This window comes from Peromyscus maniculatus, chromosome 7 (assembly GCF_049852395.1).
Source record: "Peromyscus maniculatus bairdii isolate BWxNUB_F1_BW_parent chromosome 7, HU_Pman_BW_mat_3.1, whole genome shotgun sequence".
Taxonomy (NCBI): domain Eukaryota; kingdom Metazoa; phylum Chordata; class Mammalia; order Rodentia; family Cricetidae; genus Peromyscus; species Peromyscus maniculatus.
The window spans coordinates 90,067,769-90,211,947 of record NC_134858.1 but is presented as its reverse complement, the minus strand read 5'-3'; the positions used below and the strand labels follow the sequence as shown (position 1 = coordinate 90,211,947).

The following is a 144,179-nucleotide window of genomic DNA, read 5'->3' as shown; positions in this document are numbered from 1 at the left end:
GTAAGGGCTTGTAAGATTTAGTCAAGAGTTCCAGAAAGAAATAAGTCAGACTCTGCTAACAGTTCACCTGGACTTCTAGGTGTGCAGTTCAGAAATTGACAATGAGCCACTGGAGGGCAATGATCGAGCTAAACAAAGGTGCAGGGCTTGGAAACTGATGTTTTAAAGACATTCAAGAAAATTACTGTCATTCTGGAAGAAACATAACGCAACATTAAAAGGACTATATATAAAGCAAACCCACAGCCCAACATCACCAAAAATGGAGAAAAACTAGAAGTTATCTCACTAAAATAAGGAAGGAAACAGGGGTTCCCATTATATCCATTCCTTTCCAGTACAGCAAGCACTTGAAGCACTAGGTAGAGCAGTAAGATAAGGGGTCACAGAGACGCTCAGGGGCTAAGAACGCTTGCTGCTTTTCCAGAGGACTCCAGTGAGATTCCTAGTGCCTACATGGCTCAGATGCAAATAAACACACAGAAGCTTATATTATTTTTAAACTGCATGGCCTAATGGCTCAGGCTTCTCATGTAAGGCTAGCTCTTACATCTTAAATTAACTCATTTCTATAAATCTATACTTTGCCATGTGGCTTGTGGCTTACCAGTATCTTCACATCTTGCTTCTCCTGGCAGTGGCTAGCAGTGTCTCCTCTGTTCTGTCTTTCTCCTTCCTCTCTCTCTAGTTAGAATGCCCCACCTAACCTTATTCTGCCTCACCATTGGACAAACAGCTGTATTTATCAACCAATCAGAGCAACACATTCACAGCATATAGAATGACATCACTCATCAGCTAGTTATGTATCTAACAGAGGACTAAAATCCAGAATATATAAAGAATTCAACAAGCAAAGAACCAAGAAAACAAATGAATTAATAAAAAAATAGGTTATGGATCAAAAGAGTGAGTTCTTAAAAGAAGAGATAAAGATAGCTAAATGTCTTTAAGAGTTTTCAACATCCTTAGCCAGCAGGGAAATGCAAATTTCATCTTACTCTATTCAGAATGGCTTAGATCATGAAAATAACAACAAATACTAATGAGTATGTTGGAAGGAGGAACCTTCATTCATAGTTGGTGGAATTACAAACTGGTGCAGGCAATATGGAGATCAGTATGGAGAATCCTCAAAGAGCTAAAAATAAATCTGCCATATGACCAAGCTATCCTGAACCCTGACACATGCTCAAAAGACAAGATATCTAGTACAAAGATACTTGTTCAGCCATGTTCATTGCAATTGTATTTTCAAAGCTAGGAAATGGAAGTAGTTTAGATGTCCTTCAACTGATTGATGTATAAAGAAATTGCATCACTTACACCCAATGGAATTCTATTCAACTATAAAGAAACATGAAATCATGACATTTACAGGTAAACAGATAGAAACTGAACCTACTACTGCTGCTTCTCCAAACCAGTGTAATGTCTCATTTCATTCCAAATATGTATTCTCACACCCCTAGATAAGTGTAACTATCATCAATCACCAAAGAAGCTTCTTTTTGCAATGGTCAAAAACCATTACAGAAATCCACAACTGGTCAAAATACAGAGAACAACTGAGCATAGTGGTGAACCCCAATCACTACATCCACAGCACAATTCCTATACCTGTGGCTCAGGGAACATTACAGATGACTGGTTGAAAGCTTGTAAAGTACAGAGGACCAGGACACAAGCTTTGAGGAAGTGTATCTTAGACATGACAGGGATGTTGTACTCATTAATCTCAACAATATGGTTAACTAAATAAGACTTGCATGATGACCATACCAGCATACCTCCTAATGTGAATAGGGAAAATTTTACAAGGCCCCACCCTACATCACATACACATTTGTACACATCATAAGCATACATTTCTGGAACACTGACAGACAGACTCCAGAAATTGCAAACATACATATTTATAATTCATTTTCAAGGAAAGTGTTGAGATAATTGACTGGCAAGGCTCCTCTTCTCAGTAACCATGATGTAGCTCTCTTCTCTTTAGCTTTTCTTTAGAAATCCCCAGTGGAGTTGTTTTTCAATGCTTACTGAAAATATTCCCTTAGAGATAAACTTAACAACTTTATGACTTTAGATACAATTGCATCATATCTTACACTTCTGTTTTATATGTGTCTGTGTATGTTGACCTGAACAAAAATCTCTTTTGAATTTGAATAGCTTTTTGTAGATTTTTATATGTTTTCACTATTGTAAGATAAAATGTTTTCTCTTGCCACTTACATGCTTTTCTATGAACATACAAATAGGAGCGCGCGCGCGCACACACACACACACACACACACACACACACAGCCTGTTTGGACTGGTTAGGAGCTCTAGCAAAAGGTGGTTAAAAAAAAAAGAGAGAGATAGCTTTTACATTTGCCCTGATGATTTTAGAAGAAAGGACTCAGACTTGTCATGAACTTTAATGGTTTCTGTAAATTTATCCATTTGGGAAAAAGTCGATCCACTAAAAGTTTATTAACACTACATCCTTAGCCATGAGGGAAATATACATTCTATCTTATTCAAGTCAGAATTTTGAAAAATTTCAGTTGTTTTCTAGATAATTAATCCTGATTTTTCTCCTATTCTGTAAGTACAATGATTCCATCAATATGTCCTTTAATGTTAAATCAACTTGGCATTCTTGGAAGCAAATCTCACAAGACCATGTTTATTGTTTCTGTTTGTTTGTTTCATGTATTGCTGGATTGATATACTAAGATTGATGATCTGTGTTTGTAATACACAGGACTCTGCTTTTTCTTTAAATCATTGTGAGTCTTTGGTGTGATGTGTTTACAGTGCTTCCTTCTTTTTCTGAAAGCTTCTTTAACATTCATATCACAGCTTTCTTAAACATTTTATTGCATTCAGCAGGGAAGCCAGTTGAGCCTGTCTGCGTCTGTGTGTGAGAGTGCATGGATGTGTGTGTGTGTGTGTGTGTGTGTGTGTGTGTATGTATGAGTATGTGTGTATGTGAGAGTGTGTATGTGAATGTAATGTGTGTCTATGAATGTGTATGAGAGTGTTTGTATGCAAATGTATCATGTCTATAAATGTGTGTGTGTGAGTGAGTGTGTGTGTGTGTGTGTGTGTGTGTGTATTAAATTCAATCCTTCCTTAAAAGACAAAGGTAACAGGTTTTCTATCTAAGCACATTTTTACAATTTGCATTTACAAATAGTTTCAGCATATGTTGCTGTTTTATGGCATAATGTTGTTGTATTTCTGTTATTGAGTTTTTGAGTTATGTAATAATAACCTCTTTTTCATTCCTAGAACTTGTGAGTTTTTTGCTTATTTTAATGAATTTTATTGATCTTTTGGAATGATCAGCTTTCCATTTCACTTTCTTTGTTTCTTTTTTCTGTCATATAATTTGCTATTTTTTAATGTTTATTATTTCTTTCTCCTCCAACTTTTCCTGGAGATTGTATGAGAATATTTGTCATTGTTCTTTAATCTTGTTTCACTTCTCATAACAAGGATTTAAAGACATATGTGTAAACTTTGACAGCATTAAATTAACTGTACATTTAATAGGTCTTGTATTCATTGAAAATATATCATAATTTTTCTTCATTTCAAAAGATATTTAATTTCAGGAAATGATAGCAAATGTTGTCAAAATGCTTTGAAAGTTGGAATTCCCTGTGCTGTCAAGAATGGTGATCTGCAGAGTCCTCCCTTCTTTCCTTCACATTCTTGTAATTTTTTTTCAGAGCTGAGGACCGAACCCAGGGCCTTGGGTTTGCTAGGCAAGCGCTCTACCACTGAGCTAAATCCCCCCCTCCACATTCTTGCATCACCTAGCATCTACAGAAAGTCTGGCTAGGCAGACTGGCAAGTTTTACCACAGCATCGTTTCTGGTAACTGCATGAATCATCAGGGGATCCTGATTCTGAGTTACCTGGCAAGGCTGTGAGAGATGGTATCACAGTATTGGTGAGTAAAAGCTGCTCCAGGCCAAATTGCCTTCCACCCTCTCTGAGACATAAAAATAACTATCTCTGCCTAGTCCTGGCAAGAGGGAACCAGCATCTGCATAACTGTTCAGTAGCTAGAGTGAGGTGGGTGGCACCCTCACATTTTCCTGGGTTAGGCCAGGTCATGTCTAATGTCACATTTTTCTTTGTTAGATCCAAATGGTCCTCTTTCTAATGCATAAATCCTGCCTTCTGGTTAACGGGACACAGGGAATCAGTCATTGTTGTGGTGATATTGTGTTCCCCAATATACTGTTCACCCTAATAAACTTATTTGGGGTCAGAGAACAGAACAGCCACTAGATAGACACAGAGGCTAGAAAATGGTGGCACACCCACCTTTAATCCTAGCATTCTGGAGGCAGAGATCCATCTGGATCTCTGTGAGTTCAAAGCCACACTGGAAACAGCCAGGCATGATAACCCATGCCTTTAATCCCAGGAAGTGATGGCAGGTAGCAGAAAGGTATATAAAGCGTGAGGACCAGAAACTAGAGCCAGTTAAGCTTTTAGGCTTTTGAGCAGCAGTTCAGCTGAGATTCATTTTGGATGAGGACTCAGAGCCTTCCAGTCTGAGGAAACAGGATCAGCTGAGGAATTGGCGAGGTGAGGCGGCTGTGGCTTGTTCTGTTTCTCTGATCATTCACTGTTCACCCTAATACCTGGCTCTGGGTTTGTTTTTATTAATAAGAACTTTTAAGATACATGGTACACATTGTCTCAGAAAGAGAAATGATTGATTTTTCACAGAATCACCATTCATAAATACAATGCAGAAAAGCCAGCCAAGAGGGGCCGGGGTGGGGATAGAGCATAAGCATAGTTACTTAACACCAAACGGGCAACTAGTGAAGTGTGTACTTTGTAACTGCTTCCGTATTTCTCTTCGCTTTTCCTGTCATTTCAAAAGATGAGAAGGCAAATTGGCAGGGTAGTGTCAGCCCACAGTGACCAGAGGCACGATGATGAATTGATACCAAGAGACACAGGTTTCAGGAAGCTACAGGAATGGGCTATCATGGCAGGACTCCTCAGAGCTACAGTTGACTACAGAATATAAATTATGGCATTGTGAGCTTTGAAGCTGCATACTTGGTTTGTTCAAAAGATGATCCAGTTTGAAAAGAAGACTAGAATCTATTTTTTTTTAAATGAACATCATCTGATTTTTGAGGATATACTGTTTAACAGAGGAAGCCAGCACCTAAGATGTGGGAAAGACATGCAGTGTAGAAAGTCTGCCACCTACAAGGAAAGTTTGCAGAGGGAAAAAAAAAAAACTCGTTATGCTAATTTAGTCTGGTCTTGTACTAAGGTTTTCCAGCTTGTGTGCCAGGCTGCTGAAATGGCAATATAAATAAGATGTAATTACTACTTTGCCCATTGAGAATTACAATCCTGCTGTGATGAAAGGAAACTGGCAGGAAAAATCATAGGTCTAAAATCCCATAGGTCACAAACCAAAGAGCCTAGTGAGGTCAGGGTAAATGCTGAGGGGGACTGTGGGCACTGTGGCAATACAGAGTCTGAACCCCATGTACACAGGGATGGCACCACTGTGGCTTCTATGTTCCTGTTCTGTGACTACCCAGACTCCACATGGATAAAGCTTTTCAGTTGCCCCCAGAAACTAGAAACATAGACTATGTGTAAAATTACTCAGCTTTTTCTTTATTATTTATTTTTATACATTTTAATGGAAATTGAATTACATCACTTTCTCCCCCTCCCTTTTCTCCTTCCATCCCCTCCAAGCTACCCTGCCTGGATTCCCTACTATTCCCCCTGCCATTCTTAAGTTGGTACCCTCTTTTTGTTTGATTAATGTTGTTACATATATATATACACATTCATGTGTACATAAATATGTGCACACAAAAAATGTGTATGTAGATACAAGCCACTGGGTTTATTTAGGTTGTTTGTATGCATATAGTTTCAAGGCTGACAACTCTACATTGGATAGCCAATATAGTGGCACATCGCTGAGAGGTTAAATGTCTTCCCAGCAGTCATCAGTTGCCTGTAGTTCTTTGTCTAGGCATGGGACCCTGCAAAAATTTTCCCCTTGCAAGTTAACAAGTCCATTGATAATGCCACTGTAACAGTCTTGTTCTGCAGCCATTTCTAGAAGTGACTATTTCACAGCAGACTTCCTTATATCCTGAAGAAAAACTACCTAGTTATTAAGTGTTCAAGCCTTTTAAACAATAAGAAATGTGGAAAGGTGTAACTAGAATTTTCCTGCCTTGCCCACAGTCAGGACAAATCTTTGTCACCCGCCAGTCCCACAGCCGCTCAGACCCAACCAAGTAAACACAGAGACTTATATTGCTTACAAACTGTATGGCCATGGCAGGCTTCTTGCTAACTGTTCTTATAGCTTAAATTAATCCATTTCCATAAATCTATACCTTGCCACGTGGCTCCTGGCTTACTGGCATCTTCGCATGCTGCTTGTCATGGTGGTGGCTGGCAGTGACTCTTTCTGCCTTTCTGTTCTTTCTTTTATCCTCTCTGTTAGTCCCGCCTATACCTCCTGCCTAGCCACTGGCCAATCAGTGTTTTATTTACTGACCAATGAGAGTAATTTGACATACAGACCATCCCACAGCAGAAAGGAAGGAGGGTGAGAGACTTCTATGAATGAGCTTCCAAAATCCTAAGCTCATACATATATTTCAAATGAGGAGTTTGGCCCAGGGACAGGAACAAGCTTTGGCTATCTATGGTCACAGATTGGTTAATAGCATGGCCGATGTTTACAATGAAGACTCCCTTGTCACCAGCTCAGTGCCTACCAGTTTCTGTAGATTCCAATCCTCTTGGAAATCTACAATGAACCCTCAAAGCTTTTGGAGCTTGGGTGAGAGCCTTGCTTGTGTGTCTTATCTTTGCAGATGAGAAGTGACCACACTTACCGATGCTCCACAGCCAATTTGCTGTGGCCTATCAAATACATTCTCTCCTGATTTGATGTAAAGATAAGCATCAGAGAAGCCAGGAAAAGTTAAACAGACAGCTGATCTCTAGAAAGAAAGAAGATATTTGACTCTTCTCCAGGAATACTAGAGAAAAATGTAATTTACAACCTGGTAATCCTTTGCTACCTGTGAGTCAGGCTCCACCCCTACCTCCTAAAATATTATGTTTGTTTATCTAAGATTTTTCCCACTAAAAGATTGAACATTGCTTCTAGGCCGTAAAACTCACCCTTGTGAGAGATGTCCATTGTACTTTTAACAGTCTAAGTGATTTCTACGTTCTTTTAGGGCCAGGCCAAATCCTGACTACCACAGGGATTATGTTGACCTCAGTCATTCTCCCTAGACCCTTATCTTGAACATTGTTTCTAAGTCAGTGAGAATCATTTGATGGAAGAAGCCATGTGTAGATTGTAAAGAATATCAATGTAAATATGCCTTAAGCTTGGTTGTACTCACAGGGCTGAGTTAATTGTCATCTGAAAACTTTTGTTCCAAAATTGTGCTTGCTTAAATATGGTAAAAAAATATATGAGCTGATGTCAGACTCCAAGAAGTCTTGGCTCAGCACCAGTTACTTAAATAGGGCTGAACCGAGTTTCATTCTTTCCTCTCTCAGATCATTTTCCCTGCCAGCTGTAAAGCTTGCAGGGACCTCCCACAATTTGGGAGACAAATTAGAGGGGAAGATTGAATACCTAGACACTTTATGGTAATCTGGGTTGTTATATGAGCAGGATATAAGTCTTTGATCTACACTGGCCTAAGGCTGTTTAATCTCTGTGCCCGCTGCTTCCAGTTAAACATTTTCAAAGCACTGGTGCTGAATGAACATCAACCCTAATATAAAAATGTGTTAAGTGCTTTAGAGTTTTAGGAGTATTCTCAATAAACTTGGGGGATTTAGAGCTCAGTGGAATAGCCACCAAAATACTGATTTGTGTAAAGACTCTTATGAGGAAGACCATCACTCTCCAGGTTGAACCAGACCCATAGAAAATGCAAGGCTCAGCTCCAGGATGAGGAAGGAATTGCTCCAGTTCGGCAAGGCTGAAGTGCTGTTGACAGCTGGAAGAGTCTGTCTGACTACAGCATTCAAAAGAAGCCCACCCTTCATCTTGCACTGAGACCTTGTGGTGGTACTATGCAAAAAGGAGAAGTCCTACACCACTCCCAAGAAGAGTAACAAAAGGGCAAGATGACTGTTCTGAAACATTATAAGGTGCATGAAAAAGCTAAAAAATTGTCACTTTTGTGGAGAGTGTCTTTCTATGAATGTAGTGCTGAAGTTTTCATGGTCAGCCATTTTGACTGACATTGTTGTGGCAAGTGTTGTCTGATGGATTGCTTCAACAAACCAGAAGATAAAGTAATTGTGTATGAGTTAACAAAAAGACAAGAACTGACCAATAAATAAATACAAATAAATAAACAAAAAAGGTTGCGTGAAAGGAGTAATAATCTATTAACAGTAGTCAAATATTTAACAACAAAATAGGAAATCAAGACTATTGGATATCTTGCAGAAGCACATACGACCTTCAGGTACTTCATACTAAAAACTCAGTCCCCTGCTCCACAGATGTCTGCAGATGTTCGAGATGTGGTTGTTGCTGTACTGCACTCAAGTTTATTGTTTAGAGAACTCTGACAGTCATGAGTAGTCGTCATGATTAATGTGGATTATAAACAGTATCTACATCTGCTTTTAGTCAAAGATGTCTCCCATTTGGACTGAGAAAGAAGAGGAGATAATAGAGAGTTTTGAGGCCCTAGAGTCCCCCAGCATTGCTTATTCTTGGCAACTGGCATGGCTATTGTTTTCAGCAGTCTCCTGCAACTGGTTAGAGATTTCAGTAAGCTCACGAAGGAGATAAACACAAATACAAAATATTTATATATTGTCTTAGCCACCAGAATTTAATTAGACATGGCTCATATGTCTTGTATTTTTAACCAAATCTTTATTCTTGTCTGCTGTTATCAACAGCATTTGTCAATAAGCCTCTACCCAAACAACAAACAAACAAACAAACATGGTGGAATAAGACGTACGTGTAGCATTTACAATTTACTACTAACACTGAAGGGCAGAAGACAGGTCAAAGTGACAATAAAATGGAGTTTTAGTTAGATTTTTCTTAACCATCACTCCAAGTTCTGCTTTGCAATACTCAAGTCTAATTTCAGAAATTTTACTACAACAGAAGAAAATGCACAAATACCTTTCAAAAAAACCTTCCATCTGAGGAAGGCTGAGGTTTCCAGAAGAATGGACCTCCCAGGATAACTGAAGGGTGGTGGGGCGCTCCTCCCACCGGCTGCCACATCACTGAGAGGGGCGCTTCATCATCCCAGAACTCCCCTGCTCTGTCATTAGCACAAACCTTCACAGAAGGCTTCATTATGCTCCTTCAGTGGGTGAGGTCTCCGTCCATTTGTGTGTTGGCAAATAACCACCTTTGCCTTGCAGATCCCCACACCTGTCTTTTTAGTGGCAAAGCCCACTTCTGAAACTGTGTTTCAGCCTCCAACTACCAGAATTCATCATACCAAACAAGCTTGCCACCTTTCCTGAATGCAAACATGCTTTCCTCACAGGAGAAGGAACTACCGAGAACCCAGTTTCTCCAACAGAAACCTGGTTGTGTGTGTTGGTTATCTACTTTCACTTTGCCCTTCTGTGTGCCACACATCAAGGGTGCATCAGTTTCCACAGCCTTTGCAGTTGCCTGTGGTGCCAAGTTTTCTTCACACTCACATATCATCATTGATCACTGCATCTTCCTTACTGAACCCATTCTATATTTTCAACTGAAATTAATTGATTTCTATAGGGGCTTATAAAGAAATGAAATGCCAGGGCTGGGCTATAGCTCAAGAGGTAAAATGTCCACTGTGTAAGCAGAAGAGCCTGAGTTCAGATTCATAGAACCTGTAAAATCTGGGATGGGGGAGGGGGTGAAGACAGGAGGATCCCCAGAGCTTGCTCACCAAATAGTCTAGCTCAAACACTGAGTTCTATATTCAGAAAGAGACCCTGTCTGAAAAACAAAAAAAAATAACGTGAACAGAAATAAGCAACAGAGGAAGACACTCAAAATTAACCCCTGGCCTACAAAGTACACACAAGTTAGTGCACCCATGCATGCATATATTTATACAACATATACACAGGGAAAAATAGAAATAGGAAATATTTACATGTAATGCTGATGATGCTTACTTATGTGCTCACACACCCATTGCTCTCAAGGTAAAAGTTTAAGCCTTTTTCCCCCCTACTGATGTTGTTTGAAATTCTAAATTAAAAATATAATGCTTTAAAAACTATTAAACTTTAAAAATGTATATAATGGATAGATTTATCAACAATCAAAATTTGAGCTGGAGAGATGGCACAGTAAAGAAGAGCATGTACTGCTTTACAGTGGACCTAGGTTCAGTTCCCAGCAACACTGGGAAATTCAAAACCATCTTAACTCTAGGCCCAGGGTATCTGACACTCTCGTCTAACTCTGTGGCCACTGCATTCACATGTACCAACCGACAGAAAGACACATACATGTTTCTACACACAATATTTTTAAAAATCAAAATTGAAACTTTCTGTTTCTTAAAAGATACTGTTGGAAAGTTGATTAGGCAAGTTATGGACTAGGATAAAATATTTAGTATGTTTAGTAGATGTATAATAAACACCCCAACAGCTTAACAGTAAGAAGAAAAATAACAAAGTTGGTTAAGACTTAAAAATGAAAAAAATCCCAAAGACCTATAAATACATGGATTTTCAACACCTTTAAAGTCACAGTGGAGTACCATCCGATATTCATGAGAATAACTAAAATTTAAAAAAAAAATACCGATGTACAGTGTCTACAAGGCTGTGGAACAGCGGACACCCTTATTAAGAACGGACTTCACCTCTGGGTAGGGTCTGCCCCTTCTTTTCCCTTCTGGGTAAAACCAGTGATGCAGGTCAGGGACCTGGCTGGGGACCAGCCCAGGATGGCAGGTTCACCTTTAGATAAGGGACTTTAGCTGGGCGGTGGTGGCACACACCTTTAATCCCAGCACTCAGGAGGCAGAGGCAGGTGGATCTCTGTGAGTTCAAGGCCAGCCTGGTCTACAGAGTGAGATCCTGAACAGCTAGTTCTACACAGAGAAACCCTGTCTCAAAAAAGAAAGAAAGAAAGAAAGAAAGAAAGAAAGAAAGAAAGGAAGGAAGGAAGGAAGGAAGGAAGGAAGGAAGGAAGGAAGGAAGGAAGGAAGGAAGGAAAGAAAGAAAGAAAGAAAGAAAGAAAGAAAGAAAGAAAGAAAGAAAGAAAGAAAGAAAGAAAGAAAGAAAGAAAGAAAGAAAGAAAGAAAGAGAAAGAAAGGTGGACTTTTTCTTCTGAGAATCCCCACCCCCTGTAGCGTACCTAGGAGTGAAGCAAAGGATGTCTGGGTCTGCCTGCCTTTCTGAGTGCTAACTCAGAAAGGTGTAGTAAGGATGTCTTTTCTTCTCTTCTACCTTTTTCTTTCAGATGCTGGCCAGACCCTAAGTACGATTTTAAAGTCTCCCTTGCTTTCAGCTCCCTTACTCTTTCGCTAAAGCCTCCCTTCTTACCTCAGTGCTGGCTGCAGCCCAGAGGCTGACCTTATTGGCTTCCTCTTCTCCTTCACTCTCCTTCTTTCCATGCCTGTGAGATTTACAGCTTTCCTACCCTTGGGTTTTCATTTCAAACACTAGTAAAGCCCTCAAGCTTCCGTTTGAGACCACTCTTAAATTATTTTATTAATGAAACCTATTGGTACTTCTTATCGCATTCCAGTGCACAACTTATATTAATAAGTGTAGGCAAAGTTTTGTTAAATCATTAGTTTAGTAAAGTTTCACTTTGAGCTTCTCAGTTGAATGAAAATGCAAACTCCAACAAGCCCAAGTGTTACCGGAACCTAGAAGATTGGAAGTGAAGCAAGGGATGTAACATTTCTGCTAAGCACCAAAATTCTTTCTCCTTGGGTACATCTCACCCTCAACTCCCATCCTACTACTAATTGGCAGAGGTTGGCAGGAGAGATTAGGACCAATACATAAAGAAATAAAACTCACAACAGAACCTTCTCCCATAGAGATTTCCTTGAGGTTTTGCGACTCTTTAAACAGAGCACAGACCACACTTGCATCAGATCTCTGGTCTGTTGAGAAACTTCTGAAACGAACAGTTAAATTGCAGGGAGGCTTCTGTTGCTGCCTAGGAGTGCTAGGAACAACCTGAAATAACAAGCATCTTGCTTTCTGATGCAGGCACTTTCTGAACTAGCTGGGGTTCCTTATCCCAGTGGATGACTTTTAGAAGAATAATATCAAACTAAAATTGTATGAGATTTAACAAACAAATGTGGGATGATTTTATTTCAAAAAATTTCTGTACTAAAATCCTTGCTTGCTTTAATCTTGATAATCTAAAACTTTGTATCTTTTTCCCACAGTGGATGGTACACAGAGGTCAAAAATCCAGGGTGTTACCCAAGTTATTTATAATTCTGTCTTCTAGTAGCACAGGCTTTTCACCCACACCCCACCTTGGTAAGGCTGGGAATGGATCTTTCTGCTTCCCAGCCTCACTGCAAGAGAAATTTGAGCACCCATGTGTCTAAACTCTAATATTTGGAGAAGTTGAAGATAAAACAAATAAGGAACAAGAGTATTATACAGAAATAAAATTATTGACAGTATTAGTCTTTTATAATGTTAGTTTTCATAGCTTTGGCTCCTGCTAACAGTCAACTATGTAAACTGTTTAATACAACTAAACTGTGGTGTCTGCAGAGTGCCTGAGAGTATCCATCAGATGAAGTTCTCCAGGAAGTACAGTTGATCCCTCAACCATCCCCAATGGATGCTGGCCAGTGCTAGATATATCCAGACTTGACACAAACATGACCTTGCTGTTCTTGTGGGTAAGCTGAATTACTGGCCTCAGTCCTGTATTTAACCTAGGGTCGTAAATTTGCAAGAGATGTTACTCAGTGTTCTCAGATTTGTGGAGAGAAAACCCCAGGACTGTCTGCGTGGCATGGCCTGAAGCACTGGAGGTTACTGGTGTGAGCTGAGCTACAGTCCGAACAAGATTAGATTGTGATAAAGATATGCATATCTTCAAACATTGATTCCTGGTCAATCAATGTCCAAGCCTTTTCTTCTTTCCTGATTTGTTTCCACTAAGAGGATGTAAACAAATCAACACCTTGAAAATCCAATGAATCCAGAATGATATCCACACATTTCAGTAAGTTGGAAATTCTTGTGATTTCCTGAAACAGTTATTTTGTTGTGACAGGGGACTTTCCTTCCACCATGTGGGCTTCAAGGATCAAATTCAGGTTTTAAGGCTTGATGGTAACCACATTTACTTGCTGAGCCATCTCACCAGCCAGCCCACATTCCCTAAATGTTATAATAAAAATTAAAAAACAAACAAACAAACAAACAAAAAACCAAAACCATCAAATGAGAAAAACAAAAGTAAAAGTTATTTAATTATTTTGCTAAAGAAAAAAAAGAGAGCAGGTTAAAGAAGAAATAAAAATGTTTTTAGATAAGAAAGGATTTAAGATTACAAATAAGATACACCCTAAAGTATTGTTCCAACATAGAACATACAAGAACAAAACTAGAAAGTGAAAGTAAGCCATAAAAATGCCATAAATTTAAATTTTAGGTGAAGATGGTGTGGCATGACTAAATTGGCTATAATTAGAAGTCATCAAAATTCTCTTGGTCAAAATTCAATACCTTAATATGGATTTAGTGGATGAATTTCTGTTGAGAACATAAGTTTTCTTAAAATATTGTCCTGCTTTTAGTGTTACTGGAGTTGTTAGGGTCAGAGCCTGGGCTCCAACAGGCCTGAGAAGCTAGGATCAGCCACACATCCTCAACAAGCCAAAGAGACAAATAATAGTCGAACAAACAAACAAACAGACAGACAAATGAGGTTCTTTCTGTTGTATCCACACTGGGAAGAAGAAAGGAGGTAAATAACCTCCTTCTCCCACTCAAGGCCTGTCTTCAGCGTCTGGACTTGAGGTTTGGTTTCAACAGAGGATGCCCTGACCGGGGTGTGCTATGGCCTTTCAAGCTTTCATCATTTTCTCAACTCTAATCTTTTCCTGCAAGGAGTTGTCAAAACTGTGAAATATCTTCCAGGAAGACCAGTTTCTCTTCTGGCTGGCACAAGGGCTCAATCCTTTCCTTCTCTCAGCACTCCTGTGATCTCTGGGAGAATCTGAATTGCTGGGGGTCCACTATCCTAATAATTTGATAGCTGAAGGGAGGGGCACCATGTCTCTCTAGAATATCTGAACTTCTGCTAGGATAGTTACATTAGTAACATTTACAGAAAGGAAAATATAAGCTCAGAGAAAAGGGATTTGAAGTCTAATTCTTTTACTGAATGGATTTTTTAAAAACTCAGTAATTAAATTTTACTAAATGCTGCTGATACATTTTCCCATTGAAGCCTCCACATGCCAGGTACTGACCGCCTTAAGGTAAGAAAAAATTGTGTTGAAGTTAATTATTTCAGGAGTTGGAGAGATGGCTCAGTGGTTAAAAGTGCTTGAGTTCAGTTTCCAGCACCCACACCAGGTGGCTTAAAACTCCTTGGAACTCCAGGTTCATGAGATCCCAGGCCCTCTTCTAGCCTCTACATGGCACTCACATACATACTTAAAAATAAAAATAAAATGTAAATGAAAAAAATCTTTCAAAGAATAAAATTATTCCAATTTAAGTCATTCTTGCTAAATTATATAGTAACCATGAAACTTAATTTAATGAACAAATGTTTAAATTAATTTGTAAAATTTCATTTATTGTACAAAAATGTATTTATGCCTAAGATAACTCTACATTGGTATTTAATGAATAAGAGACACTAATTGTTAAACTTGACTAAAGATTTTGGCTTCCTTGGTCAGAGACACTCCCATTAGATCTTCTACATCTAAGATCTGCCCTTGGTAGGAGATATCCATTATCTCCATATAAAGTTAAGTAAAAATATAGCCAAAAGAATGTATGAACCATCTCTGCTGAAGGGAGCCATGGTACATTATTACAAGGAAACTTTAAACCTGATAACTAAAAATTCAGAATTGATTACAGAATCTTTCCACTGAGAGTTCCCAGACATTAATAATTAAAGGAACACGGCTAAATCCAGCTGCTTTGATCTATTGGAAAATGGAGACTACAGCCAAGGCTCTCTTAGCCTAGAGGGAAAGACCATGGCGATACTTCTAACCCCTCCTATGCTGCAGAATATCAGGAGAGAAATTCTGGGTCCATGCTTTTCACCTCAAACGTGTGCTGACTTCTTTTGAAAACACATCCTCATAGAGTTCAGAAACTCTGGGCCACTCCAACTGCATTGACTACTGCACACACCAATTGTCTTTTATTACAGACAATTTGTGGTCAGATAAAACTCTGTTCTCCTAACAATCAGTCTCGTAAATTTATAGTTACTTATTTTCTTTTTCTTTTTTTGAGTCAAGCATAGAAAGCTATTGAATTCAATTTCTTTTTATGGTTTTAAATTACAGTTTTAGGTTATTGCTGTATTTCTGAAAGGTGATTTTTTTTCACCTAACATAATTTGTCAGTCTTTCCCTGGCTCATGTCACCTAAATATGAGCAAGTCACATCTCTAATGTCCAGACCTGTTCAGAAAATTCAGTCCAAGCTAGATTTATATTTTGTAAAGATTTTAATCACAGTGCTAATTACGACAAATATTAAAATATTTTAAACTTTGTTGGTATGCATGTGTATATATACTCTTTCATATTGTTCCCAGCTATACAAACATATTCTTAGTAGAACTTACACGTCAGATTTCAACAGTTCACAGAGCTTGAACTGCATAGCCTTGTGGACCAACCACCATCTTCTCATGTCTTCAGATGATGTTACTATCTTATTATTGGAAACTCAACATATACTAAACCCAGATGTTTCTTGAATAAAGGGGAGTTATATCCCAACACACATAATAAATTCAAAATGCTTAAGTTGAAAGTACACTTAGGACAAGGCTGACATCCTGACATAGCAGTGCAGGGCACCAGAACCCTGAGCCCAGGCTTCCTGGGAAGTCCAGCATGCTGACACTGAAACACAGAGACAGTACTGTGTGCATCAATACTCTGAGAAAACATAGAAATTCAAAATTTGAAGTGCAGTCTATACTGCAAGTGCATTGCTTTTGAATCACCAAAAGTTAAAAAAAAAAAAAAAGAAAAGAAAAGAAAAGAAAAGAAAAGAAAACCCAAGTTGGTAAGTCAGTGACTAGACATTGATATCCTTTTCTATTCCTGTTGACTGTTGTTACCTGTGATAAAACACCATGACCATGACAACTTATAGAGAGAAAGGTTTAGTTAGGAATTAGAGTTCGAGAGGGCTAAGGGTCCACCACCATCAGAGTGGTGAAGCCTGGTAGCAGGGAGACAAGGGGGCAGGAACAGCTGAGAGCTCACATTGTAACTGAGAGCAGCAAGCAGAGAGAGAAGTGGGGATGGTGGGAGGCTTCGAACCCTCGAAACCTGCAACCTAGTGACACATTTCACACAGCACGGCCACACCTTCTAAGCTTCCCCAGATAGTATCACCTACTGCAGACAAATTATTCAAATGCCAGAGAATATGGGGGTATCTCCTTCAAACCATCAGTTATATGGAAATAAACCACTTGGCAAAGTGTAAAATCTGTTACTTCACTAAAATAATCAACTTTATTCCTCATGCAAATGTGCTGGGTCTTGCAGCTCTCAAATGTCCTCGCTTCTAAGAGTGACTCTAAAATCAGGCCTCTCAGTGTACATCCCTTACAGGGTGTCCCAAATGGATGCTAAGTGCTTGTGTTGTGGAGTGATCCACGGAGTCACATGAGCCCACCTGTGAGCAAGCAGGAAATCTGGAAGCACATGTGTATACAGTGAGTACCTATAACTATCAGACACGTCAACCATCACCCACCACCCAGGCCCACAGCATCTGAGGGACAAGTATAGTTCAAATGTACAGAGACAAGTACACATTTTGATGTTAGTTGTGTCCTCATTTTAGACCACAATAATTTCGCACTGGACTAAACAAAATGGTCTGTTGGAGGATGGAACTGTCCGAAATGTATTGCAAACACTATGTTTGCTAAGACAATTGTTCCAAATTAGAAGAGGGAGGCTATTTAACCAGCAACAAACTACCTATGAGTTCATGTCGTTTTCTCCACATCTGCTACATAAAAATCAGAATATTCCCTAGGCATGGTGCTATGTAGCTTTATTCCCAGCACTGGAAAGGCAGAAGCAGGTGGATCTCTGTGAGTTCAAGGCTAGCCTGGTCTACAGAGCAAGTTGCAGGGCAGTCAGGGCTACACAGAGAGACCCCATCTCAAAGGAAGCAAATTAGAAAATAAAAATAAATGAATAATCATTATTCCTTCTGAACCCTGCCTACCATCTTCATCGCTACTTTACCCTTTAATTCACTGTACGTTTACACGTGACCAACTCACTTATAGCAATTTTAAAGTTAAAAATAACTTCTCTATACTTTCACAAAAAGAGAATACTATTTTCCAAGTTTGGGTAATTAATAATAGTAACAGTGTAAAATACACTATTATCTACCTTTCAGCCAAGAGAATCTCTAAATTCTAGCCTTTTTTTTTTTTTCTTTAGACATTACTCTAGTTTTAACTTTCCTAAATAATGTTTGTCCCATTTCTCAGACCAATCTGAAAAGACACTGAAATGATGTTTGGTCCAACCAGCCAGCCAAGCACACTGAGCAAGGCCATCAGTAACCAGGGTAACCATGTGCTTCCAGTAAACACCTCAAGGCCACTCTCTTTCTCCACATATGAATCCACTCTCTTCACCAGTTGCTATTTTAGTACTATTTTTTTTTTCTTCAGAGTTGGAGGAGTAAACAGGCACATTTTAGGTAGTTTATAGACATAGCACTTTTTGCAGCACATATAAATACACTATTTTAAGATATGTAACACCAATTCACTCGATTTAAAATGGCTTGGAAGCCCACCACATGCCACCAGTGAACAGGTTATTCATAAACTGAGTAAATAATGAGGATAGCAGAGACATTAAGTTCTTCTTACAGTCTTAATGAATCACTCTTTCCAGCTTGGACTGTATGTACTCTCTCTACTCAGGGACAGACTGTGTACCTTCATCTCATACACAGGCAAAAATCCATGCTTTTTCAAAAGTGTTGACCTGTAAAGTTCAAAGCCTCTTTCCCCACCCAGTCCCCTAGCAAATACTGGTTCAAACACAATAAAATTTCCAAAATAAAAGCATCTCCCAATCACAGTCAAGCATTTAGCAGGTTCCAGACTGGGTTGCCAGAATGCATGCGAGGCTCCAGAAATGGAAAGGCTTTTGAAAGAGGAGCCTTCATTTCTGCCTTGGGGACATTCAGGGCCTGGAGAGGAAAACAGTCAGGTGCTCAGAGAAGCACTGGCAGTGGGACATTCGTCTGCTTCTCATGGAAGCTTAGTGGCTGGGCCTTGCCTCTTAATGTCTGACTTGGCTTGAAGTAGGTGCTCAGCTTTGTTGGCAGAGCTTTTAAAGAACATGGCACCTGGAGTCTGGAGAGATTTCCCTGCAAGTCACTCTACAAAGAACTAAAGCCTAAAGTTCTTCTGCAATTTCACTTGGAAGCTAGGCTGGCTAGCTACCACTTCTGGATGGATTCCTTTCCTTCTAGAGTGCCCACACTGACTTGATGTGGAGGACAGTGACTTCACAAGAGCTCATGTCACTGCCCATCCAGGACTAGCTCTGCAGGCTCACTGCCACAAGCATCCAATACTTCCCATTCCTTGTCTTTGAGATATGTCACCCTAGACTAAACTGGGGCCCTTTGCTTCAGTTCAACAGCCAAGGCATGAGGAAAGGGTAGAGGTGAAGGTGACTACACGAAGCAGGCATAGCTGTGAACTACTTGGCCAACCTCCCTCCATTTACCCCAGCAAGAGCATTGTTAATGTCAGAAACACAGACATTGTAACTTTCAGAGTTTCAGTTACCTAGTTTTTATTTTCTTAACCTCAGTAATCTGGTCCTTAATTTTACAACCATCAGCTTTTTGTTGATCACTCACAATTATCATTTATTTCTTTTTCATACACAGCAATTCAAAGAATGTTCCTTTGTACAATAGAGTCCTACAAACCTGTTCCTGTGGTAGTCCAGATGTACCTGAGTATTCCAATGCTTACCAATTGTTCCTGCATCTGGCCTTTTCTACACACATTTTATTAATCACACAGGCTAGCAATCCCAACTGAACACAGATGAGAAGCCTACAAAGCAGTCAAGAATTGAGAACAGAGCATTTCATCACTGGAAGAATGCCTATTCTTTGAGAATAAGGTGTTGCGATTCCTCCTTTGAAAACATTGATTATATCACAGCAGAACATTCTGAAAAGAACTGTGAAAAACAATCATCTCTGTCATTTTCATTTGTACTGGCTTTGAAAGAAAAAAATAGGCAGCAACAACTAAAAGAAAATGAAAGTTTTTGCATCCTGCTCAGATTAGACTATCATGTGTGGATTTTAACCACAAGGTGGAGCTGTGACGTCACAGTTTGGAAATATTGATAAAACATGGACATAATTTAATAAAACACAATGTACAAGGCTAACTTAATTTGGCAACTACACAGTATTTCCAGTTAATCAATTATGCACCGCTGATGCTCGGTAGAAAATATGCTTCCATTTGCCCAGCGCTGCTTGGGCTGTTACTGAGCTCTGCCAGATACAACCACCACGTGATTTGATTCCCTTTGCTCTTCTAAGAGATCCGAGTCAGTCTGGATGTTCATTGTGTAACTATGCACACAGCAGTTTATTATCAACCACATCATCTACAGAAAATCTTCTCCACACCTTAATTCTAAATGACAAAGTAACATCTACTTTCGAATGAGGAGGTTTCAGGGTGGTAACCTCTCTTTATGGCATGCTATTTTAATTTTAAATTAATGACTTGTTTTTGTTTGTTTTTTAACCATAACAGAGGCAGAAACTCCTAAGTTACAATATCAATATTCGAAAATCATCATGTATTTTTCAGTGAAAACAGAACATGCTAATTGGTTTCTTAATATAATAAGTGAACAAATGTGAACATCATAAACTTGTTAGCAAGAAAACCACTCTCACAAGAGTGAGGCAAGAGCCCTTCCACAGGGCTCCAAGTCCAGTCCACAGCTCAGCTTGGATTTGGTAGGGGGGAGTTGTTTGTTTGAGATGTTTCTCTGTGTAGCTTTGGTTATCCTGGAACTAGCTCTGTAGACTAGGCTGGCCTCGAACTCAGAGATCCACCTGCCTCTGCCTCTGCCTCCTGAGTGCTGGGATTAAAGGTGTGCGCCACCATGTCTGGCCTCAGTTTGCATTTTAATAGTATGCTTCGATGTACTTTTCTACTCTCTTTTTACTTTTTAAATTTGGATTCAAAGCCTGTTTCTTCTATAAATGCACACACAAAAAGCCTTTCTGGATTTCCCATTTTTTTTTCTTCAATGTCTTTTTCTTACTAGCAATCTGAAAGTCTATACTTGTTTTCTGAAAGGCCACAGAAAAACAGTGCTGACAAGCCTTCTTTCATGGTGTCTTAAATAATTTAATTTTCTAAAACTGCACCTAGTGAAAGGAAGTTATTTACACAGACCGACTCTCCACTGTGAACAGCAATTTTAAATTTGTCTGCAATTTAAAGGGATCCGTTGTGCAAACAGGTTCCACATTCCCAATGAATACCATGTCCAAACACTAACACATAAGATGCACTCTAGTGCTTAGCAAACAGGCGAATTAACCAGGTATACCCAGATAGGAAAGCCGGAAGGTGGACCCCCTCTGTCACAAGGAGGCCCCCCACTTAATACATATATGTATGGTTTTCCCATATTTTTACTCTATAAAATCACCAACAGAAATTAGCGATTTTCAAAGGTCAAGCAGAATGGAAAGGAAAGACTATGTGTTCTGGTGGACAATACTCATACTGATTCTTACATACATCAGCAGTTAGCAAACAAAAGGTCAGAGGTGTAAGATGAGTGCAAGCGAGAGGTTCTGGTTTCAAACAGGAGGAAAGGCAGAAAGCAGGAACAAGGAAGAAAACATAAAATGGGAAAAGGTAACGAAAAACAGCGACACCTTCATGAGGCTTTGAAAGCTGTCTTGTCACACACACATAAATGATATTCCTGCTCCTAAATGTATTTACATAGTAAGTCTTCAGTAACAAGGTAACAACAAAAAGCACAAAATCCATTTACTCCAGATCTCACGCCATTATGCTCCTCTCTAGAATATTTTACACACACACACACACACACACACACACACACACACACACACACACACACAGAGATAGAAGCACAGAGAGATGTAACTGTTTTTTAATATAGCTGGTGTACTGGCTAGTTTTATGTGTTAACGTGACACAACCTGGAGTCATCAGAGAGGAAGGAGCCTCAGTTGAGGAAATGGCACCATGAGATGGATGCAGCTGTAAGACATTTTCTCAATTAGTGATCAATTGGGAGGCACCATTATAGGTGGTGCCGCCGTCTTTGGGCAGGGGGTTTTGGGTTCTATAAGAAAGCAGGCTGAGCAGCAGGGCGATGGTGGCGCACACCCTTATTCCCAGCACTCGGGAGGCTGAGGCAGGAGGATCTCTGTGAGTTCAAGGCCAGCCTGGGCTACAGAGTAAGTTCCAGGAAAGGCACAAAGCTACACAGAGAAACTCTGTCTTGAAAAACCAAAAAAAAAAAAAAAAAAGGAAAGCAGTCTGAGAAAGCCATGTCAAGCAAGTCAGTAAAGCGGCACCCCTCCATGGCCTCTGCATCAGCTCCTGCCTCCAGGATCCTGTCTTGTTTGAGTCCCTGTCTTGACTTTCTTCATTGACGATAAGCCAAACAAACCCTTCCCTTCCCAACTTGCTTTTTGGTCATGGGGTTTTGTCCCAGCAACAGAAACCCTCAGACATCTGGTACTGCACTCTGCTAGAATGCTCTTTTTTCCTGACATACCTCTCTTCTAGAGATATGTCACATTTTGTTATTCCTAAAAAAACAACACATGAATCATGCCTCAAAGGTAGATCCGGGAATTCTTCTCATCAGTGTCTCATTAGTCAGCTTTCTGCATCTACCCAATCCTACATTTTTTTCCATCTTTTAGACTGTATGACCTACTTATGGGAGGTTTACTCATTTTCCCTCACTACTTATGATTCTAAGGTACATTTTATATTATTTCATTAAAGTGAGATGAAAAAACAGAAAAATTGCTAAGTTGGCTGTCTTTATTCCATTTCTGGAACCATGGCATGACGTTCATTACACTAGGTGGCAGTCTATGTATTCCACCACATAGGAGCCAATGCTTGGCATCTGGCCTCCTCTGAACAGTGTGGCAATGGGAGTGAGGCTAGATCCCAGAAAGAACTCCACTTGCTTTACAGTTTGGTGCAACTGGATGGCCCCAACGCCAACCAGATCTACATATTGTCAACATTCTGTCTGAAGTGCAATTAAATTCACAAATCTCTACTAAAACACTTCCTCAATCTAGTTGATCTACTGTGGATATTTGGGACCACCAGGAAGTGTTGCAGAGTATTTGTTTACACTGTAATGAAGTGTCTCAATCTATGGTGCCTCCTGTTAGATTTAATAAAGAGCCAAATGGTCAATAACTAAGCAGGAGAGAATAAGCAAGGTTTATGGGCAGAGAGAAATTGGTAGGAAGAATGTAGGCACATGATTTCATCAGCAGAGTCTGAGCAACTCAGATGTGCCATACTAAGAGGAGATTACTGAGCTATGTGGCAGAATGTAGTTTTAAAAATATATGTGTTAATTAAATTATAAGAATGTGGTAATATTTTGAACAAATAAAATTTGCCTGAAGATCAGAGGACAGAACAAGCCACTAGAGGCCTGGCAGTGGTGGCACACGCCTTTAATTCCAGCACTTGGGATCACATACCTTTAATCCCAGCACTAGGAAGGTTGAAATACGAAATGATATGGCTGGGCAGAGAAAGGACTATAAGGCTGGAGGAGACAGGAACTCTGGCTCTTTCAGGCTGAGGAGTTGATGAGGTAAGAGGTGGTAGCTATGGCTTGCTCTGCTTCTCTGATCTTTCAGCTTTCAGTCTGATATCTGGCTCCGGGTTTTTATTGTAAGTCCATTTGGGATTCATGCAACATTAAGAGCTAGTTGGGGAAAAGCCTAAGCTAAGGTCAAGCTTCCATAATTAATAAATCTCTGTGTCATTATTTGTGGGCTGGTAGTCCAAAGGTAGTCCAACAAGAAATCTTGCTACAAAGGAGAGTACAAGAAGAGAACCCAACTTTCTTCCCAAATCAATCTCCTAGTGATGACTACAGCTGAATCACTATGGACTCACTGCCTGGGACAGAGCCTGGATCATCACAGACCCGAAACTACCACTAGACAAATATGTATGTCGATCAAATGTGTGGCTGTCATTTCCACTCCTGTAAAATGAGTATTATCAACTACCTGGTCACTGTAAGAGTAGAGATGTGTAACTGAATTTAAAATTTAGATAGTAATTTTTCTTTAAATAATACTAACCATGAAGCTAAATGAAATAATTACAGCTCTTATATCCAGATATGCTCTCAGGCTAGTTTACAATATACTATCTTCTAAAGAACCATCAATAAATAATACAGAAAAGCACTGTTTATTTTAAATTATTTTATTTTTTCATCATTTTCTAACAGAGAGTTAGAAAAATGAATTTTGGCACCGGGAATAAGAACTTTCTTCAAGTTTAATCTTTAAATTAAAAACAGTAGCTATAATAAAGATATTTAAACCTCTTTCAGAATATTGAAAAATGAAATAAAAATTTGGGCTGTGGAGATTTTTTACATGTGGGGTAGAGGAAAAGCAATAAAAATGACTAAGGAATGATAAAATTATGGTGAAGTAAAGAAAGGAACCCCCAGGGGGAAAAAAGAGAACAACTCGGAGTAAAAGCGGAGAAACAAGGCTCAAAACCCATTTTCCTGATATAAAATTCAAGTAGTTAAGAAGTTTTTTAAAACACTGTAAAATGTACTACTAATCTCAATGAAACTGTTGTAGCCTCACTAGTTTCTAGAATTAGCAGGGGAGAAAGAATAGAAGGAAACAAACTTCCTGCTTGACATAAGGACACTTGGAGTTAAGCACTTTGCAAAGCAGAAAGATGTGAGCTTCCCCTGAGAGCTTGCCCTGGAGGAACGCAGGGGTCCACTATCCAATCGAAAGCAAGAACCGCCTCACGTGCTACGTATACTTCCAATGGATATGCTCCCATTGGCGGTCTGCACTAGGTTTCTTGAGGAAAACCTCTGTGCAATCTTTTCTTTGGATTTTCTTCCTAATTACTGAGAAACAGACCTACACAGAGGTCGACATGGCTTAATAACTACATGTAAATTCAGTAATCCAGGTTTCCAGACTTGCTGATTTTCATTTATATCGACATTCTATACTTCTTCACAATGATAAATAAAATCTCAGGTTTTTCTTAAATAAGAAAATATTACTAGGCTTATTATCATTCATGCCTTTGTACCTAAACATTTTATAACTTGTCATTACCTCCAGAGACAGTTAAAGCATAGAAATAAATACCGACTTTCACTTTTTTTTCCTTTCTTCTTCAACCTGTGTTTTAAGGCTCAGAGCAGATATCAAACAATTTCATATAAAAAGTTTTCAAATGTTTGGCCCAAAGTGAAATTGTTCTGTTGACATTATTTAAATATTCCTCTCATCTTCTCAAGCACAACTTCAAAGACATGTTCGTGCCAGTCATCTCAAAGAACAATTGAGTCTGAGTAGAGTAAATAACTCAGGGATCTATAAATGACACTGCAATGTATCTTGTTCCATTTTTAACAGGAAGTCCTTCATGCAAATGTGTAAGTCTCCCAGGATGCATAAAGCTCCAGCCTTTCCGTGGGGATTCAATGGAGCAATTATACCTTAGAAATTTGCATCCACCTCCCTGAAAAAGATAAACACATATATGTCAATGTAACAGTTCACATTTTTAATCAGTAGCAATATTCAAACCATGCCATCTAAATAGCAAATGAAAAACAAATTTCAGCAGAGCCTTCCCCATAATGCAGAATTTCAGGAAATTTTCAATATGTTTATCATAATTACCTGAAAATCCTCTCCTACATTATTGAGAGCAATGTTGATGGTAAATGTTGAGGCATCATGATGGGGACGGAGTGAACGCTGTCTTTCAGGTGAGTACTTTACCACAAAATTCAGCAGTGCAAATCCCTAGGAAAGCAACACAGTAGAATTGTTAACAATGCAAAGGCAGAAGAGCATATTCGTGTGGGAACTGGTAGGTTGTAGGCACGAGGAACAAGACAACTACCTTTGTGTAATAGCCTGCAAAGACCTTCAGCGTAACTGGAGCAATGAACTCGCGGATAAAGTGAAGCCAAACATTCTCCAGATCAATTTGCTTCATATGAATATCATCAGTTGGGACATTTTCATAACCACCAGATATACGGCTATCCTACAAATACACATTAATACATCAAGACAATTTATATTGATATTATCTGGGTATTTTTTTCAATCAAGAATCATAATGCATAACAAAATAAACAGTTATTTGATTATGGTGTGCTATTTGTTTTAGTTAAAAGATCAAGACCATTTAAATAACAGAATTTTGCACATGACATATATCAATGGTGAAACAAGCTTCAGTTAGAAAACACTTAGCTACTTATTGTAAATATGAGTTTCAATATCACTATAAAATTGATAAAACGGACTCCCTAAATTCTCACACACATACCCCTGAAATTAATGTTTTATAATCACCATCAGGGTAGATTCCACTGATGTGCTCTTTGAATCCGAGGCCCTGCAAACCTTGCTTTAATTTGGTGAAATCCAAGTCTTTCAACAATTATTTACCAGCACACCGCCACCTCTAGACTTTGGAGTTCTTCCTCATATTTTGAAAGCTACACAGCTGTGAGCCAAGTGAGGCAAATGCAGGAAGAGTCAAACTATCCCACAACAACTCCACTGTAAGGTTTAGGAGCAGTAAGGTTAGGGCTGTCTGTCCCTGTGGCTTCTTAAAGAGACACATGGGATCAATGCTGGTGTGACTGCCTGCCAAGTTTCCTAACCAGATGTAAATAACACACACACACACACACACACAAAACCATGCTGACACTGGATGTTTTCCTAGCATTTTCACTACAGTGCACTGGGAAAATCAGCACAGGGAATAAAAACTGTCCTTGTAAAAGAATGGTGATCGGTGAAGACTGTGCTTCCTAATCAATTCCAGTCTAGGGGCACTGATCCCTGATGGCCAGTGTAATTACTCTCATAAATGAGAAAGGAACCCAGGTACAGAGGGATTTAAAACAATTAACAACCAGGAAAATTAGACTAAAGCTTTTTTGATGGCCAATTCATTTTAGATCACAGTCTGAGATATGTAACAACAACAACAAAAAGGTACATGTCCTCTGAAATCTCTGAATATCGGCCCCTCCCCTCCTCATTTTACTCCTTTCTGTAAAGTTACAACTCACGTGATGCTTTCCCCCAGACCACTTGCCATAATGCTCCATTTCTTCGACCAATTCATCACAGGCTCTTTCAGAAAATATGGGAAACCAAAAGACATCTGGACAAGGCTGTAATACAGTGCCACCATTTGAAGACAGAGCAATATCAGCAATAGCACTCTCTCTATCTTCAATATATATACATATATACACACACACACATATTAAAATCTTCACTAGAAAATCATTTTATCACAGTTAATTGGTAGTGTATTTTTCTTCCTCTTGGTACATAAAGCAATGGTGTATCACAGACACGATGAAAGATCTTTCTCAAAATCGAATCTGAGTGACAGTTTTGAACCCTGAAAAATAGTGCATTTTTAATAAGTCTCTCTACATAAAGACTGTTTAAGAAAGAGTGTTTTCCAGACATAAGCTTCAACTGTGCCACTTTCTATCAACAGTCCCCAGCTCCTGAGGCTCGAGGGAGCACCAGTACTTAGCATGTCTGTGTTTTCTAAGAGTGAGCTTTTAAGGCTAGGCTCCATTAAAAACATAAAAGCTGTAAAGATTGAAATCTCATGCATTGTACCTAAACAACAATTTTTTCATATTTAAAATTCCTGCTAATATAGTAAAATCAGATTTTGTTGAAATTATATGAAAACCACTCTACACATTACAATTATTAGTACAAACCTGCTCAACTATATTTTCAGTGAAAATCTTTGGATAATCACGATTTATATATTTTTCCTTCCAGTCCTAAAAAAAAAGCACAATAAACAAATAACTTTTCCATTTATAAGTATATACATTATAGAAATCATTCAAGTAACCTATAAAGAGCTGTGTATTGGACAATAAAATAATTCTCACAAGCCGGCTTATATTTCAATCTTTAAAGAAAGTCTTTTATCTATAAAGTTTGATGTCTCAAGTTATTAAAACTGAATAATATTATAAAGTATAGATTTATATACAATATTTAAGAAGATATACAAGCGAAATTAAACATGTGGTGTTTAAACATAAAAAAATAGAGCTGGGAATGTAGCTCAGAGTGTTAAGGGTAGAAAAGCTCCCTGCTTAGATATAGCCCTCACATTCCAGTTAGGCTGAGTCATCCTTTTAAATTTGTTGATGTTAAAGTCCCTACTGTTTTATATTGGGCACTAACACTAACTCTTTATTTGAAAACATCTTTCGAGTCATTGAGTCAATAATGATCTCATTTATCTTTTAAAAACTCTGAAAATGGGGAAATCACTAAGTGTTCTGCCACAGAACATCTCCAGACTAAAGTAACTCTGAAAGAATGACCAAAGCCATTGAAGGTACACAGAGCCTATTCAGCTCAGCACTTTCACTGGAACCTCTCAAGAGCACCAAGTTCCTACAGGAATATATACAATGCAGGATATGATCTAAGAGCTCACCTGGAAGCTGATAGCCAAGTAATTCCACCCCTTAGAACACTCAAAAATTCAGAACCCAAGTTAAATGTGTAGATTCTACCCTCTCCCTAAAAAAGAAAACCATTTCCAGTTTTCCTTTATTAAAGATGAAAATATGCAGGTAAAATAGGACAAAGTATTTTAAAATACAAAAATGCCAAAGGAAAAAAAAAAAAGGCACACTCTTCTTTTTCTATCTAACAGAGGATTCTGTATTCTAAGTCGCTCCTTCTGGAATCCTGTTATTTCTGTAAAATCAAAGACTACTCTCATCAGGTGTCCTGCTTCTTTGTAATTCAAACCCACTGTTGGCAAGGGGAAGAGATCTTAAGAAGGCAACTGAAATGACTACTCAAGAAAGCTTTCTCAAGGGATAAATGTGCCAACCATACTGCAGAAAGGGGTCCCGATAATTCAAATCCAAGGGCTATTACCATCTGACTCAAATTTCTTCATCTTAAGAACATGTTTCTTTATACGGGAGAAAGCTTTACTCTGCATTGTGCTTTGGCTATCTTCAGTATATATTTACAAAATCGTCATTAACACTTTAGTAAGTCGAAAAACAATGGATATTTTTCCAAACTAACTTCTCGATATATCTTGTGTATGTGAGGGTTGAGGGTGGGTTAGCTGGGGATGAACCTAATGCATTTTGCATGCAGGGAGATTTTTATCCCCAAACCATATCTTTAGTAACTGAGGTCTTCCCCCGCCCCCCTTTTGAAGATATGTATGTTATTTTTTTTTTCTTCTTCTAAAACTATGGTTAAGAACTAGATGGTACTTTTGAATATAGAAAGTAGGAATTTTGGGAGAAAGCAAAGAAACTGAATTTTCCTTTTCTTTAAAGTAAGGTGTGTGTTAATTTTAAAAAGTTCTTGGTCAAGTTTAGAACTATTGCACATCAGAAAATACAATTATTTGTACTCATTTAGAAACATTTATGTGCTAATGTTATTACTCGATTTATATCCACTTAGAGCGACAGGAAGATAAACAAAGGGAGCTGAACATGAACATACCACAGGGTTTTCAAAAATCTGCCAGAGGTCATTGTTGAAATGGGAGGTATTGTAATTTGCAGTTGACAATAGCCGTCCAAATTCATGTCTGTTGGAAATGTACATAAACATGCCCTATGTACCAAAAACAGCAGTATTACTCTCAAAGTACAGGACATTTAATCATGGAAAAAATATAGAGAATGCATTAACTTTTATATTTAATTCATAAATATGCATTTTAATTTTTTCATAAAACGTGTATCATTTTAAAATAAATAAAAATCATTAGAAACCCAGAAAACACACCAAACTAACAGTACATATGGACAACTGAGAAGAGGGGGAGTGGGTTGCTTTGTCACTTTCTTAAGGACCCTAGAGACAGACAGGAACAAAAACCCTGTTTGAAAGCAGAAATATTTTTCAGACATGCACGGGCAATGACATGCATCTTCTTTTCGGCTTCTTTTCCTTTCAAAGAAATGCGTATTTTATGAGAACTCAAGATATCAGAAGGACTTCCTCGGTGCTTCGTATTCCTCTGTTGTATTGTTTCAGACCCAGCACAATTCTCTAGGCATCTTAAGGCAGTTAAGAGGGAAGTCTCTTGTTCTTCCCTAAATCAAACAAATGTGTTGGATACCAAGGACGTCTCTTTGTACCTGTTCTTGTTGGTGAAAAGATCAGTGGCAAGCAAACACATCAGAACGTGCTAAAACCTCATCTCTAATGGAGGTGGACTTTATACCTACTTCCTTCTCCTCTCCTCAGCACCCCAAAACCCTACAACATTGAGTAAAAGTATCTGAGGTTATTTCTCTCACCTGCTAATTATAAAATGTAAATGACTTCAATGACCCAAGAGCTGACCATCTAGCAACACTCCGGCAAAATCCCACAGCACACATACGGACAGATAAGGAGCCCATGAGTACCAACATTTTACCCATCAATGCAAAGGCGGGCTCGCTCTTAAGGATACTTAACTGCCACTCAACACAGCACATCTAACACAATTACATAAAGAAAAATGAATAAAAATAAATAAAAATGACACCTTTGGGGGGCTGAGCATTTGGAATGTTTCCGGAGTAGGGGAGTCTTTTTCCCTTTGTAAGGTCTAAAATGAAGAGAAGCATTGGGTCAGTTGATCTGCACACCTATTTGCCAGGCATGGTGGTAAATGAACACAGCGGCTCTGATAAAAAGCTGACATTGTGAAATGTCCTCCCTAGACAACATGCAAAAGAGGCGAAGCTTGCAGTGCACACAGAGACCGTCCAGCCTTCCCACTGTCTCACTGTAACTTGCTGGTGAAACATGTATTCAAGCTCATTCCTTAGCACAACTTCATTAGGTACATCGCTGAGACAAAGGGAAAAAATGAGTAACAGAGGCCATTCCGGATGCGCTGTTGAGTGAAGTCAGCCAAACATGAGCACAAATACAACCACAGGTACTGGGGGTGTTCAGAGAGGATGCACAGGTACACAGGCAGTACACAGGCAATAAACACACTGGAACGACACATGCCTTGTTAAACTAAGAAAAAACACTTGCCAACTTTTCTGATATTTGTAAGGCTATGACTGCTTATATAAATTAAGAAATAACATAATATCTGAAACAGAAAATCTTAAAATATGTTTTCTGAATTAAAACATATTTTGTGTATTTTGAAAAATTATTTTCTATAAGCATTTATGTTTTATTGTAAAAGTACATTTCTAAAACACTAATGTATCATAAGTTTTTCATACAGATTAAATATACTATTTCCCTAGTTAAGGGAGCCTGCCTTGTAAGAGTGTACCATCAATAATAGTATAGGGTACACTTAGAAAAAGGTCACTGATTTCACAAAATTATATGCTTACTAAGTGTGTAAAGAACATTTCATTCAAACTAACATTAACCAAACTCGATTTCTTAGTACAGAATTCCAGATGTGAGTAAAGGTATATTCTTAAAGGAACAAAGCTTATTCTTAATTCTGTCTTTATTAAAATCTTATGTGGCTTGTAAGTCAGGCCTATGCTAACATTTAAAAACTGCTACAAATGTTCACAAATTATTCTCCAAAAAATAAAGAACCAGAAAAATTGGCTAGTATTTACAAATAAGGACGAAAAAGGGCATCCAAATACAGTGACACACGGACTGGAAAAGCAAGCCATAGTGTCGAATGTTCAAGCAAGCCGCAGCTTACCATTTCTCTAGCATTTCGGCAAAGAGCCATATCAGGATCCAATTTATCACGTACAAAATAGTTCCTTTCACTCATCTCTGATCGGAGTGTCTTTCCTTGAATTAAGTACACATTAGCCATGTATGGGACATTCCAAATTCCTCTGAAAGTAAAAGATATATTCCAAAAATACCATACATACAAACAATGTGCTTCATGCTTACATTTTAAAATAAATGCTTTGTGTATGTTATATATATATATATGTATGTATATATATATGTATATGTATATATATATATCTTATATATATTATTCTGTCATAAAACATGGTATTTGACGAATGTGAAGTGTTTTGGTATACACACATCCTAGTGAGGGTTAGGAGAAGTTCTTATCTTCCGACACTTTAATTTAGGCTGCATCTAGCTGGGGGGCTCTCCTGCCACCGCTGCTGCAGTTAGGTCATGGTCGTCTACTGTACAGAGGCTTTTCTGTCTAATCACAAACCACTGATAGCAAAAGCAATGACACTGATCCAGAGGTGCTCGGGCCCTAGCTGGCATACCTCCCTAGAGTAGACACCAGTGCTAACTGCATTAGAAACTCAAATCAGCCAGAGAAGTATTTATACTACAGAACTTTGTAATCACTACAAGTGCGGGGATTCCTCCAACCACACAAAAAATAAAAAAAAAAAAGTAATAAAGAAAAGTTATATTCCCATGGAATTCACTGAACTATGTTCAATCTGTGTGGAGAAAGGGGAAGAGGTGAGGAAATACAGCTGAAGTGTAGGTATTGACAGACAGTTCTCTCTCTTCATCTACCCCACTCCCATTCTGAGAGGATTACTTCTATTTGGGAGATACCAACCTGGAGGCCTGTGTCTGTCACTTTAGAAAATAGAAAGGGAAAATCTCGACCAAGGAAATGTAGAAGGGCATCATTTTGTCTTACTTAGATGAAAAAATATCAAAAATCAAAAGGCCTTAAACCTATATAATTTGTCAGGTAAATTCAAACATTAATCATGATGGAATACATGATGCTTCTTTCCAAGGGTACAAATGCAGGTGCACACACACATGGCATCAGCTGTCACTCTCTCATCTGGTTGACTAACTGACCAAGGTCCCTACCATCTTTATTCTGTGGATAAGTCAGGCAGGAAATCACTGTGTACAAAACAACAATGCCTTACTACAATAAATGTGAATGCACTGCTCTGTATTTGACAACCTTCATTTCCATCCAACCCCTGGAAAATATCACATATATGGCCTATGTAAGTCACTTTAGAGTGTATAAAAGTGGTTGAAATAACAAAGAATTGTCTTAATACTAATTTCTTACCTACAATGCTAGCAGCTAACAACAACAACAAAACTGTAGTGGGTAGCCATTCCAGCTTTGATCTGGAAATTCCAACCCCCATTGAGGCTTCGGTAACTGTCACCCCTACAAGACGGGGCGAAGGGAGGTGCCGGGAGACCCAAGATCTGGATGGGCCAGCGCATGCTCTCTGTTCCTGGACCCTAGACAGTGGAGGTTGACCGAGCAGAGCTCCAGAGAACACCGCTGAACTTCGATACACCTTCCCCAGACCCTACAACCTACCTTTCCCTTTTTTGTAAGTTTCCCACTAAATAAATCTTTCTTTTAACTACGTGAAGTGGCCATAATAATTTCACCAATACAAAACCTTTACAATAGCTGCATCATTCAGATGTAAAGCTCCTATGGCAATCCTTATTTTGAGAAGGAAAGCACCCCCTCCCCCACCATCCACCATTTCAAGAAAAGTATAAGGTATTTAACCTAAGGGCACCTCTTTCTAGATGCCACAGTACATTCCACTTTTTAACTGGGCGGGTGAGATGGATAATTAAGACAAAGTGTGCTAATCTACATCTGGAAAAAAGAGCAACATTCTTGCCTAGTATTCTTTAACAGAATTCATTTGGTATTTGACTGATGGATTTTTTTTTTTATTTAGAAAATATCAATTATCATCTAGGAAGTAAATATTCTTTGTACACATGCCTTGCACATGTATTTTTTCAACATCTAAAATATGGAAATCAATTATCAGTGAAATTCCCATCTTTATCTGTATATGACTCGCTACTCCACACAGAGATGAGAAAACTAAGAGCTACACCACCAACAACAAAATACTGCATGCAACTGGGAATGCTGGGAAGTTCTGGTTTTCTGTATTAGTATTCCTGTATTTATAAATTTTAAAGGCAATCAAGACAACTTCATTGGAGCTATTAAATGAAATAGCTAAATTCAACTGTCTTTCCCAACTTTCAGGAAAGAGCTCTACTCTTCTCTACCACTAGATGGGCACCCATGGCAACCAAGTATCACACAGCAATGAGGTTGCCCCATTAATGATAAAGAATACTTTTTAACTTAAAGAAATATATTATATATATGTATATATACTGTTTTTATACAACTATTTCAGTATTGTGATCTCCAAGCTCTCAAATTCACACTAAGTAAATGAAGGGAGATAAAAATGATTACCAAGTAATATTAATAAGAGCAGATCTTTACAGTTCTGTTCATGAAAAGATTAAATCAGGTAACTCACACTCTGTTCCCCTGAACGATATCCACATAATCTTCAGAGCGAGCGTAGTACCCATCAGGGCTCAGTGCTCCCCAGAAGTTGGACCACAACTTTCCATGACGTGTCACAAGAGGAGCAATGATCTTCCTAAGAAAGGGAAGCCAACATCATTACTAATCTTTAAATTATCAGAGGTATACATTTTGCAACACACATAACACAGTGAAGTTCATTTAATATATTATTTGTGTATGTGTATATATAAATGTATATATGTATGTATATACATATATAATACATATTACACAAAATTTTTAAAAATCCCAACATCTTTCTTCAATGAATACATTGAAATTTTTCAAATATACTAATTAAAAGGAGCAACAAAAGGGGAAAATTTATTGAAAATATTAACAAAATATTAAGATAACTTTTTAACAATATATTAGTTACATCCTATGAGAGTCAAACTAAATTATTTCATTGTATTTAAATTAAATTCAAGTAAAACTGGCAAACTGAACACTCTCTACAGTATTAAGGTAGCCAGTGAATATTTGTTGAATGAAAAACAACACATGCAGATGGGCTGAGACATTGAAGAGGCAATGTTCCTAAAACAAATCTTAATCATTTTACCATCTGTCTCCAGTATTTTATGACTTTTTAAACTGGGTTGTAGTTGTAAGCTGGCCTGGTAGCAATGGATACGTCATCCTTTACTTCAGAAAACAAAACAGAGCTGCTTGTCTGGAACTGAAAGTCCCAGGAAACTAGAGTTTAAATTGACTTGCTACCCTGATGGTGCTAAGACGGGACTTTGAGAGGTCACCAATGCATCTCGGTTTTAATTTCAGAGAAGTTCAGAGACTCATTTCCTCCCTCGCTCTCTGCTCTTATAGCTTCATCTTGTCCCTCCTCTCCTCACAATATGGTCGAGAAGGTTACAAGGCAGGCAGGCAGCCCTGCAGCAGCCCTGTATGCGATGCCAAACCACCCAGTCTCCAACTCTATGAGTCAAATGAACTTCTGTTTATACTTGACCCAGTTGGTGGCTTTTTGTTAGAGCCATAGCAAACAGAGTAAGAGACTGTGACAATAGTCTGCTTTAATAACTGCTTGGAAAGTGGTCCTGTTTATACTAACACAGTACAGATTTGAAATATGTCATGCTTTCCCTTGGGAAATCCTATTTATAATATCAATCTTTTCCAAATGAGTAAAAAGTCTGATGTTCCTCCATGATTACTTTGATAATGCAGTGGCACCATACAATTTAAGAAAAGCTCATGATTCTTCCAAAATGCTTATGGACTCAACATTTTCCACAAAGAATCCTGATTCAAAATGCCTAACACTTGTGAAGATGAGCTGGCCTCCTTGTACATATACAAAAGTAAGATAAATATATAAAAGATTATATATCAAGGCTAGAGAGATTGCTCAGTGATTAAGAGCACTGGCTCCTTATCCAAAGGACCCAGGTTCAGTTCCCAGAACCCACATGTCAGCTGATAGCCTCTTCAAGTCTCTAGGCAACAAGACACACACACACATGTGGTACCCAGACATACACGCAGGACAAGTACTTATACACATAAAAAATTAACTTAAAAAAATATATGCCCACCAACCTACTATTTTTTTTAACTTTGCCATTTACCAAACATTGGCCAGAAGCACATGGATTTGTATTGTGGAATAACTATAGCACTAGAAATAAAGGTATAAATTAGCTTTACAGGTATTCAGGGAATGATGGTTCAATGTTCATGGCTGACATCAAGTATTTTGACAATTAAGACAAAAACAAAAAACCCTTAAAATTTATAACCTCAGTGTCTCCTGGAGCAGCATCACAAACTTCCTACATATGTTACTTAGCATAGTGAAGTCATGCTAACATTTTAGCTTCTACATTTTCTCTTTACTTGGAGACACAGTTGTGTTAATGTAGACAAACAGCACATGCGAGCTATGGGGAGCGGTGAATAGTAACAGCATCGGTAGCAGCTGTAGTATAACAAGTAGGACTACGAGCCTTGTAACTAGATATCCATAATGTCTTCATTCCATTCAGTGTGAGTCAGTGGGAAGAACAGCTCAGTTACAGTCGGTACACCAATAAATGCAGTCACAGCTGGCTGTGAAATGATCAGTGTATCTGAAATGTCTGATTCGAGAGCTAGAACTCTGAAATAACTGTTTTATGAAGGCCTATCTATGAAAATATAAATGAAATATCCATGGATGATAAAAAAATGTAAATTAACTAGTATCAGAAACAATAACATAATTGAACTTAGCTTTAAATAGAAAAGTAGACCAAATACCACTAACAGCCACAGTCTGACGGTAAGTATTACTGAATGCTTTCATTTCTAAGACTGCTAATGGAATACTTAGTCCTGGGAGCTTACAAAGTGTAGTAGATAGTTGAATGGGACCGACCTCCATTGATTACACAGGCAGTGGGCCCACACAGATGTGGGAAATAATCATATTTACTAATCTTAGTACCTGTTTTGTTCAATCAAAAGTTTCAAAGTTCTCGGGTTTGTCAAAACAACATCAGAATCCACACTAAAGTAGTAATCACACTTTTCATCCTGACGGCAGAAATCCCTGATGTTGAGAAGGAATAAAATAAGTATTAGATAAAATTTCCTGCTTGGAAATATTAGCATAAAGCAAACATAAGTAGGAATATTCTGATGTATTTTCCAATTAAAACAGCCTTGATATTGAAAATGACTAATTCATCAACACATATATCTGTAGGTAGAGATCACTACAATTTTAGGCCAAATGAGATATATATTTGAAGTCACTAAATATTTTAAGGCATAAAAACATTTAGGAGCCACGGGGATGGCTCAGTATATAATAGTGGTCGCTGTGCAAGGATAAGAACTTATGGCCCAAATCCATGTAAAAAGCCGAGCAAGGCCTGTCACCCTAGTACTTCAGGGACCCAAACAGAGGAGGTGGCTAGGACTAGCTGGCCTCCAGCCTGGCTCCAGGGAAGTGAGAGATGCTATCTCAGGGGAAAAGGTGGATCTTGATAGATAAGGACATCTGATGCCCTGCTCTGGCTTTTGCATGCATGATAGGTGCACACATACACCACACATACAAAACATCTGGTAACAATGGGAATTTGTGAAACTTAGGCGTTCTGAAAGAAAAAATAACTTACCCCAATTTATTTATATTCTATATTACTTTTTACATGCAAACAGACTGATACACAAAGCGAAATACTTTATCACCAATAATTCAGATTTTTAGGGGGTTGGGTTCCGTGTGTGTGTGTGTGTGTGTGTGTGTGTGTGTGTGTGTGTGTGTGTGTGTTGATAAGATTAATCCCAGCCTTATACATGCTAAGACACCAACAACTTTTGTTTGAAAGGAATTACAGAGATAAAGTTAAAGGCTCCTTAAGTATTAACATTTTACACTTGATCCCATAGAGTGCTTTTTAAGACAGTTATGTCTTGCCTGATCACTGAAAATGTTTTTCCATGAGAGACCGCAGTGTTTTCAACAGGAAACCAAGGACTGAGCCACTGATGATACTATGAAACCCTCCACATGCTATGGCTTCTGCATTTAGGATTCTCTTGCCTGCTTCATCTTTCCAGCCTCACAGCTGGACCTCTTGGCCACTTTCTGCTCTTAAGTACATTTTTTAAAACTAGCTACCAAGCAGGACAGTTGATGAGAAAACTTACAACAGTTATTCAAACCATCAGAGAGAGTAAGTCCTGAATGGGGATTCAAGGGGTTGACCAATAAATTGAGTTAGGGATATGGGCATTTCTGACTATTCTAAAGCCCTTCCCAAGAAGAAACCCTGGCTGTGAGCTGGACTTGCACAGCACAAGGCATGAGAGTCAGCAACAGACAAGAATGTCTCCTGATAAGAAGGCACAGCATCCTTGCCTTCTTACAAGCAGCTCTCAAAAAGCGGTTGGAGCATCAGCTTGGCATTCACTAAGACACAACTGTTCAGTGAGGAGACTTTTACAAGCACTCTATTGGAAATATTAAAGGAACAAAAGGAGCTCTCTGAGTATAGAATATTAGTGATGTTAAGCAGGAACACACATATTCCCCAAGGAGCTTTTTACACAGCCTCTGGATGGTGAATTTAGATGTAAGCCATTCGCTATTAGTCATAATATTCATTTATGTTTTGTTTAAATCTTTATCTGAAGTTAATTCATAAGGTGATTAAATATTTTGACTCGGTTTCAAGAAAAATATAAGTAACTTCCATGGCCACTCCTGTGTATACCCACCCAGAACTGACTCCTGTGTCTGCATGCCTACACATGCAAAGAGGTGCCTTGCAACTTTAATAGAATAATTTGGGGGCTTTTTTCCTCAAAGTTCATCAACCAGAATAACAATTCAATATATATTATTCAGACATACATTCCCATGTTCCTGGCTTCCGCTTGACTTAGATTTTCTTCTGGTCCCACTATTTTTATAGTACTGATTTCATGCTTAGCTTTATCAAAAAATACTTTGATGTCCTTTTCATGATAAACTTCCTGTAACAGATTTTAAATATAAAAATTAGAGAGGAAACAGACAACCTGAATTGTTCATAAAGACAATGCTTCATACTCAAAGTATAAGTTATATAATTCAGTTATTGAATTACAGAAAACGCACTTAACCATCACTTGAAAAATCACACAAAAAAACATAAAATAGGTTGATATCAATATCCAAAAGGAGAAGTTGCTTCAAAATTATTTCAATGCCTGCTCATAGGTCAAGTCCCACAATAATACTTAAATCCTAGTCATTAAAAATAATTCTAACTGAAAGGGAAAAAAATCCTGCTGCCTAAGAATCTTAGATATTTGCCATAAAAATCCAGAAGAGAGGCTTATGAAATGTAACAGATATTAGTCTGTGAAAAATAAAATATAACAATAATCTTTGAAGCCAAAGAGTGCAATTAATGACCACATACAAAACTGTCTTTAGACAAAAAGAGACTAACAAATTCATATTGACAGACAGCAAGCAATGTAAAATCACTGATTTAGGAGGATTTGTGACTCAGCTGTATTGATGTTCAAGTGGCTTCCCTCTCCAGCAGCAGTGTTCTTTATGCATCCTATCTCACTCTGCCTTCTCAAAAGTGCTGTCACAGCAGGGTAAGGTCAGCTATCACATGAGGCTGCATGACACAGCCTTCAACAGAATGCTAAAAACTGACGTGAAGGAATTTAAGGCCATTTGAAAGCAAGTACAAGGTCAACACAAAGCACAATAACACCAATATAAAAACTGTCTGTGTTAAGTATCTATGTTATGATTATTTTTGGACAGCAAATGTCTGGTATAAACTCTTTGAGCTTACTAAAGGTAGGTTTCTGAAATTTTAAATAGTCTCTGGAAAAAAATGATTATAAGACACCCAAAAAAATAATAGTTAAACAAAAACCTATCACCACAAAGTAGAAAACAGCATGCTTCGGGGCTATCAACTTTTTCTCTATGGAGTAAGAACTAACTTTCAACAGAAAGAAATAAGACAAATACTGGCAGAAATGACTATGTTTAAATTATATGTCTGGGAGGATCTGAATGTCTTGCAAAAATAACAGTATCGAGTTTCTCTGGTGAGAGGCATGCCACTTGGAGACGGATGGAAGCAGAGTTCTGGAATCATCTCCATTCTAAAGCTATAGTATTACAATATATCGCCAATGGGCAGTCTATAAAAGAAAGCGCCAAAGTCACCCCAACGCAAAGGAACACGGGCTCTTCTGCACATCCTCATAGATTATGCTGACAAGCTATGTGAACATGGCTGATATGCAGCCATTTTGATCTATAGAAACTGCCAAATTCATGTGGCTCAGCCTAATATTAGATTAAACTTTCAATTCTTCACACATAATAGAAGTAAAATATTCCACTTGGTTTTTAGGGACAGGAGGAGTTGCTTCAAAAAAACCTCTCACGTTCAACACTCAAGACTGAAATACTTACTTTATTATGAATAAAGAGTTTCAATGCTTCTTTGGGATAATCCAGTGTTAACAGTAAGTCCAGGAATCGAGGTAGAAAAGGGGTTGGTTGTTCAATAAAAACACCTATTGTTACTTTTGGATGGATCTATGTTTTGCAGCAAACACAAAAGGAAAATAATTATGATCAGTATGATTTTAAAATCTATTCAAATCTTAACCAGTACCATGGGGGTGGGGGGAGACAAACAACAAAATAAAACAAAACAAAACAAGAAACACAAGACTTTCCCGTCGGCATATACTCACTAGACTTGCACCAACCATTGACGGTCCTCTAACACAGCAAGTCAATATCTAGGAAGCCAATCACAGCGATTCTACTGAACTACCTCTCGTTCCTGTGACTTGGACTTATAACTTAAAGAAAGGTATTATCCTATTCACCATATGGGTGACATAGGACACAGCCTACATAAGTGACCCACTTCCTTCGGGGCTCCTCTGAAAGAAGCCGAATGCTGTTTTGAAAATTTCTATTAAAAAAAAAAAAAAAAAAAAAAAAAACAGTTCTAGGTCAGGGATGCTGCTTACTGGTAGAGTGCCCACCTATCCCTGGGCATGGAGAAAGAGGAGACAGGGAGAAAGGAAAAAAGAAAAGAAGGGGTATGGAGAGGGAAGAGGAGGAGGAATGATCTCATCTTATTAACAGGCTTTGCTGCTTTTACTTTTTTTTGGCATGTTTTTTTATATAAGAAAAACTACTTTCACTAATATATTATCTTAATGCAAACATTTTTATATGTTTTCTGAAATCTACTTTAAGCATGTATTAGGTGTAGTTTCTTTCATTTATTCTTTTATATGAAAACATCTGTAATACACATTAACTATGGCAGTCCATCATCTTCTCTTACGTGTTTAATTCAAATATCCTAATAGCCTTAGAAGTTAGCCAACCCACATTTATACACAAGCAAGATAAAACTCAGAGTCGGAATATAGAGCCATTGCATGGTTCTGTTTTAAGTTTTTAAATAGTAACAATAGGAGTTAAAATATCTATTAAACTAATTTAAATATTAAATTAAAAATGTATCTAAAATATACACGTGGAGGGCCAGCAAGACGACTCAGGTGGTAAGGTGTTTGCCACCAAGCTTGTCTATCTGACCCAGGACTCCCGTAGTAAAAGAAGGGAACCAACTCTAATGAGCTGTGCTCTGGCCTCCACACGTGCAGACAGAATGTGCACACTAACTGTACACGAACACATGCACACACATAGCATAAATGAATAAAAATCTAATTTTACCCAGTAAGAAACTGCAAGGATCCACAACTAAACATATGCTGTGTCTGGGATCTTAACTCCTACAAATATTTCATTTCTATGTCACGATTGCATGATCACTATGTTTTAAAAACTACAGTTTTTTATTATATTTAGGAATAAATCATTTTCCCTTTGTAGAACAATTTAATAAGTTTAAAGTCAAACGCAGTTGCAAACCAAATTATTAACATGCAAAAAAACATTATTTATATGAATAAAAACCTCAACACTAACATTTTATCCTTGAACCACAAAGTTTAAATTAGAAAGGAAAATCCAAACAGAAGGAATTGATTCTCCTTCCAGAGGACAACACCATTTTCTGCAAAAAACATCAAGACAAGCGTTTAAACATATCCATGGTGTGGATTCATTCAGAACTGCTCTGGCCCTCTTTCCAGATAGGAAACATTTAGTTTGTTGCTTCAAAGTCTGGCCAAAAAACCTTACTTTCAAGTGGCATAGAGCTCTATTCAGAAGGTACCAAATGTAGACAATTTACTTTTGATCCTCCCTTCAGGCAGCGAGGAAAAATCAAACATTTGTTTCGGGAGTCCAAGGGCTCTGTGCTGTGGGACCCTGCTGCCACTCCACAGCGGCGACAGTCACGCATCTGGGGACTTTCTTTTTACCAGTGCTGCTCTGACTCCCCTGGCATGCTGTAGGTGCTCAGTACCCTTACGGCAAATGAGGTCAACTGTCAGCCGTTAGTGCTTTCAAAACAATTCAAAAGGCAGGCTTTCTAGATTCTAAGACACTTTACATTATAAAGCCATTATCAAATATACAATGGAAACTATACAACAATCTGCGTTTTTCCTGAGTCACATTTCATGACAATGTAGATTTTTGATACAAGTTCATACAAATGAATTCCACTTACATCTACTGTAGACAAGTCAATTGTGTCAAAGTCACATAGAGTGCAGCCTTTTTCCTGTGTCCATGAATTGGGAACATAGTTTCCAAAGTAATTCAGGAGAATCTAATAAGTGCAGGAAAAACAGATGAACAGAAGCAGTCCTTACCTACCACGTTCTCACTATATAATCACACAGCTGCACAGAATTCTGTCTGTACCTGGTACAATCCCCTAATCACACCAACATATACACATTAAACAAAGCTTTCTTCAGATGACGAATCATTAAGTGCTACAAACTATGTCTAGAAATGTCCAACTTATTATAAAAGATGCAGCAGGTCATAGTATTTGATATAATTTGATGTAAGGAATAATACTAGAAGTTACCATTGTTAAAAAAAAGAGGGCCAAACAAACTTTTAAAGGAGCAAACAAGACATTTAGACAAACCACCATGAGTTCTGTGTGCAGTGATGAGATGTTTAAATGTCCAGCACAGACATGTGCAGTCAATGGAGAAGGGGTAATGGGATCTCTCACCAACACATCACACAAAACAAAGAGTGAGGCCGCTTCATCACCAAAGAACATTAAGATATTTCTGGAGACACATTATGTCAGCCAGGCTTTGGGGTGCTGCTCAGAGGACAGACGCAGCAAGGGATTAATACAGTCACTTCACAAACCAAGGAGAAGCTAAAGTGTAGGCTGTACCCACCTGACAGGGTACCTCCTCGCTGACCGGACCCCCTCTTCTAAGCATCTACTGGGATTCATTTCATTTTGTAAAAACTGATTTTATGTTCTGAAGGGTAGCCAGTGACAGAAGGAAGAAGGCACAAGAAACAAGTATACTATGCGCCCTCAAAATACCTCGAAACTCTCTGAAATCGGGACACTGCAGAAGATACTCATTCTCCAGATGTATTTGTAACGAAGTTACTACATGCTTTGCGATTTTGATACCACACAGTGTCCGTTGTAAATTAACATTAGCATTGTAAGAACACACCTCAAATCCTCACTATGCTTATATGATTATGTTATTTGCTTGTTTGTCTCTGTTTTTGTTTTGAGACAGGGTTTCTCTGTCTAGTCTTGGATATCCTGGAACTCGCTTGTGTAGACCAGGCTGCCCTGGAACTTGGAGAGATCCACCTGCCCCTGCCTCCTCAAGTGCTGGGATTAAAGGCTTGTGTTACCATCGCCAGCTAATCATGTTTTTGTTTGTTTGTTTTAACATGGCAAAAGTAAGACAGTCAAAAGAAATAGTCCAACATATTAAAGACAGCAGTGCGAGCACGTAAAGAAGTGCTTCCAAGGTATTTGCAGCTTCTTAAGCCCCTAAAGTACAGCACAGATGAGGGTCCTCAGCCAGCCATTTTACCAGAGTCCTTCCCCAGGTCTATCAGAGTATTTCAACTGCACTGAAGGTGTTGAAATCAGTGAGCTCGGCATTAGGACAGGAAAGCCTTGGTGCTGCCTAGATGCTATAGAAGCAGATACGATGAACCTCTGCGAACCTGAGACCTGGACAAGCATCACCAGGGCACTTGCTTTGGATGATATGGTAACTCAGAAGTCGGAAACCATATGATCATGAGAGTCATTATGACATTTCAAGAGTCAGTATGGCTGGCCATGGTCAGGTATGCCTTTAATCCTTGAACTCCAGAAGGAGAAGCAGATGATCTCTTTGAATTCCAAGTCAGCCTGGTATACAAGGTGAGTGCCATGCTAACCAGGACTACACAGCGGCACCTTCTCAAAGGGGGTAGGGAGCAATGGTAGCTTTAAAATGTGTAATAAAAACAGACACAGAAAGTACTTCTGATTGTCAAATAACAAGTGAGCATTGAAATAAAACAGTTATATAAAAATGTGCCCCTTAATACATGTTACTTTGAAAGGACATGAAAAATACAAAGTACAAAACACATAATCTTCATTAAAAGATCCTTGAAAATAATTTTTAAAAGAAAGTATAAGTCCCTGAAATTAAAAATCCTCACAACATACCAGAACTGACACCTTTCCCACTTAGAAATAATATAAAAATTTAATATTTATTCCATGAGTTAGTCTACTCGATTCCCTGTATAAACATGGAAATAGCCAATAGTCCTAAGGGGTAAAGCACCAAGGGGCATAGCTTTCAGCTTTCAGAACTGAAGTCTGGGTTTGTAACTTTCCACCTTCTGCCCTTTGTATCAGGGGTAATTAAGATATTGGGAAACAGTACTTTTGATGGGAAATGTCCTTGTATTTGTCATCCCATGGCAGAGATTACTCATCCCCTCCCAATTCCCATACACCAGGGCATCTGTTTTCCTCATAACGTTTCTGCTGGCCGCCATGGAAGGTGTGGAAAGTGGCTTATGGGGCGAGGCTGCCTTGGGCTTCTGGGCACAGGGTGCCAGTACTTTCCTGAGTCCTCTTCAAAGCACTTCCAAATATGATGTCATCTGCCCTCACAGAGAGCCTACCCCCCAACTCTGTCTAGCCATTAGTCAAGGTTACAGCAGCTAAGCACTATCATTTTAGGGCATGGATTAAGGTCATTGTTTTTATTATGGATCAAATTAGTTGAAGAAATTATTTCTTTTCACGTGTAACACAGGTGGTTATTCTAGGCTCTCTGAGCAATTAGAGGAATAAGGCTTGCTCTCCAGCCCTCTGGCCTTTACTGTTCCTAGAACAGTAGACACTAAAGTGAAGCATCTACCTATAGAATAAAAGGTCATACTGTTGCTCAGAGAAAATCCTGTTTATTTTAAATCAGATGCTACCCTGCAGAAAAGACAAAGTAAATAAACTGTTCACACTCAAGTTTTCCAAGTGTTTTAAAGGGATGATGATCCTCCCATGCTGCTCCACAGTCCGACCCTGAGACACAGATAATCAACTAAGGGCACAGGTACTCACTTTGGTGGGTCCGTTTCCGTTAATTACCACTGGCAGTGTTTCATAAAACGTATTCTTCACTCTGCTTTTAGCATTTTCAAATTTTAAAACCACTTCATCTAGGTTCAAAGGAGAAAAGTTTGTGTTAACTTCAAACATTTGTAGGTCTATGGATTTCCAAGACACACAATCACAGTTTTCAGTGCATAGAAACTATCTTCCCCAAGTCAGTAGTTTTCAAAATTGAAGGACAGTGTGGACAGACACAGGCTGACTTCTAACCAAATGCCTGAGCACTAAGCCAGGTTGTCGAGTGCTTTGCTGGTCCCTGACCTGTTTTTTAGCAGTGTGACACCAGCTGGATGTACTATCACAACTTATCCACCTGTAGTGGACCCAGACTGGCCTTGAAGGTTTATTCTAGAAACAGCAAGCAATGTGTGTATGGTGAAGGTACACTGCCCAGCATAAGCAAGACTTTCACAGCTGACTGGCCATCTGATAGATGTACAGCTCTCAACTGGTCTTCTGTGACAGTCCAGAAAGACAGAGAGGATCACGAGAGGTGTTGTGTTTGTATATCTGGTTCCTGTCCTCACAGTTTTATTTTTATTTGTTTTTTGTTTTTGTTTTTGTTTTTGTTTTTCAGAGCTGAGGACTGAACCCAGGGCCTTGCGCTGGCTAGGCAAGCACTCTACCACTGAGCTAAATCCCCAACCCTCCTCACAGTTTTAAACACTACATGCCTTCTATTCCAAGAATCTAATCACTCTATGGACAGCACCATGAACTATACAGAACTATAACATATTCTTAATTTTTAAAATAATATGCATTAATAGATAAAAAATATTTTGACTTTTAGTACATAGATTTTAGTACATAGATGTATTGACATGCCATACTACAGTATATGTATCTCTAAATAAATAATAATATCAAGGATACTCACAAGTATGTACATGGACAATCTGTGCAGATGTATTCACATATGCAGGGATGTACATGTCTGTGTGTATACTCACAAGTATGTACGTGTGTGCACAAGTTCTGTTTGAATAACCAAAAGTGTGTAGTTGTGTGCATACACTGTACATTTACTCGTTAGTATGAAGATGTATTCGCATGTTCTTTGAGCCAGGACTTAAAAATGTGCAGGGGTATATACATGCTATGTGTGTACTCATGTGCACATACACTCTGCACATGAACTCACAAGTATGCAAACATGCTTGTTTGTGTATTCACAAGTGTACATGTGTGCCCATATGCTCTGTGAGAGCATACTCACATATGTACTGGTATGTACACACACTTTGTGAGTGTACTCACATATGCAGGTGTGTGTACACTTTGTGCATATACTCAAAAATGTGCAGGTGTTATGTGCACATACTATCACATGTGTAAGTGTGTGTGCATACTGTTAGAGTATACTCACTTATGTGTCAGTGAGGACACATGCTCTAAGAATATGCACACAAGTCCATGTGTATACACATGCTTTGCATATGTACTTGCAAGTTTATCAGTGCATACATACTCATAGGTGCACAGGGCATGGGCGAGTGAGCATGCTCTGTAGGAGTACACATGTGCTCTGTAGGAGTGTATTCATAAGTGTGCAGGATGAGCACACAGTGTACTCTTAAGTATACAGGCATATACACACACTATGAGTGTACTATAAGTGTGCACAGACTGTGCAGATAGTTTTAAGTGTGTGGGTGCATGCACACATTCTGCAGGAGTGTACTGACATTAGGAAAGGATATTTTTCTGAACTATATGGAAACATTAAATTAAATTCAGTATTTGATTTTTTTTTTTTTTAACATTTTAAAGGTTGCCACCGTGGTCACAGCCCCAAATGTTCTAACACAGGAGAGAATGCTGAAAATAGGCATTCACGTCCATGAGAAGACAGTGTGGGCATCTGTACCTGTAGCTCCATTCAAGGCCTGGAAAATTTTGCACTTGTGATCCAATGTGATGTTAAAAGCTTCCTAAAAAAGAAAGAAAAAAAAAAAAAAACGGAAAATAGGTAACATGACAATTACAACAGAAACAGTCATACGACAACACAGTCATGATGTCCAGTGTATTAGTGAAACTATTCAGGTGTCTAAGACAGCACTGAAGGTGCAAGCACTGTGGAGCACACACGGAGGCCTTGCTTCCCCGGTGACAGTGCACAGAACGCCCAGTTCAAGAAACATTACAATTGCATCAGCAGTGCACAGAAAATGCACAAAACATTACTTCATATTATTTAAATACAATATGTTTCAAGTTACAGTTTGCTTTTTTCCCTCTGAATTAAAGATTAAATCAATTTTATGAACTTTCTCTATAAAGTCGGTGGCAGACTTGGTTCTAAGAGTCCCCAGATTTTCAGTATGGCCTATGTTTTTGTAAAAGCAAGAAATTTCACTTGTGTTATATGCAGTTACATGATAAGTTGTCCAGAAAAGTAAATGCACTTCCTGACCCTTCCGAAAGGCTAGCTAAGGAGAGCTCACAAATTTAAATGGTACTTTTGTTTTTAAACTATTCTGCATTTTATCTGCCCAGAACATGACTGTGATGACTGGGACTCCAGTAGTGATTCTGGCTACCGAGGACACACTGAAATATGCACTCCAGACTATCTATGGAACAGTGAAGAGCTACCCTGCTTGAAAGCAGAACACCACGGTTACAGCCAATGCTCCTCTTATTTTTAGTATGTGAGAAGAAAAAAAAAAACATGGACAAACACCTACCTTATTTAGCCCACTACTATTTTTAGTTAATTTATTTGTGATAATTATAGTATTTTTATTAGGAAATAAGGCTAGAATCTCAGGCCACAGTCTCTGGAATTTCATGATCTATTCATCTATTCATTCTACAATCTACACTCTAAAGCACTCTGTTTTTCTGCTCCCCGTTTTGGCCAATGTGTGTGTGTGTGTGTGTGTGTGTGTGTGTGTGTGTACAAATGTATGTAGAAGCCAGAAGTAGACACCGAGTATCTACTTTTTCAATTGCTCTTCACCTCCTATGGAGGCAAGGTCTCTCACTTCAATCTGGAGCTCACCAGTTCACCTAATCTAGCTAGCCAGCTTTCTCCAGGGTCCTCTAGTCTCTGTTTTTCTGAACTAAGACTACAGGTGAGTCTGCTTGGCATTTATGTGGTACTGAGGATCCCAACTTGGTCTTCAAGCTGACAAGGCAAATGTTTTATCCACTGAGCCATCTGCTCAGCCTCTTTGCAAACATTCTTAGTCCTCCAGCCGGCTATAAAACACAATGAGATCTATCTTCACAGGACCATGTCCAAAGCTATGTCTACAATTCCAGCAACCTGGACAATGGTGAGGCACCTCAAACTCCAAGGGACAAGTCTTACAGAGACGTCCATTCCAGTGTGGCAAACTTTTTGAGTGGGCTTATCCATATACCATTTCAAAGTACCAATCAAAGTATTGCTAGGCATAGCGGTAGGCTTTTTAAACTGTTACTGCTAGAACACCGTGTCTTAATGATAGATATCTACTCTAAATATGACATCATTGTCTGGTACTGTTTTTGGTCTCCAGCCTCAGACACCTTACTGGCTTTACTCATTCTGATATTGAGAGACCTGGCAGTGAGTATACAGCAGGTGAGGCTATACTCTGGTAGAGGTTGGCCCTGAATTTTCTAGTCATTTGATGTGTTTCCACATAATATGGCGAATAACAGGGTCTTAAACCTACTTTTTTCCTCTCTAATGAACCTAAGTTGGCAATATCTCAGTCACTGAGAGATACAGAGACAATCAGAGAGTTCACATACCCAAAGAAGGGAGGGAGACCAAGGTCACCTACTCACTGCTTGTTCCAGGGACTTGTACTGTTTCAACTGTGATATTAACGAAAATAATTTGCAATTTAGTTTCCCCAAATCCTTTTGTTTCTGACCACTTCCTTGAGGAAAATACAAAAGTCAAAGCAGCCAAAGCAGCAATGGAGAACTTGCAAGCTATTCCTTACCCTCTTCACTGGATCGATGTAAATTTTAGTGTAAAAGAGCTGATCATCATCATTATCTTGCAGATTCCACTGCTGGACCAGACGGTTGACGTATGGAGCATAGCCTATGAAGCCTGCAATACACAAACACAGTGGAGAGCTCAGAATTCAATGACCAAAATGCATGTCAACTTAGTTCCACCCAACAGCCGACAAAGTCGTAAAGTCATGAGGTCCAACACATATGTATGTGTGTTATAATGGAGAGACAACACTAATTATAATACAAAGGAAGAAAATCAAAGATGCTTTTAAATATATATAAATATATGCATTCCTGAAGTTAACTGACAAATAAGAACTTACTTTACAAGGTTCCTAAAGGAAGGCTAACTAGGGACAGAGCAGAGTAAGATGGAATTCCTCTAGACCTTGTGAATTGCTCTTGAGCCCACTGAAAAGGAACCACTGCTTCTGAATGAAGGAAATGTCTCCTGCTGTGCCAAGATTCCAATGTAGGCAAAGAATGTGGGTTGTCACCAGCTACAAAAATCCTGAAGAAATTTTCTATCTAGGGAATTTGGGGAATGTTTTCCATTACTTGAAACCAGTCTTACTGTGCCTGGTAGACCGTTTTTCTGGCTAGATTTTACATGTCATTGTCCGGGAAAAGGAAGTCTAAAATTGGAGTGTTCCTCTTGGCCTTCGAGCCTATGTGATGAATCTGCCAATGGCACGTATCTATAAAGACAGGGACAGCAGGATCATTTTCTAAGTCTTGCCCTGAGTTTCAGACATGTGGCCAGCTGCTCTGCTTCATTGACAGACAACACTCACCACACACAAACTGAACTTTTAAAAAAAGATTTTTTTTTGCCTGCTTGTTTTTATGTGAGCCATGTGTGTACAGGTGCTCACAGAGGTCAAAAGACAATGTCAGATTCCCTTGAATAGGAGCTACAATACTTGTGAGCTGATCGATGTGATGTGGGTTCCAGGAACAGGACAAGCAGTGAGCATTCAACCACAGAGCATCTCTACCAACTGACAATGTATTTTTCATAACTATGAATGATCTTGAATAATAAAAAATACTGATATAACATTTTCCAATGGCCTATATTATTGTCTTATAAAAAAGTGTTTCCTTACCCTTCTCCTAAGACCAAATATCTCAAAAGAAATGAAATAAAATTACAGTCAGATGCATTCATCATTTATTTTTTCTACTAACATGTTTTAAAAGTAACTGGTACATTTTTACTAAGTCATAACTCATGTCCTTTGAATGTCTCTCCCAAACTGTGTGAAATCACAAGCTCTGACTGCATACACTCATGCTCCCTGCCTTCTCTCTAATAATTCTGACTGTGGATAGAAATTGAGTGCTTTACCTCCAAGGACTTGCCCTGTATTAGGTCACTAGCAAACAGCAGCACTTACTTGCTAATGTCTGTCGATTCCACAGCACTGAGGGTCCCTCTGAAATTTCCCCCAGTGACTATATTACTGTCCAGATGAATGTCTACCACAGACTCTCACGTGCATGCCACTTCCAGGAAAAAAAATTAACTGAATACAAAATATAACCTAATCCAAAGCTATACTTCTCCTTTAAAATGTATGTTTTAAAAACCTCTAATGTGGGTCCAATTGTAAAATGAACTATGTACTGTGACTGAGAGCTTGACAGTTCAGTGGCCAGGGCAGAGGATCAGTACCACACCTGGGGCAATGGCTCCAAAGGAGAAAGAAGAGTGGGCAGCCAGCTCAGTAGCAGGGCAGTGATGTCAGCAGACTAACACGGCAAATCCTAGACACTGACTTGAATACAACAATGCCCCTCAAGAATTGAGGGGCAAACAGTCTGGTAAGATATAATACAAGGGTCCTAGACACTTGTATTATATAATCCTAGACACTGACTTGAATACAACAATGTCCCTCAAGAATTGAGGGGCAAACAGTCTGGTAAGATATAATACAAGGGTCAAGAGGTCCCAAAGGCATGGACAGTATGTGTTGGAATGGAGGAAAGGGGGCTCTAAAAAGCACAGGCTGAAACCTGAGATCTCAGAGGTCCATACAGACCGAAAAGTTCTAAATTATGACTGTAGGAAGAATTGCTAAAATGAAATATAGATGTAAATGCTGAGCTTGAGTCACTACAGAGAAATGACTAGCTTGCTAACAGCTACATCACCACAGATGACTAAGCGATGTCTGCAACCCACACATGCTTACCTCAAACAGCATTTACGGAGCTGTCTGAACAGGATCCACTATCAATTCAAACATCCATTTCCCAATATGGCTTGCAACTGGACCTAACTTATCTCTCTGCCATGCTATAATATACACTATATTGGTAAATTGCCAAGTTCTATTTAAGCTTGTTGAACAGCTAAGAGCCCCCTCGTGTCAGATTCAAGCATGTTCATGTCAAGTGTCTACAAAACCATGTCCTGGGCCAGGCTGACCCCTGACTCTGAAACAGGAAAACCAGTTAACAGCTAAGGCAGTAAACACACTGTTTAATTGAACAGCTTGAAGGTGAAGTATTTCCAACACTGGTTACTACTGTTTCTCCCATAACACAGGACAGTGGAAACAGGAAGCCAGCTCACTGAGGGAGGGATTCTCAGGAACCCTGCCCCACTGCATCTCCCCCAGCCGACTTCTGCTGGATGCCCTAAGTTTTGATTTGACAGTGTAAAGTCAGTGTGCAAATGTTACAATTCATATAATTAATGGCACAGGCATAAACATAAAAGTTTTCATCTTAACAGTCAAATATTTCAGTGATATGTGTACCAATCTATTATTATCTCTGAAAAACTGGTTTTGACAAATGTCTCACATAGGCATCGGTGCACATTTAATAACTGATATACTATGTATTATGGAATCTTATTCAGGCATATTCATCTTTTTAAAGCTCTATAAATTTGAATCAAGGTAAAAGTTAATATAATTTGAGGTCTAATTGAGGTCTCAGCCAGGCTACTGCTACATATTATAAATGGCTAATTTGATGTCTGATGTTTCTATCTGCAACTTTCTCTTTTATTTTTGCTTTTATATACTAAATCAACTCACTCACTGGAAACCAAAAGTATGGTTTTCACACGTTATTCCTACACAGAACACAAGTCCTCCATCCTACATGGTTATGCCTTCTGTCTGTGTGTTTACAGTTCAAGGGAAACACAGTGCAGTCACAATATGCCCAAGGTCCAATTTTCATTTATCATTAGAGAAGTGTGTATGATCATGGTTATTTATTCTGTGGTGACTCACATAGAGAATGTAATACTGCTATACACTCAGACATTATTTAAAATTTTGGCTACAAAAGTCAAAACAAGTAATTCAACACAATATATTTTAAAACAGATCACATTAACAAGTGGCTATTTTTAATCATGTGATTACAGATTAAACATGAACTTTTTCAAAGTAAGCTTATTAAACTTAATATCCTGACCCAAAACCTTTCAATAAATGGTAATCAGAAGACATGACTTCTCACTTGCAACATGGAAGCTCAGACATCCGCACGGCCTAGATACATGGGTATGACACGGGGATGATTGTTCAGCTCTAAACTGTACATGAGCTCTCAGAATACTTCACAGCAAGATCATGGTTGTGAGGCTGGCACAGCCTCATTCATTCCTCATTCACAGCATCATTCATACCTCCTGAATTCAGGTAGCGTTTCCCAATGTGCACTACAGGGTACTTGTCTGCCAGCCGCTTATCTGGCCATAGAATCCCGTCGGCTGCAAAGACGATTTTGTGATTCATCTTTTGGAACTTTCTTAGTAGTTCTTCAGGCCCACCAGCAAATACAACATCAAAACTGTTTAAAAAAGAAACAAACATGCTTTAAAATGCATGGTTCAGAATTCAAGCATACAACCTCTCCCCCGCAAATAAAAAATTCCTTAAAAACACAAGAATTGCCGGGCGGTGGTGGCGCACACCTTTAATCCCAGCACTCGAGAGGCAGAGGCAGGTGGATCTCTGTGAGTTCGAGGCCAGCCTGGGCTACCAAGTGAGTTCCAGGAAAGGCGCAAAGCTACACAGAGAAACCCTGTCTCGAAAAACAAAAAACAAAAACAAAAAACAAAAAAACAAAAAAACAAAAACACAAGAATTTAGAATCCTAGAATTAACACAGCTGTTTAAAGAACACATCAATCTCTTTCCAACTCAACTCACATATGAACTACATTTGATTTTGCTTTTACTACGTATTCACAAATGAAATACAAACATGTCCTAATTTTCATTATAACATACAATAAAAATTGTAAAGTCAGTGTGCAAATGTTACAATTCATATAATTAACGGCACAGGCATAAACATAAAAGTTTTCATCTTAACAGTCAAATATTTCAGTGATATGTGTACCAATCTATTATTATCTCTGAAAAACTGGTTTTGACAAATGTCTCACATAGGCATCAGTGCACATTTAATAACTGATATACTATGTATTATGGAATCTTATTCAGGCATATTCATCTTTTTAAAGCTCTATAAATTTGAATCAAGGTAAAAGTTAATATAATTTGAGGTCTAATGTTTGACCACATTTTTCCCCTGGACTTTATTTGTTCAGAGCTAACTCACTGAATCACAATGTAACAGAAAATTAACTGTAAAAACCTCTATGAGGAATGTAAACTCTCCGCAGAAAAGTCCCGGCTTATTACAACCTCAAATTTACCTGTATTTGTTTTTACATCAGTGTACCTGAAAGTCAAATGCCTGCAGGACACTAAGAGAATGGTTATCTTAGGTACCAAACTTGAAGGGCAAGCTCATGATCCTGACTTCTGCCAAGGGCTCCTTAGCTAACACTTAGATGCACTGTGAGGACCTGTCAGGAAGTACACAGCTGATCCATCTATGCTCTCCATCTGTATTTACTGGAGATGCACATGTAAGATTTAGTAATGGATAGTTTAATGTATTTATATTGTTTTTTCAAAATATAACACATTATCACTTATCTCTACGATATATTTTTTAAAAGCCAAAAAATATTTAGAGTAACTTTTAGCAAAACTACTGTAAGTTTACGTTCTCCATTAGGCTCTTGGCAGAGACCATCCCTGTCCCTTTAACAGTGGCAAGGCTCATGTGTAAGTTGAGCACATGGCCATCCTGCTTAGAAAGTACTATGAGGAAAGACATGCCACACGACTCACTCTATCCAGCATAGTGTAGAGGAAGTAGGTTGCATCACCACCAGGTCCTGTCCTTTGAAAAGGACACTGCCCACACCACCCTGCTCTGTCCTCTGCACTGGGAGCAGTGCTGACTGGTGAAAACACATGCTATATCTTTACAATATAGACCAACTGACTCAAAAATGAGTTTAATTCCACAATTAAATTCTGGAATTATGCTAAACAAAACTGGTATTTACTAATTTATTTTGAGACAAGAGTCTCATTATATAGCCCAGACTGTTCCTAAACTTGAAATCCTCCTAGCTCAACCCCCTAGGACTGAAATTATTCGTACAATCCACCACTCTTGATACCTCCTCATTCTTTAGTAATAGCTGAAAGCAATGTTGAAATCAGTTCATTTCTTTTCACTTGAAATCAATCTAGAAAATTTAAATTTTATCAGTTACTTTTATTTCTACTCTGAAATATTGTACTTCATAATTAAATTTGTTCATGAATATCTAGATAGGCAGACTAATACAGAAAGATTGCAGATACATAGGTACATAGTGGAATTTTTTTTTTCTTTTCAGAATCAATAGGCGAGATGCTATTAGCACTACTAAGAGCATAGTCAAAAAGTCTATCACATCATGTATGGAAGGCTGCCAGTTGCAGGCTGAGCCCAGCTTTGCTGCCAGCCATCAGAGTACCAAACGAGTTATTTAATCTGGTTTAATTTCTCAGTTGTAAAGCAGAAGGAAAGTGTCTATAAATGCTGTTAAATAACATTTGCTTGCACACTAGAAGCACTGCATACATAAGCAAACACAGTAGCCTCTGGTTATTAGCTGGAGGAGGGACTGCTTAGGAAATGGACATAGGAAAAGTCAGTGTAAGCATGAGTGTAAAATAAGCTCTAAAGATATGAGTATTTTTAAACAATAAGCTTCAAATCTCAATAAAATTATTCTGACTGACATCTCAAAATTCACTTTTTGATATGTTTATTTAAAATTAAACAAACTACCTTGATTTAGAAAACAAAAAAATACACTTTTCAGTATAACTGACTTCACCAATCTTACCTTTAACATACTTGTTTTATTCCAAAGTACTTGTGAAGTGTGTGTGTGTGTGTGTGTGTGTGTGTGTGTGTGTGTGTGTGTGAGAGAGAGAGAGAGAGAGAGAGAGAGAGAGAGAGAGAGAGAGAGAGAGAGAGAGAACGAGAAAGAAAGAGGGGGGTGGGAGACGTGGAGAGAGAAAATAAGACCAAAGATGAGGCCAAAAACTCAAACTCTGAGGGAGGTATACAGTGAGCCTCATAGGAGGCCAAGACAGTTTCTGAAAACAGTAAAAAATATAGCTTGGTAGGTCCCAGAACCATGGTTTATAACCTAACCTTAGAAAATTTGTAAGGAGCACCATATACCTAAAAGTTACGAGAGAGGTTGGGAGTGTAACTCCAGGTACAGCACTGGCCTAAGGAGAAGGAAGGCTGGCAAGGTTTGGTCCCCAGCACAGCCCCAAAAAGTCACAGATGCCATTTGAAAGTGAATGTTTTCATCTTCGAAATTGTAGTGAAGGACAAAGATATTACTGTATCTCAGACTATTAATGAAGCCAATATTTTATAAAAGGAGAAAGTATGATGTTTAATTTGATAATTTAGCACTTTATAAACATTACTTTTAAGCCGGGCGGTGGTGGCGCACGCCTTTAATCCCAGCACTCAGGAGGCAGAGCCAGGTGGATCTTTGTGAGTTCGAGGCTAGCCTGGGCTACCAAGTGAGTTCCAGGAAAGGCGCAAAGCTACACAGAGAAACCCTGTCTCGAAAAACCAAAAAAAAACCAAAAAAAAAAAAAAAAAAAAAAAAAAAAAAAAAAAAACATTACTTTTAAAATGCAATTCTTTTAAAGCACAAGAAAAGGAAATCATTTTCATACAACTCAAGTGAGAATATTACATTGGCTAAAAATATAAAATATTTCCTTTTTTTGAGAAAGGATCTTATGTAGCCCAGGCAAGCGAAGAACACACTATGAAGTACAGGCCAGCCCTGAACTCGTGATCCCTCTCCCTTCACCTCTCAAGTGCTGGCATTTCTGGCAGGTGCCACCACACACAGCTAAAAAGGTAAGGATGGTGACATTTTCCCCATTTATTCTAGCAGGTGTCATTTCTGTTTAAATTCCTCAGAAAATGTCTTTGAGCCTATTTAAAACTTCTCAAAACCAAAGTTTTTCTACTTAAAATTATTTGAACCACAAAAATGCAAAAAAAAAAAATTCTTTAAAAATGAATGCACAGGGGTCATAAAAATAATTCTCACAGGAACTCAGTCCCTTTAAACATGAAGAATAAAATAAAACTTTCCACATTTAAGCAAGGTAAATAGCCCCAAGTCCTGCAAAACCCATAATACTGAACCCAGACATGTCACAGTTCTATCTCCAACAGGTCATTGGGATTTTATGAGTGTTTGTCCTTCTGTGTTATTTCTCCGGTTCCTTCAATCACAGTTACCCAGACTGGAAGAAATTCCATCCTTCATCCTGGACGGCCCTCTTCATGACAGCTTCCATCAAAATCGATGCGCCTTGTCTTACTGATTCTACCTTACATCTACTATTCAACTCCTCTCCCAGAAGACAATGACCCTGATTGGCTTATAGACCCCACAGGCTACACAGGCACCCTCCCAGGGATCTACCACCCTCTGCCATACACACTCCTGGCTCAGATAGTCTCTTGAGGTACCACACCCCTGAATCAATCAGTAGTTTCTAGCTGTGGCCTAAAATAAGAGTCACTGAATATTTACACTGGCCTGTAGAAGACAGTTTGGACTCTGAAGGACACATAGACTTGGTCAAAAAATTTAATTCTGCTAGGTTAGTACAAAAGCAGTCACAAGACCTAAGCAAATGCAGATCCCGAGTTACAGAACAATGTTTGGGCACATAAGACCCGCTTATGGATACCTGTCCTATAGAATAAAATGTAAATTCAGGCGCACACAAATAATCTCCATGTACTATCCTATTCAGAAGCCAACCTCAGTTCTTTCATGTGGGATCAAGTGTGTTATCATAACGCGCATCTACTCAACATGTGTTTTCTAACTGGGTCCAAGCCATTTGCCTTCAAGGCCCATTTCCAATGTCAACTCCTCCAGACATCAACATGGCAGGAAAATATCATTTCTTTCCAGCTACCTTTCATTAGCCTTTCCTTCTCCTTACTCACCCAATATTCCTTCTATTTTATGCACCTAGTCAAAAAATGCCTCTCTTAAACCAGGCTACATCTTTTCCTTTATAAGATGGACTCATGATTTTACCATCTGTACAGGCCCTCAGCTGAGGATCTTGAAGAAATTCAGTAAATGTCTCTTGAACAAATGAGTGATTCAGCCAATAAATGAATTATATTGTATCTAAACAAGAGGTAAAGGCTACTGGGTAGCCAAGGAGAAAAGCCACATAAGTCTCCTGTAACTTTTTTATTCCTCCCTAATCCAATATTTTACTTATCATCACATGCATAGAATTAAACAGAAATTACAATCATCTGAACCATTAGCTATAAGTGACAGGCTGAAATAAAGTCACAGAATAAAACAGATGCAGGCCCACATCTGAAAACTTTGTGTCTCAAGTCTCCCCTCAGATACATTTTGGTATTTCCAGAGATAAACCCTAATGCAACACTATGGAACCTTTAGTACCTGCAACACACATAGACACACACACACACACACACACACACACACACACACACAGAGTCACAGCTGTCACCTATGACAAACACCTGCAATCACATGCTGACAAAGCCTTTGTAGACCCTCACTCTTCCATGGCCACAACTATACTGACTAAAGCCAGGGAAAATTGACAAGAATATATAGACAGCGTGAAAGAGGAAAACACACCCATTTCCTACTTAATTTTTAGCACATTTACACCAATGAGTGGACGACAGGGAGCTAAATTTAAAGGAACATCTAACAATTTCAGTCTTTCCTGGAAAATAGAAAGTTACACAGTACAGAAACAGGGGACCACAGTGTGTTTTGCTTCTTTCCTAATAAAATGGAATGCTGCCTATCACTAATGACAAACTCCTTCGTGTCTGCACACTCAAGCTGTCACTACTGCCAGGGAGGGGGCATCATCAAATAAACCTGCTTTTCTAGGTAAAACTACAGGTATTGCTTTTAAAGCTTTGCTCTCGGGAGTATCTAGCTGGCCAACCGACACATGGCTAACCCTGACAGCACCTAGGAACACCGGACCTTCCTTAAATACGCTTGTATTTTCTATGAAGCTGAGTCTTGAACACAATCCAACTGAACAATACTGACTTGCCCCAGGCTATGGGCGTCTTGTAATGCCCCTCTCCCGTCTGTCAGAAACAGCTGGGCTTCTCACACTGCAAACTCTCCAAGACGAAATCTTACGGATAGGGAAAGAAGGAGGTTGCGAAGGGAGGCGCAGAGAAAACCAAGTTCCCCAAACTCAGAGGCTCAGGAACCTTAAAATCAACACTAGCTTCTATGAGGTTGCCTGTTCACAGATTACCTGCCTATAAGCAAAATCTCAATTTGCTTGTGTCAGGTTCAAGTTCAGTGAGGTCAGTACAAGAAATCTGTGCTCAACATTTAATCTAGATACCATATATATATATATATATATATATATATATATGATATATATATAACAACGTAGAAAAATTCACAGTGCACAAGCTACACCACATCTGCCATATCACAATGCATCTTGCAAAAGGTACATATAAGAAAGTTTTTATTTGGAAGACATCAAGTGTTAAGCATGAAAGTTTTAAGTGTCGATGGCACTTAGCTATCATTATTTCGACTTTTATGTCAAAGCTTAGGCCATCCTCAACTATAGCTTTGCTGAAGAACCAACACCTTTATTTTCATCTGCAATTAATGTGTCTTTGCATTTGGAAATTGAAAAGAAAAAAAAAATTTAAGATGGCTTTCTCACACCAATGAGGAGAATTCAACAGGATTTAAAATGAATGATCAGAATCAACACCATAAAAATGAAAAAAGAAGATACGAAGAACGGAATATGGCACAACTTGGTGTTTCTAAAAATACCTAAGAAGTTAAGGAAAGATCTGAGATATTTCAAACTAATTAGGAGAATAAGGCAATATACAAAATGGTATTTGTGAACTACGGGGATGGCTCAATGGTAGAATGCACGCTTTGGGTCTGTAGCCCTTTGGATTTCAGCTTAAGCTCAAAAGCAAATAAATGCAAAGAAATTTATGCCCGAAAGGTTCTTTGTTCTTGGCAGCACAGGGTCTCATATCGCCCTTATATTTATAACTTTACAAGATACTTTTGTTCATAGTTAAACAGAACCCATTCGGCCGTCCCCTCAGTTGTATACTCAAGTATGAACTCTATCACACTTTAACTCAAGACTAAAATGAATTTCACCAAAATGTTAAACTAGGTCTTTTTTCACATTAGTTCTTATTATAACTCCTCACCTTTAGTATATTACAATATTGGCCCAGATTGTGATTTTTCATGCATAATAAATTTATTTTACACAGAAGAAAAATTCTTGCTAATGAAAAAATTGGGTATAAAGCAATCAGGCTTTTAAGTTTGGGCTTAGAAACAGAGATCACTTATTAGAGAAACAGTTATAACTGGGGAAAACATACTTATTATAATAATGATCCTTTGTCAGTAAAATAATTCAACATTCAAACTTCAGTTATAAATTTCAATCTTTAAATGTAATATAATACAGACTGAAAACCCCACAGAATATTTCTCTTACCATTCAGTAAACAAGATCACCAGATCCTCTTGACTGGCATACTGGGCCACGGCTTCTTTCATTAGCCTCACCTTCTGGCCCCCTCCAATACTATTCATCCCATCTCCACCTCTCCACTCTTGCCCTTGACCAAGAACCTATGAATGAAATCAAGATGTCATCCTGAGAAAAATGCCAGTGGTAATAATAGAATAAAAATGTCAACAGAAACTTATACAGTAACCCACTATTTATTTCTAATTAAAGCACAATGCTAGAGAATAGGAAATTAATGCATGAGCAGGTCATAATTCTTCAATGCCACCCACCACTAGCATACCATTCTCAACATTTCAAAAGTTCACTCTAACCAATAGAAGTAGACTCAGAACGTATTTCTCATATTATCTTATTCTTGTTTTTCAGACTTAAATGAAGAAACCTTCTAGCCTTCTAACAAATCCAAAGATTCAAAGATATATCATACCTTTACAGTATAATTGAAATACTTGGCTGAATTTATAAATCGGTGGAATCCATCATTTTCTTTTGTTGCTACAGTTATGACTAATAATTTATCTGTGAAGACATAAAAAGTTTTTATAAAAAATTAAACACTATCACTCCATAACTCTCTATAGTGATTACAAACTTCATAATCTCATGAGAATGCTTTTGATTAGTTAATTTAGATAAGACTAAACAAAGAATAACTGGAAAAACAGGCATTTCGGATGAGTTTTCCAATGATGAAGCCATGTAGTAAGAAATTATTTTAATGGTAAATAAAGTTCATTAGTGGGTCAGGAAAAACAAGTTCTGACTAGAGATTTCAAATACAGGAGAAAAGCTTTCACAAAATGCCTATTTTACTTGTAAGGGTTAAACTTTTGTAGCTATGACCTCATTACCAAGCCGCACTGTTACCTATTGACCATGCCAGCTTTGAAGCATAATTTCAAGTGATCTCCTGGAGACTCCATCTACTCGATAGTGACACTCGTTGACCTAACTGCAAGACTAATTCTAATCCTCTAAAATAAACTTAACAAATTGAAAGCAGATTGTAGAAAAAGTCTTACTTTTCCTCCTACTCATAAAATCTTGTACTAAAGTCTTAAAAGGCATCACATGTGTATCACACATTTATTACTTAGTTTCTTAAACAGTAATTTGGACAAAAATCAGCAATGCTAGCAATGCCATCAGTAAATACGGAGGCTTAGTGCCCTTTTATAGCAGCTTTCCTCTAATTTAGTATAGTACCTCTTAACAGAGGCAGGCAGACTAAGGACCTATTAACAAACATCTATAAAAACTACTGTAGACAGATGGGTAATATTTATCATACAAAAGGACGCTAGAAAATTCATAAAAGATATATCTTCCCTAGCAAGCACAAAAGATACGTGGGTGAAAAGCTTGGTGAAATTCTGAGTAAAGTTTTAGTTAAAGTTGGTTGAACTTGGGATTGACTGGGAGGCCAAAGATTTAAAAAGCAGAAGATTCTCTCAAGACACAAGTTGTGTGATAATAGTGTGTTTTGTGTGTGTGAATGAGAATTTGTAAATGTTGAATTCTAGGCTTCGACAATCATTGTCAGTGCAGATCAAGCTGCAAGTATTTTTTCAAATATCTTAAGTTATATTTTCTTTTTCAGAGCTGCTTCTTATTTGGGGCTACTTTTTTTTTTTAATTGAGGCGTAATTCATAAAAGGGTATATTGTTTTGATGAGACTTTTTACAACTGTGGCTGGATGTCTTTCTTTAGTCTTCCAAGAAGGGCCATTTTACTTTTTTAGAGTTACTTTTTAAAGTCATGAGGTCAACAACTTGGACTACTATGCATGTAAGTGCTAATGTAAATTAAAACCCAAGTTGACCTCCAGCAGCAGTTCATTCTATGTTGACAGTGAGAGAACACTTTGCCTGTTAGGATACTGTTACTCGTGGACTGAAATGCTGAAGAAACCCCTCCCCCTATTTTGTTTTTTGCAAAAATCAAGGTATATTCTAGGGTTTCCTGGTTGACCTCAACAGATAAACTGAGATGATAGTCTTAGTTCAGAAATGATCTGAATGTAGATTTACAGTCTACGTGTACAGCTGGCTAAGTGAGATCGCTTTCACAGTTCTGCATGTATCCCATCGGCTCCCCATTAGTCACTGAACTCTTAAAACTGGTATTGTAACATTATCACAATGTTTTGCGCCAATTTTATAAACTTTACAGTGCAATATGTGTTCCTTTTCTGAGGCAAACCAAAGGTATATTTCTCAAGGTTCTGCTGCTAACAGCAGCATTGATGGAGGGTTTTTTATACATTTGTAATAGATAGAAATAAACCAGAAAGAAAGAAGAAAAAAAAAAAAAGAGTGGGGGCATTTGTTTCCACAATTAGGAGCAGTCATAAACAAAAACAGTCAAACTAACATCTCAACATTATAAGCACCAGGCTATCCCACTTAATTCTCCATGGCCTAGAGATATAAGAAAACTGAAAAGGTCCTGCATGCCCCCTAAGTCATACACAATCTTTAGTCATGGGATTTATGGAACATAGGCATCTGTTGGTAAACTAAGGTAATTCTTCATCTCAAGTTCTAAAAATAATTCACTATAGAAAATAAGTATAATGCAGGTAAAATAAACATTCATTATCTAAACCAAAAGAAAAACCATTTCCATCAAGATAAATAATGCATTTTTAGATTTCTGTTAAAAAAGAAGTGTATCTTACAACATTTATGGTTCAATAAATAAATGTTGCAAATAAAATAAAGCCATCTATTAATTAATGATGTGATGATCTGAGGATCTGAGTGGTGGTTTGAATGAGAATGGCCACCATAGGCTCATGCATATTTGAATGTTTAGTCACCAGGACATGGAACAGTTTGGGAAGGATTAAGAGTTGTGGAGGGCCGGGCGGTGGTGGCGCACGCCTTTAATCCCAGCACTCGGGAGGCAGAGCCAGGTGGATCGCTGTGAGTTCGAGGCCAGCCTGGGCTACCAAGTGAGCTCCAGGAAAGGCGCAAAACTACACAGAGAAACCCTGTCTCGAAAAAAAAAAAAAAAAAAAAAAAAAAAAAAAGAGTTGTGGAGGAAGTGTCATTGGGGTGGGCTCTGAAATTTCAAAAGCCCATGCCTGGCCCAATGTCTGTCTTTGTCTCTCTGTCTCTGTCTGTCAGTTTGTCTGTTGTCTATCTCCCTGCTCCCTCTAGCCCCTGCCCCATCACCCCCTGCTGCCAGAATATCAGGTTGTAAAGCTCTCAGCTACTGCTCCAGCTCCATGCCTTTCTGCTTCCCACCATGATGATTATGGATTATCTAAAACTGTAAGCAAGTCCCTAACTAAATGTTTTCTTTTGTAAGATTTGCCTTGGTCAAATCTTCATAGCAACAGAACAGTAACTAAGATATTGAGTAAAGGTATCTTTAAAGATATTTTTAAATTATTATTTTTAAAGAACAAAATTTTCCAGGGCTGGAGAGATGGGCAAGGCTGACCACCTGAGCTGGATGTCTGGAATCCAAGGAAGGCTGGGTGCAGCAGCAGCAAAAGGGTTTATTAACCCCAGCATGCCCTGCAGGGGAGACACAGGCATAGACAGGAGAATCTGCAGAAGCTCTTGGCCAGCAGGCCGTATGCAGTGGTGATGGCATCCAGCTTTAACACAATCCATTGTGTTAAAGATTTTTTTATTTCTATTTTCTTTGTATGGGTGCTTTATCTGCACATGGGTGCCTGGTGCCTGTGAATGCCTGAAGAAGGTGTTGAGTCCCCTGGAAATGGAGTTACAGACAGTTGTCAGCTGCTGTGTGGATGCTGAAAATAGAACCCAAGTTCTCTGTAAGAGCACCCAGTGCTCTTAACTTCTGAGCCACCTCTCTAGCCCAAGACCCAGACTTGATCAAAGTGGAAGGGTGAAGACCTACACCCCAAGGTTGTTCTCTGACCTCTATACTGGAATGCTGTGCCATGACTATGTCTTCACATGTACACACATATGAACACAAACATAAACAATATACTCACACATGTAAACACAAAAACTAAATAAATATGAATCAACTTCCCTTTTAATATTTTGAACATGGCTTCATTGACTAATGATTTAGTCAGTCACTATTTATAGTTCACATTAAAACAGAGCACCAGACCTTAGGAAGACAAAGAGAATACTTTATAAGGAACTCATTTTCTATAATGATTTTAAACTATCTTTTCTACATAAATCAAAAACTGATACAAGCTCAGAGATTTGACTGGACAGATCGTTATTTACCATTACTAGTATAAATTAATAACATGAAATTTATCATCCTTAATAGGACTCATAATTCAGCAAGACCATTAGGAAGGTAAAAATGTTAGTAAACTCAATAAAAAAAAAACTCAAGTGACACTATCAATCATATGACAAATAAAGAGCCTTATTGCTTCTGTACTGTTCCTAATAATCAATACAAAATGTATACAACTCTCTTAAAGGCAGGTGCGTTCTACTATTACCCACAGATAGCTGCCTTCTCATGTGCATTTCAGCATCACTATTAGGAAAAATGAACCTTATTAATTAAAAGCAGAGAAAGATGAACAAAGTGCTGATGGGAACCAAAAACCTTCAACAACCAATTCAAGAACTCAACTTAAGGGCAGGAGAGATGACTCATCAGTTAAGAGCACATACTGTTTTTACACTCTCCAGCTCTCTTCCAACACTTTCCAGAAACTGCAATTACAAATTCATTAGAACAGTTAAAATTTATGACCAAATTCTCTCCAACTAGATTGTATTCCAAAAAGTCAAGATGTCCTCAGTCATTAACTAGACCACCAGGTTTTTCATAGTATTTAGGAGTTAATTAATAAACATTTTAAATTTATTTTCAATTGACATATAAAAGTATAAAATTGCACATATAGTGGAGTACAAGAAAATTTTTCATACATGTATATATTGCATGTATAAACATTTCTGACTAAGTGGATTTGGGGACAAATGATAATATATATCAATGCATATGTGTACATAAATATATAGCATTATCTGGAATTCACAGATGAGGAGAGTAAGATTTAAACAGGTAAGTGACTTAGCTAATATCACCAAACAAGTTATTTGCAAAACAAGGAGTTAATCTGTAAAACCCATTTGTTTCCAGTATTTCAGGTGGTCTCATTTAGCAAAGGCTCAAAGAGCTGAGGGCAAGCCTGAGACTTCCCTCTTCAAAAAGGCCTGCTTGAAGGGCTGGTCCTCAGTGCTCTTTGGAAAGTTGGATTCCCAATTGTTTTCTACAGCATTTCCAAGGGGACAACACTATTCTCAATGGACCTAAGTTGTCCAGTGTGTTTTTGTTGAACATCTGATTTTCTGCTGGGTTTTGTAATTATGGCAAGGAGCTTAAGTATGTCACAGTCCTCAGTGAAAACAAGGCACTCAGCCACCCATGGGCTACCCAGGTTACAAACATCTCCTTTATGCTGGGTGCTGGGAAACTGGAAACCCATTTGACTCGACTTCACCAGGGAAGCCTAGGAGACCCAACTGTGGATCGCCAGGGATCTCCAAGTGCTGCATGCTTGTAACACTCTGACACACTCAGAGATGTGAGGAAAACTAGTGCTGAATCCCCAGTCCTCCTGGTGCACCGCTGAGAGCTAAGTGGAAGAAGGACCTGACACCCTCAACAAAGCCAACTGATTAACTATGTGATACGACTGTCCATCAGTTCAAGACTTGGAATCCAGAGAAGACTGCAAATAGACACCAGGACCAGAATCCATGCAGAAAGTAAGCATGCCTTAGTCACTCATTGGCAGTCATTTACTATCAGTGTGAGTATTATCTCAGGGACAGAGTAACAAAGCCAGTTCTTATCAAGGAAAAAAAAATAGTCTCAAGAGAAAATAAGACTTGCCTAGGATTCTGCAGCTAGGTAGTAACCAATTTAAGGGTAAATTTGGGATACATTTCCCTTTCTCAACACCCTGCTTATTATAAACGTGGGCAATTCACAGACTAACCAGGACAAGCTGATGACCGCAGCAGTGTGCACACTGTGGAGGAAAGGGTGGCTGTCACCAGCTATTTGAAAGAAGGCTTTATGATAATCTATCGTAGGCATAAGGCAGTAAGTTCCTTCTGCCAGAGAAACTCTTCTGGAACCAGATAAGGCAACCTGCTGAAAGTTTCACGAAGTGGCAGACATCACTGAGACCATCCATTATGAGGGTTCTCCCCAAACACTTCAAACTATAACACATTTTCATAGACCTATTTCAAATTAAACTGGACACATATGAGAACTAAAAACTTAAAAACATGTATTAGATGTACTATTTTTCCATTACATACCATTTTTATGATAATATATTTAATTTCTGATTATATATATAAAATATTATTTATATATATGTATATACACACACACACACACACACACACACACACACACACACACACATATATATATATATATATATATATATATATATATATATATAAAAATTGTAGGTAGCCACATAGCGATTGGAAGACAAAGTAACTTTCACAAACCTATGGAAGCTTAAAGACATTTTCAAGTATGCAAGTAGATTAATCATAGTGCAAATAAAATCAAAGTTAGTGTATTTTATAGTAAAAAATGATTATATGTAAAGAATGAAACCATAAAACTCTATCCTACTATGAGATGTAATTTTTATTTGTTTGTTGTTTTGTTTTTCGAGAAAGGGTTTTGTAGTTTTGGTGCCTGTTATGGATCTTGCTCTGTAGACCAGGCTGGACTCGAACTCACAGAGATCCGCCTGGTTCTGCCTGCTGAGTGCTCGGATTAAAGGCGTGCACCATCACCGCCTGGCAAGATGTAATTTTTAATATAAAGTATTATTGGACATATACTTTATATCAATGATAACAACCACTGACCACAGAGATTAAAATGACAAAAGCTGGCCATAACCCAGTGACCAGTTTAGATAAGTTCATCCCCTTGTTGCAACAATATTCACATGCTTAAGGAAAAGATTCATAAAACATGAGCCACATAACTTATTTCATCTCTACAAACCACACCTCATTCAGAATTACTTTGTAAGAACACCTCACCAACATCGATACTCCCTCACCATTCCTCTAGGCCCACACTTCGGATTCTCTTCAATTACGCAGACTCGAATGTTAAAAGAGCCCAACCTCAATGTGATCAACAATGGGAAGAAAAATTAAGGCATCCACTCCCCCACATCCATACTAATCCCTTCCCAGAAACATGGAAATACGAGTTACACAAGGATTGGCTGGCAGCCAAAAACTAGATACAGAGATCCAAAAAATTCCTTCTGGAGTTTATAATGTGAAAACAAAATCCAGACACCAAAGAATGATCATGCTAAAGGAGGTGGCAATTCAAGCAAGTCAAGCCAGAGTTAAATTTTTAAAATAAAAATTAAAAAAACAAAACAACAACAAAAAAACCACAAAACCTCGTGAACTTGAACACAGGCTCAAAAACAGCCGATACATGCCAAAGCAAGCAAAGGAAACAGTCATGTTAACAAGACAGGTGACATATGTACACTCCTTCCAGGTATGAAAATGACAAGACTGAGAAGTTACATAAGAAGTGTTGACTGTGTGGAGTCTGACCAGGGTGGTAAGAGATCTGGAAGTAATGCCATACAATAATAGTTGGGGGGCTGAGAAGTTCTTTCTACTTGGATAAGAGGGAAAAAAGAATCAACTACCATTTGTGGTAACTCATTTCATTTAAAAGGGGAGAAAAATAAACAAGTTTTTTTCTGTATAATTTTAGAGAGCTGGCTGTGATAGAAAAAAAGAGTAATTACTTGAGGAAGATGTGTCAATGCTAGGACTGAGAAGAGATATCCAAAATAAATGAGCTACATAAGAAAACTAAGCTGTGTCCTATCCCTTAGAGACAACAGATACAATGCAATTTTCCAGAATTTATGACCGCATATTTGATATCTCCAAATATCTCCAAATGTGAACACTAAATGTAATTCCAATGTCAACAAAACTGAGAGCAGCCAACCACCCGCCCCTCCACCAAAAAAAGGAGTAGACATTGTTCGATTCCAAGGCTTCAGAGGCATCAACAAGTCTCCGAAACAGAAAGATGTACCAGAGAAGAGAACTTTCTCTGAGCAGAATGGAGTAAGACATCTGCAGGCAAAATGCTTCATCAGAGACTTCCTAAAATCTGGAAGGGGATTATGTAGCTTACTGAAACACATCTGACCTGTTACTGTTGATCCTGTATTTTATACAGGCACTAAAAATATTCCCTATGCTCATGTACAAGGGGCACTATTGAGGAACTAAAACAAAAAAGCCATAGATAAAGACAACATACATTCCCAGCAGCTTACACACTTGTAAGAGCTGCCTTGCAACAGAGGCCACTTTGAGCTGTGCTGGACCTCAGAGACCATGCTCTAAGAGAATGTTCTAATTAAAAAATATCTAGACACATGTGCTGCTGAAATTTGATGCAAACAACATCCTAAGCTTCATTTATCATCTTCAGTTACAACTGAATAGCTGTTTCTTCTATCCTGAATTTCTATGAGAACACTACAGAATTATTTTTAAAGGGTTGACCTGTCAGACTGGGAATGATGTTTTTTGCCTTAGTTCGAGTGCTTATTTAACATGCTCGTGGCCTGGCTTCAATTCTCAACATAACAAACCTAAGAAATAGAAACAGGTGATGCCCACGCTGTATACCTTTATGTATAAACAATTCAATTATATTAAGCAGCAGCTCAGCCTCACTCTGTCTGTAAGGTTTTCATATCAATTCCAGGAAGTCAGAATCTAACACATTCTTGTTACTTCAACTCACATTATTCAGAAGAAGCTGCCATATAAGAGATCACTAAAAATATAGACTAGCATGTTAGATGACAATTTGGTGCTATAAAGGTAACCCCCAAATGACTCATAATGCCACCACTATAGATTCAGCCTCTGTGGAATTACTACAGTCATCACGAAAATCATCTGTATGCTATAGTAACAAACATCACACTCTAATCTTACTAGGAAAGTTATCAGTTTTTGGAGTGTTTCAGAATCTATAATAAACAGTCTAGCTTCACTGTGCCAAGTCAAAGATTTTAAACATATACACATAGGGCTGGAGCAACGGTCCAGTGGTTAAGAGCACTGGCTCTTAAGAGCACAGGTTTGATCCTAGCACCCACACGGTGGGACTCAAAACCATCTGTAACTCCAGTTCCAGCAGCTCTGATGCCCTCTTCTAGCCTCTGTGGGTACCAGGCTCAGATGTGGTGCACAGACACACATTCAGGCAAAACACTCATGCACATTAAGTTATTTAAAAAAAAAAATACTTAAAATATTATACATATATGACTGCTATTTCCTTCTTTATAATCTAGCTTTTATTTATTTATTTATTTATTTATTTATTTATTTATTTATTTATTTATTTATTTATTTTGGTTTTTCGAGACAGGGTTTCTCTGTGTAGCTTTTGCGCCTTTCCTGGAACTCATTTGGTAGCCCAGGCTGGCCTCAAACTCACAGAGATCCGCCTGCCTCTGCCTCCCGAGTGCTGGGATTAAAGGCATGCGCCACCACCGCCCGGCTTATAATCTAGCTTTTAGATTAAATGATGAAGTTAAAATATCTTTTCAGACATCTGAGTGTCGCATTCAAAACAATAAAGAAACTGGATTTGCTGCTTGCTTCTACAGAGATCCCAGCACCACACAAGTGGGTATTTCATATTCTTATACATGAACACACTCTACATGCTAATTCATATTTTCCTTTCATAGGCTTTGCATGTATTTGAGCTGTTTTCAAACAGAACACAACAGCATTATATTGTTTACATAAACCATAAGTTATTTAACCATTATGTTGGTGACTTAGTTAAGCTGTTTCTAAAACACTGCTATCCTTAAGAACATTTAAAAAGATTCAATTGATCATGATGTACATAATTTTGCATATATATTATATCTGTACAATAAATTCCAAGTTCAATTTTATTATGACTTGAATCTGCTGTGTCCCACAAAGGTACACAGCAGCTAGTATTCACCTGTCGGCATGGATTTGGGGCCTTTAAGAGATAAGGTTAGCCTGGAAAAAGCCAAACCCTGGATGTGACCCTTTGAGAGTAATGGCTTGGCCCTGCTTCCAGGGCATTCTCTGCTTCCTGGTCAGCCCAAAGTGCCCAGTCACCGAGTCCCCCTCTCAAGCACAGATGGAGTCTCTCCTGCTTGCCATTCCTTCTCTGCCACGACGGCGGCCATCCTCTGAAAGCACCAGCTGGCATAAGTCATCTTCCCTTCAGCTGCATGTGTCAGGGATGGTGTCACAGCAACAAGAAAATGAATGAGTTCAGAAAACTGGTATAGAGAACCGGGGTTCTTGGGGTGTGATAAACCTGCCCATGTAGTTCACAGCCCTTTGGAACAGCTTTTGGAGGACTTTCCAGCTGGAACATAGAGAAACCTGGAGTGCTGTGGAATGCTGACAGAAACATGCACAGTAAAGACCATGCTCAGGAGTTGCAGGCAGTGGCAGAGACTACTGGAAATTGGGCTCGAGGCCACTCTGGTTATATTCTGACTATGTTCTGCCTGCGTCCTGGAAATCTGAATGAGGCAGAACTCTAAAACAATGCACTTATTTATTTGGCAGGGTAAATTTCATGAGAGCACAGCACTCAAGTCTGTGGCATGACTGTTACTGGCTGCTTCTGGTCAGGTTTACAGTGAGACTGCAAAGCAAAATCAGAAAAAAAAAAAAAAATGAGGCAAAAAAATATACAGCTTGGCTGAAAGGATACCATACTTCATTCTGATTCCATGAGGTGGGCATGGTATGGTTTAGGAAGTATCCATCTCAACCTTCAGCAGGCTAGAAAAGCAACAGCAGTGTTCAAGAAGTATAGTTTATCCTCGTCATAAACAGTGAGTGAAAGCAAAGTACTTAGTATCATACAGTAAATACATATGTATGGTAACTGACTACTCATAAGCAGTAGGTAATCAAAGCATTTAATTCAATCCATTATTCAGGTACCAAAGAGATACAAGGATACATAGCACACATGGCCTGTCTCCAAGTGAAATGTTTAAGTTGATGCACAACTCCCAGAAGACACTTTGTTGACTTTAGTGATATATATGTAACTTGTCCCTAAGAAGCAATCCCTACACTTGATCCCATTTAACCTTATCTTGAAGAGCACACCACCCTTACTCAGTGTATGATGTGCTTTTCAATTTTAAGTTCTTCCACAAAGTTGGTCCTTTTCTTTCACTTTTTCCGTTAGTTACCAGTTCTGTCATAGTCCAGTCTTGAAGCTGTAATCTACGGTACTCACCCATCACAGGAGGCCATGTGTGCCATATTTAGCCTTGGCATGGCTTACCACTCTCAAAATCTGCCCACTGTGAACCCCACAGGAAGCGAGGCAGCTAACCATCTATTATCCAATATGTGCTCAGAAGAAGACAGTCTAAACCACAGACGTAAACACTGACAGATTTTCATCTCCTTGACTGTCCTTTGTCCTGCGGGATATCTCCCAGTTATTCTTTTATCGTGTTATTCTTTCTTGCAATACTGTAGTTCTGGGCCCCCATTTCCCCTTTTTTTCTTCCATTCCTAGGGACTACTAATCCCTGATAACTCAGTGCTAGTAATAATGATTTACCAACTGGTTCCTTAATCTCAGGTATGGCCAGTCTGTTCCATCATACAATGTCCTTATCAACTAGCTCTCAGACATTAGCCTGTGTCAGAACTATCCAAGGCCTACAGAGATGCTGGGTTACAATGCTCCTCAATTAATGTGTACAAGGAACTGCTGAGGAATGAACTTCTGTACATCAGGAGATACCAATGAAGCTGAATGGGAGTCACATTATACAACTACTGACCTAAGTATGCCAGCAAATACCCACAACGAGACGCAACAAAACAGAGGAGGAGGAACTGAAGGATTCTGAGGAACTGAGGAATATTCAGGATTACTCCACAGAAGAAATAAACTGTAGGTGGGCCTTGAAGACGGGTAAGATTTAGATAATAAGAAATAGAGGCACGAGAATCCCATCTTCTGCATCAAAAAGAAAAGAAATGGTTAAATGCATTACTGAGAGTAAAGGCATCTGGAAGCCAAAATAAAAAAGACCATGCAGAGCTCTCTCTGAGAAGTACCGGGCTCCGTGGGGGTTGGGGGTGGGGATGCTCTCTGTAAGGTTTGCAAGTGAGGATACACATTCTGAAGATGCCAGAACTTGATCTTCAATATGTGCTGTGTTCCACCATGTAGCACACAGTATCTTAAAGGCTCAGTACTCCAGACTGAGTAGAAGAGAAACCAAATCAACCTCTGCTGTCAGGGGGGAAACACAAAGCACAATGTTTCAGCTTTCTGCTCCAAGGGACATGGAGAGGAAACACAGGGAGTCATGGCTGCTGCAATCACACACTTGGCACATTGAGCAGGAGAGCTGATACTGAGGCAGTGAGCCATGCAGCTATGTGGGGAAGCATTCTAGTAAGAAGAAACAATATCAAGTGTGTCATGGCTTCTAGTTTGGGGAAGGACAAGACAGGCATGCATAGGGCCAGAAGACATCAAGCAAGGGAAGATATGACACATGCAAAACTCAGAGCTGCTCCTGAACTGCAGAGGGACTCACAGGTCACTACAGATTTTAACCTTGACATGGGAAGCTAACAGAATTTTGGAGAAAGGGATAACATAACAGTTGCCAGGATTATTACCTGCTAATAGTGATACTAATAGTGTTTACCTACTATTCATTATATCCAACTACCAATGCTCTCTTGATTTTACATCAAATGCATTGCCCTAAGTAAAATGTATTTAAAGTGACAGAATCCCAAATTTGAGCCCAGATGATCTGGCTCTGGAAACCATGCTCTTAGTGCTATGCAATAGGGCTTTCTCATCATCTGACTCAAGTTAACAGGACTGCTTGGCTTCATTGAAAGAAGCAAGGATAAATTCAGGCACCGTTGGCTAGGAAAGGGTCTATTAAGAACACTCTAGGCTATAGGTCATGATCAGAACCAGTGAGTAGCAGTGAAGGATGTGAAAAGTAACCAACTTGGGTGTGTTTGAAATAATTCAATGGGCTAATGTGGTGATATTTTATTTGTACTGAAATGTTATTTTAATTTTATGTTAATAAATAAAGTTGCCCTGGGGTCAGAGCTATTAGAGCCATAGTAAGAGCGTGGTGGTTAGAAGAGCTAGGTAGATTTCTGTGTGTTCAGGGATACAGCCAGTATTGGAGACATACGCCTTTAAGACCTGGAGGGCGGTACTTACAGGCAGTGATGAGGCAGTCATGTGGTTGGGTTTACAACCAATGAGAAGGCAGAACAGAAAGATTATTTAAACAGGGACACAGGAAGTACCTCCCTCTCTCGGGGAAGCTAGGAGCACTGCAGGAGGTAAGATTTTATCTCTGAGCTCTGACCTCTCGGCTTTTCTCTTTTACCTTGGCTCTGTGTTTCTTATTTTAATAATACGATTGGTTACATCTACATCTGGCGCCCAACGTGACAAGAATCCATTAAAAACTGCTTGGGGCCGGCTCCCTAGCCCGAGCAGCTGGCTCCCTAGCCGGAGCAGCCAGCTCCCTAGCCCCGGCCCAGGTCTGCTTGGGCTCAGGCTGGACTGTGAGCTGCTTGCTTAAAGCCAGTGCTACAAACAGCTCAGGCCTGCCCTGCTAAACAGGGCCCCTGGCTGTAAAGCCAAGCCTTGACTGGGCTCAAGAGGGAACAAGTGGCTGGCTTTAAGCTTTAGCCAGCTACCCGTACTTCGCTTTCACTTTCACTTTCACTTTCACTTTCGCTTTCGCTTTTGCTTTCTCTCTGTCTCTCTGTTTCTGTCTCTCTCTCTCTCTCTCTCTCTCTCTCTCTCTCTCTCTCTCTCTCTGGATTCACACCTAGGACACTAGGTGGCTGTTTTGAAATTCGCTCGGATTTCTACTGTTCTACGCAGATTTGGTAAGTCATAAAGGAAACTATTTAAACGACAAATTTTTTCCACATTTAAAAAAAATGGGTTTTCTGTGTACATTGGAAGAAAATTGGGTTTTTGAAATTTTAGGCAGTCTGACAATGGAACAACTATATGAAAAGATTAGTATTATGGGAATTATGCAGTTTATCACCATGCTTATTCTCATTTTACTATTTAAAAAGATAGTCGATTTAAGTGCCAGGATAACAGCTTTAGAAAAACCTGTTAATTTTAACAGTGAAGTTGGTTCAAGTTTGGATCATAAGGTTACAGAAAGAAAGCCTGTTTTCACACAGTCATCCTTAATTTATCCTGTAACCGTACAGCAGATGCCTGATCAAATGGCTACACAAAATATCTGGGCTCCAATTGAACTGATGGATTTTAAAAGGTTTAAGGAGGCAATAGTATCTTATGGCATGCATTCCCCATATGTAAAGCAAATGTTAAACTCTTGGTCAACATATAATAGGATTATACCACAGGACTGGCGGGACCTTGCACAAGCTGTTCTGGAACCCAGCCAGAGAATTCAATTTCTAACGTGGTTTAAGGACGAAGCTAGAAACGTAGAAACACAATGGAGGGATAAAGGAATACAAGTTTGTCAGGATCAGCTTATTGGAGAAGGCCAATATGCTTCAATACAAACACAATGTTTATATGATGTTCAAACCGTAATTTTATGTCGAATGGCAGCCTTGAATGCATGGGACAGAGTTGATGAACCAGGAAAAAAACCTGAGTCATTCACAAAGGTTATGCAAGGCCCAAAAGAATCTTTCACAGATTTTTTAGAAAGACTGGCTTCAGCAGTAAACAGAATGGTCTCAGGATCAGAAGCTAGTAAGGCAATAATTGAAGCTTTGGCATTTGAGAATGCGAATGCAGCATGCAAAAGAATAATCAGGCTGTTAAGGGCAAGATCTGCACCTTTGGAAGATTGGATTAGAGAAACAATTAATGTTGAGGTTGATGAGCATGATACGTGGGTAGGAGAAGTAATTTCAAAAGGTTTGAGGAGTGTTAGATGTTTTGGGTGTGGAAAGCAAGGACATTTTAAAAGGGACTGTAAACAGGTCATTCCTAGAAGCAATGTTTCTTCAAGGAACAATGGCAACAGAATGCCCCTTCCTTCTGGAGTATGCAGAAGGTGTGGTAAGGGAAAACACTGGACCAACGAATGTAGATCAACAAAGGACAGACAGGGTAATCCTTTGCCTCAGTTTTCGGGAAACTCCCGGAGGGGCCTCATGCAGGCCCCCATAGCAAAACCAGTTCAAACCTTTCCTGCAGCTGTAGAGGAAATCCCTGCTCTGAGCGATTAAATAACCAAATGACTATTGGAATAAATCATGCTGGTCAGGATGATGAAAGAGAGAGAATAGAAAATTCAGGAGAAAACATAAAGAAAATTTTTTGGCAAACTTCTATTAATGAACAGAGACCAAAATTAACGATAAAAATAAATGGTGTTTTGTTGTCTGGTCTGGTAGACACAGGTGCGGACATTACCATAATTGCACCAGAATTTTGGCATCCAGCTTGGCCTCTTCAAGAGGTAAACGTTCAACTGTTAGGAATTGGGACATTATCTGGAGTGAAACAGAGTGCAAGATGGCTGGAATGTATAGGTCCAGAAGGACAGAGAGGAAAATTAAAACCATATGTCGCTAACATAGCTATGAACCTGTGGGGTCGAGACTTGTTGCAACAATGGAATACTCAGATTAAAATCCCTCCAATCTCAGAAACAAATCATAAACTAGCACATGTTTCTGAGAGAAATATTAGAAGGCATTATTTTGAGTGGTCACCAGCCATCCATATTATACAAGAACAGGGCACAACAACTGATAATCTTCCAAAAATACCAACAGCTCTACCTTTAAAATGGTTAACAGACAAGCCTGTATGGGTTCAGCAATGGCCTTTAACAACAGAGAAACTCCAGGCTTTAGAAGAGCTGGTAGAAGAACAGTTAAATGCTCAGCATATTGAACAGTCAACCAGCCCTTGGAATTCTCCTGTATTTGTTATTAAAAAGAAATCTGGTAAATGGAGAATGGTAACAGACCTTAGAGCAATTAACAAAGTAATTCAGCCGATGGGCTCTCTACAATCTGGAATTCCTTTGCCTACTCTGTTACCAAAAGGATGGCCTCTCATAGTTATTGATTTAAAAGACTGTTTCTTTTCAATACCCTTACAAAAAAAAGACAAAGAAAGATTTGCTTTCACAGTGCCTACTTATAATAATTCTCAACCGGTTAAAAGATTTCAATGGAGGGTCCTCCCACAGGGAATGTTAAATAGCCCAACTCTGTGTCAATATTTTGTACAACAGCCATTGGAAGTGATACGTAAAAAATTTCCTAAATCTCTAATTTATCATTATATGGATGATATTTTACTAGCTGACTCAAATGCAGATACTTTAGAAAGAATGTTTGAAGAAGTAAAGAAAATTTTGCCTTGCTGGGGATTACAAATTGCTCCTGAAAAAATACAAAGAGGAGATTCTATTAATTATTTAGGATATAAAATAGAGCTACAAAAAATTAGACCCCAAAAGGTGCAAATTCGGAGAGATAGACTACAGACTCTTAATGACTTTCAAAGATTATTTGGAGATATTTCTCATCTACGAACTATTGTTGGGGTAAAAAATGATGAACTGACTAATTTGTTCAAAACCTTAGAAGGTGACAAGGACTTAAATAGTCCAAGAGAATTATCACCTGAAGCTGAGAAAGAATTGGCCTTGGTAGAAAAGAAAGTACATGAAGGGCACGTGGATCGTATTGATCCAAAGCTGGATTGCATTTTGGTTATTTTACCTTCTAGGCATTCTCCTACTGGAATATTAATGCAAAGGGAAGATATTATATTGGAATGGATATTTTTACCAAATAAACCAAATAAAAAATTAAAAACTTATGGGGAAAAAATCTCTGACTTGATTTGGAAAGGAAAATTGAGACTTCGTCAATTAGCAGGAATAGACCCAGCAGAAATTGTCGTACCTTTAACTAAGGAGGACATTGAAAAATTATGGACAGAAAGTGAACCTTGGCAAAGAGCTTGCAGTAATTTTTTGGGAGAAATTAACAGCAAATATCCCAAAAGCAACAGAATTGATTTTATAAAGAGAGCTGATTGGATCTTGCCTCGAATTGTACGGCAAAAACCCATATCTGGAGTTCGTACATTTTATACAGATGCCAACAAACAAGGAAAGGCAGGTTACAAATCAGAAAATTTAAGTAAAGTGGTACAAAGTCCTTATAATTCAGTGCAAAAATCAGAATTGTATGCTATTCTGTTGGTATTAATGGATTTTTCAGAACCTCTCAACATAGTAACTGACTCTCAGTATGCTGAAAGAGTGGTGTTACATATTGAGACTGCAGAATTTATCCCTGATGCTTCAGAATTAACTTCACTATTTATTCAATTACAAGATACAATCAGGAAAAGGAATCATCCTTTATATATAACTCACATCCGATCTCATACTGGTCTGCCAGGCCCTCTAGCACAAGGCAATGATGAGATTGATAAATTATTGATAGGAAATGTGCTGGAGGCCTCAGAATTTCATAAAAAACATCATGTCAATAGTAAAGGTTTAAAAAAGGATTTTTCCATAACCTGGCAACAAGCCAAAGAAATAGTAAAGAAATGTCCTACTTGTTCCTTCTATAATCAAACGCCATTACCAGCAGGATGTAACCCAAAGGGTACTCAGAGAAATGAAATCTGGCAGATGGATGTGTTTCACTTTGCAGAATTTGGAAAACTGAAATATGTACACCACACTATCGATACTTATTCAGGATTTCAATGGGCAACTGCTCTGAGTTCTGAAAAAGCTGATTCTGTAATCACTCATTTGCTAGAAGTTATGGCCATCATGGGTATACCTGCACAAATTAAAACTGACAATGCTCCATCATATGTCTCTGTTAAAATGAAACAGTTTTTTGCTTATTACAATATAAAGCATATTACAGGTATACCACATAATCCTACAGGTCAAGCAGTTATAGAAAGGTCAAACAGAACTCTAAAGGATATGCTAAATAAACAGAAAGGAGTAACAAAAACCCCCAGAAATAGACTGCATAATGCTCTATTAACTTTGAATTTTCTGAATGCCAATGAGAAAGGAACAACAGCTGCAGAGAGACATTGGGTAATAGAAAAAACTACAGAATTAAATCAGCCTATATACTTTAAGGATGTGCTGACCTCAGAATGGAAACCAGGGTATGTATTACGTTGGGGACGAGGTTTTGCTTTTGTTTCTACAGGAGCAGATAAGCTGTGGATACCATCAAAATTGATAAAGGTTCGATTTGAACAAGAAAAACCTCTTAATTAGAGGAGGTGATAGTTCATCAATCAGCATGAACATCCAATTTAAACTAACTTGTACCTGTAACACATGTCTTTTCATTTAATCAGATAATAACTTGCCAAAAAGGAACATCCCCAAAATTAGTCTTGGGGGAAGGTTTTTGTTTTTGTCTTTTAGGAGAATGATGGTTAAGGAATCTGAAGAACACAAGACAAATGAGACAACTGAAGAAAAGGGACAAATCATCTATCCCAGGAAACAAAGTGAAATGGCGTATGGGTATATATAATCTAAAAAAAAAAAAAAAAAAAAATTTATGTCTTCTTAAATGTTTGTTTCTGCTTTTCTCTAAAGATTTAACACTATTGGTTTTCTAATAGTCCCAGTTCAATTAAAATTTAAAGCTGACTTTGGAGTTGGAGAATGGCTCTCTCCTGTAGATGTAACCAATCGTATTATTAAAATAAGAAACACAGAGCCAAGGTAAAAGAGAAAAGCCGAGAGGTCAGAGCTCAGAGATAAAATCTTACCTCCTGCAGTGCTCCTAGCTTCCCCGAGAGAGGGAGGTACTTCCTGTGTCCCTGTTTAAATAATCTTTCTGTTCTGCCTTCTCATTGGTTGTAAACCCAACCACATGACTGCCTCATCACTGCCTGTAAGTACCGCCCTCCAGGTCTTAAAGGCGTATGTCTCCAATACTGGCTGTATCCCTGAACACACAGAAATCTACCTAGCTCTTCTAACCACCACGCTCTCACTATGGCTCTAATAGCTCTGACCCCAGGGCAACTTTATTTATTAACATAAAATTAAAATAACATTTCAGTACAAATAAAATATCACCACATTTCCCCTTTTCTATTTTAATAAAAAGAAAAAAGGCAAAAGGTTATAACTAACAAAAGAAAAACTATATACAAAAGTACAATAACTATATACAATATATACAAGTAACAAATACCTAAACGATGTCTAGTCCATTTGTATTTGACAAATCAGAGAAAATAATTCCCTTATCTATCCTATTTTAGTAAGTCCAAAATGTATCTAATTCACTTTCTATCCTAATTAATCTTCAACTATAACTAACTAATCTTCAACTCCCTCAGAGACCCAAGAAGGAAATAATATTAGCTAACAAAAATAAAAACAGGAAGTGCACAAAAGCAACTTCCAAAAATTTTGTGAGTTGACAGAAACAGCCAGCTGCCTGGACAGTCACCTGAGGTTTCTCCACAGTGTTGGGGCATCATCTTCAGCCTATAGGCTTAGTGTATCTGACAGACTCATTTGTGAAGTAGGTTGTACACAAGGTCAACAGTTCAACCTCACACTGGGTGAGAGCAGTCCATGTACCAGAAACACCTGAATTCCACTAGTGTCATGTCATGATTCAGGATTTTAAATTCTGGAAATTGTTGATGGTTTTTGAATTCAGCTGTCCATTCTTCTTGGCTGTGTATATATGGCTTCATCTAAGCATGCCCTTCTCCACATCCCTCTATTAAATGCCAGTCTACTATTGAGAGGCGTGAGCTTTCAGTTGCTGTTCCATTCCACAACAGAAGCCATCGGCCCACTGCCTGTTCAGCTGCCTTCAAAGAAAAGGGTACTGTACCTTTTCCAGATTGTGAAGGCCACTTCAGGGATGGTGCCATATTGTCCTGGCCTCAGAAGATGCCTTCTGATAAAGCCATAACCATACTTGTTTTGGCAGGAATCGGTAGTCCTTTGTTTCGTGTTCTGTCTGTCCATTTTGTCCTGTTGATTTGAGGATACTTTGTTGTCCAGTGGCTAACTTTTGCCACAATGAAAATTAACTCCATATGCAGTTTCTTCAATGCCCATATTTTCTCTGAAGTAGATTGGTACTGCCAGGAGCCGACATGTCTCAAAAAAGAAAAATTTCTAAGTTATTAAAACATTTTAAATGCCATATTCGTTAGATCTCTGAAGGGTTTGAAGATGACCTGTCTAAAATATATCTGCTCAATTTTTAAAACATATCTAATATGACTACAATTTCTATTGTAATGTCTAACTACTAACTTTCATTTCTTTATATCCTAATAGTTGGTAATAATGTAAAGTATTTAAAACTAGTAATTGTCTTTTCTTTTCTTTCTTTCTTTTTTTTTTTTTTTTTTTTAAACAAGAACCTTAAATCTAATCTCCTTTGCTTAGCCTTTTTCCTAACCCTTGACAACAACTTGTAACCAACCCCCCTAAACAATTGAAAATTATCCCAGACCCAAAACCCATTAAAAGAACCAAAAAACCACCTGCCCCACACCACTTCTTTGGCAATGTGGGTGTCATATTCTTAAAATTGCTTCCTGCTGGGTATGGGTGAAGTTATCTTTATCCTGAAAGAAAAATTTAGGTTAATTGTCAAATTCTAGGAAAGGTAACTATATCCTTCATTATTATCCAGTCTGTGTATAAAGCCAAAGTTCAGGGTTTATCTCAAGTCCTTATTCAAGTAGTCTTTGAGACTGGATCATCTCAGCTAGTCATCTCAAAATTGTTCTGAGCACCTTGTAGTTCAAAGCTGATCTGTAGATGATGTTTGTCAGCTTAGTGATATTATTATTGTCCACGTGGAATTGTTGTTGTTGTTGTTGTTGTTGTGGGGCCCCATCTTCTTTCCGGAGACTTCAGTTGATGTTAGGCCTGGCCGTGATTTCCTGCAGAAAACTGATAAGAGACTCGAACACAAAGACATATATATGCAGCTAACTGAAGCCTTTTTTCTAGAATTAGTTAGTACTCTATATGACCATTCATATCTTAACAAAGTTTAAAATGTATATATATATTAATCTTGTAAATTTTGATATAAAATTTATACTTTAAGAAAAGTTTAAAGAATCAGAATAGAATCAAAGAGTTGAGATTAGTAATAGAATAGTCCCTTAATTAATTTGGCTTTTGTCCTGTCCCATAGCAGAAAATGGCTCTTTTATTCTGTCATGATACAGGGAGTTTGTATTTTCATTTTAACAACATGCTTGAGTTTAAAGAAGGAGAGAGCCATTCTCCAACTCCAAAGTCAGCTTTAAATTTTAATTGAACTGGGACTATTAGAAAACCAATAGTGTTAAATCTTTAGAGAAAAGCAGAAACAAACATTTAAGAAGACATAAAATTTTTTAGATAATATATACCCATATGCCATATACTCCAATATACTCTGTTTCCTGGGATATATGATTTGTCCCTTTTCTTCAGTTGTCTCATTTGTCTTGTGTCCTTCAGATTCCTTAACCTTCATTCTCCTAAAAGACAAAAACAAAAACCTTCCCCCAAGACTAATTTTGGGGATGTTCCTTTTTGGCAAGTTATTATCTGATTAAATGAAAAGACATGTGTTACAGGTACAAGTTAGTTTAAATTGGATGTTCATGCTGGTTGATGAACTATCACCTCCTCTAATTAAGAGGTTTCTCTTGTTCAAATCGAACCTTTATCAATTTTGATGGTACCCACAGCTTATCTTCTCCTATAGAAACAAAAGCAAAACCTCGTCCCCAACGTAATACATACCCTGGCTTCCATTCTGAGGTCAGCACATCCTTAAAGTATATAGGCTGATTTAATTCTGTAGTTTTTTCTATTACCCAATGTCTCTCTGCAGCTGTTGTTCCTTTCTCATTGGCATTCAGAAAATTCAAAGTTAATAGAGCATTATGCAGTCTATTTCTGGGGGTTTTTGTTACTCCTTTCTGTTTATTTAGCATATCCTTTAGAGTTCTGTTTGACCTTTCTATAACTGCTTGACCTGTAGGATTATGTGGTATACCTGTAATATGCTTTATATTGTAATAAGCAAAAAACTGTTTCATTTTAACAGAGACATATGATGGAGCATTGTCAGTTTTGATTTGTGCAGGTATACCCATAATGGCCATAACTTCTAGCAAATGAGTGATTACAGAATCAGCTTTTTCAGAACTCAAAGCAGTTGCCCATTGAAATCCTGAATAAGTATCGATAGTGTGGTGTACATATTTCAGTTTTCCAAATTCTGCAAAGTGAAACACGTCCATCTGCCAGATTTCATTCCTCTGAGTACCCTTTGGGTTACATCCTGCTGGTAATGGTGTTTGATTATAGAAGGAACAAGTAGGACATTTCTTTACTATTTCTTTGGCTTGTTGCCAGGTTATGGGAAAATCCTTTTTTAAACCTTTACTATTGACATGATGTTTTTTATGAAATTCTGAGGCCTCCAGCACATTTCCTATCAATAATTTATCAATCTCATCATTGCCTTGTGCTAGAGGGCCTGGCAAACCAGTATGAGATCGGATGTGAGTTATATATAAAGGATGACTCCTTTTCCTGATTGTATCTTGTAATTGAATAAATAGTGAAGTTAATTCTGAAGCATCAGGGATAAATTCTGCAGTCTCAATATGTAATACCACTCTTTCAGCATACTGAGAGTCAGTTACTATGTTGAGAGGTTCTGAAAAATCCATTAATACCAACAGAATAGCATACAATTCTGATTTTTGCACTGAATTATAAGGACTTTGTACCACTTTACTTAAATTTTCTGATTTGTAACCTGCCTTTCCTTGTTTGTTGGCATCTGTATAAAATGTACGAACTCCAGATATGGGTTTTTGCCGTACAATTCGAGGCAAGATCCAATCAGCTCTCTTTATAAAATCAATTCTGTTGCTTTTGGGATATTTGCTGTTAATTTCTCCCAAAAAATTACTGCAAGCTCTTTGCCAAGGTTCACTTTCTGTCCATAATTTTTCAATGTCCTCCTTAGTTAAAGGTACGACAATTTCTGCTGGGTCTATTCCTGCTAATTGACGAAGTCTCAATTTTCCTTTCCAAATCAAGTCAGAGATTTTTTCCCCATAAGTTTTTAATTTTTTATTTGGTTTATTTGGTAAAAATATCCATTCCAATATAATATCTTCCCTCTGCATTAATATTCCAGTAGGGGAATGCCTAGAGGGTAAAATAACCAAAATGCAATCCAGCTTTGGATCAATACGATCCACGTGCCCTTCATGTACTTTCTTTTCTACCAAGGCCAATTCTTTCTCAGCTTCAGGTGATAATTCTCTTGGACTATTTAAGTCCTTGTCACCTTCTAAGGTTTTGAACAAATTAGTCAGTTCATCATTTTTTACCCCAACAATAGTTCGTAGATGAGAAATATCTCCAAATAATCTTTGAAAGTCATTAAGAGTCTGTAGTCTATCTCTCCGAATTTGCACCTTTTGGGGTCTAATTTTTTGTAGCTCTATTTTATATCCTAAATAATTAATAGAATCTCCTCTTTGTATCTTTTCAGGAGCAATTTGTAATCCCCAGCAAGGCAAAATTTTCTTTACTTCTTCAAACATTCTTTCTAAAGTATCTGCATTTGAGTCAGCTAGTAAAATATCATCCATATAATGATAAATTAGAGATTTAGGAAATTTTTTACGTATCACTTCCAATGGCTGTTGTACAAAATATTGGCACAGAGTTGGGCTATTTAACATTCCCTGTGGGAGGACCCTCCATTGAAATCTTTTAACCGGTTGAGAATTATTATAAGTAGGCACTGTGAAAGCAAATCTTTCTTTGTCCTTTTCTTGTAAGGGTATTGAAAAGAAACAGTCTTTTAAATCAATAACTATGAGAGGCCATCCTTTTGGTAACAGAGTAGGCAAAGGAATTCCAGATTGTAGAGAGCCCATCGGCTGAATTACTTTGTTAATTGCTCTAAGGTCTGTTACCATTCTCCATTTACCAGATTTCTTTTTAATAACAAATACAGGAGAATTCCAAGGGCTGGTTGACTGTTCAATATGCTGAGCATTTAACTGTTCTTCTACCAGCTCTTCTAAAGCCTGGAGTTTCTCTGTTGTTAAAGGCCATTGCTGAACCCATACAGGCTTGTCTGTTAACCATTTTAAAGGTAGAGCTGTTGGTATTTTTGGAAGATTATCAGTTGTTGTGCCCTGTTCCTGTATAATATGGATGGCTGGTGACCACTCAAAATAATGCCTTCTAATATTTCTCTCAGAAACATGTGCTAGTTTATGATTTGTTTCTGAGATTGGAGGGATTTTAATCTGAGTATTCCATTGTTGCAACAAGTCTCGACCCCACAGGTTCATAGCTATGTTAGCGACATATGGTTTTAATTTTCCTCTCTGTCCTTCTGGACCTATACATTCCAGCCATCTTGCACTCTGTTTCACTCCAGATAATGTCCCAATTCCTAACAGTTGAACGTTTACCTCCTGAAGAGGCCAAGCTGGATGCCAAAATTCTGGTGCAATTATGGTAATGTCCGCACCTGTGTCTACCAGACCAGACAACAAAACACCATTTATTTTTATCGTTAATTTTGGTCTCTGTTCATTAATAGAAGTTTGCCAAAAAATTTTCTTTATGTTTTCTCCTGAATTTTCTATTCTCTCTTTTTCATCATCCTGACCAGCATGATTTATTCCAATAGTCATTTGCTTATTTAATCGCTCAGAGCAGGGATTTCCTCTACAGCTGCAGGAAAGGTTTGAACTGGTTTTGCTATGGGGGCCTGCATGAGGCCCCTCCGGGAGTTTCCCGAAACCTGAGGCAAAGGATTACCCTGTCTGTCCTTTGTTGATCTACATTCGTTGGTCCAGTGTTTTCCCTTACCACACCTTCTGCATACTCCAGAAGGAAGGGGCATTCTGTTGCCATTGTTCCTTGAAGAAACATTGCTTCTAGGATTGACCTGTTTACAGTCCCTTTTAAAATGTCCTTGCTTTCCACACCCAAAACATCTAACACTCCTCAAACCTTTTGAAATTACTTCTCCTACCCACGTATCATGCTCATCAACCTCAACATTAATTGTTTCTCTAATCCAATCTTCCAAAGGTGCAGATCTTGCCCTTAACGGCCTGATTATTCTTTTGCATGCTGCATTCGCATTCTCAAATGCCAAAGCTTCAATTATTGCCTTACTAGCTTCTGATCCTGAGACCATTCTGTTTACTGCTGAAGCCAGTCTTTCTAAAAAATCTGTGAAAGATTCTTTAGGGCCTTGCATAACCTTTGTGAATGACTCATGTTTTTTTCCTGGTTCATCAACTCTGTCCCATGCATTCAAGGCTGCCATTCGACATAAAATTACGGTTTGAACATCATATAAACATTGTGTTTGTATTGAAGCATATTGGCCTTCTCCAATAAGCTGATCCTGACAAACTTGTATTCCTTTATCCCTCCATTGTGTTTCTACGTTTCTAGCTTCCTCCTTAAACCAAGTCAGAAATTGAATTCTCTGGCTGGGTTCCAGAACAGCTTGTGCAAGGTCCCGCCAGTCCTGTGGTATAATCCTATTATATGTTGACCAAGAGTTTAACATTTGCTTTACATATGGGGAATGCATGCCATAAGATACTATTGCCTCCTTAAACCTTTTAAAATCCATCAGTTCAATTGGAGCCCAGATATTTTGTGTAGCCATTTGATCAGGCATCTGCTGTACGGTTACAGGATAAATTAAGGATGATTGTGTGAAAACAGGCTTTCTTTCTGTAACCTTATGATCCAAACTTGAACCAACTTCACTGTTAAAATTAACAGGTTTTTCTAAAGCTGTTATCCTGGCACTTAAATCGACTATCTTTTTAAATAGTAAAATGAGAATAAGCATGGTGATTAACTGCATAATTCCCATAATACTAATCTTTTCATATAGTTGTTCCATTGTCAGACTGCCTAAAATTTCAAACAAAACCCAATTTTCTTCCAATGTACACAGGAAACCCATTTTTTTAAATGTGGAAAAAATTTGTCTTTTAAATAGTTTCCTTTATGACTTACCAAATCTGCGTAGAACAGTAGAAATCCGAGCGAATTTCAAAACAGCCACCTAGAGTCCTAGGTGTAAATCCAGAGAGAGAGAGAGAGAGAGAGAGAGAGAGAGAGAGAGAGAGAGAGAGAAACAGAGAGACAGAGAGAAAGCAAGAGAGAAAGCAAAAGCGAAAGCGAAAGCGAAAGTGAAAGTGAAAGTGAAAGTGAAAGTGAAAGCGAAGGGGTAGCCGGCTAAAGCTTAAAGCCAGCCACTTGTTCCCTCTGAGCCGAGTCAAGGCTTGGCTTTACAGCCAGGGGCCCTGTTTAGCAGGGCAGGCCTGAGCTGTTTGTAGCACTGGCTTTAAGCAAGCAGCTCACAGTCCAGCCTGAGCCCAAGCAGACCTGGGCTGGGGCTAGGGAGCCGGCTACTCCGGCTAGGGAGCCAGCCCCAAGCAGTTTTTAATGGATTCTTGTCACGTTGGGCGCCAGATGTAGATGTAACCAATCGTATTATTAAAATAAGAAACACAGAGCCAAGGTAAAAGAGAAAAGCCGAGAGGTCAGAGCTCAGAGATAAAATCTTACCTCCTGCAGTGCTCCTAGCTTCCCCGAGAGAGGGAGGTACTTCCTGTGTCCCTGTTTAAATAATCTTTCTGTTCTGCCTTCTCATTGGTTGTAAACCCAACCACATGACTGCCTCATCACTGCCTGTAAGTACCGCCCTCCAGGTCTTAAAGGCGTATGTCTCCAATACTGGCTGTATCCCTGAACACACAGAAATCTACCTAGCTCTTCTAACCACCACGCTCTCACTATGGCTCTAATAGCTCTGACCCCAGGGCAACTTTATTTATTAACATAAAATTAAAATAACATTTCAGTACAAATAAAATATCACCACACTCTCCTTCTTTAAACTCAAGCATGTTGTTAAAAGGAAAATGCAAACTCCCTGTATCATGCCAGAAAGAGCCATTTTCTGCTATGGGACAGGACAAAAGCCAAATTAATTAAGGGACTATTCTATTACTAATCTCAACTCTTTGATTCTATTCTGATTCTTTAAACTTTTCTTAAAATATAAATTTTATATCAAAATTTACAAGATTGATATATATATATACATTTTAAACTTTGTTAAGATATGAATGGTCATATAGAGTACTAACTAATTCTAGAAAAAAGGCTTCAATTAGCTGCATATATATGTCTTTGTGTTCGAGTCTCTTATCAGTTTTCTGCAGGAAATCACGGCCAGGCCTAACATCAACTGAAGTCTCCGGAAAGAAGATGGGGCCCCACAACAACAACAACAACAACAACAATTCCACGTGGACAATAATAATATCACTGAACTGACAAACATCATCTACAGATCAGCTTTGAACTACAAGGTGCTCAGAGCAATTTTGAGATGACTAGCTGAGATGATCCAGTCTCAAAGACTACTTGAATAAGGACTTGAGATAAACCCTGAACTTTGGCTTTATACACAGACTGGATAATAATGAAGGATATAGTTACCTTTCCTAGAATTTGACAATTAACCTAAATTTTTCTTTCAGGATAAAGATAACTTCGCCCATACCCAGCAGGAAGCAATTTTAAGAATATGACACCCACATTGCCAAAGAAGTGGTGTGGGGCAGGTGGTTTTTTGGTTCTTTTAATGGGTTTTGGGTCTGGGATAATTTTCATTGTTTAGGGGGGTTGGTTACAAGTTGTCAAGGGTTAGGAAAAAGGCTAAGCAAAGGAGATTAGATTTAAGGTTCTTGTTTTTTTTAAAAAAAAAAAAAAAAAGAAAGAAAGAAAAGAAAAGAAAAAGACAATTACTAGTTTTAAATACTTTACATTATTACCAACTATTAGGATATAAAGAAATGAAAGTTAGTAATTAGACATTACAATAGAAATTGTAGTCATATTAGATATGTTTTAAAAATTGAGCAGATATATTTTAGACAGGTCATCTTCAAACCCTTCAGAAATCTACCGAATATGGCATTTAAAATGTTTTAATAACTTAGAAATTTTTCTTTTTTGAGACATGTCGGCTCCTGGCAGTACCAATCTACTTCAGAGAAAATATGGGCATTGAAGAAACTGCATATGGAGTTAATTTTCATTGTGGCAAAAGTTAGCCACTGGACAACAAAGTATCCTCAAATCAACAGAAAAAATGGACAGACAGAACACGAAACAAAGGACTACCAATTCCTGCCAAAACAAGTGTGGTTATGGCTTTATCAGAAGGCATCTTCTGAGGCCAGGACAATATGGCACCATCCCTGAAGTCGCCTTCACAATCTGGAAAAGGTACAGTACCCTTTTCTTAGAAGGCAGCTGAACAGGCAGTGGGCCGATGGCTTCTGTTGTGCAATGGAACAGCAACTGAAAGCTCACGCCTCTCAATAGTAGACTGGCATTTAATAGAGGGATGTGGAGAAGGGCATGCTTAGATGAAGCCATATATACACAGCCAAGAAGAATGGACAGCTGAATTCAAAAACCATCAACAATTTCCAGAATTTAAAATCCTGAATCATGACATGACACTAGTGGAATTCAGGTGTTTCTGGTACATGGACTGCTCTCACCCAGTGTGAGGTTGAACTGTTGACCTTGTGTACAACCTACTTCACAAATGAGTCTGTCAGATACCATAAGCCTATAGGCTGAAGATGATGCCCCAACACTGTGGAGAAACCTCAGGTGACTGTCCAGGCAGCTGGCTGTTTCTGTCAACTCACAAAATTTTTGGAAGTTGCTTTTGTGTACTTCCTGTTTTTATTTTTGTTAGCTAATATTATTTCCTTCTTGGGTCTCTGAGGGAGTTGAAGATTAGTTAGTTATAGTTGAAGATTAATTAGGATAGAAAGTGAATTAGATACATTTTGGACTTACTAAAATAGGATAGATAAGGGAATTATTTTCTCTGATTTGTCAAATACAAATGGACTAGACATCGTTTAGGTATTTGTTACTTGTATATATTGTATATAGTTATTGTACTTTTGTATATAGTTTTTCCTTTGTTAGTTATAACCTTTTGCCTTTTTTCTTTTTATTAAAATAGAAAAGGGGAAATGTGGTGATATTTTATTTGTACTGAAATGTTATTTTAATTTTATGTTAATAAATAAAGTTGCCCTGGGGTCAGAGCTATTAGAGCCATAGTAAGAGCGTGGTGGTTAGAAGAGCTAGGTAGATTTCTGTGTGTTCAGGGATACAGCCAGTATTGGAGACATACGCCTTTAAGACCTGGAGGGCGGTACTTACAGGCAGTGATGAGGCAGTCATGTGGTTGGGTTTACAACCAATGAGAAGGCAGAACAGAAAGATTATTTAAACAGGGACACAGGAAGTACCTCCCTCTCTCGGGGAAGCTAGGAGCACTGCAGGAGGTAAGATTTTATCTCTGAGCTCTGACCTCTCGGCTTTTCTCTTTTACCTTGGCTCTGTGTTTCTTATTTTAATAATACGATTGGTTACATCTACAGGCTAACTGATGTATTAAATTCAGTTTGTGAGGAAGAGGGGGAAGGAGGAATTCCAAATTATTTAAGATGACCTGACCAGAACACAAGTATACTGCATGGGTAAAATGTCAAGAAAATATTTAAATTAAAAGTATATACAGTGACAATACAGATCCTAAAAAAATGTAAATGTCACATTCTCCCTCTGGAATGAAACATTGACCTAATAGCTTCTCTTGTGCTGATACTTGTTGCCAGGAGAATCATGAACACAAACTATCAAGAAACCAAAATGTGTTCCTACCCTGTGTAAATGGTGGTGACTGAGCTTGTCCCAATACCAAAAGCTTCTCTACACTTCACATTAGTTCGAATTTTACCAGACTTGAGCAGTCAGTATGCAGAGATTTTAAACTAGTCTGTAGACTAAACAAGCCAATGGTGCACATTCCTATGTAAACCTACCACTTTAAGTCATTACTAAGAAAAATTTTACAAGGTTTGGAATGCATACATTGAAATTCACTGGGAAAGAATATCCTATTAGCAAAAAAACCACTGTTGAAGACCGTCACAGAGAATCGATCGTCTACCTAGCCCTCCTTTCCCTCTTCCCTCCATTCTTTCCCTGTTTTCTGTGCAGTCATAATTAATTTCTTGCTACAATACATTAGAAATAAATGTCAGGCCATGTAGTTATTCAAATACTAAGATCACTCCAAAGAACACAGCAAGACATTAATTAGTCATACAGATGACACACATTTAAAGCAGATGTCTGTAAAACTGCTCTTTAAATGCAATCTAAGGCAGGATGCCCCAGAGCACTGGCCAGATAGAGTATCCAAGCAGTCAGCAACTCATGTAGGGCACTTGTGGAGCAGGAAATGAAGACATCCCTCACTCTTGTTGGAGAGCTTAGCCAATATCCTATGTGACCAGTTTCTATCAAGCATCCTCAGAATTGCAAGCTCTCCAAACATCTCTTACAGTACAGGGTCACCCTGCCCAATGCTGCAAAGCTTCAAGCTATGACTCATCCATGTCAGACTTTTACAGCCAAGAAGCAGCCTTAGCACTTCTTGCTAGCACAGAATCAGTGAGCTCTCCCAGTGTGCTTTGAATGCTCTTAATTCCAAGATTTCTCAAAGAGGAAACTCACAATAATTTAATTTAGAGCTAAAGAGGACAAACAATCCAGATCAAACTAAGCTGTGTGTGTGTGTGTGTGTGTGTGTGTGTGTGTGTGTGTGTTTCTCTTTCGATGGGTATACAATATGACTTCAAACAGGAACAGAAAGTTACATAAATTACTCTGTATTTTCTTGTTACAACACATTCCCACCATTTAACAGAACTTGTTGTGCATTGTGCTATAACTAGAAAAGGCACATGAAAAATATAACTCTCTATCACTTCTCATTACCATATGAGAAGAGCCCCAGACTATTTTTCACTCACTTTTTTCTTGTTTTGCTTTTGTTTCTGTGATGGTGGGGATTGAACTCAGGACTTTGCATATGGTAGGCAAGTGTTCTACCACTGAGCTACATTCTTGGCCCTGTGCCTTTTTACTTCTTAATTCCCCTTTTAATATTTGAAGGGTCAGGGTACCTGATGCCACCAACTATGCAGCATGCCTCTTCATTACCTATCCCTGTCTGACTTTAAAAATGTATTTTATACTGAGTTGTGGAAAACACATTTTCTCATGCTGTAAACAGTCTTACATTACAAGTAATATAAATAATAGCTGGATTTTAAGGTATGACCAGGTAATATAGTTAACTCTGCTAAACTATTTGTGTTCCATGTTTTCACCCATATTAAACTGATTAACAACATGCAGTCTTTGGAGATTTACCTTGTAACTTGCTCAGACTGCATATACCTCCTCTGATGGAGTCTGCAAAAAGGAATTTAAACATAGGGAGCTTCATCATCACCATCATCATTATTGCTATTATTATTACTATTATTATGATTGAAAGAAAAGCCAACCTGACCCAAGAGACTTCCAGACTGCAGCAGTGAAAACTATCTCAGGCGTCCATGGTATCTACTGAAAGGTAACTATGTTTTGAGAACTATTAGAAAGGTATGGGAAAAATTCCAAACTTCTGCTGGAGAAACACACAGACCAACAGGCTATCTAGAGATTCCCTTGCTAAAGGAAATTGAGTAATAACTGAAGAAAAGAACACTCTGTCCAAATACCACTCTACAGTGGGTTCATCTTCCTGTGGGGTGTAACTCTGAAACCTTCATGAACACCTGAGGAATGTTTTAAACTTAGAACACACCCTAGATGAACTAGTAACTTAGAATCTCAAGGCTATTTTTCTTGTCTTTTTCCTTTATGGTCAGAGGAAAAACTCATGCATAGCAAAGGAGTAGCAGAGTAGCAGGTCTCTTGGGAGTTTTAAGAGGAAGAAGCTCTCATACGTCGAGCAAGTCTGGCTCCTGGAGCACAGACTTAACCCAAGGCTCCACTCTACCTCAGGGCCTACAAATTATCATTACTTGTTTCATTTTTTTTTTCCAACAGTTATCATTGTCCACTTTGAAACAGGTGCCAATTCATCGAAAGATACAACAGGAAGCCAAGAATTATTAAAATTTAGAAGAACATGAACTAACAATTTAAAAACTCTGAGTTTAAATAAATGTCCTCCACAGACTTACTTTGAAAGGTGGTTCCTGATTCCATATAAGTTAGGTAGAGTGAAAACAAGCCACAGTAAGTAACTCCCTACAGAAAACAAAGGGTTCATGCTAACTGTGATAAATGAGCAAAGGATATTTTTTAATATAGTGAGATGAGAGATTTAAATAAAGAAAAATGGATTAAACTAGGTTAGGAAATATTCTAAGGGATTTATATTAACAGAGAGACCTGAAGAAAAGGAGTTTACCAGGTGAAGAAATGTTATTTGCAGGGAAATGGTGTTAAACGTTAACCAGCAATACATGATGTTCCAGGGCCAGACTTCCTTTGCCATTCCTGTTCCTAGAGAGTTGGAGGACGGACAACAACTTCCCTTGCTCTACCACCGATCAAATGTTGCTGTCAGGAAAGTAGTAGCAAAGTTTTTAACAATTTTGTGTGTTTGTGCACGCGCATGTACATGTGCACAAGTGTTGGCATTCTGACCGTGTACCTGAAAGCCAAGAGTCAAGAGTTCGAGTCTCTTCCTCTGTTGTCTTCCTCATTTTTGAGACAGGGTCTTTTGTGGAGCTGGCTGTTTCAGCGAGGCTGGCTCGGTGGCCTGCAAGCCCATGGGATCTACCTATCGCTGCTAGCCAGAGTGAGTGTTACAGATGAACCACGCATCTGACTTTATGAGGACGCTGGAGATTTGAACTCAGGTCTTCTTGCTTGAGTAGCAAGGACTTTACCTGCTTGGCTATCTCCCCAGCCCACAAATTTTTATTTTTAAAAATTTTAATTAATTTTTTTCTACATTAAATGCATGTGTTTTGCCTGCATGCATGTAAGTACAACACATGTTTGGTGCTCAAGGAAGAAGTCTAATCCCCTGGAACTGGAAGTTACAGATGGCTGTGATCCACCATGGGGGAGAGGGTGCTGGAAATGAAACCAGTGGTCCTCTGGAAGAATAATTTCTGTTCTCCTAACTGCGGATCTATTTCTCTAGTCCCTTAGAATTTTAAATTAAAAATGATCAAGAAAATGTTTTATACCTTTGAAAGTACTTTTAAACATACTGTAACAGAACTACCACTGTCATTATTTAATGCACAGCATTAAAAAATTCTTTTGAAGATTTGTTTTTATTTTTAATTGGGGTTGGGTAGGTGCATGTGAGTGCAGGTGCCCAGAGCCCGGGCATCAACTGTCCCTAGAGGTGAAGTTACAGGCAGATGTGAATAGTTCGACATGGGAATTGAACTCAAGACCTCTGCAATAGCAGTATATACTCCTAACTGTGGTGGTAATCTAATTGTACTGAATTATTATTTTGATTGTATGTTAATAAATAAAGTTGTCTGGGGGTCAGAGCTATTAGAGCCATAGCAAGAGTGTGGCGGTGGTGGCACACGCCTTTAATCCCATAGATATCTGTGTGTTCAGGGTCAGAGCTATTAGAGCCATAGCAAGAGTGTGGCGGTGGTGGCACACGCCTTTAATTCCATAAGATCTCTGTGTGTTCAGGGATACAGCCAGCATTGGAGACATATGCCTTTAAGACCTAGGGGGCTGTACATTCAGACAGTGACAAGGCAGTCATGTGTTTGGGTTTACAACCAATGAGAAGGCAGAACAACATACTATAAAAAAACGAACCGACAGGAAGTAGCTCTCTTTTCGCGAAGCTGGGACAGCAGGAGGAAGGGTGAGATTTTAGCTCTGAGCTCTGACTTCTCGGCTTTCTCTTTTACATTGTTTCTGTGTTTCTTATTTAATAAGACGGTTGGTTACATCTACACCTAACTGCTGAGCCATCTCTCTAACCATGAACTGACTCATTCCACTAATTTCTGTCACTACAAAAAAATACTTTCTGAACCATTAGGAATAAAGCGATGGCCACTATCAACTGTCAACTTGATGAGATCCAGAATCATGTCAGAGACTGAAGAGGCTAACTGAGGTAGAAAGACCCACCCATAGCACCATTCCCTGGCCTGGGTTCCTGGATGATACAAAAAGCAGGAAGTGAGCCAAGGACAAGCATTTAGCATGCTTTGCTTCCTGACTGTGAACACAACGTGACCGGGGCCCTCAAGCTAATATCTTCACCAAAGGAACTGTAACTGGATAAAACTTTTTTCCCCTAAACTGCTCTTATCAGAGTGTTTTATCACAGCCAATGAGGGGAAGGAGCATGAAGAAAAACAGTCTTCCCTTCTTCACTAAGTAGAAAATTATGTAATGCAATAAAGTCCCTTGTCTATTAGCAAAGCTGGCTGGTGCCAAGTTCACTGTCCAGCTGCATTCATCCATCCTCCACTGGTGCCTCTCAGAGCTATTCTTTCTCTTCTTCTCTCTTCCTTTCAGTCTCTTTTCCAGCTATTTCTCCCTTTCATCCCTTACTGAAAGTTAAGACTAACACATAGCAACATCACCTCTAAACACCCTTCTAAAATTGCATGGGCTACATGTTTAGTAGAAAAAACCATCAGGGACTGCAAAGCAACCCCCAAGAACTAAACGGACAGTGGGGTAAGAGGAAAGCACTTTTAGGGGACATAAATGCCCAGGGCCTCCCTTAAGCAAGCTGAAACATGCAAAGCAATGCCTGCCTTTAAACAAATTTAATTTGTAATAGATAGGAAATAAATAAAAAGATGAATCCAAAATAAAGCTTCTAATTACTGTACTGCAACAGAGTATGAGGGAGGAGTGTCCGCCAGCGGGCGTGCCAACGGTGCATCACATCAAATACACTTATCACACACAGTCAGCCAGTGAGCTCGATAATCTAATGGGCATCAGATCAAATATGCTTATCACATTAGAACAGACCTCAGCTGACTCAGCGGAACCTCAGCAGTGATCTTAGAGCCCTGGAACCAGCCTCCCACGCTGGTTTCCATTTCCCTTGCTGTGACTGTACGAGCTTCCAGGGAATATAATTTCTCAGTACTAAAGTTCTGCAGAATGCTGCGTCCCAAACTCACAGGGTCAGTGCCCAGCAGCAGCTGTTCCAGATCTTCCTGGAGTTTTACACTCCAAGTCCCTCTGCAGAATCCCTGATTCAGCACTCAGTTTTTCAACCCTAGCACAAAACTTAATTAAGCCCTCAGATAACACTACAAAAATAAAAAGGCTATATGCTTTAATAAGTGATTACTAAAACAGTCACCGATGTGTTGTAGAATATTATTTTAAGGCGTGTTACTTTTGTTTATGTTGCATTTATTTAACTCTGTGATGCTGAGTTGCTTTGCCTGTCTAAAACACCTGATGGTCTAATAAAGAGCTGAACAGCCAACAGCAAGGCAGGAGAAAGGATAGGCGGGGCTGGCAGGCCGAGAGAATATACTGGAGGAGAAGTCAGGGAGGAAAAAAAGAAAAAGCAAGAGAACAAGGAGGAGGACATCAGGGGCCAGTCACCCAGCCACGCTATCACGGAGTAAGAAAGAAAGGTATACAGATATAGAAAAAGGTAAAAGCCCAGAGGCAAAAGGTAGACGGGCTAATTTAGGTTAAGAAAAGCTGGCAAGAAACAAGCCAAGCTAAGGCCAGTGGTTTATAATTAAGAATAAGCCTCCGTGTATGATTTATTTGGGAGCTGGAAGGCGGGTCCTGCAGAAGAGCAAAAATAAGCAACAATACCAACGCTTCTGAGAAAGTGCTAGTCTACCTCCACATCAGTATATAAGTTAGAGCAGGCATAATGCATTTTTACTCTGTGAGGATTGAAGCAAATTTAAACATTTAACCTGTCATTTACATGTAAACTTGTAGTGATGCCTTATATCCTGTATTCCCCTCTCATGTTTATATGCACTCTGCCTACAAATTCTATCAGCATAATGTGGTCCAGGCTCTCTTGGCCATGTCTCCTGTTCTGACACCAACATCTCCTCTTGATCATGAAAACCCATATTCTAAAGGACCACACAGCAATCACTCCAGACTTCGTCAATCTGTTCCTGTCATCAAAAGAGGTAGATTGCCGAGTCACACAAATCTTGTCTTTCACCTCGGAAAAGTTCAGCAGTTTTTCTCTTGTTTTCAGTAAAGGTCAGACTCTTTGCCACTGTGCTTCTTCTCTACCTGTCTGTAGGCCTGAACTTTTTCTTTTTCTCTTTGTTTTCATATTTATTTACTGTATGTATACAGTGCTCTATCTGCATATACACCACATGCCAGAAGAGGGCATCAGATCCCATTATAGATGACTGTAAGCCACCATACCATGTGGTTGTTGAGAATTGAACTCAGGACTCTGGAATGCTCTTAACCGCCACCCATCTCTCCATCCCCGGGTCTGAACTCTTGGCACCAGCTACCTCAAGCCCACGAGTCTAGCTATTCTGAAGACACACCCTGGACTCAGGAAGTTGGTACTTAAGCTCTGCAGCTGCAACCCTTCTCTCCCAGAAACTATGCATCCCCCTGGCCTCTTTAGAACACAAATATGGAATAAAGCCTAAAATGATAGCTTCCAACCCCATCATTCTTACACTGCATCACACACACACACACACACACACACACACACACACACACACACACTTTCTTCTTGGGATTTACATTCACTGATACAATTATTTACTGTGCTTCCTCCACTAAACGAGATTGTGTATTCCAGTAAAATGATATGACATCTCCAAGAAAAAAAAATAGCAAAAAAAATGAAAGAAAAAAATCTCTTATTCTGGTAAGTAGAAAGTAAGGAAATTCAAGAAATAAATCAGTAGTGGTATCAGCAGAGCTGCCATGATTCAATACAAAAGTAAGGGGCAGGTGATAATCCACACAGCTTTCTGCTATGCACTTTGATACATGACACAAGAAAAAATCAAGTCCATGCTCCATGACACGTTTTTCTTTTACAAATAACATCCAAGTAACTAAAAATAAAATCCAAAATGTATTTTCAATAATATTACTACAAAATAATTTGTATTAATACACCATCTAAATGATGCATTTGTTCAACAGTGAGCAGTAACATAGGAAATCTGAAGCAACCCCATCACAAATACCAAGATATTACTATGAAACCATAACCTGAAAGGAAATAAATGCTGTAAGAAATACTTATAGAACAATGTTTTGAAGTAAAGCAGAATTACAAAATTGCCTTTAAATGCTTGTCGATGTGGATATACTGTTTATTGTAAAGAAAACACATGAAGGTATAACAACAGGAAAAATATCACAATATTTTGCTTACTACTTGATAGTGGTATCACAGACACATTTAATTTACTCTTAACTGTACTTTCAGTTACAGAAATTTATTTCACTGCAAGAAAAACCACAATTTTAAGTAAAGACATAGTATTTATATTAATCAGTCTTCACTGATTCTACTGGTGCTTTGACATTTCTTACTGAAGTTTTCGCTGTCATTTCTTACTTGACCATTTTAGAAGATGCTACAGACGAAAAACCTGCACTCATTGACACATGTCATGAGAACAAATCCAGACTCACTAAAGATTTATTTTTACATTGGCTGGGGGAAAGGGGGAGCTTCCCCCCTAGCGAGATGACTCAGTGCTTCACAGTGCTGTCCGCTCCTCCAGAGGTCCTAGCACCCACACTGGCCACTTCCTACTGAGACTCCATCCCAGGGCACCCCACTACCCCTTCTCTTCTCTGCTGGCCACTGCACTCATGTGCACATCCCCACCCCACCCCCAGGGTATACAGGTGTACACACAGTTAATACAAACATTAAGTCGTCAATAAAAAGAAAGCAAACAGGTTTTAAATGTATCCTTTCAAACACACACAAATAGGTACATGCCTACACACACACACACACACACACACACACACACACACACACACACACACACACGCGCGCAAAGCTACAACTGCCATGGCAGCAGATTAAAGAAATATAAACCTTAAATTTAAGTCTTTAATTCATTTTGAGTAGTTAAAGAGAATATGACACATACATGCAATGGAATACGACTCAAACATAAAGGAGCTCAAGAGCAGGCAGTGATGGTGCAAACATTTTAACCCAGCATTTGGGAGGCAGAGGCAGCTGAGTATCTGAGTTGGAGGCCAGCCTGGACTACATATTGAGTTCCAGGACAGCCAGGGCTACACAGAGAAACCCTGTCTTAGATTTAAAGAAAAAAAAAAGTTAACCATTTGCAACAACACTGATGAAATGGGGGTCATTAAGTTAACTGAAAAGAGCTGGCACACAAAGACAAAACACGATTGCACTCATACATGGGATCTAAGCAAACCGATATCTTAGACCTTGAGACAGAATTATAGTTATCAGAAGCCGAGGACAGGGACAGGGAGAGCTGCTTAGGGCTACTTAGCAACGGTGAGACACCACCAAGCAGTTCCGGTGTGCTGCTGCCGCTGCTCTTGCTGGCTAAGCAAGGCAGTGCATTTCAAAAGGCTGTTCGCTTTAGTACTTTCAGTTTCGTGAGCACTTGGAGGCTGAGTCAAGTCCCTCCTTCCTAAATGAGGCAGAATTTTTCTGTTATTCTCAAGTTCTTGAGTAAGCCCTGGTCTCTCCTCAGGAAAGTAACTGGAGTTGCTAAGTATTTACTAAAAGCTAACAAAAGCTACTCTGTAAAATGGACACAGTAGACACTTAAATAAACAGCTGAAAATAAAATATTGTATAACTAAAATTAGAGATAAGCTGTGCTACACTCTCCCTGTCCTAAATTATGATCCATGATCATTAAAGAAGGGGGAATGAGGGAATACATAATCTCAATGACTTACTTCCAATTCAGAGTTTTCTTTCATTTTTCCCATGACTTTCTCCATGAATTGTTCATCTCAAAACTTAATAAATTGGCCGGGCGGTGGTGGCACACACCTTCAATCCCAGCACTTGGGAGGCAGAGGCAGGCGGATCTCTGTGAGTTCGAGGCCAGCCTAGGCTACCAAGTGAGTTCCAGGAAAGGCGCAAAGCTACACAAGAAAAACCCTGTCTCGAAAAAACAAAAAAAAAAAAACTTAATAAATTGGATTGTCGAAGTTCCGTGCAGAGTTCCACAGTGGATGTGTTCTGTTGCCTGTATCTAGATCTCTATTGTCAAATAGACATCTATGCAATTCTAAAGTCACAGAATTACTTTTCATGCTACGAGAGAGTGTAATCACTGAAAAAATCCACAGAAAGTTCAAATATCAAAACCCAAACCCTTGCACTCTGAGAAAACAAGAGCCTGTCAGCTACGCTGCGGCAGATCTGACACTACCAGCTTCCTTCCCCCACCTTCAGCCACGTCTTTGTTAACAAATACAGCCAAAAATATACGGAAGATCACCCATCAGGATTCTAGGGTCAGCTTCTCACAGTGGGCACTGAGGGAGGCAGGGGAAGTCAGCAAGAAAGACAGAGCCAGACACAGGCAGAGGCAGAAGTTAATTCTGTATTCTAGAATCCAGACGTCAGCACCAATCTCACGGTGCAGAGCTACTGGGGATGCTTCCGAATGCCTCGGTCATATTTAAGGCAGCAGAATCCAGATTTATGAAGAGCGCAGATGGGAAGTCTCCTGAAGTCCCAGTGGAACAGACGCAGCACCAGCTTCTACTTGGTCAGAACCCTTTGATGTGCTGGGAGTAACTGCTAGAGACTCGATGTAAAGCCTGCTCTTCTAGCCCTTCCAATAATCATATAAGCTTGTTCTAGTTTGCTTTTCTGTTGCTGTGATAATACACTGACCAGTGGCAACTTGGGGAGGAAAGATTCTATTTTAGTCCATCATTGAGGGAAGCCAGAGCAAAATCTGCAGGTAAGAACTGAAGTAGAGACCAAAGAGAAGCACTGCCTACAGGCTGGCTTCCTCTGGCTTGCACAGCTCCCTTTCTCCTATAGCCCAGTTCCACCTGCTGAGGGCTGGCCCCACCCACATCAATTAGCAATAAAGAAAATGCCCCCAGGCCAATCTGATATAGGCAATCCTGCAACTAAGGTTTCCTCTTTCCAGGCCTGTCAAGCTGACAAAACTAACCAGGACACTGCACTTAATGAGTTCTTATAGCCCCTCTGTTTGAGATACATAAAACAGATTTTAAAATATAAAACCAGAAATTATAAAATGAATTTTCCTTAAGGAGTGCTGACCGGCGGCAGCCCTCCTCCCATTTTCTTATTTATGGCACTATGTCCTGCCCACCGTGAGTGGAGCAGGCAGTCAAAAGGCTTCCAGAGGCTTGGGCTGGAGATATATCAGAACCAATACCAGGAGGTCCTGTTTATCTCCCATACCCATTAAAAGTCTAGCTCAGATTAAAACACTGATTCAACCAAAAAGAATGTAAAAAAAGCTTTCTGTATATCCAGTAACTGATCATGTATCAGCCCAGGCCACTGCAGGAGGTCAGGGTGGCAGGGAGAGCTGAGGAAACCCAGACTATTCCTAAGACTCCTCTACATCCGCTTTCCTATGTTGGATGGAGGACCCCAGGGAGAATATAGTAAAATACTCTTTTTCTAAGAAGGCTTCCACTTCTAGTAAGATGATTTTTATAGAATAGAGTGATAAAATGCCATCAAAAATTGTTCCATGGATGTACTAACAGAATTGCTAAGTAGGATTTTAAAAGCCAGGGCCCTGGAAATATGACCAAAAGTGGGTATAGGTAAAAGTAGATGTGGCTGACAACTAAGAATCCACTGCGAATACTGAGGGAATATGGATATACTCAGAATCATGAGAAGTACAGGATGCAGGCTGTATAATCAGGAATGAGCTAAGATAATGAGTCTTTCCTTAAACTCAGCAGAACTGCCAATCAGAGCAGGTAATTCTTCCTTGGGAACCATGCTGTACCATGTAGCATACCCCCATTCACTCACCCACTCACCAAAGTCTATCCACAAGACTGCAGCAGCACCTACTACTTGTAACAGAGCATCTACATACATTATCAAATATCCATAAGGAGAATATCTTCTGCTCCAGAGCCACTGGGCTTGAGAGAGGTCAAGAGCAGCATAGTAAGAAACATTATGGTGTAGCCAGATTTTAATTTGGGCCACCAGCTCACAAAAAAAAAAAAAAAAAAAAAAACCCACAGACTTATTATGAAAGCTCAGCTATAGCTTAGGCTTGTTTCTTGTTTCTAAGTAGCTCTTATAACTTAAATTAACCCATGTCTTTTAATCTACATTCTATGACGTGGCTCAGTTACCTTTACTCTGTACTGCCCATCTTGCTTCTTCAACATCTGGCTGGCAACTCTGCCTTTCTTCTTCCCTGATCTCTATCTGTCCCCGGAAGCTCCGCCTAACGTCTTCATGTCTAGCTATTGGCCATTCAGCTCTTTATTGAACCAGTCACAGTGACACATCTTCATACAGTGTAAATAAATATTCTGCAACATTATGGTTATCTCTTTCTATGACCTGTGCCCAGTGCAGGGACACAAAGTGTCAAAGAGTGAAGGCAGGGAACAGCAGCACACTGCATTCCTCCCCCCAAATCCCCTAGCAGTCCTGTGTCCTGTGGGAAGCTCTGGGGTGTCTCTGTCAGTCAATCTGTCTGTCTGTGTGCCTGCCTAACTGCCTGTCCCTCTCTCCCTCCTCCTTCTCTCCCTTCCCTTCTCCTTTCCCCCTTTTCTTCTCTCCCCACCAAGACAAGAAAAATGGATTTCAGGTAAAATTCCCTGATTCTGAAAACCTAACACGATTTGACTTTTCTGAAATCCCATAAACAGGAGAGATTTGACTCTGCAGCCTAGAGTACAGTGGAGAAAGCTGTGAGGTGAATTCAGGGACAGAGAAAATGGATCTGATCTAGAACCTCCTTGAGAAGAGATTTCTGAGAAACAGCAGCAAAGATGAATTCAGAGTCATAGCTTCCGATCATGTATTTAAGGCCCGTACCTGCCTGAGCCCTTTAATAACTGGTGCACACACTTCTACCGAAGACTAGAAAAGCAGAGATGACAAGGGAGTGGCTGGAACGTGTCTGAGTACCTGGACTAATCAGAGGAGTCTGGGGGACTCAGAAGGGGACAGGTGAATCATAGATTCATGATCACAGCTTCCAAGGAAATCTGGGCTTAGAAAGAAAAAAAAATACATCAGAAGAATGAGGAAATATTTAAGTTTTTTGTTGTTGTTGTTGTTGTTTTTCGAGACAGGGTTTCTCTGCGTAGCTTTGTACCTTTCCTGGAACTCACTTGGTAGCCCAGGCTGGCCTCAAACTCACAGAGATCCGCCTGCCTCTGCCTCCCGAGTGCTGGGATTAAATCTACACTGTATGATTTATCATTTGTTTCCTTTAAGTCCCTAGGAACTTGTACTGTCTTTACAACTCAGCTGTTAAAACCCACTGAAATCCTTTATTTCTCCCCTTATCTGAACAGAAGAGTAATTCCACTATTTTAGGGTCCAAGTTAAAAATGCTAACTAGATTTATACTTCTTAAAATTGCACAAATGTAATAGCACAAATTGGGCAATTTCTATTTGTAGGCTGGCTTCTTTTACAGGTATTATCATATTTAATATTCAAATAACTGCCTAGGTAGCAACATTACTATTAGAGAACTATTATAAATTCAGAGAGGATAAGTAGCTTGTTGGGAGGATAATCTGCTAATGTGTGATACCTTAAGTCTCTGTTTTCATTCAAAGGCTTTATCCTCTTAACTACTGCCCTACACATTGTTTCCACATCATCTATCTTTCACAGTTACTATGTAAGGAATTTGTAAGCCTTTGGCTTTCAAATGTATCATGTATCCCAGTATCAGAGGCAACATCATAGCTACTTTTAACTGGCAGTTTGGCGTCTTATCAGAGTTCCATGTTTAACCTTCTCTGGCTGTTCTCAGAAAGCAAGCACACTCTTCTCTATTCCTTCTACATTTCTCTTAGTATTTCAAAAGAAAGTAATGCCGTATTTAAACTCATTGTAATGTTAAACAGAATGAAAGTGGAATTAATACAGCTATTCAGGTCATTCACAGCAGAACAGACTTACAATTCAATTCATCATCAGAAGTAACAAGAGACATGTGTATCAGCACCCTGCTCATGGAACATCCGTGTACAGTTGATAATATCTACACTTCTCCATCTCTGCTAATCATGGAAGAAGCCAGCTGATTTCCTGCAAGTGTGTGTGTGTGTGTGTGTGTGTGTGTGTGTACTGCCAGAGTCCACCCACAGGAAACCACAAGCTGAATGCACGATGGTCTAGCAAGAACAGTGGGAACAGTCCTTCCAATATGGTCCATATAAAATGCCATAACATCAATTAGCATAACCTAGATAAACTCCTACAGTGAAACTATTCAAAACATATTTCTACTTTGGACAGAATTAAAGGTCCTACTTAGTAATCAAAATACCTCCAATGCCAGTGCCTATCAATGGATTCTGATTAACATTTTTTATTAATTGTCTGTACCCTTTCAGATCACATACTTTGTAATTTTCTTCCACGCTTGAAAGCAATTTCTCTGCCTCTCCTCTATCACCTCTTCACATGAGTATGTTTCAAAAGGTTTTTCTAAAACTCAAATATACTCTTCAGTTAATTCACATGTGGGTGATTATGACTACTGAGGAAAATGCACGTATACCTATGAGGAATTTGTTTCCTTTCATTTTCCGTATTAGGGATTGAACACAGGTCCTTGAACATGATAGTCAAGCACTCTTAACACCGAGCTGCTCACACAGAATTCAAGACTAGTTATAAGAAAGAAAACACATTATCAGTGATGGCTTCCGTTAGCTGGTGTGTGTTTTAAAACACTAGTCCTTCAGCCAGGAGCATCTAATCCTACCCACATCATCATATGCCAGATATGTCAGATAACTGACCCATTAACTGATTTACATGATGAGCTTAGCTATTTAGGACTGACACCCTGTAGGGGAAAATGCTTACACTTGAAGAATATAAGAACATCAAATACGCAATACTTAGAAATATGAAGTTTAGTTAACTGGTGGCTGGGGTGATAGCTCAATAGATAAAGGGCTTGCCCCCAAACTTGAGGACCAGAATTTAGATACTCAGCATCCATATTAAAAACTGAGTACGCCAGGTGGATCTCTGTGAGTTCGAGGCCAGTCTAGACTACCAAGTGAGTTCCAGGAAAAGGCACAAAGGTACACAGAGAAACCCTGTCTCAAAAAACCAAAAAAACAAAAAACAAAAAAAAAAAAAACTGAGTACATGGTGTGTGAGTAATTCCAAGATTATAATCCCAAGGAAAATTTAAATTTATTTTAATAATAATAATCTTAAAGAAAGACAGGGAAATCCTAAGGGCAAGCTAACTGGCTAAAGTACTGGAGCACTGGGTTCAGGGAGAACTCTCAATGAATAAAGTGCAGAGAGACCTAGGATGATGCCCAGCCTCAATCTCTGCCATTCACACACACACATATACACGCTCATGTGTACCCACATTCACGTGAACGCATACATGTGTAAATGTGCGTGCACACCTATACACAAAAGAGTTTAGCATTTTAATAAATTAGATGTTTCTTTAATATTCTGGGACAAATAATTACTAAGGTTTATCTGCTTACTCAACAAATCACGGTTAATTCCCCAGTACTCAAGACGAATGCTTTTGCAATTTGAGAGTATCGCAACAAAAGCAATTTTGCTTTTTCAAAATGTACACTTGTTCCTCCCAGTTGTCCTGTTTGAACTTCTCCCTTTCATTTACCTAAAGTCATTTTGGAGAGTTGGGAGTTTCGTTCACTGGTAGAGCACTTGCCTAGCAAGAGCAAAACCTTAAGTTTGGTCTCTAACTGTGGGAGGTTAGTGTGGTCCTTTTGAAAACAGTACCTAAAATAGTCCCAGACAAAGAAAGAAAAGAAAAAGAAATCTGCCTAGGATTATCAGTAGGATTGTACCACTCACTAGATAACATTCGGTTCTGGAAGGGCAAACAGGAAGAACAAATACTGCTGAGACAGCAATCCAGCAACAGGTCAGAGAAGGCATGCTCAGGTCACTCCATTCCACAGGCTTAAGGGCGATCTCTAGCTAAGAGCACATGCGAGCAGGCACGTACACTTGTGAGCACAGGCACAGAGGCGAGCACACACACACACACACACACACACACACACACACACACACACACACACACAAAAGCATGCACACACACACACACCTGCACTTTTCTTCTATAAAGTGATTTCTTTTGAACATATGATTCTAGCTCACTAAATGCCATCATATTTTAAAACTACAGGACAAATCTATTTCAGTAACAAACTGAAGAGCGTCAATTTTTAAATACTGTACACTACATAGGCTGACTTTTAACCATTCCACAGTTACCAGCAACATCTTTGTTAATTTATACATTTAAATAGGAAGGAAGCAACAGAATATACAGTTCTTTTAGAAAGCTTTACAATATTTAAATGTACTGGATTCTCGGATTCCTCTGAGAAGACAGAAATAGCTTCATATAAACACTAGACTGTTTTCCTCTCTCATGAGACATTTGGATCATTTTAAAATGTAAATTTAATTCTAGTTATTGTTGGCATTATTATCTTACCTCTAAATCAAACGCTCATTAAGAAAAAAGCCACATCAAGTTTCAGTCAAATCCCATGTGAGATACAATAACTAAGAGCAAACACAAATTTCAAAATACAAGACCACTGTGTATCTCTGTTCTCCGTGGCCTAATAAAATAATAGTTAAGTTTCCCGAGGCCTCTTTCCTGATTCTGGCAGTAGTTGGTTTCTGCCACTCATCCTACATTAAAATTCAAGATGTATCAAGTGTCAGGGACAGCAAGATCATACACTGCAAATCAAGTGTGCCGGGGGTGTGAGGGCTCAGGCTGCAGAAGGAAGGAAGGGCTCTCAGATCCCTGCCTCCTGGCGCCAGCTGTCTACTCTCTTCCCCAGGATTCCTCCTCAAGGCTCTTTGATTTCTACAGCTTTACATGTGAATTATTTCCTATCATGAATCCTACAATTGCAGTGTACAAAAGAACTGATCTATGGTGGGTTTGTTTGTGTTATTTTTTCCTTCCCTCCACACAAAGCACAAAACAAGTCATTGAATAAATATTTGAGCCCTGAAATACTGTCATACCTAGAGTATTAAATAATGAGAACTGTGGTACTGTTAGCTACCAACAGAAAACATTATTAAGGGGAAAAATAGTTTAGCTACTTAAATTAGCAGTAAACCATAGAATCACAAAAGCCATTGCAAATCACTACTCAAAACCTAGAATTTTAGCAATACGAGTTAGTTTACCAGCTCTACTGGAAGACCACACATCCAAGGATATTTAGACTGCACAAACTAGCCTTGAAGGGTTTTTTTAAGAAAGGACACAGCTGGGTGGGTAGGGAAGGGGGGTTTCACCTGGGAAGAGTTGGTGGAGGAGGTGAATATGATCAAAACATGAACAGACTTAAAACTCTCAAAGAACTAGTAAAGAAAAAGGGGACTCATACATGTACAATAAACAAGTAAATGAATAAAAGCACAAGCTCTTCCTCCTAGTGAAGAAAACGGAATGCTAACATGTGGCCAAGAGGTTACAAATCTGATCGTCCATGAGCTCTTGTCTACCTTGAATGTCAGTCATAGACTCCTGCCTTGGAACGCGGCTGTCTGTGAAATACTGTGCTGGGGAAAACCAGGAGATAAAGAAGTAGAAAACAAAAGTTAGGCAGGAGTTTCCAGAACCAGGAGTGTGCCAGGAGCAGGAGGCTCTAAGGACGCCGAGGTCAGAAAACACTGAGAACTCTGTCTGCTACATGGGTCTGTTCATTTCTTTGCTTTGGAGATTTTCCAGATTCGGGTTTGGTTTTGTTTTGCCCTTGGTTACCTAGTAAAGTCACTGTTTAAAAAATTCCAGCCTTGCCTAAACTAAACTAAGAAGAAAAAGAGAACTGTCCTCTAGAAGTGGCCGGCAGGAATTAGTAGGGCCTGGATGAGCAGCCCATTCTGGTCACAGCCACAGTGCCAGCTGGCAGCCAGGAAATACCAGCATGGCTGGACTGGGAGCTGGGACCTCTGAAGACAAGAGGCCTCAGAGCTGGCTTGGGCAGGACTGGAAAATCCCAAACAAACAACCATTCGGCTCTGGGCACACGGGCTCGCAAGACTTCCTGGGAGAGTGGGCTAGCCAGGTTATCTTGGTTTTCAAAGTTAATGATTGAAATTCTCTATCTGCAGAATTTTTCAAAACACAATAGCTGTTGGTGTTTACCATACTTATAGAACCAAGAAGGAGAGTTTTTAAATGTTTGAGGAACTGTCTGAGACTCGATCTAGATCACCAAAAATAGGAGGTATGCATGGTGACACAGGACTGTAATCCCAGCATTAAGGAGACAGAGGCAAGAGGACCAGCAGTTTACTAAGCGAGATGTGACCGTAAAAAAAGGAAAGTACCTAATAACTGGCTCCCCTCTGTGCAACAGGTATTAAGTAATGATCACCCTAAAACCCTATATAAACTATGGCTCCAAGCTAACTAAAACAAAGTCAGTTTTGGCAGAGATGTGCCTGGACTCTAGAAAGAAAAAGGATGGCTTCTGGGTGTGTCCCCTACCAACCAATGATGCTCCAGCATCAGAAACTTAGTCAATGATTGAATCCACGCACTTCTTCCATGTATTGCTAAGCCTGCAGGAGAGTCAACCATGCTGTGCACTGTTTGGTTATAGGAAAGAAAGGTACCCAACAGAGCAAAGAGTAGGACCGATTGTCGGGCAAAGAGTTTACTGGAGAACAGGACTGGACACTGGGGTGAAAGGGAAGTTCAACTGGCCCAGAAAGAGCAGAGATGGTTATTTTAAGGTCCCTGGTGAGACAATTGGGAGAGGGGAGGTGTTGTACCCAAGAAAGTAGGCCCAAGGTCATCTGACATCACACAGTGAGAACCAGGGAAATCCTTGCTTGCATTTCTGAGGAAAATGTTTATAAGGTCCCTAGGGCATTCCTGGATAAGGGTCATCTGTGTGACAATGGCTATAGTTGAATGTCATGAGATAGTTTTGCTGTCTGCAACACCCCTGCAGTCCAAGTTATCTGTAAATGTAAAGAGAAGGATTAGCTTGTAGGAGAGCTGTGAGGGAGAGACCAGTGGGAGTGGAGACTTCATCTGTGGGGATCTAGGAAGCAGCACTTGCCTGTCAGCCCTCCCTGGCAGTTCCAGAATGGGGATGAGAAAATGGGGTGGGGAGGGGGTGGTCCCATGTGAGAGGGTTTGTGACCTAGCCCATATTTAATATCTTATGTGTATCTTAGTGTCTGGGACAGTGAGGGTAAGAGCATAAGAACTGTCTGTGCTGAGGTGGATATGATGGTTCATACTACAACCCCAGAGGCTGAGGCAGGAGGAATATGTTTGAAGCCAGGCTGAGCTACATAGGCCCTCCTCCTCTTCAAAACACAAAAATCACATATTTGAAAGCTCATTTATTTAAAACAAAAACAAAAAAGTTCACCTGTGTGGAACATAACCATAATAGTGAAATCAAATGAAAAGCCTCTTTCACGCTGCTTTTTGAAGAAACCTTAAAACTGAACAGCAGACGGAGGAGTCCTCAGCAACATTTGACAGGCAACCCTAATAAGCAAATAAGCCCAAAGTAAGTTAACATAATAAATAGATGGCGTATGCATCCAACAATAAGCTAAGCAATACTAAAATCAATAAATAATCAATACAACAAATGAGATGTAATTTTAAGTCTGGCCTACTTAAGAAACTCCCAACCTAATTTGACAGAAACACCTCCTGACAAGCCCACATTTGGGCCCACATATGACTGTATGTTAACTGAAAATCATCGCTGGGACTGTTGATAGTGATAATCATGTTCTGTAGGTTGCATAAAAATGTGAAATGTGGTGGTTGGTTGGTCTGTTTTCACCTCTGGCGAAGACTCTTCCGTACAGCTGTCTGTCCTTCAGGAACAGAAATCCGCAGACAGAAGAGATGGCTACTCCAGGGCAAGAGCTCTCCCTGTCCTGGCAATGCGGGGAGTCTCCCTGTCACTCAGAAACTGGCGAAGATGCGGGTATTTTTTGAGAAGTGGCAATCAAAAAGAGCAGGGAAAGGGAGGATTTCAGTGTTGGCCGCTCTGGAAATGATGAGTAAAGACTGCCCATGGCCTCCTTATAGAGACATCTCACTGGCTGGGCAACAGACTAGACATTAAGTGAAAGTTCTGGTAGCAGTGTAGTGTACTACACAGTGTACTATACAGGACTAACAAACTGACTCCCCATAGGTCGCTCTGCACGTAATCACCTCTCCTTCAAGAAGTGTAAGAAAACTCCTATGGTAACAGGAATGCAAGACTCTTGCTATTTTGAGGACATTGTTGCAACTCATGAGTCACACAGATAAATCCATAATTGCTCTGGCTTGAATGAATTTTTAAAATAAGGATATTCATAATGTTATAGAAAGGAAATCTACTTGTCTGCATGAAAATAACATATCTCCAGTCCAAGTGAAGTTATCCTGAATGAAAAATAGTAAAACTTACATGAAGTTACTGTCTTTTAAGTTTAAACCACCTTTTTTACATAAACGGTAACTCATCTGAAGTTACATTTTGAAATTATGAAGTGTTGCAAGTATAAAAAGTCTCTTTGTGAGCCCCTTAGCAGGGTACTAATTTAACAGCTCGGGGGAATGTCAGCAATGTCAGCAATTGCCTAACAAACCGAGCTTTCAGTACAGTGACACTGTCCACATTCTACTACTCCGAGTAACTATTCGGGGCTAACTACAATCTCAATAGCTTTGGAAATCACTCCTGTATAGTGTGTTCACAGAGAAAAAAATAAAATAAAATACACACACAAAACAGTTCAAGTCACTTGAAAATATACCACCTTCTCCGTTAGCCTGATTTACTGTTACAGTTACAGGAGACTAAAAATTCTGAACAACAAATGTACTAATTATTTCACTCAAAGAACTAAGCCAAAGTGAATCACCAGGGTCCTTGAACAAATTTCTAGAATATAAATAACCCTAAAGAAAAGAAAAATGCATCTCCTTCCCATCTGGCCAAAGTAAAGTTGTTTGGTCTTTGACTACATAAACAGTATTTACACCAAAGTATATATCTAGTTAAGATTCAAGTGTTGTATTTCAAAAACGGCAGAAATCACTGGCAACCTCTAAAATGAAAACCAGGCCTCTGCCATGCCCAGAGCCAGCTGCTACTGTCCCAAATGTGGCTCTTTCCAAGAGAGGAGCAATCGACATGTGTTACAGCTTCAATGAGAATGTCATCTCCTTCGGCCAGGAGCTGCACAGGGCAAGACGGTGAACATTTTAGTCTGCGTCCTCAGTTCCACCTGGGTGGAACTACTCAGCTCGGCCTGGGAACACGAATACCACCACAGACAACATGCCAGCACACGAATGTGACTGCAGCCAATACAGCCTCTAGCTCATAAAGTTTTCACATGCCATGATATACTACTTTTCTTCTGATCTTTCCCATCCATCCGAAAGTGTGAAGTCTGTTTGCTGGAAGGTCGTACAAAAACACATAGCCAGGTTTCACCTTACAGATCCGGCCTATGGTTGGTAGTCTATCCCTTGGCTGAGGGGATAGTCTTGCACATATACCAGTATGTACATAACCTACGAACAGCATGCTTTTCCTGTTAAACATCCCTCTCTCTAAGCCACTGAAGCCCAGCTGCTATTTTCTTTCCCCGTACCCAGCAGAGCGATAATGAAGGCAGGAAGGGCACGGAGAAACAGAAACAGCCCGGAGAAAGGGTACACGCTCTCTTATTGCTCCCCAGTGGCCTTGTGGGAGGTGTGGACCATCTCCAATCTCAATTCTCGCCCTATAACGGACTGTGGCACACAAGCACCCGAGAGGAACACCGTCTGCACCACCTTTTATAAGAGAAATCGGGAGAAAACATGAGCTGTGGAGAAGACCCATCAACAGTGACTTGGAAACAAGGTCCTGGCTGACAGGACACAGTTACAGTGCTCAGTCTTGGTAGCAAGGGTACCTGAGGGAGAAAAAAACGATCGGCCAAGTTAGGTGACGGCCTGGAAAAAAAAGCTACTAACCTCACTGGCTGCATACTACTTTTCATAATTCTTAAAGGAGACCTTCAGCTTAACAAAATAAACGGTGAATCTCTTTGTGGTCAAAGGGGCCAGGCCTACATTCTGAAGAATGTAATCTATAAGTCATTAAATCATAAACACAAAGCAAAACAGGTTTGAGCTACATAAACCAACCATATTAAAAAGTTATAAAAGAAGAAAAACAAAAATGAAAGACAGCCAGGAGAGGAATATCCTATGTTCTAGACTGCCTTGGAGAACTACAGAGAAGACAGACAGACAGACAGACAGACTGAAAGTACAGAGGAGTTTCCCTCCTTCCCTCCCCACAGCCTCTCCAGGGACTCGCTTTCCCCTCTCCACCCTGTAAATTGCTGGTTTGCATCAGCAGATCGGAACAAGCCTTTTCTGTCTTCCTCGAACTCAACATAGCAAGTTAAAGAGCTTATAAATGGACATCATTGAAAAATACTAGTCTTAACAGAAATGTCTGAAACCATTTCCTTCGATTTTGCTTCAAACTTGGTCTTTGCCCAATTTAGTTCATGAAACAGTCAAGGTGCCTCTAAAGCGACACACCAGTCTGGATCCAGGTCTAGCACCCAGACTGCAAAGGCTTGGCAGGAACTCACTCCTCTCCTCTCATCTAGAAGGCATGGAGTACAGAAAGAAGCATCGACACATGAACTGGACTGAAGAGCTCCGCCTGGGAAAGCTCCATGAAAGAGAATTCTGACAAATGTTTCAAGGACAAATGAGTACAAATGATGCTTTTCATTGAGATAGTGTCTACATTCTCTCTTGTTCTGGAATACAGGGGCAGCCAAAAGGCACTCGGGGCAGCAGACCTTTCAGTTGCTGTAACAAGTAGGACATTCCCAACTGTTGAGCACACATCCCAAAGCAGGAAACCTATTCCAAAAGTACATTCGCTTTAACAGTGGAAAATTCTTAGAAAAAATTGCTTTCCAAAAAAAAAAAAATCCTGCCAGGCAAGGGGTGAAGCCTGTAATCCCAGCTACTCAGGAGGCTGATGTGAGAGGATCACAGGAGCCCAGGAGTTCCAGAAAAACTCTCAAAAATAAATGAAAGGGCAGAGGAGGAGCAACTATTCTCCCGATACCATTAAGCCATGCTGCCTCTGGGACACCTAATTATCTTGCCCAGATTCTCCAGTGTGGACCATTTGCCTTTCAGGAGACTGACCTTTTGCTGTTTTGAAGATTTCTTTTGTTCTCACATCCAGAGCTGAGTGCTAAGGGCAACTAGTGGGTAGAGGTCAAGGACACAGGTAATATTGTAATGCATAGGACAGCCACCAGGAGCAAAGGGGTACGGCCCAAACTATTGATAGAGCCAAGAAATGCTGAGAGAATCCATTCCTTCTGTGTGGGAGGGTGTGCCTTGTGAAGGTATGAAGACAATCTCGGGAGTCACTCCTCAGGTACCAGCCACCTGTTTCACACAGGGTCTCTCATTAGCATGTATCTTCACCAGGCATGCTACACTAGCTGGCCAGCCTGTCAGCTCCACGGATCTGCCTATGATCTCACCGTCAATGAGATTACAAGCACAGGCCACCACCCCAACCGTAAAGTGGACCTGGGGATCCAAACTCAGATCCTCACACTTTCAGGACAAGTACTTTGCCAACCCAGCCATCTCCCCAGCTCTGAATACACTTTTTACGGACTAGCTGGGACACACTGACAAATAATGGGGTCAGAGGTGATTGGTACTCTTCCTGAAGGCCTACTAATCTAGACAACTTACACCTTAAAGATTATTTCCATATTTATGTAGTAATTTTCAGGTGTACCACCTCAGGGATAAAAATTAACCACAGCTGATAAATCTGACAAAATTACCAAACAATGTATCTTCTTCATTTATTAGCTTATCACAGAACATGTAAGACCATCTACCTTTGTATGTAACCAGATTGGTTACTGCCCTGCTGGCTCCATTAGTACACACTAACATTCCCAACCTTTAGCTCATAACGGAACTCTGTGCCCACCTACCACAGACACCAAGTCTCAGAAGTCAACCCTGGATTTTATACGGAAAACATTCGTATCTGAAATTCCCTTCCTCTGATGTGACAACCCATAAAACACTTAACATCTGATTCCAGGAAACTTAAAAGTTTGCACAGGGAAGGAGGTGGTTTTTGACGACAAATTTAAAGGTAGCAGCCTGGCACGGATATCCTCTGTAAAAAGTGAGAGGTGGCATCCAAGTGGAATAAAACACAAAGAATTCTGGAGCCAAACTCTGAAATTAGCAAGTCCTCGAGGTTACTTTTATTTATCAATAAAAGCTTATTTGGGTGTTTTAACAAAGAAAATTTTCAAGGTAAGTTTTTACACTTTATGTCTCTATTTGCATTTATCTGTGTGGTTCTCGAGTGTTATGCTAAAAGAAATGCTTTTGATGTGTGATTAAATTTAGCTCAAATTCAGAATAATCATGCGGGTTCAGATTTCCCTGTGACTGATAGAATAAAGGCACACATTTCTGCAACCAACAAAGCAAGCAGTGTTCCACAGAACCAGAAGCTGTTAAGCGCTTAAGTTTCATGAATTGCCCGAAGAGGAAGACAAAACGATGGTTACACAGACCAACTGAACTTGTGCCAAATGTCACCCTCTGAAATTGGAATCCCGAGATTAGAAATGCTTGCTCGCTCGTAGGCTTAGGTTGCAGCAGAAAAGGATCCAACTAGTTACTGAAGAAAGCAAAGTTATCGCATCCACCCACTAACGGTACATCAGGTCATTTAAACCCAAGGCTCAGTTCCAGGGAGTTGAGCCCAGGGCCCCAAAGTGGAAACCGCTGAAAGAACTCCCCTGCGCGATAAAGCGCAGCAAAGTCCTGTTTAGACAAATAGGCGGCGGGGCTCTCCTCTGGCTGAACCCAGAAAGTTCTGTTCACACGATCTTGCCTCCAACTACTAGTTTTAGCTCAGCTTCCGAACACCGGCCAGGGCCAGAGCTCGGGGACGCCTGACTCTGCGTCCCAGAGTGGACCAGGAGGAGTGGGTGGGCGCGCAGTGGGTCCGCCCGCAGCCTGGTCCCGAGCGCGGTTTAGGGGCAGAGGCAGGATGGCGGGGGCTTCCCGGGGCGCTGCAAAGACAGTCACCGTCCATCCGAAAGCATGGAGCCCCCGCGGTTAGGTCCCGGAGCGGAAAGAAAAGATGCCCAGTGCCCGCCAGACCCGCCCGCGGAATCCGGCGTGCGGAGCTCACCTGCAGGGATGCGCGAGGGCGTCTCCTCCGCCACGCCCAGGCCTGCCACCCAGGAGAGCAGGGCGAGCACCAGCAGCAGCCGGCCGGGCCTCGCTCCGCCGCCCCCCATTCGCCCCTGCGCCCGGGAGCCCAAGGCCTGCGGCGGCGACTTCTCGCGAGACGCGGAGACCCCGGAGAGCGCTGGGCCGGACCCGGGCCCGGGGCGGCGGCAGCGGCGAGCGGGCTGCGCGGATGCGGACGCGGAAGCGGGCGGAGAGGACGGCACGGACTAACGCGCAGCCAGAGCGCACGGAGCGGACGAGCGAAGCGGCGGCCAGGGCTGCGCGGGTTTAAGAGCGGCCCCGGAGGGCGGGCGGGCGGGGCCGGGGGCGGGGCGCTGCTCCAGGACCCCGCGTCCCGGGCCGTCGAGGCTGAGCCCCCACCCTCCGAGTCGCCTACGCCTACGTGCACCGCCTCACGCCCGGGCTCCCCGGAGCGCCTTTGCGGGCAGTGCGCCCCTCTTCCCTCTCCCCGCGTTCCAGAAGCTTCCACGGCGCGCCCTGCCCAGCCCTCCTCTACTGAACCGGGCCCTCCCGGAGGTGAGTGGTGACCGCCGGGGCTTCAGCCTGCTTGGCTGAGTAGGCTCTGGTCACACTCCCAGCCACAGTGATGGGGATCCATCCCCGGGACACTGTTGCTTCTGAGCTTAGCCACCCCCATGGCAGAGAAGACCATGCTTTTGGTTTTATTCTGTAAACAGAAACTTTTCATTGTGCTATTGAACATTTCTCCGGCTGCTGATGCCAGGAGAGCCGTAGACTCTTTCCAGTAATGAAGCTTGTAAATCCGGCTGATTCCAAGTCCAGCAACCTGAGACTGACTCTGCCTTAACATGATCTTCCTGTCCGGCACATGGAAAATTACTTCTGAGGATGTGGGGGAGCCATTCCTGGGCTCCTGGGAGCCGCCTCCACTACTTAGGGTTTTGATAAGTATGTCTATGCAAAATCATTTTCCGTGTGTTCTTATTCTTTAGCCCAGGATTTAAACTGAATTGTGCAGGGGCAAAAGTTTTGACAACTTTCTCTCACACATTCCATGGTATTTCTTACTTAAAGAAGAAAGAATCAGATGGACCACATTCAAGAATCTCCTACTTAAATCTCCCTGAAGTAAGAGGAAGGAAATACTCATTCTAACGCAAAAGTTTTGAAGTAAAAAATTACTCAGTTGTAAAATTAGCATCAAATCAAGAGGAACAGTAGCTAGCATATTAAAAACAGGTAGGAAAGTTTGTAAATATTTTGAGTATGACATTTAGAGAAAAAGAAAATCCTGAGATTAAAACTAAGCCAGTTATTACAGTGTGTTGAAGGTTTTAAACTGTCTCCCTCCCCACGCCCCCTTTTTTAATAAAGGAAAATGGGAGAAAGTTCAGAGATGAGTAGACATAATCAAGAGATGGAAAGTGTGACTGGAGAAGAATAAGGAAGAATAAAGTGAGGCTTAGATCGTCTGAAGAAGGAGCAGCTGAGGGATGGAGCCCTTTACAGTGTGGGTGGCAGGTGCAGCGTCATGAATCCCGGCAGAGCCAAGCAGAACCAGCCCTCAGAAGAATGGCTAGTCTTTGAGGTAAGTATGTTTCCAGAATTCCATCCTTATCACTGCCAAGTTCCTTGAACTTGACTTCCTGCTTCCCAAACCTCTGAAGTCCTCAATTTGCCTGGCTAGTACTGGAATTTCCATGTATGCTTAACTATAGAGTCCACCAATAATTATTGGTTACTATGACGTTCTCCTCCTCTGTTGAGTCTCAACGTCAGAACTTAAAAGCTTCTATAAAGCAAGTGTCTCTGGGATTTTCAAAATAGCCAGACGCTTCAATCACAGCCTGAAAGTGTCCCATTATGAAACCAAAACCTTCCTGCCATCTCAGGCTGCCAGCCCTGCCTTCTGCTGGAGATGTCTACCTCACTGTTCCCATGACAAACATTTAGAATCTTTAGCTCATTAAATACAGATCTCACATCCAGTTTCTTTGTCTTTGCTAATGATGTTCTACCTCACATGGCTTCAGATTAAAAAAAAAAAAAATATGCTCTCAATACCACCAACCCAGAGAACTGTTACCTTTTTCCTTGTCATTTTCTCTGTCTCCTTCCATTCTTTCTTTCCTGCTTAAGTAACACACGCCTAATGCCACAGCTGAAACTGTATTCTCATTGGCCAACTTTCCTGTGGCTGCTTCCTGTCTCAAACTGTGGCACTCTATATTATGGCTAGATCCATCTTACTCGTGATTTTTTCATCCCTAAACGCAAAGATTTCACGGAAGATCTGAAAACAGTCCTAACCCATTAGTCTATGATTCAGATTATTCTACTAAAATATTAAACCACCTCATTCTATATCCTACACTTGATTGACTTGGCTTGCTTGGTCTACCAAAGCAGGAAGTTTTATTTTTATTTTTACCCTGCAATGTTTGTATTGCAATTATTGACATCATTTGGGTTCCTCCATAGGCTGACCTTGACCCAAGGTTATCAGGAAGAGTGTTTTGTGTGGTGGTCAGAAGAAACTGAGTAGGTGAGGTTAAAGAAATTCCAGAAAAGACAATAGGAGTTGATTCATTCTATAGTCTAACCCAGTGGGTGTGGCCCTTTGTCCACAGGCACTAATTTACCCTCATAGATAACCTAGCCAGGGTGCAAGATACCTGGGCTATCTTTATTCTCACCTCCGTCAGTCATTGACTGAAGGGCCATGAAACATGCCTTGCTTTCCACATATTCCCAGCCAGCTGTGCTCAGAGATACAGCAACCTACCAATGATTATGTAACTCTGGACTGTAAGAAACTAGATTGACATGCTAAGAAATGGTGAGATCAGAGGAAAAAGCAGGAGTAGGCCTACATTCCTTGGTTCATGTTACCTTTCTGTGTAAAGATAATGGAAAAACAGCCCACTCCTTCATTGACCTAACCAGCTCAAGAACCACCTTCTTAGAGACTCCTGTATCTTGTCCGACTACAACTTGGATAGGGCAGAATATTCAGAGTTCATGCTCATGCTAAGTGCTTGGCCAAGCCTATTTCCTTTGTAGTTTGTTCACTAGACTTTTTATCTAAAGTCAGTGAAAACATTTTGGAATTTTACTCTCAAGTGAAGAAAAGATACTAAGTGTATAAATGTAACACTTGATATAGAGAAATCAGGAACAGCAAAAACATGAAAGAAGAAATTTGCTGTAAATTTAAATAAACAGTTCTGGGACAGCATTACAGAGAACATACTTGAGTTGTATAGTGTGAGCAAGGTGATCCTGGCACCATAAACAGAAGCTCAGAGATCCTGAAGTGAGGGGACAAAGAGAGGCCAAGCTGGGTTTCCATACTGTGTAAGAATAGTAAGATAAAAAAAAAAAAAAAAAAAAAAAGTAAGATAAAACCTAAGAACTGATAACAAGAAGGAGGCAAACAGCAAGCATATAGGGAGCCTCCGTGGCTTCCTCCTGGGTGAAGAGAAAAGTCCTGTGGACGTTTTAAGCAGAACAGAAGTTTGCTTTGAGGTGGGTTAAGAAAGAAAGAGATTCCAGATGTTGGATGAAGAACCACGGGGCAGGGGATGGCGAAAAGCAATACTAGAGACCGATTTAAAGACTGAAGCCCAGCAAAGAGACCATGGTGGCTTTAACCACATTGGTACTAATGAATCAAAGTCAATTTCTCAATAAGTTTTATTGTACAGCCAACAAATTTGATGGTCTGTATGTGGGTGTAGGAGAAAAAATGTCAAGGAATATTTACTCAGTGAATATTTGTCGAGTGAATGAGAAGTAATGCTCTGGGAGCATACTTCATAACTGGGGTGAAACATAACAGAGAGAGGACCATTATACGAAACAAACTGGAAAGAAAATAACCAGAGAGCCAAGACATGAGAGAGAGAGAGAGAGAGAGAGAGAGAGAGAGAGAGAAAGGGCCTTCTGGAGGCGGAGGAAACTGATAAAGTCAGACAAACAAACGGATCAGCAAAAGAGAAGTTTAGGGAAAGGAGAGTGGTGTTTGAGTGGTCGGGATACAAGTTTAAGATCTAAACCTCAGAAGGGAGTGAAAGCCACATGGTGGAGAAAGAGAAATCAGCAGAGCATTCCTTTGTGACTCCATCTAAACCGGGTGTTTTCTGAGCACATCAGAGTGCAGCCTCCCCCACTTAAGGATGGTTAAGTTACCACAAAGCAGACACTGCCCTTCAAGTATGAGAGGTTTGGAGCATGCTCCAGGGCCCCAGCCGTTTTCCAGTGTTTCAAGCTGTAATCTAAGCAAAGATGATGTCCCAGGTGATATATATATATTTGTAAGGTTGAATGTCTTTTCAGCCAGTAAGAGAAAATGAAATTATCAAATCCTTAGCAATCAAAGCTAGTTACTTATGACAGGGAGAACTGATTGATTTGTATTGTGATTTTTTTTTAATTGACTCTCACTTGTATGTCATTAGAGATAAATAAGCATATAGTTTTCTATAAAAAATCTTGGTTCCCATCTGACACTTTCAGATTAAATATCATTGTTTAAATCTTAATTACATGCTTTAGTCATCTTATATATGGTATCAATCATCCCTAGGTAGATTGGAGTTGTGAAATCCATGTACATTGGAAAATGATGTCAGACATAAAATCAACTCAGCCAAGTTAAAATAACAAAAGTAGGCCAGGGCCAAAAGGAGAGCCAAATCGTGCATGGTATTCTGAGAAGATGACTCTAGCAGATGTTCTCTGACTAGTCAGGATGATTGGGACAGAGCTGTCTGTGCTGTGAGTCACCCCACAAGCCCAGCAGCAGACAGTCGTGGTGTCTGCCTTTACCATCCGACTATGTTTCACTGAAGTCCAGTGCTGCAGCAGATCGGTTGAGACACATAACGCCAAAGCTCCACCAAGTGTGACTCGCCGTGGGTACTGTCTCGTTTTCTTGTTCAACAGTCGTTTCTAATGATTTCTTTCTGCTTCTCTTGTTTTTCAATGTTCTCATCCCCTTAATTATGTATGACCCAGGGGCACACTGTCCTGAAGCTAAGAAGGCTCAAGTCTCTCTCACACATGCTGTAAATGTGAGGGGTGACTGGGAGTAGAGGCGTAGTCTTGATTGGAAAGGAAGCCGGGTCATAATCAGTAAGAATCGTTAAGAAAACATCTCTTAGCCACTGCCATGGAGCTCTTAGAAAAAGGGGCCTAAAATTTAATTTACATTTTATATTTTAGTTGGGGGGGGGAGATATGCTACAAGAAGAGATGTGGGAGGCTGTCAAAGAACAACTTTGTAGGAGTGAGTTATCTCTTTATACTGTGAGTTTTGAGGTAGCACTCTGGTCAAAAGGCTTTAAGTCACTGAGGCAATTCAATGACCCAGGGCCTGCCTCAGTTTCATTTATCCAGTAAAGTATTAGGACTCTTTCATTACACCAAGTAAGTACACATGTCTGTGGAGAGAATACCTGAAATAAAAGACCATCACATGAACACACTATGTTGGAAACATAGACATGTTTGAGTCCTTCAACAATGTCAGGATTTATTGAACAAAAAAATAATACACAGGGTATAGCAAGTAGGCCCATTTTCCTGAAAGCCAATTGGGCTGGAAAGTTTTGTATCCACTTGGCACAAGCTACAGTCATTTGTAAAGAGGAATTCTCAACTGAGGAAAATGTCTCCATAGGATTAGCATGTAGACAAATCTGTAATGCATTTTCTTAATTAGAGATTGACGTAGAAGAGCCTGGCCCATTGGGAGTGGTGTCACCCTTGAGATAGTGGTCCTGGATGCTAAAAGAAAGCAGGCTGAGCAAGCCACGCAGAGTAAGCCAGTAAGCAGCACTACTTCTCTGTCTGCTTCGGTTCCTGCCTCAAGTTCCTTCCCTGACTTCTTTTGATGATGGACTTGTCTGTTTTGTGGAATAAGCCCTTTCCTCCACAAGTTGCTTCCGGTCATGGCATTTCATCAGAGCAATGGAAACTCTTAAGACACTAGCCAACGTAAATACAAGCTCTCAGACCACACTTCACGTATCACACTGTAAATAGAACAGCTCTGTGTCAGTTGCAGAATAGCCAAAAGGGTTAAAGAGGTTGCAGCAGAGTTTAAGGAGTTTCAAAGAATCCCGAGTCAGAAGCTGGGAAACTCACTGAGAGGCATGAAAGTCTCTGCAAAAAGAATACGGGGAGCCGGGATGGAAATCTGATGGAAATGCTGCTGCTCTTACTGCCGCTGCCATGGAGACAGACTGTCAGGTCAGAGTTGAGCTGCAGGAGTGAGGTGTGGGACTGTGGTAGCTAGAGAGGTGAAGGCAGGACCAGATCCAGATGAAAGAATGGGTGCACAGTTGGGTGACAGGTCCAAACAGACAGACAAAGGGTGATGAGTGATGGCCGTTTAAGATATCCGCAGAGCCTGTTTGAAGACCCTGGGACAGTTGGGAGCCCTCTGCCTGTTTATCCTTTGATGTACACACTGGGTGATCAGATGATAGGGCTGTGGGACTCGCATCAAGGCAGTGTTAGGTGTCCTCCTCTTTATGGGGTCCAAGTGAGGGGTCCAAGATTAACCTTTCCCAGCCTGATACTCAGTACGTTCTTGAGCCTAGTTTTCCTGGTATGATTTTAACATTCCTTTATGCTCCAGTAGTCCCAATTTTCTTTGATAAATTTATCAGGTAACTCTCTGCTTTTCTGCATAAGTTAACTATCACTCGGTGCTTGTTGGATAGTGCCAGACAGATGGGTTGTTTGCATGTCTACCAAACGCACTGTTAGCCTCCCTCCTCAAAATGGAATCTGCTTGCAGAATGGAGTCTATCTGTCTTGATGAGGGGGGTGCATTTCGGGGTTTGAGAGAAACCTGGTGCCAGGGTAACTCCCAGGAATCCACAAGGATGACCCCAGCTAAGACCCCCTAGTGGAGAGGGTGCCTGAATTGTCCATCTACTGTAATCAGATTGGTAACTACCATAATTGTCATCAGAGAGCCTTTATCCAGTAACTGATGGAAGCAGATACAGAGATCCACAGCCAAGCACTGGGCCTAGCTCCTGGAGTGCTGCTGAAGAAAGGGAAGAGGAACTGTACAAGCCAGAGGGATCAAGGTCATGACGGAAGAACCCACAGAGACAGCTGTCCTGAGCTCTTGGGAGTTCATGGACTCTGAACCAACAGTTAGGGAGCCTGCATGGGACCAACCTAGGCCCTCTGCATGTGTGTGACAGTTGTGTAGCTTGGTCTGTTTGTGGGGCTCCTAGCAGTGAGATCAGGACCTGTCCCTGGCACTTAGCTGGCTTTGGAGAACCTGTTCTCCATGCTGGATTACCTTGTCCAGCCTTTATACAGGGAGAGGAGTTTAGTCCTGCCTCAGTTTGATGAGCCATGCTTTGTTCAAGGAGGTCCGCCCCTTTCTGAATGGAAATGGAGGAGGAGTGGGTGGGGAGGGAGTAGATGGGAGCCAGGGGGGATGGGGGAACTGGAGGAGAGGAGGGAGGGGAAACTGTAGTCGGTATATAAAATGAATGGAAAAAAGTTAAATAAAATGCATAAAAATTAATTTAATTTAAAAAAGAAAAAAATGGAGTATACCAGGGAAAGACACAGTCTGAAAAGCCATGCTTTACATCCGGCAGGATACAGCCCGGTTTCCATGAGAAAAATGGGAACACTCCCTGTCAGATCACAGACTGCCAGGCTCCTCTTTCCTGTCCCCTCCCCTCCCTTCCCCTCCCCCTTCCTTTCCCTTCCCCTCCCTTCTCCTTCCCTCCTCACCTTTCCACTCAGATATCAGGTTGTGGCTGGAGAATGGGAACTGAATGAAACATCAAGATTAACATATAAAAGAAGCCGCATAGTGAAGACTAGGAGCCCTTTCTTCCCTGGGCTTCTGAGGAACAGAGCATGCTCCAGAAAAGCACATACTGTTGAAACCTTTGAGAGGCAGGTGATATGTGAAAGTCCTGTAATGGGTCAGGGGATACGAGGTCCAGCACTTTGAGAGTTCCTTGGCCTGTAAGAAATAAATTGGCTGGGGTGGGGGCGGGGGGTTGGTACATGCCTTTAATCCCAGCACTCAGGAGGCAGAGGCAGGCGGATCTCTGTGAGTTCGAGGCCAGCCTGGTCTCCAAAGCGAGTTCCAGGAAAGGTGCAAAGCTACACAGAGAAACCTGTCTCAAAAGAGAGAGAGAGAGAGAGAGAGAGAGAGAGAGAGAGAGAGAGAGAGAGAGAGAGAGAAGAAAGAAAAAGAAAGAAAGAAAGAGAGAGAGAGAGAGAGAGAAAGAAAGAAAGAAAGAAAGAAAGAAAGAAAGAAAGAAAGAAAGAAAGAAAGAAAGAAAGAAAGAAAGAAAGAAAGAAAGAAAGAAAAATTGTTATCAACCATTTTCAGTATTCGGTTCATTGGAGAATACTGAAAATACTGAAAATACTGAAAATACTGAAAATCACACAGACACTGGGCCCCTGTCTTCCCTAGCTGGCAGCTAGAACCTCTTTGTCTAAGTATGTTCAGTTCATCCTAAGGCTGAAAAGTTATAGACAGGTATGTGACTGAGTACCCGCATATTGGAAAAGAGGGACTCTTTAAGCCTCAGAAAGTCTCAACAATAGGTTGGATCAGATTACAGCAATAACATGAAGTCTTCAAGACAGGGTAGAGAAAATGATCAAAGAAAAATAAAGGTTAAAAAAACAAATAGGAATAGAACATGCAGAAAATCTGGGACACTATAAAAAGAACAAACTTATGAATAATAGGTATACAAGAAAAAGAAGAAACTGGTAAAAAGTCAAAAAAAATATTTTCAACAAAATCATAGAAGAAAATTACCAAAATATAAAGAAAGAAATGCCTATTAAGGTATAAGAGGCATACAGATCACCAGATAGAAAGCTAGTTCTTGAAAACCAGAGGGTCCAGGCTGATGTCCTGTAAGTTCTAAATGGCCACAGATGCCAGGCCAAACTACTATACCCAAAAAACTCTCAGGCACAATTTTAGGAGAAAGAAAAACTTTTCATTATAAAAACAGATTTAAGGGCTGGGTGGTTGTGGTGGTACATGCCTTTAATCCCAGCACTCAGGAGGCAGAAGCAAGTGGATCTCTGTGATTTCGAGGCCAGTCTACAAAGTGAGTTCCAGGACAGGTTCCAAAAGCTACACAGAGAAACCCTGTCTCAAAAAACCAAAAAAAAAAAAAAAGCATATTTAAGGAATTTATGCTCATAAATCCAGCTCTGTAAAGGATATTACAAGGGGCACTTCATGTTGAAGAGAAGACTGAACATACCCAAGAAGGCAAAAGGAATATATAATCCCAGAACAGTTAACCAAAAGAGGTCTAAGAGCAAAATGGTACAAGAAAATAACAAGAATTAATATTGTTCAGTAATATCTTTAATATTAAGTCTTGGTTCCCCAGCAAAAAAAAAAAAAAAAAAAGATGCAGATTAAATGATTGGATTAGGAAACAGAACCCATCTTTTTGCTGCCTCTGAGAAACACACGTTACCATGTAGGATAGACATACCTTAGGCTAAAAGGATGGAAAAAAGTTTTCAAGCAAATGTAACCAAGAAACAGCAGAGTAGCTATTCTAGTATCTGACAAAATAACTTCAAGCCAAAACTGATCAGAAGAGAGAGGGAAGGACATTTCATAATTATTAAAGGAAAATCCACTGAGAGGATATTACAATTCTAAATGTTTATGTGCCAAACACAGGGACACCAGTTTTGTAAAAGAAACAATAACATAAAAATCATGGATTGACCATAACACAGTGATAGTGTGTGACTTCAATACTCTGTCTACTTTTATTCATAGACCAAGACAAAAAATAAATAGGAAAACCTAGAGGCTAAATAACATCATAAATCAAAATGGATCTCACAGACACCTACTGAATATTCCACCCAAGCACTAAAGAATATAGTTCCTCCTCCATAGCCCATGGAATGTTTTCTAGAGCCAGCCACATACTTGAGATACAAAACAAGAATCAACAAACTTAGAAATACTGAAATAACAACCTGCACATCATGTAACCACACAGGGATAAACCAGATATCAACAACAATAGGAAGTACAATCATGAATGCTAAACAACACCCTACTGAATCAAAATTGAGTGAAGGAAGAATTCAAAAAGAAAAACTAACAATGTCCAGAATTAAATGAAAGTGAAAACATAACATACCAAAATCTTATGGGACAGAATGAAGGAAATCCTAACAGTAAAGTTTATAGCATAATGTACCTACATTAAAAAAAAAAAAACTGGAGAAATCCTACATTAATAGTTTAATGATCCACCCAAAAGTATTGGAAAAACAAGAACAAACAACACCTGCTATGGGATGGTCTGTATGTCAAATTTCTCTGATTGGTCAATAAATAAAACACTGATTGGCCAGTGGCTAGGCAGGAAGTATAGGTGGGACTAACAGAGAGGAGAAAAGAAAGAACAAGAAGGTAGAAGGAGTCACTGCCAGCTGCCGTCATGACAAGTAGCATATGAAGATGCCAGTAAGCCACGAGCCACATGGCAAGGTATAGATTTATGGAAATGGATTAATTTAAGCTATAAGAACAGTTAGCAAGAAGCCTGCCATGGCCATACAGTTTGTAAGCAATATAAGCCTCTGTGTTTACTTGGTTGGGTCTGAGCGGCTGTGGGACTGTCGGTGACAAAGATTTGTCCTGACTATGGGCAAGGCAGAAAACTCTAGCAACAAACACCAAAAAAGATTAGATGGGAAGAAATAATAAAAGCCAAGACTGAATTTAATGAAATTCAAACAAAAAATCTATGAAACCAAGAGTTGGTTCTTTTCAAAGACTTAAAATTGGCAAACATTTAGCCAAATTAACTAAAAGAAAGAGAAAGAAGACACAAATTAATAAAATTATAGATGAAAAAGAAACATTACAAATATTCTGAAAAAATTCAGTGAATCATACAGACAAACTTTAAAAATCTGTACTACACTAAACTGGAAAGCATAAAACAAATAGGTGAATTTCTCAATACATATGACCTAGCGAATTTAAACTAAGATAAAGTAAATAATTTAAATAGGCCCATAGTAACCAATGAGATATAGGCAGTAATTAAAAATCTCCCAACTGAAAAATGCCCATAGCTAGATTAGTTCAGGACAGAATTTGACCAGACCTTCAAAGAACTACTACCAGCACTCTTCAAAAATTATTCCATAAAATAGAAAAAGTACTTTCCAACTCTTTTTATGATGCGTCAATTACCCTGATACCAAAATCAGACAAAAATTTAAAAAAAGAAAGAAAACAGAAAAGAAAATCATGTTGCAATAGCTTTAATGAACATATATGCAAAAATTCTCAATAAAATACTTACAAATGAAATTCAAAAGCATATCAAAAAGATTGTCCACCAAAAGCAAGTTGGCTTCATCCCAGAAATGTAGGAATAGTTCAATATACATAAATTAGTATTAGGATTACTGTAATCCACCATCACATAAACAGACTCAAAGGCAGAAATCACATGATCACTTCATTAGCTTTAGAAAAGGCTTTTGATGAAAGTCAATATCTGTTTATGATAAAAAGTAGTAGAGAATCTAAGGATACAAGTGATATCTCCTCATAATAAAGGCAGTATACAACAAACCCACAACATCATGTTAAATAAGTTTTTTAAAAATTCAAAGATCTCCATTAAATGAGTATCAAAACAAGGATGCCTTGTCTTGTTTTTGTTCAGTTTGTTCATTTGATCATTTTTGTTCAAAATAGTGTTGGAAGCCTTAGCTAGAACAGTAAGACAAGTGAAGTAAATACAAGAAATATAAATAAGAAAAGAGGAATCATCAAATCATCCTTATTTGTAGATGATAGGATTCTAAACATAAAAGACTAAGTACTCCACCAGAAAATTCCTACATCTGATAAATGAATTCAGCAATGTAACCAGATACAAAATGAACACACAGAAATTAGTAGCTTTTCTGTATACAAATGACCCTAATACCAAGAAAAAAAATCAGAGAAACAGTCCCATTAAAAAGTTAAAATATCTTGGGATATTTCTAAGTAAGGGAGTGAAATGCATATAATAGAAACTTGAATGTATTGAAGAAATTAAAGAAAACTCCAGAGAATGGAAAATCCTCTCACGCTCCTAAACTGATAGTATAAATGTTGTGAAAATATCCATCATACCAAAAGCAATTTACAGAGCCAAGGTAATTCTTATCAAAATTCCAATACAGTTCTTCATAAAAATTGAAAAAAAAATCTTAAATTTCATTTGAAAAAAAAATACAGGATAGACAAAATAATCCTAACTATAAAAGAATGGCTGGAGGTATAACTATTTCTAATTTCACGTTATGCTACAGGGTATAAATAAAATGACACAGGCATCATAAACAAATATATTGAGCAACAGAGTAGAGTAAAATACCGAGAAATAAGTCCACACACCTACAGCTACCCAAATTTTGACAAAGGATCTAAAAATATACATTGAAGAAAAGACAGCATTTTCAACAAATGGTGCTATTCAAATTGGATAGCCACATGTAAAAGAATGAAATTACATCCTTTTCTCTCACCTTGCACAAAATAATGCAAAAATGAATCAAGGTCTTTCAAATAAAAACCTGATACCCCAAATCTGATAGGAGAGAAAGTAGGGAATACACTTGAACTTGTAGGCAGGGGAAAGGACTTTCTGAACAGGACCTTAATAGTGCAAACATTAAGACCAACAACTAATGAATGGAACTTCACAAAACTAAAAATTTTTAATATAGAAAAAAAATCATCATAATGAAGAGGCACCATGCAAAATGAGAAAAAATCTTCACCAATTATATATCTGATGTAAGATTTGTTTCTAAAATATACACGTAACTCAAAAAACTACACATCAAGGAAATACCAAGCCAATTTTAAAATGAGACATGGATTTAAACAGAGACTTCTCAGAAGATGAAATACAAATGGCTTAGGGATAATTTTTTAAGTGTTCAACACCTTTGGCCATCAGGGAAATGCTAATGAAAACTACTTTAGTATTTCATCTTACCCCAGGCAGAATGGCCAAAGTCTGCATTGGTTGTTTCTTTGGCTGTTCAGAAGCTTTTTAGTTTTAGAGATCTTGCTTGTCAATTGCTGGCCTCAATTCCTGGCAAAGTGGGCCCTATTCAAAAATCTCTTCCTACATCTATGACTTGTAGGGTACTCCCCATGTTTTCTTCTAGCTGGTTCAGTGTTTCAGATTTCACATTTAGGTCTTTGATTCCGTTTGGAGTCAGATTTTTGTGCAGGGTGATAAATATGGCTCTGGTTTTATTCTTCTACATGTAGACATCCAGTTTTCCCAGCACCATTTGTTGGAGATGTCTGCTCCAGTGTGTGGTTTTGACATCTTTGACAAATATTAGATGGCTTTAATTATATGTACTCACATTTCTATCTCCTGTTCTGTTCTGTTGATCTGCAGGTATTTTTTTATGTCAGTACCATATTGTTTTTGTTACTACAGCTCTGTAATCTGGAGGTCTGGAAGAGTAATCCCTCCAGCATTGTTCTTTTTACTCAGGATTATTTTGGCTATCTGGAGTCTTTTGTGGTTCAATATGCTATTCCTATTTCTTACCATGTGTCCTTGATGTAGTCCTTTGCCATGGAACACAAGAGGCTAGAATCTGGTGCCCTCTCTCAGACCTATGGTTCACCATTCCTAAGCCTGTTTTCTCTCACACTTTGGCCTTTCTAACCATTTCTCTGACCTCCATGCCTAGCTGAAAAAGCATGCCTTTTTCTCTACACCTCCTCACTCTGTGTTTTATGGTTGCTGGGGTTTTTAGCCTTCATGTACTCTTGTTTTTCTATAAATGTTTAATGAAATAGTCATCTAGAATGCTTGTAAGTCTATTTTTAAATTCTTTTATTAGTGAGACTAAGAACTCAAAGGGAATCCAATGACCCCCACACACACAAGAAGGCCATACCCTTCTAAAATCTGTTACCTTGAAAACACTGTATCAAACTGAGTGTTTTTCTGTTGTAGCTGGAAGAGAAACTTAGGGTCCCATCTAGTATTGGCTCCATGCATAACAGGAGTCACTGTGTCAAACTAAATTAATGTAGGGTGGAATTTCCCTTTACCCAATAAAACTTAACAAAAGCCAGACCTTCTTTTTGTTTGTGATTTTCTTGGAAGACTCTCTCAGTTTCCCTGCCATGATGTTTGTGAGTGTTATCTTTTCTTATCTTTCATTTTAAGCTATGTCTTCTCCCATCTCAAGGCATGGTCATGGCCCTGTGGTTATAACACTTCCCTTAAAAGAATCATTTTAAGAGGCAACTGGTCTCAACTTCTCCATGAACCAGCATTATTTATTATTGCAGTTTCCATTATGGAATTTTCTCAAGCTTATTCAAGAAATCTCAAAGATAAAAGTTTGCCTTGAGCTGTACTGCTACTTACAGAGTGCTGTAAGCTAGGTTTCTTCACATAGCCTGCACTGGTCACTTAGGACAGCCCTTATTTGCATGGTAAAGATTTCATGACTACTTATTACACACACAACACAACTCATGCTAACCTCCCAAGACCATACATAAACCAGTCTTGACTACCTTTAATCACATGGCAGGAATGAGATGCCAAGAAGCTGCAAAGTAGCACGTCACTCTAACAAAGGAAATTCTCTAAAACGAAGACATTGCAACTCAGTGCATGCTACAGGTGGTATTCTTATTGTCTAGTCTGCTGCCCCTTACAGTAGGCTAAATAAACCTGTTTTCTATCTATTTGTATCATTCATTCCTTGACAGTCCCATCCCTGCTACTGTAGTATGTAGATGTAACCAGTCGTCTTATTAAAATAAGAAACACAGAGCCAATGTAAAAGAGAAAGCTGAGAGGTCAGAGCTCAGAGATAAAATCTTACCTCCTGCAGTGCTCCTAGCTTCCCCAAGAGAGAGCTACTTCCTGTTTGTCTGTCTTTAAATAGTCTTTCTGTTCTGCCTTCTCATTGGTTGTAAACCCAACCACATGACTGCCTTGTCACTGCCTGTAAGTACTGCCCTCCAGGTCTTAAAGGCATATGTCTCCAATACTGGCTGTATCCCTGAACACACAGAAATCTACCTAGCTCTTCTAACCACCACGCTCTTGCTATGGCTCTAATAGCTCTGACCCCAGGGCAACTTTATTTATTAACATAAAATTAAAATCACATTTCAGTACAAATAAAATATCACCATATTTCCCCTTTTCTATTTTAATAAAAAGAAAAAAGGCAAAAGGTTATAACTAACAAAAGAAAAACTATATACAAAAGTACAATACCTATATACAATATATACAAGTAACAAATACCTAAACGATGTCTAGTCCATTTGTATTTGACAAATCAGAGAAAATAATTCCCTTATCTATCCTATTTTAGTAAATCCAAAATGTATCTAATTCACTTTCTATCCTAATTAATCTTCAATTATTACTAACTAATCTTCAACTCCCTCAGAGACCCAAGAAGGAAATAATATTAGCTAACAAAAATAAAAACAGGAAGTGCACGCAAGCAACTTCCAAAAATTTTGTGACTTGACAGAAACAGCCAGCTGCCTGGACAGTCACCTGAGGTTTCTCTGCAGTGTTGGGGCATCATCTTCAGCCTATAGGCTTATCGTATCTGATAGACTCATTTGTGAAGTAGGTTGTACACAAGGTCAACAGTTCAACCTCACATAGGGTGAGAACAGTCCATGTACCAGAAACACCTGAATTCCACTAGTGTTCTGTCATGATTCAGGATTTTAAATTCTGGAAATTGTTGACGGTTTTTGAATTCAGCTGTCCATTCTTCTTGGCTGTGTATATATGGCTTCATCTCAGCATCCCCTTCTTCTCCACATCCCTCTATTAAATGCCAGTCTACTATTGAGAGGCATGAGCTTTCAGTTGCTGTTCCATTGCACAACAGAAGCCATCGGCCCACTGCCTGTTCAGCTGCCTTCGAAGAAAAGGGCACTGTACCTTTTCCGGATTGTGAAGGCCACTTCAGGGATGGTACCATATTGTACTGGCCTCAGAAGATGCCTTCTGATAAAGCCATAACCACACTTGTTTTGGCAGGAATCAGTAGTCCTTTGTTTCGTGTTTTGTCTGTCCATTTTTTCCTGTTGATTCGAGGATACTTTGTTGTCCAGTGGCTAACTTTTGCCACAATGAAAGTTAACTCCATATGCAGTTTCTTCAATGCCCATATTTTCTCTGAAGTAGATTGGTACTGCCAGGAGCCGACATGTCTCAAAAAAGAAAAATTTCTAAGTTATTAAAACATTTTAAATGCCATATTCGGTAGATCTCTGAAGGGTTTGAAGATGACCTGTCTAAAATATATCTGCTCAATTTTTAAAACATATCTAATATGACTACAATTTCTACTGTAATGTCTAACTACTAACTTTCATTTCTTTATATCCTAATAGTTGGTAATAATGTAAAGTATTTAAAACTAGTAATTGTCTTTTTCTTTTCTTTTTTTTTTTTTTGTAAAACAAGAACCTTAAATCTAATCTCCTTTGCTTATCCTTTTTCCTAACCCTTGACAACAACTTGTAACCAACCCCCCTAAATAATAAAAATTATCCCAGACCCAAAACCTGTTAAAAAGAACCAAAAAAAAAAAAAAAAAACCACCCGCCCCACACCACCTCTTTGGGAATGTGGACGTCGTATTCTTAAAATTGCTTCCTGCTGGGTATGGGCGAAGTTATCTTTATCCTGAAAGAAAAATTTAGGTTAATTGTCAAATTCTAGGAAAGGTAACTATATCCTTCAATATTATCCAGTCTGTGTATAAAGCCAAGGTTCAGGGTTTATCTCAAGTTCTTATTCAAGTAGTCTTTGAGACTGGATCATCTCAGCTAGTCATCTCAAAATTGCTCTGAGCACCTTGTAGTTCAAAGCTGATCTGTAGATGATGTTTGTCAGCTTAGTGATATTATTATTGTCCACGTGGAATTGTTGTTGTTGTGGTTGTTGTTGTGGGGTCCCATCTTCTTCCTGGAGATTTCAGTTGATGTTAGGCCTGGTCATGATTTCCTGCAGAAAACTGATAAGAGACTCGAACACAAAGACATATATATGCAGCTAATTGAAGCCTTTTTTCTAGAATTAGTTAGTACTCTATATGACCATTCATATCTTAACAAAGTTTAAAATGTATATATATATTAATCTTGTAAATTTTGATATAAAATTTATACTTTAAGAAAAGTTTAAAGAATCAGAATAGAATCAAAGAGTTGAGATTAGTAATAGAATAGTCCCTTAATTAATTTGGCTTTTGTCCTGTCCCATAGCAGAAAATGGCTCTTTTATTCTGGCATGATACAGGGAGTTTGTATTTTCTTTTTAACAACATGCTTGAGTTTAAAGAAGGAGAGAGCCATTCTCCAACTCCAAAGTCAGCTTTAAATTTTAATTGAACTGGGACTATTAGAAGACCAATAGTGTTAAATCTTTAGAGAAAAGCAGAAACAAACATTTAAGAAGACATAAAATTTTTTAGATAATATATACCCATACACCGTTTAACTCTGTTTCCTGGGATAGATGATTTGTCCCTTTTCTTCAGTTGTCTCATTTGTCTTGTGTTTTTCAGATTCCTTAACCTTCATTCTCCTAAAAGACAAAAAACAAAAACCTTTCCCCAAGACTAATTTTGGGGATGTTCCTTTTTGGCAAGTTATTATCTGATTAAATGAAAAGACATGTGTTACTGGTACAAGTTAGTTTAAATTGGATATTCATGCTGGTTGATGAACTATCATCTTCTCTAATTAAGAGGTTTCTCTTGTTCAAATCGAACCTTTATCAATTTTGATAGTACCCACAGCTTATCTTCTCCTGTAGAAACAAAAGCAAAACCTCGTCCCCAACGTAATACATACCCTGTTTTCCATTCTGAGGTCAGCACATCCTTAAAGTATATAGGCTGATTTAATTCTGTAGTTTTTTCTATTATCCAATGTCTCTCTGCAGCTGTTGTTCCTTTCTCATTGGCATTCAGAAAATTCAAAGTTAATAGAGCATTATGAAGTCTATTTCTGGGGGTTTTTGTTACTCCTTTCTGTTTATGTAGCATATCCTTTAGAGTTCTGTTTGATCTTTCTATAACTGCTTGACCTGTAGGATTATGTGGTATACCTGTAATATGCTTTATTTTGTAATAAGCAAAAAACTGTTTCATTTTAACAGAGACATATGATGGAGCATTGTCAGTTTTGATTTGTGCAGGTATACCCATGATGGCCATAACTTCTAGCAAATGAGTGATTACCGAATCAGCTTTTTCAGAACTCAGAGCAGTTGCCCATTGAAATCCTGAATAAGTATCGATGGTGTGGTGTACATATTTCCATTTTCCAAATTCTGCAAAGTGAAACACGTCCATCTGCCAGATTTCATTCCTCTGAGTACCCTTTGGGTTACATCCTGCTGGCAATGGCGTTTGATTATAGAAGGAACAAGTAGGACATTTCTTTACTATTTCTTTGGCTTGTTGCCAGGTTATGGAAAAATCCTTTTTTAAACCTTTACTATTGACATGATGTTTTTTTATGAAATTCTGAGGCCTCCAGCACATTTCCTATCAATAATTTATCAATCTCATCATTGCCTTGTGCTAAAGGGCCTGGCAGACCAGTATGAGATTGGATGTGAGTTATATATAAAGGATGACTCCTTTTCCTGATTGTATCTTGTAATTGAATAAATAGTGAAGTTAATTCTGAAGCATCAGGGATAAATTCTGGAGTCTCAATATGTAATACCACTCTTTCAGCATACTGAGAGTCAGTTACTATGTTGAGAGGTTCTGAAAAATCCATTAATACCAACAGAATAGCATAGAATTCTGATTTTTGCACTGAATTATAAGGACTTTGAACCACTTTACTTAAATTTTCTGATTTGTAACCTGCCTTTCCTTGTTTGTTGGCATCTGTATAAAATGTACGAACTCCAGATTTGGGTTTTTGCCGTACAATTCGAGGCAAGATCCAATCAGCTCTCTTTATAAAATCAATTCTGTTGCTTTTGGGATATTTGCTGTTAATTTCTCCCAAAAAATTACTGCAAGCTCTTTGCCAAGATTCACTTTCTGTCCATAATTTTTCAATGTCCTCCTTAGTTAAATGTACGACAATTTCTGCTGGGTCTATTCCTGCTAATTGACGAAGTCTCAATTTTCCTTTCCAAATCAAGTCAGAGATTTTTTTTCCCATAAGTTTTTAATTTTTTATTTGGTTTATTTGGTAAAAATATCCATTCCAATATAATATCTTCACTCTGCATTAATATTCCAGTAGGGGAATGCCTAGAAGGTAAAATAACCAAAATGCAATCCAGCTTTGGATCAATACGATCTACGTGCCCTTCATGTACTTTCTTTTCTACCAAGGCCAATTCTTTCTCAGCTTCAGGTGATAATTCTCTTGGACTATTTAAGTCCTTGTCACCTTCTAAGGTTTTGAACAAATTAGTCAGTTCATCATTTTTTACCCCAACAATAGTTCGTAGATGAGAAATATCTCCAAATAATCTTTGAAAGTCATTAAGAGTCTGTAGTCTATCTCTCCTAATTTGCACCTTTTGTGGTCTAATTTTTTGTAGCTCTATTTTATATCCTAAATAATTAATAGAATCTCCTCTTTGTATCTTTTCAGGAGCAATTTGTAATCCCCAACAAGGCAAAATTTTCTTTACTTCTTCAAACATTCTTTCTAAAGTATCTGCATTTGAGTCAGCTAGTAAAATATCATCCATATAATGATAAATTATAGATTTAGGAAATTTTTTACATATCACTTCCAATGGCTGTTGTACAAAATATTGGCACAGAATTGGGCTATTTAACATTCCCTGTGGGAGGACCCTCCATTGAAATCTTTTAACCGGTTGAGAATTATTATAAGTAGGCACTGTGAAAGCAAATCTTTGTCTTTTTCTTGTAAGGGTATTGAAAAGAAACAGTCTTTTAAATCAATAACTATGAGAAGCCATCCTTTTGGTAACAGAGTAGGCAAAGGAATTCCAGATTGTAGAGAGCCCATCGGCTGAATTACTTTGTTAATTGCTCTAAGGTCTGATAGCATTCTCCATTTACCAGATTTCTTTTTAATAACAAATACAGGAGAATTCCAAGGGCTGGTTGACTGTTCAATATGCTGAGCATTTAACTGTTCTTCTACCAGCTTTTCTAAAGCCTGGAGTTTCTCTGTTGTTCAAGGCCATTGCTGAACCCATACAGGCTTGTCTGTTAACCATTTTAAAGATAGAGCTGTTGGTATCTTTGGAAGATTAACAGTTGTTGTGCCCTGTTCTTGTATAATATGGATGGCTGGTGACCACTCAAAATAATGCCTTCTAATATTTCTCTCAGAAACATGTGCTAGTTTATGATTTGTTTTTGAGATTGGAGGGATGTTAATCTGAGTATTCCATTGTTGCAACAAGTCTCGACCCCACAGGTTCATAGCTATGTTAGCCACATATGGTTTTAATTTTCCTCTCTGTCCTTCTGGACCTATACATTCCAGCCATCTTGCACTCTGTTTCACCTGAGATAATGTCCCAATTCCTAACAGTTGAACATTTACCTCCTGAAGAGGCCAAGCTGGATGCCAAAATTCTGTTGCAATTATGGTAACGTCCGCACCTGTGTCTACCAGACCAGACAACAAAACACCATTTATTTTTATCGTTAATTTTGGTCTCTGTTCATTAATAGAAGTTTGCCAAAAAATTTTCTTTATGTTTTCTCCTGAATTTTCTATTCTCTCTGTTTCATCATCCTGACCAGCATGATTTATTCCAATAGTCATTTGGTTATTTAATCGCTCAGAGCAGGGATTTCCTCTACAGCTGCAGGAAAGGTTTGAACTGGTTTTGCTATGGGGGCCTGCATGAGGCCCCTCCGGGAGTTTCCCGAAAACTGAGGCAAAGGATTACCCTGTCTGTCCTTTGTTGATCTACATTCATTGGTCCAGTGTTTTCCCTTACCACACCTTCTGCATACACCAGAAGGAAGGGGCATTCTGTTGCCATTGTTCCTTGAAGAAACATTGCTTCTAGGAATGACCTGTTTACAGTCCCTTTTAAAATGTCCTTGCTTTCCACACCCAAAACATTTAACACTCCTCAAACCTTTTGAAATTACTTCTCCTGGGGCCGGGCGGTGGTGGCGCACGCCTTTAATCCCAGCACTCGGGAGGCAGAGCCAGGTGGATCTCTGTGAGTTCGAGGCCAGCCTGGACTACAGAGTGAGATCTAGGACAGACACCCCAACTACACAGAGAAACCCTGTCTCGAAAAACCAAAAAAAAAAAAAAAAAAGAAATTACTTCTCCTACCCATGTATCATCATGCTCATCAACCTCAACATTAATTGTTTCTCTAATCCAATCTTCCAAAGGTGCAGATCTTGCCTTTAATGGCCTGATTATTCTTTTGCATGCTGCATTCGCATTCTCAAATGCCAAAGCTTCAATTATTGCCTTACTAGCTTCTGATTCTGAGACCATTCTGTTTACTGCTGAAGCCAGCCTTTGTAAAAAATCTGTGAAAAATTCTTTTGGGCCTTGCATAACCTTTGTAAATGACTCAGATTTTTTTCCTGGTTCCTCAACTCTGTCCCATGCATTCAAGGCTGCCATTCGACATAAAATTAGGGTTTGAACATCATATAAACATTGTGTTTGTACCGAAGCATATTGGCCTTCTCCAATAAGCTGATCCTGACAAACTTGTATTCCTTTATCCCTCCATTGTTTTTCTATGTTTCTAGCTTCCTCCTTAAACCACGTTAGAAACTGAAGTCTCTGGCTGGGTTCCAGAACAGCTTGTGCAAGGTCCCGCCAGTCCTGTGGTACAATCCTATTATATGTTGACCAAGAGTTTAACATTTGCTTTACATATGGGGAATGCATGCCATAAGATACTATTGCCTCCTTAAACCTTCTAAAATCCATCAGTTCAATTGGAGCCCAAATATTTTGTGTAGCCATTTGATCAGGCATCTGCTGTACAGTTACAGGATAAATTAAGGGTGACTGTGTGAAAACAGGCTTTCTTTCTGTAACCTTATGATCCAAACTTGAACCAACTTCACTGTTAATTTCTCCTGTCTGAATTTTTACAGGTTTAACAAGTTTTTCTAAAGCTGTCATCCTGGCACTTAAATTGACTATCTTTTTAAATAGTAAAATGAGAATAAGCATGGTGATAAACTGCATAATTCCCATAATACTAATCTTTTCATATAGTTGTTCCATTGTCAGACTGCCTAAAATTTCAAACAAAACCCAATTTTCTTCCAATGTACACATAAAACCCATTTTTTTTTAATGTGGAAAAAATTTGTCATTTAAATAGTTTCCTTTATGACTTACCAAATCTGCGTAGAACAGTAGAAATCCGAGTGAATTTCAAAACAGCCACCTAGTGTCCTAGGTGTGAATCCAGAGAGAGAGACAGAGAGACAGAGAGAGACAGAGAGAAAGCAAAAGCAAAAGGGAAAGGGAAAGTGAAAGCGTAGCCGGCTAAAACTTAAATCCAGCCACTTATTCTCTCTTGAGCCGTGTCAAGGCTTGGCTTTACAGGCAGGGGCCCTGTTTGGCAGGGCAGGCCTGAGTTGTTTGTAGCACTGGCTTTAAACAAGCAGCTCACAGTTAGTCCCCACTGAGGCCAAGCAGACCTGGGCCGGGGCTAGGGAGCCGACTGCTCAGGCTAAGGAGCCGGCCCCAAGCAGTTTTTAATGGATTCTTGTCACGTTGGGCTCCGGATATAGATGTAACCAGTAGTCTTATTAAAATAAGAAACACAAGCCGGGCGTGGTGGCGCACGCCTTTAATCCCAGCACTTGGGAGGTAGAGGCAGGCGGATCTCTGTGAGTTCGAGGCCAGCCTGGGCTACCAAGTGAGCTCCAGGAAAGGCGCAAAGCTACACAAGAGAAACCCTGTCTCGAAAAAACCAAAAAAAAAAAAAAAAGAAACACAGAGCCAATTAAAAGAGAGCTCAGAGATACAATCTTACCTCCTGCAGTGCTCCTAGGTTCCCCAAGAGAGAGCTACTTCCTGTTTGTCTGTCTTTAAATAGTCTTTCTTTTCTGCCTTCTCATTGGTTGTAAACCCAACCACATGACTGCCTTGTCACTGCCTGTAAGTACTGCCCTCCAGGTCTTAAAGGCATATATCTCCAATACTGGTTGTATCCCTGAACACACAGAAATCTACCTAGCTCTTCTAACCACCACGCTCTTGCTATGGCTCTAATAGCTCTGACCCCAGGGCAACTTTATTTATTAACATAAAATTAAAATCACATTTCAGTACAAATAAAATATCACCATAGTAGTAGCCATTGCTGGTGGTTTGAATAGGTATGTCCTGCATAAGCTCATGTGTTTGAATACGTGGCCCATTGAAAGGGGCACTGTTAGGAGGTGTGCCCTTCCTGGAGGAAGTGTGTCACTGTCTTGGTGGATTTTGAGGTCTCATATATGCTCAAGCTACTCCCTGTAAACAATCTCTCTTGCTACCTGCAGATCAAGATGTAGAACTCTCAGCACCTCCTCCAGCACCATGTCTGCCTGCAGAACACCATATCTCACCATGACAATAATGGGTTAAAACTCCAAATCTGTAAACCAGCCCAAATCAGTGTTTTTTTTGTAAGAGTTGCCATAGTCATGGTGTCTCTTCACAGTAATGAAAACCCTAAGACACCAGCCTACTATAACATCCGTATCCTGTTTTACATTCACAGTTTCTATACTTCTTTCTTGAAAATATCCCTAAAATATTAAAGGCAGTAGAGTCCTAGTTGACTTTACTTGACTCCTTGTCCTGTCCCTAGAATCTGGAACCAGTCCAACACCTAATATTGAGACTCTGAGGAGCCTCTGGAGTCAGCTTTGCACTGAGACTTCCTGGATCAGCTCTGTATGCTGTGCTCTTTGCCTACAATGAGATTATTTTACTCCTCTGTGAGTAGCACTTTCTTATACAATTTTATTTAAAAATCTTCATCATAAACTAATGTCCCTACTCTCTGACTGATTAATTCACCTATGGATTGATTAAAAAAAAAAAGACACACCCGTATTAAGGATTCTTCAACACAGATTGAAGCTGGGTGGTGGTGGTGGCACATGCTGTTAATCCCAGTACCTGGGAGGCAGAGACAGATGGATCTCTGAGATCGAGGCTAGCCTGGTCTACAGAGTGAGTTCCAGGATAGCCAGGATACAGAGAAACCCTGTCCAAAGCCCCCCCCACCCCAAAAAAAAGGAGAAAAAAAAACCTCCTCAGTCATAGGCCTATAAGATGACTTGGCAGATAAAGATGCTTGCCTCACAAGACTGAAGACATGAGTTTGACTCCCAGAACCTACATAAAGCACAAAGGTGAAAAGAGCAAATAGAACCTCTGTGGTTGGGGAGAGCTGGAATGTCTCAGGTCAAGAACCAAGTGATTTGGGTTACATTTAACCTCAATTATGGTCAATCACTGCTCACCACTGTGTTTCCCTAATATCCATCCTTGTGACTATCAAGTAAATCGATTGGCAGTGTTCAAGAGACCACTAACTTCCACCAACCAGAAGGCTAAGAATGTCATCAGATAGAATCCAAGGCCCATAGCAGAGATTTCCTCACATTTCTACAGCCTGCCTAATGTTCCCACAAATATATTTTATAATACTGACTTATGACTCTGTTTTGTTACAATCAGAACTTCAAGAAGCTGCTACCATGTTGGAAGACAGTGTTTTGTGAAACACGAACCTGTGTTCACAGGCCATGATCACTCATATTTGACTCCAGAGTAACCTTGCCCTGTTTGAGATAAGTGTGGTGATGTATTGTGTACCCCAATAAAGCTTGCCTGAAAGATCAGAGAAGTGGAACAGCCAGCCACTAGCTTACCTCTATGAAATCCTCAGCCTCAAGAGAGAGAGTTCCTGTTTCCTCATGCCTTATATACCTTTCTGTGTTCTGCCACATTACTTCCTGGGATTAAAAAGGCATGTGTCACCACTGCCTGGTTCTATTTCGTGTAACCCAATGTGGCCTTAAACTCACAGAGATCTGCCTCCTGAGTGATAGGATTAAAGGTGTGTGCCACCACTGCGTGACCTCTATGTCCAGTTTAGTGGCTGACTCTGTCCTCTGATCCCCAGGCAAGCTTTATTGGGGTACACAATTTTCAAGTGAGCTTTATTGGCGTGTACAATGTATCACCACAGATAAGAGCTGTACTTTTACATTGAGATATCTCAAGCTGAAGTCACCATTATATACAGTCCCAAACAATGTAATTTTACCACTTCTCTGAGCCTCTAGACCTCTTTAGCCCTCTTAGTGGCACAAACCGTAGTACCTACTGCTACTGAGTGATTCCTTTCATGCTCTGTGCCCTGCCACTGCTGTTGGTATTCTAACCTTTATTCTTGCAAAGCTGACTCTGGCAGACCTGAACTTAACATACATTGATTATATTGTTTGATCCAACAAGAGCAGTTTGAGTTTACATAATTACATTATGATGCCTTGTGGTGAGCTCTTCAAGAATGTCACCCTGAAATGAAGTACAACCTAATGTAGAAAAAAAAAAAGAGAGAGAGAGAGAGAGAGAGAGAGAGAGAGAGAGAGATCCATCAGTAATGAAAGTAATTGTAGATAATGATACTATATGATGCTATGAACAGAATATAAAATAATAGAAGTTATAAAGCTTTGGTCTTAGACAAATGACCATTATTCAGATGTATGTCATGAAATCACCCATAGTGATTTCTTAGTCTGGAGTATGAGCTCTGTGGCATACATTACAGGAAACGCCTTTGCCATGGAACTGAAAAAGAGCATGTACTTGAAAGGGGGTGCCAATTGAGGAAACCCTGTAGTGTGGCCATTCCACGCTGAGTCTGCACACACCACCCCAGAAAGCCCATGCTGTCTCCTTTAGAATAGCTTCCATTACATTACGGGTTTCTAAAACTGTACTTTGCATCAGGTGTAATTTTCTGGATTACAGGCACAGATGGCAAAGCTCAGAGCCATTTGATTCTTTGTGAACCTCGCCATAATGAGCATGCAGCTCTCTTGCTCATGGCACATGAAATGCTCATGAGCTCCTTGCAGACACCTGTGTTATAAAGTCCTCTGACTTTGTCCTCATACCACTCCAGTATCAAAAAGCTGCCATTTGGAAACTGCCCTCTAATTTATCTTCCTTTTAATCACGGTGTTTTTCTAAGTAACTGTAATGTTACCTTGTTAAAGCATGTGGGAACTCTTAATTTTTTTTTCTAGCCACTAATATGATTGTTAAAAATCACAATTTAGAGATAATTAACATGAATTTTATCCCAAAGTAAAAGCTACTAAGTTCAAAGGATAATTGACATCTACCAAAAATACAGGTATAGGTTGTAAAAGCCATGTGACCACTTAAAGTATGTTTTTAAATAAGGTTCAGTTTTTCCATGAAAGCTTTAAACTCATAAAATGGAAAACACTATGAAATTAATTACTTTAATGGCTCATTTGAATTGTTCAGCTTTTCAGCACTGGGTATTTATTGCCTAACTCAAAACAAATAACATTTATAAAGTCCATGCAGCAAAAATGTCAGAAAAAAAAATGAATCCTAAAAGTAGGAAAATCTCTTTTTTTTCTTTATTCCATTCAAGGCTTTTCACAGAGTCACTATTGGAAGATCACAGGTGTCAGCAGAGCAGGAAAGGCAAGAACTGTTGCTGTTTTCACTGCTGAACCAAAATGGGAGCCATCTTTACCCGAGGCTTGAGGAGAGCTGGCAGTGGCCATGCTGCTGTTGCATTCCAGACCCTGCCCGATTCCAAGAGGAACAGACTCTCTCCCTTCAAATGTCTACACACTACTGTTTTTTTTTTTTTTCAGATCTATAGCGCATCTCAATAAAAGTTTGTTAGAAAAAATACTATTTGAGTACTGGATGTAGATATTCTAAAGGCATTTCAATATCTTAAAAACATATTAAAATATATTAAATATATATTAAATATTAAATTTAACATAAATATAATTTAAATATTAAATTATATATATAAATATATATTAAAATATATTAAAAACAACTTGAATAACTATCTAGACACCTTGTTTATAGTTGTAAAATGTGTTTGATATTGCTCTACCATTAAGTAATAAAACATTAAATTTTTGATCTTTTGTATTGTTTCATTTAAAGAAATTATCGCATTTTTATTTGTTTCGTGTGTGTGTGTGTGTGTGTGTGTGTGTGTGTGTGTGTGTGTGTGTCCGTCCATGCCACATCACATGTGTGCAGCTCAGAGAACAACTTGTAGAAGTTAGTTCTCTTCTTCCACCACATGAGTCCTGGGGATTGAACTCGTCATCAGACTTGGAAGCAAGACTTTGTTTGAGTCTTCTTGCCAGCCCTTGTGCCAAAATATTGTGCATGTTCATTTGTGTCATTTCTTTCTTAAAACTGTAACAAACCAAGGAAAGATACAATTTTGAAACTTCAGTTACCTTGAAAAATAACAATGACCAAATATTTACACCGAGCATAAACAATATGAGGCAATATCTCTCTTTTCTTCCTTCCTCCCTCCCTTCCTTCCTTCCTTCCTTCCTTCCTTCCTTCCTTCCTTCCTTCCTTCCTTCCTTCCTTCCTTCCTTTCTTCCTTCCTTCCTTTTGCCTTTCTTATTTGTAGTTTTTACTGTTGACCAAAAGGGCTTATCACCTAACTTAAACATTCTCTAAGCTCTTTGACATAAAGTTGCTTTCCTTTTTCACTTCATTATTTTTAATTTCTTTGGTTTTAAAGTTAGCATACTGAGTAGCAGGTTTCCTGGTGGCATTTTTATGCTTACTTTTTTTGGTTGATCCTCCCTTCCCACTTCTCTCCCTTACCCTCTTCTCCCACCTCTTCTGTCTCTTCTCTCCCTTAGATGACCTTTTGTTCACACACCACATTTATTCTGTTTATTCACTTTTTTTCTTTCCCATTAAGTTTCCCTTAAGACTTCTTTTGCCCTTTCCATGATCTCCTTTCCAGTTTTATAACACAGATAGATACACACACATCTGCACATACATAAAAAATTATAATGTAGAATCTACATATGAGTGAAAATATTCAATATTTACCTTTCTGAGTTTGGGCCACTTTGCTTAATGCAGTTTCAAGTTTCTTCTGTTTTCCTGATAGTTTTGTTTTTCTTTACAGCCAAATGAAATTCCATTGTGCATATGTAGTAATCTCCCTTACCCATTCATCTGTTGATCAACATGTAGGCTGGTTCCATTTCTTAGTTGTATGAAAAGTGCTGGGAAAACACATAAAAAAGACAAAGTAGATCCATATCTCACTCTGAGCAAAAATTATTTAACATGAATCAAAGATCCTAATGTAAAACCTGGAATGTAGAAACTATTACCAGACGTTGGAGTCACAGTCTGTACTTCCAGAAGCCTGGTTCAGCCACCTGTCTTTGAGAAGGCAATCAGAATAGTCTTTAATTATAAAAAGCATAAGGAAGAAGACTTGCCCAATGTGAAGACTTTGGGGGAAAGGATAAAGAGTCTCAGTGATCCCCTTCCAGTCTACCTTTGGGGTCCTGAAATGAGATTAGAGGGACAGGGTTATGTGCATAGCAGCTGTCTCAGCAAAGTGGTGATCCTGTTCACCACTGACCTATCTTTATCCCCATCTCTCCATCAGGGTAGCCTACTAAGTTCTTAGAAATGTGTGAAATCTCTTTCAGAGAGTCAGGATCTCTCTGGTACCAGGCCTCAACCTTTTCATTCTCTCAGTATGAGATTCCTATGGAGGATTACAGTCTCTTTAGGCCTATTGCTTTAATAGTTCTGTTGTCAGAGTGATGGACCTAGTATCACTTTAGAGTATATTCATTCTGGATCCTGTGCACCAGCACAGCCTGAGAGCTAGCCTAACCATAGCATGCCTACAACATTCAAACTTCATGACCTATCCAAGGTTTCACATCCTATGCTCCTATCCAGTCTGATGAGCCTTCCACACCCTTATTTGCCTGTACCTTCCCAAATCCCATACCTAGCCTGGGTTCCATACCCCATTCATTATAGTATATTTCATCCCATATCTACAAGTCTCATAAAAATGGCATCCAGTAGATAATGAGAAATATCAATTGCACAGAAAAATCATGACCTTCATCGAAGAATTCAGAGATATTAAAGAAGACAAAACATTTCATAAACTTAAAAAGAAGGGCAATAAATGCCTGACTGATGTCAAAGAAAACACAAAGAACGACAAATAAATTGATGAAGATATTTCAAGATTTGCAATAAA

General features: G+C 39.2%; 1 protein-coding gene and 1 long non-coding RNA gene across 4 annotated transcripts; one reads left to right on the top strand and one right to left on the bottom strand.

Moving 5' to 3' along the window:
* Positions 1 to 23,805: 23,805 nt before the first annotated feature.
* On the bottom strand, positions 23,806 to 115,034 carry Plod2 (procollagen-lysine,2-oxoglutarate 5-dioxygenase 2). 3 transcript variants are annotated; one of them, XM_042281438.2, is made up of 20 exons: positions 114,737 to 115,034; positions 60,514 to 60,605; positions 60,048 to 60,184; positions 52,727 to 52,890; positions 49,047 to 49,159; positions 46,970 to 47,033; positions 45,049 to 45,146; positions 42,142 to 42,243; positions 39,945 to 40,070; positions 38,364 to 38,485; positions 36,444 to 36,548; positions 33,945 to 34,070; positions 31,358 to 31,499; positions 30,206 to 30,268; positions 29,167 to 29,280; positions 27,384 to 27,449; positions 26,706 to 26,810; positions 25,514 to 25,660; positions 25,288 to 25,413; positions 23,806 to 25,123 (listed from the first exon to the last, which is right to left on the bottom strand). In XM_042281438.2, the coding sequence occupies exons 1-20, from the start codon at positions 114,843 to 114,845 to the stop codon at positions 24,968 to 24,970; spliced, it is 2,277 nt and encodes a 758-aa protein (XP_042137372.1). In that variant the 5' UTR covers positions 114,846 to 115,034; the 3' UTR covers positions 23,806 to 24,967. The 3 variants fall into 3 exon arrangements, with proteins under 3 accessions (XP_042137372.1, XP_076432942.1, XP_042137373.1); XM_076576827.1 differs by lacking the exon at positions 114,737 to 115,034 and adding an exon at positions 91,622 to 91,727; XM_042281439.2 differs by lacking the exon at positions 30,206 to 30,268 and having other exon boundaries at positions 114,737 to 114,954.
* LOC121830933 (uncharacterized) lies at positions 114,970 to 141,835 on the top strand. Its single transcript, XR_013052883.1, has 3 exons — positions 114,970 to 115,998; positions 116,134 to 116,347; positions 141,525 to 141,835. It is a non-coding gene; the product is annotated as an uncharacterized LOC121830933 (long non-coding RNA).
* Positions 141,836 to 144,179: the final 2,344 nt, after the last annotated feature.

Bases quoted from the DNA above. Each gene is read 5' to 3' on its own strand.
- Plod2 (XM_042281438.2), bottom strand. From the start codon at position 114,845: ATGGGGGGCGGCGGAGCGAGGCCCGGCCGGCTGCTGCTGGTGCTCGCC. The intron at 60,185-60,513 runs GTATGATATATC...TTTCATTCATAG, and splicing joins ATTTCAATTATACTGTAAAG to GTTCTTGGTCAAGGGCAAGA. The intron at 34,071-36,443 runs GTACTAAGATTA...TCCCTTTCTTAG, and splicing joins CTTTTGATTGAACAAAACAG to GAAGATCATTGCTCCTCTTG.